The 144,179-nt window shown below is 38.9% G+C and overlaps 6 protein-coding genes across 11 annotated transcripts in view; 4 read left to right on the top strand and 2 right to left on the bottom strand.

Annotated features, from left to right (window-relative positions):
- The window catches only part of LOC109043232 (cytochrome P450 4g1), a 17,691-nt gene extending 3,207 nt beyond the window's left edge, over nucleotides 1-14,484 (top strand). The window contains exons 1-6 of one of the 2 annotated variants that reach the window (XM_072303294.1): nucleotides 5,851-5,960; nucleotides 9,029-9,208; nucleotides 9,915-9,983; nucleotides 12,460-12,628; nucleotides 13,109-13,291; nucleotides 14,281-14,484. In XM_072303294.1, the coding sequence (XP_072159395.1) occupies nucleotides 9,086-9,208; nucleotides 9,915-9,983; nucleotides 12,460-12,628; nucleotides 13,109-13,291; nucleotides 14,281-14,453 (717 nt within the window). In that variant the 5' untranslated portion in view covers nucleotides 5,851-5,960; nucleotides 9,029-9,085 and the 3' untranslated portion in view covers nucleotides 14,454-14,484. Of the gene's footprint in view, nucleotides 1-900; nucleotides 992-3,183; nucleotides 3,373-4,262; nucleotides 4,333-5,829; nucleotides 5,961-9,028; nucleotides 9,209-9,914; nucleotides 9,984-12,459; nucleotides 12,629-13,108; nucleotides 13,292-14,280 lie in introns of those variants that run through there. The other variant, XM_072303293.1, reaches the window with a different exon arrangement.
- A 3,757-nt stretch (nucleotides 14,485-18,241) lies between these two features.
- LOC109043253 (beta-galactosidase) lies at nucleotides 18,242-59,410 on the top strand. The gene is made up of 12 exons (XM_072303541.1): nucleotides 18,242-18,311; nucleotides 21,350-21,545; nucleotides 27,235-27,385; nucleotides 44,747-44,810; nucleotides 45,496-45,590; nucleotides 46,627-46,810; nucleotides 50,101-50,319; nucleotides 52,809-52,924; nucleotides 54,940-55,230; nucleotides 55,894-56,034; nucleotides 57,011-57,235; nucleotides 58,457-59,410. Exons 1-12 carry the CDS (start codon nucleotides 18,242-18,244, stop codon nucleotides 58,646-58,648), a joined length of 1,944 nt encoding a protein of 647 aa, XP_072159642.1. The 3' UTR covers nucleotides 58,649-59,410.
- LOC109043252 (uncharacterized) lies at nucleotides 32,533-43,733 on the bottom strand. Its single transcript, XM_072303076.1, has 3 exons — nucleotides 42,951-43,733; nucleotides 41,632-41,735; nucleotides 32,533-37,524 (listed from the first exon to the last, which is right to left on the bottom strand). The coding sequence occupies exon 3, from the start codon at nucleotides 37,515-37,517 to the stop codon at nucleotides 33,024-33,026; it is 4,494 nt and encodes a 1,497-aa protein (XP_072159177.1). The 5' UTR covers nucleotides 37,518-37,524; nucleotides 41,632-41,735; nucleotides 42,951-43,733; the 3' UTR covers nucleotides 32,533-33,023.
- A 1,305-nt stretch (nucleotides 59,411-60,715) lies between the features above and the next one.
- LOC109043257 (beta-galactosidase) lies at nucleotides 60,716-94,973 on the top strand. Of its 2 annotated transcripts, XM_019060401.2 has the most exons (12): nucleotides 60,718-60,927; nucleotides 68,508-68,671; nucleotides 70,153-70,303; nucleotides 72,311-72,374; nucleotides 74,008-74,102; nucleotides 75,512-75,698; nucleotides 77,908-78,126; nucleotides 85,016-85,131; nucleotides 88,333-88,623; nucleotides 90,699-90,836; nucleotides 92,444-92,656; nucleotides 94,637-94,973. In XM_019060401.2, the coding sequence occupies exons 1-12, from the start codon at nucleotides 60,853-60,855 to the stop codon at nucleotides 94,907-94,909; spliced, it is 1,986 nt and encodes a 661-aa protein (XP_018915946.2). In that variant the 5' UTR covers nucleotides 60,718-60,852; the 3' UTR covers nucleotides 94,910-94,973. The 2 variants fall into 2 exon arrangements, with proteins under 2 accessions (XP_072159707.1, XP_018915946.2); XM_072303606.1 differs by lacking the exon at nucleotides 77,908-78,126 and having other exon boundaries at nucleotides 60,716-60,927.
- Nucleotides 69,772-124,557, bottom strand: Polr1C (RNA polymerase I and III subunit C). Of its 4 annotated transcripts, none has more exons than XM_072303608.1 (10): nucleotides 124,372-124,557; nucleotides 123,093-123,155; nucleotides 122,276-122,383; nucleotides 119,421-119,553; nucleotides 117,808-117,927; nucleotides 116,182-116,364; nucleotides 115,534-115,656; nucleotides 114,454-114,570; nucleotides 113,179-113,284; nucleotides 69,772-70,284 (listed from the first exon to the last, which is right to left on the bottom strand). In XM_072303608.1, exons 1-9 carry the CDS (start codon nucleotides 124,417-124,419, stop codon nucleotides 113,181-113,183), a joined length of 999 nt encoding a protein of 332 aa, XP_072159709.1. In that variant the 5' UTR covers nucleotides 124,420-124,557; the 3' UTR covers nucleotides 69,772-70,284; nucleotides 113,179-113,180. The 4 variants fall into 4 exon arrangements, with proteins under 4 accessions (XP_072159709.1, XP_072159708.1, XP_018915944.2 ...); XM_072303607.1 differs by lacking the exon at nucleotides 69,772-70,284 and adding an exon at nucleotides 96,450-96,878; XM_019060399.2 differs by lacking the exon at nucleotides 69,772-70,284 and having other exon boundaries at nucleotides 112,186-113,284.
- Nucleotides 124,558-124,681: 124 nt separating this feature from the next.
- LOC109043249 (TBC1 domain family member 12) lies at nucleotides 124,682-139,021 on the top strand. Its single transcript, XM_019060393.2, has 8 exons — nucleotides 124,682-126,136; nucleotides 126,828-126,945; nucleotides 128,144-128,275; nucleotides 129,273-129,408; nucleotides 130,124-130,324; nucleotides 131,031-131,244; nucleotides 132,126-132,341; nucleotides 133,074-139,021. The coding sequence occupies exons 1-7, from the start codon at nucleotides 125,125-125,127 to the stop codon at nucleotides 132,329-132,331; spliced, it is 2,019 nt and encodes a 672-aa protein (XP_018915938.2). The 5' UTR covers nucleotides 124,682-125,124; the 3' UTR covers nucleotides 132,332-132,341; nucleotides 133,074-139,021.
- Nucleotides 139,022-144,179: the final 5,158 nt, after the last annotated feature.

Raw genomic sequence — 144,179 nt, 5'->3', positions numbered from 1 at the left:
GGACAAACCTTTTTATCAGATCAGACGGAACGGAGAAATATCTATGATGCAATAGTGAAAGTCTATTGAGCGAGCTGAACACGAGGATACCTTTTGTTTATAAATTGAACAATTATTGGAGGAGATATGACGAAATAATCTAGTCTGCTAAAATAAAAATACATGTGTTTAAGTGGGAAACGCCCACAAATGACGTTACTAGGCGGGAAAATTTCTCACTATTAAATCTATTTTTACCACATTTCCAATGTAAGAGAAAAAATTATAAAAAAAATACTTCAAAATGCACTCTCAGGCGAGGCAATAAAAGCTGTCCGAGCAGATACTCCATTGATGCGCGAATGTTACGGAGACGGAATGAGTGTTTTGAACCTTGCCGCACTACAGCGCGTAACTATTATTGCTCTCAAGCCGTTCAAATTGCCTGAGCGAGCTTTTAAGGCGAACTGGTCGGAAATGCCGGCCATTACTGTAAGCGTTGTAATGGAGCTCAGGCACCCACCAAAAATTTGCGATCGAAGCAATATTTCATTCATGAAAAACGGGAGAAACACGATGATACGGTTTTCCCAGAGAGGAACTTCAAAGTTCAAAAAAGCTCTCTAAATTGTGGTCATAACCGAGGGGATCCCTGCACTGCCACGAGAGACCGCTTTCTTATCCCGGCGTTTAAGTCTCCAAAAATATGCATCCATTCCCAGTGGCACTCCCTTATTTCATTCAAATCTCCCTGTCGCCGTCCTTTCACTGGGCGTCTCTTTCATCTCCTCCTAGGAGGAGCCCAATCTAGCATCTCCTTTGGCAGCCTCTCTTCCGTCATCTTGTCAACATGACCGTACCAGAAAAGACCGGAAAATTATGTCATAATCCGATAATTTTTCTTTTTGTTGAATTTTGCAGATTATTTTGAACAGTTCCAAGACATTAGGCAAAGATGATGTTTATAAGTTTTTTGAGGCAGCGGCAGGCGCCGGTCTGGTTACAGCACCACGTACGTAAATACAGGTTCAGCAAAATTATTATATCATACATTAAAGAGCTCATCTGCAATTTGATGCGCCTAATCAGCATTTGGTTTTGACAAAGCTTTCTTTTAAACATAGAATGCGCAGTATTAAAAACGTCATGTCACACCCTTACTCGTACACTACTCTTTAAACCACGTAAAATCTCTTTTTCAAAAATTTGAAGTAAGCCGATTTGATGGTCAAGAAGGTTTGAGCTTAATTGACGGAGTAATTTCGCAACTACGTATTTCAGTTTGCGGCGTTACAGCCTTCCTATCCTAGTACATTTATCAAATGGAAAACTACTCTACGAAAATTCTTAAAAACTGCCTTGTTTAATCTTTTCTGTATCCCAAGCAAATTCTGCAAAAACTTCAAGGAATGATATAGATTTGTTATCTTTTACAAAAAAAAAAAAAAAAAAGAAGCCGAGATTTTCAAAAACTGCAAACGAGATACGTGGTTGCGGACTAACATCGTCAAATGCTGTTTACCTCCTCTTCAATATTTTCTATATGAGATGATGTTTACAATACAAAAGTTACAAATTGACTTCTGAGTCAAATCTTACCGTTCGCAATCAACATCGATTGAATCCGGTTTTGTCGGACAAGAAAAGGAGATCTATGAGTACCCTCAGGCCCGCCACATCCCATCTCGGGCCCTGGTGCCAGTTTTAAGGCCCGGGCCCCCAGCACAAAGAGGGCCCGGGGGCCTCCCCCGCGAAATGTTTAAAATGTTAAATCTACTTGGACGCATTTTTGGAGCTCCCATTACGGAAATTTTCCATCAGTTTCTGCAGAATAATTACGCTTTTTTTTTTTTTTTTTTTTTTTTTTTTTTTTTTTACTTTTAACACAAAATACTTTCGGATTGTTGCATTCAAAATATCTGGAAATTTTTTTCAGGGGGGGGGGGCAGATGATACTATTTTCAAACTAGGGGGGTTCAAGCCCCCCTGGACTCCCCTTTCGTACGTCTATGGCAAGGAAGTTGAGCCATTGAAGTCGAGAATGCCCAGACTGCAGACTCTTCGCATCCGACGACGGAAGAAAATGAAACGCAGTTACGAAAAATATCAATCTATACTAAAAATCTTGAAAACAGATATAAATCTTTAAAAAAGTAAGAAAAATACTACAGTGCCCCAGCGTGTTTTTGAAAATTTATTCACCTTTGGCGAAATTTTTCACTTTTCCTTGCGAGACAAGGGTTACATGTGAATTCGTAGTGGCTCTTCACCAGTGGCACGGGCCCTTCCAGGACCCCGAAACCATGGACCCAGTATCCCCCCCCCCCCTTGTGGCGGGCCTGAGTACTCTTTTAATAAACTGCGAAGAATACCTATATTCTGAGAAACAAGCCTGAAACGGGTAGTGTGTATCACCCTGTTGCACCATAGTACTGCAGCTAACAAGCCTCGTTCCTACACTAAAGCTGCAGTAATATTAAGTAAAAAAAGGTAAGGAAGGAGCAAATGGATAACTCTTTGGCTCTGAAGTGATGTAAGCTTCAATTGATAATCAATGCACTAATAAATCGTCAACTTTCTGCCAAAGTATCACAAGATCCATGCGACTTTCAAAAGTTTCCGCCGCCATTTTATTTTTTTACAGAGAAAATGTTCGACAAAGCTGTCAAAAATGTCACTGAATTTTCTTAGTGCTGCTAATTAATTCAGTGAAATTTTCAATAAGCAGATTCAACAATTTCTCTGGAAGAAAATGAAATGGCATGAAATTTTAAAACATCGTATGGCGCTTGCGATACTTTGGCCGGAAAGTAACGAAATAAACTTTTGCTAACATTTCGGTCCAGAAATGGACACCTCAGCATTATATCAGTGTTACTTAATGGATAGTAAATCGTTAGGTAATCATTTGATAAAAGTTATATAATGAATTAATAACGATGAGGTAACCATAGTAACGATTACTTAAAATCCTCCTCAAAAAAAACTGACTGTTTTACTTAATCATTAATAAAGGGTTACTTAATCGTGAAGTAAACGTGAATTCATCATTACTTTAAGCTTAATTTAGGCTTACTTCACGTTAACTTTTTTCTTACTTAATCTTGAAATCCAAATGCTACATGGGAAGGAGTGCAGTATCAAAAAATGTATTGGGAGCCAATCGAAATGACTCCACATGCTCTTTTTACTCTCTGATTTCAGTCGAAAAATGGAAGAAAACTCGAAAAGTACTTACGCCATCTTTTGCCCCGAAAAAAATCACAAGATTTGTGCCTATAATGATCGAAAGAGCAACGATCATCTTACAAAAGATGCAACAACATTGTGGTAGTGGTGTCGAAGTAGATTTTTATCCGTACTTCTTCACGGCTTCATTTGACACACTCTGTGGTGAGCTACCAATTTTAAGCAAGCTATATCCTCTATTTTAATACCGTTAAAAAAAAATAAAAAGCGTTTAACATCGAAAAGTAACGAAGGAAGCTATGAGGTCTGAATCAATTATTTATCTAGCCACCTGGGCAGCCTATTTTTTTTCTTTCTTTTTAAATTGTGTGTTAAGTTGAATGCAGATCCCTATTTTTGTATTGTGCAATTAATTACGCCAATGGGATATGTTTTGGGTCCCTAGCGACCCTGTATATATTTTTATAATAATAAAAATAAAAGGACGGCGTTATTCGGCAGTAGGGTGCGTTTATCCGTGCGTTATAACGTTTTATCCGACGGTACCGTACCGCTGAATGACGTTTTATCCGACGGTACCGTACCACCTAATAACGTTTTATTCGACTGTACTGTACTGCCAAATAACCACTTCGGAAATAAAAGAATAAAACATAAAATATTCCTATATGCGTAATATCGTTGGAAAGAGGGAGATTTTCTTTTGTTCCAACAAGAAATTCCAGGTGTCGTAGTATATTTGACAGAGATCCTCGTTGGTCTGATAGGAAATTTTTCGTGATATATTTCGTGGTTGAAAAAAAGTACACCTAAAATTTTTGGTCGTACTGTAATCCAATCCCAAGAACTTGAGTTTCTTGGGATTTTTCATGATGAGCATTGAAATGTCCTGCACGTAATGAAAGAATTTCAAACGACCATTAATAAGTGCCATAAAAAATCAATTCTAGAGGCAAAAAAAGCTTCCTCGGGGCCTAGAAACGGGAAGTGAGGTTTAATATCTCAAAAACATGCATGCTATGGAAACATGTAATTTAAATCAAAATTCCAAAACATTCAATCACATGGAAACAACTGGTACGTTTCTTTTTCAGAAGCGTCTTTTGGGGTTCAGGTTGACTCTCAGCTAGGCCGAAGTCGGGATTGGGCACAAGATATGTTTCGGTAAGAATCTGTCATCTATAAATTAATTTCATTTATTCTTTTTCCATTAACATAAAATCGCGATTTTTCAAAATACATCAAAGTGAGAGAGAAAAAATACTCTCAAGTCAATAATTCTCAAATACTTCAATTCTGGAAATGAAGGTCCTTTAACATTTGGAGAGAATATCTTTTTGTTATTCTCCACACGATATAAAATGTTCCAGCAATCACTGCACTCATATCCGAATTCCGAGAAACTCGGCAGCTAGAGACAAATCTAGCGGCTCATGCGCTGCCAAACATCGGCCAAACTACCGAAAAATTCTCATAAGGCTGCCAGTTACAAGCAATTTGGTCGAATTTTGACATCCAGGACCGTATAAAGCTTTACTCCAGCTGCCGAACGCTTCGGATTGCAGATATTACCGAAAAATGTCTTATTGTGTATGCACTATATATGAAGTACAAGTTCTTGTTATTTTGTAAATATTGGGGGGCCTAGGCACATTTACAAACAGTTTTGAAAATTTCATCTTCAGTCTTTAAAACATGATTTTGCTCAATTATTAAAATACATAGACCTATAAATTTTAGGATCTTCATTATTTTCTTATATAATTTTAATGATTCCTATAATTTGTTCCGGCTGCGTTAAGAATAATCTTAAAACGAAATCTTTTAGGTAAGTGTTTTATAGACGATCTACTTTTTTCTATGAAACGGGATACGGCACGCTCAATATTTTGTCCCTCCTTTTTGCTCACTTAAATCATGTGACAATATTGATCAGTTTATCGATTTAAATATTATCTGTCTGTTTTACGTCTAGAAGGGAGGGGTTTTTTTCATTTTAAGAATATAATACAAAGGTCTAATCATTTTGCTTCAAAATCAATTTGCCTCTGAATCCAAAAATAGCTCAGATGTTTTTTCTCCGCCAACCAATTACTTATTTGCCTACTTACTTATTTATTACTTTTTTTCTTTTTTGTAAAGTTCGATTTTAAAACGATAGGTACGCATTTTTTAAGGAGAGCAAAGATCCTTTTTGAAAAACTCGATTTTACGATATAATATGTCGATGATGAAGAACGTCTGAGACGCTCGTTTCGAATTCCACAGCACGAAATCCGGTTACAAATCAAGGAAGGTTTACTCGAATTTTTAAGGAAAATCATACTCAGCACTAAAAAAACATATGAAAACCATTCAATTAGTTCAGAAAATAGAAATTGCCCTAAATTTTCAGGCCTGAGTTATGAATAGTTAGCGGTGTAAACATTAGCCGTGAGTTCCATTTCCTGCTTTCTATAAACAGCAGTTATATGATATGTACACGGAAGTAGAATCCCCTTATATAAATTCAATATTTTTAACTTTCGAGGACAAATGATCGGTTTCTATTCCGGAATTTCCAGAGAAACTGCAGTTTTTATGAACCAATCATAGTTTGCCCCACGGCTGCTGTAAACGTCTATTTCTAAATAATTAATTGGTTCTTTCAAATTAACCTAGAATTGCGCCACTTTTAACGAAACGACTTTTTGCACCATGGTTGCATGTGGACTACATTTATGAAAAAACAAATGCTGCAAAGAAGATGAAAAAGTTCTCTGACGATTTTCGAGAATTCAGCAAGAACGCAAGTATTCAATTACACACTTCATAAACTTAACATTCAAATTGTATATTTTAATAACGTACATGTTTCTTAGAATCGTTTATTTCATGACATGGTTTTTATCTGGTCATAATTTTTAATTTAGTTGAATTTGGTTCAGTTACTTTAAAAAACAACAACATGTTGCAATCGAAACACCATGTGTTTCGAGGTATGGCATTACCATGTTTGAACACTTATTTCAATATGTATTTGGAACAGTAATTTTGAATGAATGAAATAGTACTTGGACGGTTGCTTTCCCTAATGCTTCGAACATCAGTCAAACATTTTAAGTCAAAAATTAAATGAAAATTAAGGTACCTAAATACATTAGTTTATTTTACTCACACAAATATAGCTTTGTCATTTTCTTTTATACATGAGAAAAAAACAAAACATATATTACGTACAATCAGAATTAATACTTGCCTCTGTGATAGGAGAACATCTTTAGATCAGAGTTTCAAGGGTTTTCAGTCAAAGGGTAAAAAAAAAAAAAAAAAAAAAAAAACAAGCAGTGAACTCCAACACAATGTGTTGATAAGGCGCGTCATTAACTCGCACATATCAACCCCTTTAGTTTTCATTTACAGAGATTTCAAAACAGGCAAACAGCACAACAAGAGAATTCACGATCCAACACTGCGAGGTCAAAGACGCACCTTGACGAGACCGTGTATTGTGAATGTAGAAAGCTATTCGATCGAATTTAAGTTTTTTGATCTGCCTCAAGCAAAATCTTATCAGATTCTTGAAGAAAAGTGCTACGGAATAATTTAAGCGAAGAAAGGAAAAATTCTGTCGAACTCCTCGAAGATAAAGTCGATTTAAAGGTATTCTGGGGCTAAAATACCCAAATCACCGGTAGTAAAAATCCCGTTATATTATTGAAAAGAAATTGACTCGATATAAATGCAATTGCATTAAAGACGTCTTGATTTTGTTATTTTAAACGTCTTTCCATGCAAAGAAGTTCAACCATGTCGTTGCTTTATTCATTCATGAATTGAAAGTAAGCAATCTACATCCCGAAAATCTACTGATTTGCCGTAAAAAATTGCAGAAACTTGATATACCAGGTCGATGCACCCACTCGTTGAATTTACCAACCAATTTCGTGAGTGCAAATGTGTAAAAATCAATATGCTATAGTCATTTTGGGTGCATTTATTTTTCATGAAACAATAATAATTTCAATCCCGAAAAACCATCAATTTTCCGTATAAAATCGAAAAAATCAAAATATGTCGACTCCTCGACGTGAAAATTAGATTCTACGTGTGTAAATACTTATGTATCGATATGCTGAACAGAAACTATGTGTGGACACAGTCAGAAGCCCGCGGCAACATTAATTCAACAGAAAAACTGTAAAAATTAGATCGAATTTTAGCCGCTTTGCCCGCCTCTCCTCGTTACTTACAACAAACCGTTCTTATACTCATCTCAAAATTTTTCTCAGAGCTTTGGGTTATTATCAGCTTCCATTTAAACTCCGGTTCGATGGCCGAATCGCTGCCAAAAAAGCAAGCCACTGTTGAAGGGTTCTATGAGAAATTCGTGATATTATCGGCTCTCAGGAAATCACCCCATGTCTAAAATTTGTGGTATAAATGTTTAAGTTCTTAAAATAATCGTATTCAAGAAACTAAGGAATTAAACTGTGGAGTCAATTTCTTTTTAATAATATAACGGGATTTACTACCGGTGATTTAGCTATTATAGCCCCAAAATACTTTTAAAGCGGCTTTGCGTTCCAGAATCTCGACGGAATTTTTTTTTTTTTTTTGGCTTAAACGATTCAAGAGACACTGTAGTTAAAAATATAACGATTTTTCGATTTGGACGTATAAAAAATGTTTAACTCGTTCAGGCACACCGTGTATTGTATGGAGTACTGCTGTTATTCGACCGTTGTCTTCAGGTCAAAATTCTTACAAAGAAGCCCCTTGCAAGAGGCGAATTTTTTGTAATTTCTCCCAGTTTTTTCAGCGTTAGGTATATAAATGAATTGCTTGTCAAATTCTGAGGTCAATTATATTTAATTGTAATTTATACTTTCTTTTTTTCCCCTTCATTTTATTTTTCGTATCGAGAAGTCGAGGTTTTGTTGATTTCTTCGGATTTCGATTACTGTAACTTCTCTTCTATTCGGCCGATTTTTATGAATGAGGTCTCTTTTTATTTGTGTTTTAACGGAGAGTAAGGACAAAATTGCTAAATACACGCGAAACAATTTTTTTTGAAAATTGGACGAATCCTAGCGTGACGGTGAAATGGTTAATGAAGCGTGAGTAATTGGGGTACGGGTATCGGCCGCGTTGGGACCCAAGGCGGCCCAAGGCCCATTGTTCTTCGTGACGCCGCGCGCCGACGCAGTGATCAGGAGCGTGGGGACGAGAGGGCTGAGTGGACTCCTGTATGAGCCAGGTTTAGCAAATGGTCTAATGAGTCTCGAGGCTCATCACAGATTGCACTCACCACTATCCTGCTGGCCCCGGCTATCAGAGCAAGGAGTACCAACTTTTGAAAAGGATAACAGTGGTGTGGAGATATATCAAAGCAACGTTTTGAACAAAACGGAGTGAGTGAAATTCTCATTCAAGGAGTGCCGAACTGGTCAGCCATCCTCGAATCAGTTCGCTTGCTTCCGCTTATATATGCATATTTTAAATCAGCGCGTCGTACTCTTAGGCTTTTTTTTAAAAAAACCAAGTAACGTAGACTCTTGGTATTCACTGCACATAAACTAGCGAGCCCCAGAATGAGAAACAACTTTAAATCATAATTATTGACGGATAAATAAACTTTTTACACGCTTTGGAAAATCTCAGAAGTTCGCGGTAGTCACTTTTCGGTAAGGAACTAAGGGACTCGGTTATTGTATCGAGCAGGGTTCGAAACGATCGCAAAGGCGGTATACTACGTATACGCGCCAAAAATTGCACGTACATCACACCCACACTCCAACCCACATATTCTGTACTATATATTTCTCTGCTACTGTATGTTTCTCTGCTCACTCGTTTTCGTATCTTGACCCTATTACAGGTAATCAATGAAAGGAGAAAACATTTTTCAAAAAACTGCGGCAACAATAATGATGATATGAATGGAGATATTGATTGTCCGGAGTATTTACTAGACGCCATCCACAATTCTCAAGAGGATAGCATCTACACTTATTCTGACACAGATAAAATAGATGAGGCTATAACTTTCATGATCGCGGTATGTTTCCTTACATTTTATTTTTGGCACTGAGCTGTGTTAACAACACCCGAGGCACGAAGCTTCTCAGGAGGTTGGACCGCGCAGAGGTCACGGGGCGTGCCCCTGGTTGCTTCAATAAAAAGGCCATGCAAATGCATTTAGATTCATTTATAATAAGCAAAAACACACATACTTTGTCTTTACATCCTGGTGACACTTACCAGGTGTTGAATTTCTACTCTTCTTCTTAAATGTAATCAGACAAAGAGGTCCTTTAGACGGAAACTGAAGTTGAAAATTGGAGTTGAAAAATTCTTCTTCCAATTTTTTATACAAAACGCCTCTCATCAGTCTCAAAAAAAAAACTGAGTCAAAATTTCACGTTGTAATTTTTTCATTGCCAAAAACGTCCTGAGATTCATCGAAATGAATCGCATCTAACGCTAGCAACATCGTTGCTAAGATGGAGGGCGTTTTTCTCAAAATCGCCGTGTTTTGCCCTAAAACTTTGAATTGCTTTTGAAGGGTCAATATTAGACAAGAAGACGGTCCAATTTTGAGTCGGTCATGTAATATAGATCTCCTAAAATTTTGATTCACATCAGAATCAAAATGGCCAGATTTTTCCACTTATTCAGAAATGACTGGCGAGGTCTCAGGTACTTTTTGACTGATGAATATTTACATGTTGTGAATGTTCTAATTTTAATTTAATTTTTTACAGGGAAGTGAAACCACGGCGCAAACCAACTGTTTTGTTCTGTTAATGCTAGCTATTCATCCCGAATATCAAGTGAGTCGGTAAAACTTATCTAATTTTGTATACAACTCGAAATCAGGGGCGGACTGGCTATGGGGGCGAGGAGGCGATTGCCCCCCCCCCCCAACAATTTGCCGCGGAGGTCCCGAAGGGGCCCCCGCGGCGAATTTTTTTCGAGTCATCGTTTTTTTCCCGTAATGTTGTAAGTTTCTTATCCTTTTCAACCACTAAAAGGCCCCAAATTCCTTAAAAATTTGTCTCTGAGAGACATGGAAGGTCGCATAAAGCATTTGTGATGAAGGGACCCCCGATGAATCCTGAGAATGGGTTATTTTGAAGTTCAAGTACTGTAGAATCCAACTCCAATAATGCCTACGTGTTTAGAAAGTGTAAAATTTTCAAAATTTACCGGGGCAGGGTCCCCGGCCCTTCTTGGAGGGGCCCCCGAACGATAGGAGGGGCCCTTACATTTAGGTCTCCTCCTAACTTTTCGACTACCAGTCTGCCCCTGTGTGCCGCTACTGCAGTTTTGACCGTTTAGGCCGTAGTATAAGGGCGCTAAAGCCAGGATTGTATTTCGCAAACAGATAATTATTGAAGAATAATTAAAAATTAAGATGCAGGAGCAATTTAACTAAATAATAAACGGAACTCAAATCTACAGTATCATGCAAAAAAATTTGGAAAATCTCGTCATGTAAATACAGAGGATTCGAAAACGCCTTCAATTGAAGCGTAATACCTCACGCCTTCCGGAGAGTTCAAATAGTTGTATCCCTGCGCCTTAGCAAGGCGATGGAAGTTTAATATTGAAGTAGCGTCCTCGCGTTGTTTTTCGGTTTTCCTGTGCCGCTACTTTAGTTTCAACCGTTAAGTCCTTGGTTTAAGGGCGCTAAAGCCAGGATTGTATTACGCAAAAAGATAATTTTTGCATAATAATTAAAAATTAAGATGCAGGAATAATTTAACTAAATAACAAAAGGAACTCAAATCTACAATAAAATGCAAAAAACGAACGTAGTTTAAGGGCGCTAAAGCCAGGGTTGTATTTCACAAATAGATAGTGTTTGCAGAATAATTACAAATTAAAGAGCAGGAGTAATTTAACTGAATAATAAAAGGAACTCACATCTACAATATAATGCATAACAATTTGGAAAATCTCGTTATGTAAATACAGAAGATTCGAAAACGCCTTCAATTGAAGCGTAATACCTCACGCGTTCCGGAGAGTTCAAATAGTTGTATCCCTGCTCCTTAGCAAGGCGATGGAAGTTTAATATTGAAGTAGCGTCCTCGCGTTGTTTTTCGGTTTTCCTGTGCCGCTACTTTAGTTTCAACCGTTAAGTCCTTGGTTTAAGGGCGCTAAAGCCAGGATTGTATTACGCAAAACAATAATTTTTGCATAATAATTAAAAATTAAGATGCAGGAATAATTTAACTAAATAACGAAAGGACCTCAAATCCACAATATAATGCAAAAAAATTTGGAAAATCTCGTCATGTAATACAGAAGATTCGTAAACGCCTTCAACTGAAACGTGATTACTCACGCGTTCCGGGGAGTTTAAATAGTTGTATCCCTGCGCCTTAGCAAGGCGATGGAAGTTTAATATTCAAGTAGCGTCCCCGCGTTGTTTTTCGGTTTTCCTGTGCCGCCAGGGGCGGACTGGCCATGGGGGCGGGGAGGCGATTCGCCCCCCCCCCCCAATAATTTGCCGCGGATGTCCCGAAGGGGCCCCCGCGGCGAATTTTTTTCGAGTCATCGTTTTTGTTGTAAGTGTCTTATCCTTTTCAATCACTAAAAGGCCCCGAATTCCTTGAAAATTTGTCTCTAAGAGACATGGAAGGTCGCCAAAAGCTTATGTGATGAAAGGACCCCTGACGAATCCTGAGAATGGGTTATTTTGAAGCTCAAGCACTGTAGAATCCAACTCCAATAATGCCTACGTGTTTAAAAAGTGTGAAATTTTCAAAATTTACCGGGGGAGGGCCCCCTCCTGTCGTTCGGGGGCCCCTACATTTAAGTCTCCTCCTAACTTTTCGACTACCAGTCCGCCCCTGCTCGAAATAGACAAGGATAAGAAAACGGGACATATCTTAATGTGTTATTCCCAAAAACAGCGTATCTGTTCAAGGATGAAGAATATTTAATCATTTAAAGTCTGTTTAAGAGCTGTAACGTATGTTAATTAGCAAAAAGAAGGGGCCACGGATGGATTAATACTTGATCCCCCTCCTCCTTGCTGCCAATGATTATATTACATTAATTTATTAAAATCAATTATGAAAATGATCTCTACCAAAAGATGATAAATGAACGCATTCGATGAAGTTCAAGGACAAAATCAAATCCTGAAATGCTGGATCCACGAAAGCTTCTTTACACAATGAATTTGACAATATTTTGTATACAAGTATGGTGATATTAATTTGAATGTTGAATGAGATCCACCATTCCAAACATTTTCAATGAACAAATAATTTATACTTATTTTTTGCATTGTAGGAGAAAGTTTTCGAAGAGCAGTATACTATTTTTGGAGACGCAGATACACCTATTACACCGGATGATCTGGATAAAATGGAATATTTAGAACAGGTCATTAAGGAAACCCTTCGCTTCTTCCCTGTGGTTCCTATTTTCGCGAGACATGCAGACGAGGACACAAAATTAAGTGAGTGGTGGCGTTTAAAACCTAATGGGTTAGTTACGCTGGTCACAGAATCGTGCCTTTTTTATATTGCATTCTTGTAGATCAGCTGATAAATGACAAGATCTATCCACGCAGCAACTTTCTACGTTCAAGATTAACATATATATACCGATTTGAAAAAGTCGGTTTAAGACGACATTCATCTTGGTAGTGACATAATTTTTTTTTTTTTTTTGCTCTTTTTGCTCTGGCAAATGTTTGCAACAGGCCCATTAGACTAATTTTAGGTGAATATGATGAAGCAGAGGCACATAACCTGGTTCGTTAAGTCATTTACCAATGTTGTCATGTAGTTGAAAGACTTTGTAAAGTCGTGGCTACTTAAATGCATGCCCTTGTCTGTTGGACATTCAGCAGTAAAACCCACATTTTGAGCTTTTTGAGGACAGGTTGCCATGTCTCAACAGTTGAAAATGATTGATAATACCTAACTGTTTTCAGCACAAAATTACGTTTTGCCGGCTGGTGCAACTGCGGTAATTTTTCCATTCTTCACGCATTATGATACAGAACTTTGGCCAGAACCAAACAAATTCAACCCGGATAATTTTACAGCTGAGAAAATGGCGAATAGACACAAGTATGCATTCATACCTTTTAGCGGTGGTGCTAGAGGATGTATTGGTAAGTCTGCAAAAAAAAGAGCATTACAAACTTTAGAGGACATTAATTGTGTTCTGGCCTTAATTTATTTATATTATATTATATTTATTCATACGGTAGAAAGACTTTAAGTCATTTTAAAGTTCTCTTGCCATGCCGACACATGAGTTTAGGAAGCCTCTTTCCAGACGTCAAATGCTAGAGTACCTGTATAGGGAGAGTAGCGACAGATCTGAAACTCCGAAAGTCCATCAGGCCTTCACCGATGCCTCCGCGAATAAAGTTAGGGCCCAAAAGGGCAGCCAACCTATGAATTTCGAATGTCCAGAGCGATTTACAAATACAATTGTTACGAACCGTCGTTTAGAAAGCATGTATTTGGTTTACTTTTTGCATAAATTTACTTATTTTTGCGAAAGAACGCTCATGTATGTACATTCTTAGCCATCTTGGTTAGAATTGAAATCTGTAGGCTGGCAGTGAAATTTTGTGTGTTAGAAGTTGCTCAGAATGGTGGCTGCACTTTTGGGCCCTATGCCCTCCATGAACCGATCTGTCGCTACTCTCCCTATACAGGTACTCTATCAAATGCTACAGATACGAGTAAAGCAGACGGGAGAAATGTGCTGATTTTCAAGAATAAGCATTACATCAAACACAATACCAATGAGAGAATTCTAAAGGCTGTTGACTGAGAAATATAATAAAAGTTGGATTATAGAGCGTTTTCTGATGAATCCTGCACATGAGACCGAGCGCATATCTATATTCGTTTTTGCGAGAGAGGTAAAAATAAGTCTATGGTCAGAAATTCACCCCAACCCACGGTCGAAATACGTGGATTCGTACTTTAGACATCGATATTAGATCAAAAGTTATCATATAGCGAGCAAACCTGATGTGCATATAGCTTCTTTCAATTTTATTCAAGTGCAATTGCTCTGTCTATAATAATTACGCTTAATTGAAATTGTGCGTCATTTTCCGATTAATTCTATCCTTGTTTACAGGTAACAAATATTCAATGATAGCCATGAAGACAACACTATCTATCTTTATACGGCAATTTCGAGTTAGCACAACTAAAAACCTTGAAGATATCGAAGTTTATCTGGACTTGGTGCTTCGATGTAAAGGTGGTTGGAGGATGAAGCTTGAACGAAGAATAAATCAGAAATCCTAAAATTGTCCGTTTTGTTTATTGATTTCTCATCCTTCCAGTCCTTTTAGACGAACTGTCCTGAAGACTCTCAAAGCTAACTAATAGCAAAATGGACGTATTTAAATAAAAAGGAGCTATACATCCATTCTGACATGAGCTCTGAGATCCACAAGAATATGATGTGTACCTATTACTAATACGAGTCTAATTGAAAAAAAATCAAACCCTAACATTGAGGGTGAAACTGACAAATCGTGAACCTCGTTTCTAGCGTTTCAAAATCTCTGCCGACATTTCAATTTATCAAAAGAGAATGAACCGACAGCGTTTCTTGAAATTTTTACAAAATATTCTTCGAGCGGCAAATGAAGATAAGGGAAGTTTTCCAAACATTTCATTGAGTATTGGGGACAGGATTCAATCATGATTCGCGTTTATGTTCTTTCACCGAGGATAACCTCACTTCTTCTTTAAGCTTTTGGGCAGGGCCGGATTTACCTACTTGCCGTCCATGGGCCGTCTGTATTTTGCCGTCCCCTTCTCATTCGTTTTGACACATCAATAAAAACCATCAAGTGAACGTACCGGATAGGAAGGGGTGCATAAGACGCGTTTACTCGTGTCGGACTTATTTTTTGCGGAAGACCTGTCAACACTACTAGCAAAATTTCACGGATCTTTGCGCGAAAGTTAAGTTCCGTAATCCTATCTCTGTATGGTTAAAGCCCTCCATTTATAGGAAATGAAGGAAAAAATTGTAGAGGAACAAATAAATGTGGTTTAAGAATTTTAACTTCCACCGCCGCGCCACGCTGACCGCACTGTATTTGACGCAATGCATGAAGTATTCATGCAGTCTTGTAGGCGCTATGCGTTTCGCGCCGACCGCGGCCGCTGCTGACCGCACCGTGTTTGACGCAATGCGTGAGGTATCCATGCAGTCTTGTAGGCGCTAATATGTGTTACATGCCAACCGCCGTACCTGGGGCTTCTCCTTTTCATCCCAAGTTCTCGACATCATTAGGTACTCTCTGCGCCGCGCCGCTCCTGGCCAAATTGCGCGCTTGGCTTCTCTCTTAACTCGACTAATTAAAGGTGCTGTTTCTTGTATCACCGAAAGACGACAAAATTAGAAATTACTATACCCTCAGGGAATGAGAGATTTTGTTACCTCTTCTCGTTTGTAATTTTTTTTTCTGAATCGTATTCTTTTTATACCTAAATTTAAAAAAATGCAAGACTTGCCGCCCCCTATTTGCCGCCATGGGTAACGGCCCATGTGTCCACGCCCTGAATGCGGCCCTGTTTTTGGGTTGTGTGTTTTTTCACATTTTAGCTATGCGCCTTAAGAAATTTGCGCTTTTGGGTGCCGCCCAAGCAAAAAAAAACCTCTCAGTGAAAATTAAATTCAATCAATGACTTACCTCCCTGATTTGTTCTCTACATTCACACACGTGAATTTTACACGACTATTTGATCCGACACCTCATTATAACCGGCTAGACTGAGTTAGTGATAACAGTGATTAGTATGAAAGTCTTGATAGTTGAGAGGTCGCAACAAATGCACCAACCAAAGTCTACCGTGATCCGCATACCCGTCTTAGGGGTGAAGGCTGGTAAGTCTCTGTGCATCACCGTTGTGCACTGTTACTATCGACGCAGAAATATTCGTTGAACACAGCGACGGATATACAGGGTGATCCAAAAGTCCCTTCCACCCCCTCTAACTTTTTACCTAATTGAGATAAAGATTTGAAACCTGGATATTCCTAGGTCAAAGGGAGCTACTTTTTGGCCCCCCTAAAATTTTCAGGGGGGCCTTCCCTTGGGGAGGCAACGGCCCCCAATTTTTAATTTTCAGATGGGAAGACCCCCTTTGTGATAGCTCGTTCAAAAGAGCATAAAAAAAGAAAACTTTTCGCTCAAACTCTAAGTCAATATCTCAAACCGTTTCAAAATGGCGGCCGGTTAAAGTTCAAAATGGCCGAAAATTCACACCGGTTATTAGTCGATGGATTTGCGCGGAAATTGGTATGTAGGGGTATTTTGACACGAGAAAAACGAATCTGACGTTAGATTTTCAAAAAAACCGAAATTTCCAAAATGGCCGCTGGTTAAAGTTCAAAATGACCAAAACTTGATTTTTTTTTAGAAATCTTAGTTCAAATTTGTTTATCTTATGCCAAAATACTCTGAAATTCCAAGTTTTAGGCAAATCCATCAGGAAAAAACCGAGGTGACAATTTTCGGCCATTTTAGACTTTAACCAGCGGCCATTTTGGAGATTTTGGTTTTTATGAAAATCTAACGTCAAATTCGTTTTTCTCGTGTCAAAATATCCCTACACACCGATTTTCGCGCAAATCCATCGACAAATAACCGGTGTGAATTTTCGGCCATTTTGAACTTTAACCGGCCGCCATTTTGAAACGGTTTAAGATATTGACTTCGGGTTTGCGCGAAAAGTTTTCTTTTTTTATGCTCTATCGAACGAGCTATCACAAAGGGGGTCTTCCCATTTGAAAATTAAAAGTTGGGGGCCGTTGCCCCCCCCCCCCAAGGAGGGCTCCCCTGAAAATTTTAGGGGGGCCAAAAAGTAGCTCCCTTTGACCTAGGAACATTCCCCAAGTTTCAAATCTTTACCTCAATTAGGTAAAAAGTTAGAGGGGGTGGAAGGGACTCTTGGATCACCCTGTATAGACACATACCCATCTGAAACAGTAACCTCTAAAGCCAAACATATTTCTCCTTATAGAGAGAAAAGTCTGAAAAAGCATACTGCCATGCTAACGGTGGCGAGGCGTGAATAATCGATTATCGATATTTTACCATGTCAAGCTATAGTAAAGAATCGATTATTAAGGTGTTCGTTACGAACACCCTGTTCATCGATTCTTTTCCATAGGTTTAAGTGGCAGATCAATCGATATATCACAAAGCAAGCCAGCCGTGCCAAGAAAGAACGCCGTACGAGCATACAGAGGTTGTCTTATCAATGTCAAACGAATTCACTGGGAAAATTGTGAATATTTTTCTTCAAACTTTGTGGACTACTTTGTTCAAAATTTAATCTAAAATATCTGAACATTTCAAGGAAAAATCGGCTTAAACTTTGTTAAAAATACACGTTTTATCCCAGGAAATTTGGCAACTTTCGAATGTTCATACGGTGTTCTTCCTTGGCACGGCAGCATAGAGATACTTAAAAGCTCAGAGGGGGCATTCCGCTTCCACTCTCCGAGTGGCGGATACCGTTTCCACCAATGAAACAAATGCGAGTGGTTGTCGTTTTCGGGCATATAGAACTTGAGTTCGGGACGAAGTATCTGAGAGACTTCAGCCTGTCTTAAAGGCCTCTCTTGACAAGTAAAAATTACTAGCGAGGACCAATGATATTGTTCACTTTTTGATGCTGGACGAATGAGGGGCTCGGTAAAAATCTTTCTAAACAAAAAAGGTAAACAGGACTTGGCATGTTGTGGAACAAAGTCATTACTCATCAGTGGGCGAAGAAAATACAGAGGCACTTTGTATTGATCCTTAAAATTAAATTTTGCCTGGCTGGTTTTTTTTAAAAGGACTTAACACGAGGTCTCTTGACATAATTTCATCTTCGGGAGGATGTTGTATCAGCTGTTCTTGTTGTGAGAAAATCCGTCTTTGCTCCAATCACAATTTGCCAAATTTATCTGCTCGCGGTTATTTTAAGAAGGAATTATTATCCGTGCGGAGTGTTGATTTAGCAACGAAGAATTCCATGCAAATAATACACGGGTCAAGGTGAAAAGACCTCCATAAAAGGCAATAATGCGCTATGAATCTCTGAGAGAGAGGAAAGACCGAAATTACTCAATCGAGCTTGGACACAGGACTCAAGGTATGTGAGATGATAGTGAGACCTGGAGAGAAGAGATGGTAAGCCTCACATAGGAGGTCTGACGAAGTGACATCATACCTCGTATACTGCCGTGCTAAGAAAGAACGCCGTGTGAACATTCGAGAGTTGCCAAATTCCCTTCGATGAAAAGTTTATTTTTGAGGGAAGTTATGGATATTTTTACTTTAAATTTGTAGAATCTTCAGGTGAAATTGCGAACAAAATTATCAGAAAAATAGGGAGGAAAATATTCATAAGTTTACCAGAGAACCCGTGTTTAATCAAAGGAAATTTTGCAACGCCTGAAGATTTATAAGGCGTTTTTCCTTAGCACGGCAGTTTAATGTCGGGTTGTACTCTGATTGGTGATTAAATTGCGGTCATTTCATATTTTGTACATCGAGCAAAAGGAGGATCCAGAGGGGGAGGGCCCCCGTTCGCCCGAAAAAAGGGAGGAAGAAAAGGAAAAAGAGGAAAGAAGGAAGGACGGAACATTAGAAAGAATAGGGAAAGACGTTTAGTAACTATCCGTGACGAAATCGACTCTATGGGTATAATAGATGCTTCAAAAATTCAGCAATCCCCCCCCCCCCCCCCATTCAAGGTGTCTGGATCTGTCTCTACGCCATCAGGCAATTAAATTATGTTCAATTGCACGTGGATAAGCGGTTGAGGTCAGAAAAGAGGAAAAGTTTCACTTTTCAGAGCGGTAATAACGGGTTTTGGTTTGAGACATCCAGAGAAAAATAAGAATGGCCGAATAAAAATCAGTAAATTTATGGAACTGGATCATATTGATGTTTTGTCAGTTCTCTTAAAGACTACCCAAGTAGCATTTTTCAATGTAAAAGTTGCAACAAGTTGAAACAATGTTGGTATTAGTTGCAACTAAGTTCCAACTTTAGGTCAACTTTTGGTCGATAAGTGCCGATTTTCGGCGATCTGATCAGAAGACAAAGTTGCAATCTGCTGAGATTGCAAAATTGCTGAGCCGAAGTTGTTTAAAATCTAAAGATAGGCAACCAGCAATACTTTGCAGTTGAAACATGTTTCAACTTAATTGCAACTAGTTCCAACAATGGTAGCTCCTTCGGGGGAGAGAGTAGGCAATCTGCACATCAATCTATTAGTTGCAAGAATCAAACGATTTTGTTGCAAGTTGTTGCAACCTCTGTTACTTGGGTACCTACCAAGACCTCTTTCAAAAAATTTCACACGAATGAAAAATATTCTTGCATTTCAATCACATCACAAAAAATGACCTCTGTCACAGATACCTACTTACGGTTTCTTGCGCTATAAAGATACTTAAAACATGAGTACCAACATCACAAAGTTAGCAGACTGACAATTCTACGCACTGAGGTGTTCCAATGACACAGTGAATTTGTCCTTGTACAATTTTAAGACGATTAACTTCACCTCGAGCTCGACAGACGCCCTTCTCAAGAACACGGAACTTAAACAATGCCTTCGACCTACAGATATTAGACTATCGCTAAACAATTTTTGTGGGTTCCTCTTCAAACAATAGAATTTATTCCACTAGAGAGGCGTGTACATTTTCCCACTTAACAGTGGTCTGCATACGGGTATCAACTTAGTTAGTTACTTTCATTCGTGTTGCAATGCCGTGAGTTTTTGCTCGAAGATTTTCAGACGAGGGCTAAAATGTATTTTTCGGTTGACTTTCTTCTTTCATGCGGCATAATTTGCTCGCTGACACTGGCACGAGCAAAGGAGACTCCTAAGGTAGGTATTTCTTGAGATAAAATTATGATCCTCCACGCAAGACAAATGGCTAATGAACAAAAACTCAAAATTGAGTCACGGCGGGTTTCAGAGAAAAATTATTTCGCAAATACCTTCTTTGGGATTTAAAAAAGTACCCAAAAAATGTCGATCCATGGTGGTTTGAAATTTGTAGCGAAAAAAGGAAGACTAAGAAAAGAAAAAAAAAAAACATGAAAAAGTTTAATGAGCATGTCGTTAAGAGTGCACGAAATAATTGCAGAATTAATAATAATAATACCTATAACTTTAGGCCTTCTATTGTCAAAATAATAATCTATACCATACCACCCATAACTTCTTTTTCAGGTCACCAGAGAGGTGTTTCCTATCGAATTGTCAAAATTCTACTTTCTGATTCGATTAAAAAAATGAAGCTTCGCTGGAAATGCTGATTTCGTGGGCTAGGTCACTTTCCTCGTGATCCAAAAAGCAGTGATCGCGATAAGTTGCGATTTGATCGGAAAATGTATCTAAATTTTATTGATGTTGATGTATTACAGTACCTAATATCGGATAAAAAATTGCAATTTTATCGCAATATTAATGAACAAAAAGTCGTGATAAATTGAGATGAAATTTCGATTTCAACGACAACCCAGTCCTCTAGCCGTCTTTGTCTTCCGAATTTGATTTCCAACTCGGAGAATGAAAACTCGGAGAAAAATACCGGTATCCGTCATTCTAGAGGTAAAGTAGGGTTGCCACAAAATTTAGAAAATGAAATCCTCTGACATTTCCCTGACATATTTGAGTAAAATTCCCTGACAATGGAAAATATGCCATAAGGCCAAAAAGACAAAATTTGAAATAGTATTGAGGTAAAATTTGTTGTTCTAAACGTGATATGCATTTTAGTCAGCTAATAAAGGTGAATTGACAATTTTTCCCTGACACTTCCGTCAATTTTCCTGATATTTCCAGGTTTTCCTTGACTGTGGCAACCCCGGTAAAGGAGATTTTGAACAGCAGGGTGTCTACTATAAAACAGGCTGGCCAAAAATCAGTACTTTTACAGTGCTTTTTCAGTACATTCCCAAGAAATTCAGTACCCTCTCAACAGGAAAATTCAGTACTTTTTCAATAACTTCAACCGACGAAATTCGAAAAATTAGAATTTCCCGCTTAAATTACGACAAAAATGAAAAAAATCCGGACTTGCTTGCAAAAATGTCCGCACTTTTTCAGTAATTCCGGACTTGGAGTCTTTGGTAAACACCCTGTACAGGTTATTGGAATCACGTGAGTTACGTTTTCATGTGAATTTCAGAGCGCAGAGAAGCCGAGGACTATTGAAGTGGACTACGAGGCGAAAACATTTCGCAAGGACGGGCAGCCATTCAAGTACGTGGCCGGTGAACTGCACTACTTCCGGATCCCGAGGGCTTACTGGAAAGACCGCCTGAGGAAAGCTAGATACTGCGGTCTCAACGCTATATCCACGTACGTTCATACCTTTGACCAGGGTGTCTACCACAGAGGCGGATCCAGCAATTTGGCAACACCGGATTTCCTCCATTTAAACCTATGCAGAATAATCGATTCTTGTCGGAGCACCTGGCCCCTAGAGGGCTCGATGCATTTCCATAGATTTAAATGAAGACAAGACAATGTTGCCAACTTGTTGGATCCGCCAATGGTCTACTAAAACAGGCTGGTCAAAATCAGTGGCGTGGCGTGCTTTGCGATATATTGATTATTAAGTCATTTAAACCTATGGAAAAGGATCGATAATCAGGGTGTTCGCCACCTTGGTAATCGATTCTTTACCCTCAGTTTAAATGGCAGAACAGCGATATATCGCAAGCACGCCACGCCATTGGTCAAAATATGTACTTTCACAGTACTTTTTCAATGCATTCTCAAGAATTCAGTACCTCCTCCAACAGAAAAAATCCGTACTTTTGGCGCGTATACGTAGTATACCGCCTTTGCGATCGTTTCGACCCCCCCCCCTCGATACAATAACCGAGTCCCCTAGTTCCTTACCGAAAAGTGACTACCGCGAACTTCTGAGATTTTCCAAAGCGTGTAAAAAGTTTACTAATCCGTCAATAATAATGATTAAAATTTGTTTCTCATTCTGGGGCTCGCTAGTTTATGTGTAATGAATACCAAGAGTCTACGTTTCTTGGTTTTTTTTAAAAAAACCTTAGAATGGGGCGCGCTGATTTAAAATATGCATATATAAGCGGAAGCAAGCGAACTGATTCGAGGATGGCTGACCAGTTCGGCACTCCTTGAATGAGAATTTCACTCACTCCGTTTTGTTCACAACGTTGCTTTGACATATCTCCACAACACTGTTATCCTTTTCAAAAGTTGGTACTCCTTGCTCTGATAGCCGGGGCCACCAGGATAGTGGTAAGTGCAATCTGTGATGAGCCTCGAGACTCATTAGACCATTTGCTAAACGTGGCTCATACAGGAGTCCACTAAGCCCTCTCGTCCCCACGCTCCTGATCACTGCGTCGGCGTCACGAAGAACAATGGGCCTTGGGTCCCAACGCGGCCGATACCCGTACCCCAATTACTCACGCTTCATTAACCATTTCACCGTCACGCTAGGATTCATCCAATTTTCAAAAAAAATTGTTTCGCATGTATTTAGCAATTTTTTCCTTACTCTCCGTTAAAACACAAATAAAAAGAGACCTCATTCATAAAAATCGGCCGAATAGAAGAGAAGTTACAGTAATCGAAATCCGAAGAAATCAACAAAACCTCGACTCCTCGATACGAAAAATAAAATGAAGGGGAAAAAAAGAAAGTATAAATTACAATTAAATATAATTGACCTCAAAATTTGACAAACAATTCATTTATATACCTAACGCTGAAAAAACTGGGAGAAATTACAAAAAATTTGCCTCTTGCAAGGGGCTTCTTTGTAAGAATTTTGACCTGAAGACAACGGTCGAATAACAGCAGTACTCCATACAATACACGGTGTGCCTGAACGAGTTAAACATTTTTCATACGTCCAAATCGAAAAATCGTTATATTTTTAACTACAATGTTTCTTGAATCGTTTAAGCAAAAAAAAAAAAAAAAAAAAAAAAATTCCGTCGAGATTCTGGAACGCAAAGGCGCTTTAAAAGTATTCTGGGGCTATAATAGCTAAATCACCGGTAGTAAATTCGTTATATTATTAAAAAGAAATTGACTCCATAGTTTAATTCCTTAGTTTCTTGAATACGATTATTTTAAGCACTTAAACATTTATACCACCAATTTTAGCCATGGGGTGATTTCCTGAGAGCCGATAATATCACGAATTTCTCATAGAACCCCTCAACAGTGGCTTGCTTTTTTGGCAGCCGATTCGGCCATCGAACCGGAGTTTAAATGGAAGCTGATAATAACCCAAAGCTCTGAGAAAAATTTTGAGATGAGTATAAGAACGGTTTGTTGTAAGTAGCGAGGAGAGGCGGGCAAAGCGGCTAAAATCCTATCTAATTTTTACAGTTTTTCTGTTGAATTAATGTTGCCGCGGGCTTCTGGCTGTCCACACATAGTTCTGTTCAGCATATCGATACATAAGTATTTACATTTTACATACGTAGAATCTAATTTTCACGTCGGGGAGTTGACATATTTTGATTTTTTCGATTTTATACGGAAAATTGATGGTTTTTTCGGGATTGAAATTATTATTGTTTCATGAAAAATAAATGCACCCAAAATGACTATAGCATATTGATTCTTACACATTTGCACTCACTAAATTGGTTGGTAAATTCAACGAGTGGGTGCATCGACCTGGTATATCAAGTTTCTGCAATTTTTTACGGCAAATCAGTAGATTTTCGGGATGTAGATTGCTTACTTTCAATTCATGAATGAATAAAGCAACGACATGGTTGAACTTCTTTGCATGGAAAGACGTTTAAAATAACAAAATCAAGACGTATTTAATGCAATTGCATTTATATCGAGTCAATTTCTTTTCAATAATATAACGGGATTTTTACTACCGGTGATTTGGGTATTTTAGCCCCAAAATACCTTTAAATCGACTTTATCTTCTAGGAGTTCGACAGAATTTTTCCTTTCTTCGCTTAAATTATTCCGTAGCACTTTTCTTCAAGAATCTGATAAGATTTTGCTTGAGGCAGATCAAAAAACTTAAATTCGATCGAATAGCTTTCTACTTTCACAATACACGGTCTCGTCAAGGTGCGTCTTTGACCTCGCAGTGTTGGATCGTGAATTCTCTTTTTATGCTGTTTGCCTATTTTGAAATCTCTGTAAATGAAAACTAAAGGGGTTGATATGTGCGAGTTAATGACGCGCCTTATCAACACATTGTGTTGGAGTTCACTGCTTGTTTCAGTACCTCCATTTGACGAAATTAGAAAAATTTCAAAAATTTGAAATTGCGACAAAAATGACGAAAAATTCAAAAAAAATTCCGGACCTTTTTGCGGAATTTCCACACTTTTTCAGTACTTCCGGACCGCCCTTAAAAAATCAGTACTATTTCCGGACTTGTAGACACCCTGCTTTGACCGGGCAAAAATAATTACGTCAAGATAGGCAGAGGCGGAACCAGCAATTTAGCAACATCGGATTTCCTCCATGAAAATCTTTGCTAAATGATCGATTCTTATCGGAGCACCCAGACCCTCCAAGAGTCGATACATTTCCACGTGTTTCAATGGAGAAGACAATGTTGCCAATTTGCTGGATCCGCCAATGAAGGTAAGCTGGAATATTTAAGGCATCGAGGAAAAAATAAATAAAACGATGGCAAAAGCGTCACGTAGCATTTTTGATGTCTTTTGATCTAACATTTCCACGAAGAGAATGGCTATCTGACAGTGAAAATTTCTTGAAAAATTAAAAACGGAACCATTCCGGAGGGGCGAGAGCAGTGGCGTGGCGTGCTTTGCGATATATCGATTGATCTTCCGTTTATACCAATGGAAAAAGATCGATTAACAGGGTGTTCGCAACCAATGCCTCAATCATCGATTCTTTGTCATAGCTTCAAATGGGAAAAAATCGATAATCGATCATCCATACCTCGCCACTGGGTGAGAGAGTTTTCATACCATGAGGAAACCTAAGTCTTCGCTGGGATAACCGTTTTGGACTTACTCGCAGTAGCAGTTTAAAAAAAAAAAAAAAAAAAAAAAAAAAAAAAAAAAAAAAAACCTATTGATTCTATCGACACGAATCGGTCGAAAAATGGAAACGTGAATCGATCCACGCCAATCGATCGGAGAAATGCGATTGCGGTTCACGGGTTTGTTCATTGATTCACGGATTTATCGATCGATTCATGGAAATATTCATCGATTCGAGGATTTGTCAATCAATTCATAGGTTTGTCGATCGAATTGGTGGCATCGCTGTCGATCGATACACGTTTTTATTTTTTCATCGATTCATGCCCTGGTAAAAATTGGCAGTAGAATCTGTGTTCCAAATTACCATAGACTTAAAGCCGGCTGTAAGATTTCCAATAGCTTCTGTAGCCGGCTGTACAAATTCTTATAGCCTTTTATAGCCGATGGCGATTAAGCAACAGCCAGACGATACAGTTTATGCCAAACGTTACTAAATACGGATACTAGGACTTAGTGAGTTTTTGGACTACCGCTCTCTTTTTGTGCCGTAGTATCTTGATTTATTTTGCGAGGAAAGCTCCGTACTTTTGAAGGATGCCTGTCATTCTTAATATGTTGGAGCGCCTTCAATTTTTTATGATAATGTGCAATACCTCTGGTGTGAAATAGTTGCTTCAAACGCCGTGGAACGCTGTGGCGCGGCACGGCGGGCGGGCAGAGAGCGCGAAACGCGCATTGGCGCCTACAAACCTAACAGGGATACTTCACGCATCGCGCAATGCGTGCAGTATCCCTGTTAGGTTTGTAGGCGCCAGTGCGTCGCCGCTCCGCTTTGTGTTAGGCTCTAATATTTAATCTCACGGAGTCAGCGTTTTTCAACTCATGATTTTGAAATGTTTGCACACTCTGAATGGACTATTCTCATTTTAATTGATGAAAAAAAAATATGTTTTAAGGAAAATATAATGTGCGTTTTGTAAATATTAAGGTAGTTCCGTATCAAACTTAATGATTTCCAAAGCACACGAATGTCTACACAATTTCTTAGCCTTTTATAGCCAATGGCGATAAAGTGTAAAGCCCGGGATAGGAACTATAGCCCGAATGTATACTTTCTTATAGCTTCGTACAGCCCGGCTATATGATTTGCTCCGCTTTCTACAGCCAGCTATATGATTTTCAATAGCCCTTTTTAGTCGGCTATAAGAACTCCTATGGTATTTTGAAACGCAGCTCCTGTCGCCAATTTTTACCAGGGTGTCGATCGAGTCAACGCTTGTTTTTTAATTAGTTGTCGATCAATTCAAAAGTGTGCTTATCGATCGAATCAACGCCTGTTTTTATAATTTGTCGATAAATCGCTGTCGATTGGTTCACATTTTCATTTTCCGGTCGATTTAAATCGATCAATCCATATCCTCCGATAAAGCTTTATGAATTTAGACTTGAAGGATTTAATACTTCCATGACCCCAGATACTACCACAATAAAACTTTAAAAAGTGTTGTACGTGTTGACAACCTGCTGATTGAGGGAACTCCTTTTGTTGAAAGCAAAAGGAATACCATTGGTGTAAATTGAATTATCGTTTTGAGTTCCCGATGAATTTTTCAGATTCTGGTACATGGGACTCTTTCTATTGGTCCTTAAAAATTGGATTTCATTCAGAAAACGCTGTAAAATATTTCAATTTCGCGGTAAACGAATTTCAATTTCATTTCGGAATTTCCGTTCCGTTGCAAATTGCTACTTGGGCATGGGCTTCTCATCATGGTATCATCGGTAGCTTTTAGCCAACGTTTTTCTATTGGAATCCTCCAGTGGCGTGGCGTGAATAATCGATTATCGGTAAATCCCCATTTGAAGCTACGTCAAAGAATCGATTGTTAAGGTGCTCCGTGCGAAAACCTTGTACATCGATCCTTTTCCACAGGTTTAAATGGCAGGAAATCGATGCATCGCAAAACACGCCACGCCACAAGGATCCTCTTTGGTGACCTTTTTCAAACCAAGTATTAGTAATATTTTTAAAATTTTCATTTATTTCAACCCTCTAGGTATGTTGAATGGAGCTCACATGAACCTCGACCAAATGAATTTGATTTCGCGGGCGAAAATGACTTAGTATCGTTTATAAAACTAGCTCAAGAGGAAAACTTACTGGTTCTGCTTCGCCCTGGTCCATACATTTGTGCTGAAAGAACTCTGGTAAGATAGTACTTTTTGGCAGTTTTACTACCAAACTCACTAAGAAAGGGAAAAGGATGTGCAAAAACATACTTCTTCGCCTTTGAGCATATTAAAAAATCGTGATGTGGATTGTACGGCTTCTCTAGGCCAGTAGCAATATCTGATTCAAAGAAAACAGGTGGATAAAAGTCAATTACAGTTATCAGTGTAACTTACTTTTTTTGGGGGGGGGGGGGGGGGGGCTAGTTATTGTTACAAAATTCTGTCACAGTACATAACTTAACTTCGTAGTTTCCGATTTTTTTACATCGATTTCTAGTTACGATTTAAATTAATGAAATCTGATTCTCGAGGAAAATCGACTAGATTAATCGATGTTTTCGAAAAACTCCCCTACACTACGGCGCACATTGGATCGAGTTAGTAGGAGAGGTCGGACAATATTTGGAAACTTTGAACGCTTATAACTGCGTTTAAACAAAATTTTGAAGTTTCAAAAGTGGTTACATTGGTTTCCTCGCGAAATTTCCTTCTAGAAGCACCCCTTAAAATTTAAAATGTGACGAAATAAACATCGAAATTTGCAGTTTCAGTCAAAAATTTCAAGTCCGACCTCTCTGATTGACTCGATCCACTGTGCGGCGGTGAGGAGCCGAAGTTTTAATTGTGGGAAGGAATTTAATATTGAAAAAATTTTGGGAGAGCATAGAGCAACATCGCGGCCCATCGAGAGCAGCAGAACCTCTCGGACCCTCGGAAAACTCGTCCTGCCACTCTCTCGACCCCAAGTTCGGAAAGCTCATCAGTGAGTAGGAAGTGCCTCAGCACAGTACTGGGGGGCGATGAAGGCAGCTCTCCAAGGTGGAACACCGAGTGACAGAGGAGGCCCATCGAAGAACACCGTTGTTGATTCCTGGGTTATCCGCTTCGATATCAGAAATTTGGACAGCAGGAATGAAATTTTGCTCCGGACCAATTTTGCACGCATCGAACGAAGCGACTAGCAAACGGATCAATAATTAATTAACTTCTCTTTTCTACTGTAATTATGAAATTTCATTGGAAACCTGTGAGGAGGATACGTTTGCCTCTGCGCGCTCCCGCGGCGGAAGCTGGATGCAGCTCCGCCTTCGTTGAGGTTCAGTTACACGATCAAATTGAGCCACCAAACTGAAGCTCTGATTGGTGGAAAAACACCTGAGGTAAGGATGCGACCAATGAGAGGCCCAATTTGATGGCTCAATTTGATCGTGTAACTGGACCTTTGAAGACGGCTCGTTGTGCAACCGTGCGGTTTCTGGGCTGAAGTATGAGATACGAATGTACGAACCATAATACGTCGATAGTAAACATAGGAAGACACGGACTACCTCCTACTTATCTTCACTGCTATGTTTTGTTCGCTGTCTAGTCTACCTCACAATCAGTGGCAGATCCAGAGTGAGTCGGAGGGGGCCCTAGTAGCAGAAAATTTTTTTGTTTTTCAAAAAATGTATAAAGAAACATATCTGTTATCTAAATGGTAGTTTTATGTAAAAAACGTGTAACGCTTATATAGAAAAAAAAAAATCAACGTTCAGACTTGACCGTGAAATATAAAAAATGATAAAAGCGAGATAAGGTACCTAATTTTTTTTAACTGACAAGTTTTTTATTTTTTTAAAAAACGCATACGTACGAAAGTGTTAAAAGTGAAAATTTTTATGTAGGTAACTATTATATAAAAAAAGGTCATCATTTTCGTGAGCTTTTCGCGAATTGGAAGATTTTTTAGTATGTTTGCGAAAAGCTCACGAAAATTATGACTTTTTTTTATATAATGGTTACATAAAAATGTTTACTTTTAACACTTTAGTGTGCATGCGTTATAAAAAAAAAATAACTTTCGTACATGATCTTTATATTTTCCTTCTATGGTTCTGCTACTGAAGGGGGGGGGGCACTTGCTAATGTCCAGTGGGAGGTTCGGGGAACACCTCCCAGAGTAAGGAGTAAGGAGGCCCGGTGGCCTCTCCTGGAAAATTTGATCAAAAAAAGCCCCTCCCAGATTGAAATTCAAGCAGTTTCAGCGTACAATATTTGCACTATTGTAAAATTGAAAATTGAAGAATGGTACCTCCTTTAGCCTAATTTTCTTTTCGTGTATAAACTATTCATTTCTGCAATGTTGAGTAGCCTTTGGTTTGGTAAGTTTGGTTAAATAACTCTGTCTTAAAACCATTTCACTAAATTAGGAGCACCTTTTCCCCCTCCCTCTATTTCCTTCTATTACCCGAGGGGAGGGGGGCATGCCACCATGCATATTGCATGAACTGTCCCAAGATGACATAACCAAGCACTTCAATTTAAAAAACGGGGCAACTTATCGAGTTGATCTTGTTTTCATGCGGAGGGAGTTTAAAATTAAAAAAAAATAAAATAAAAAAAATAGAAATAAAAAACAAAGACAAAAATCGACTTATTCGGACAAAAATGGTACAAATTATTGTGATGTCAAAAAATTACTATCTATTAATTGTTCAAATAAGATCTTGCCTAGATATCTTGAATAATATCTTGACTTCTATTGTCGACTTTTTACGTCTTCTGTCGAATAAGACCGAGATCAACTCGATCATTTGCGTAGTTTCTATAATTAAAGCGTTAATCTTCGTTTCGGGACACTCTGTGCGCATAAAAGGAAACGCAAGACGATGAAATACAAGCTAACATTGAGGCACTAGATGAAGGAGAAGTCAATTTAATCTGCAATTTTCATGTTTTTATTGCCTTAGAAGTTACATAAACCATATTTTTTGGAAGGTACTTGACAAATTATATCACATCCTTTACAAACAATGCTCAGGATTCAACAAATTTCTTAATGATACTATACAAATTGACTAACCTATTCAAACTTAACGTGTTGACTGAACCTAACTATACGGCAGAAAACGGCTCTACAGGGAAAGCACACGTCGAGTGAGCGGCGATTCTTGAACGTTGGCAGCACTGTTCTTCCTCCATTGAAATGTGTGAGAAACAATCGATTAAAAAATGCAAAAAACGTAAAACAATGTTAATTTCTTTGTAATTCAATGAAATCTTTCCAGGTTTAAAATATCAGTAAAAATGTTATTATTTCTAATTTCCAAGATTAGTATTTTATTTTATCTTAAATCATTTACTGATTGAAGTTACTGACTTTCCTAGTTGTTTTTATAATGTTTCATCCAGTGATTTGTGTTTTTGTAATTCAATGAAATCTTTCCAGGTTTAAAATATCAGTAAAAATGTTATTATTTCTAATTTCCAAGATTAGTATTTTATTTCATCTTAAATTATTTACTGATTGAAGTTACTGACTTTCCTAGTTGTTTTTATAATGTTTCATTCAGTGATTTGTGTTTTTGTAATTCAATGAAATCTTTCCAGGTTTAAAATATCAGTAAAAATGTTATTATTTCTAATTTCCAAGATTAGTATTTTATTTTATCTTAAATTATTTACTGATTGAAGTTACTGACTTTCCTAGTTGTTTTTATAATGTTTAATCCAGTGATTTTAATTTTATTTTTTTATTTTATGTCTTATTTTTTCAAGAGTTTTTCTTGTGTTTATTGTTAACTCCTATCTTTATAGATTTTTATTATTTATGTTATTGCCTCGCCCAAAATCGATATATTAAATGGATTTAAGTGGAGGAAAACTAACAGTGTTGCCAACTCGCAAAATTGCCACTGCGTCGAGCGTGGATCGAGAAAAACACGCATCTCGATCGCTAAGTTTCAATTGGACTGCATTTTGCAATTTGGAACTATAAATTCTGGCTCATCTGAAAAAACACTCATGTGCATAGGGAAATTAATGGCACATACGTTGTTTTTAAACCGGGTCAGATCTTACAGTTCCAAATTGCAAAATGCAGTCCAATTTCTGTACAACTTATTTACACAGAGATAATTAATACAAGATTCCGCATTAAATTTTTGGAGCCTAACTGTATGTTTCCACGTTGCGTGCACTTAAAAACCTGCTCCACATAATATAATATATGAACTAAATTAGGGACTACGTGAGTGCTATTGGAGTTTCCGTGCAAATAGACGGTTTCATAGATGAGCCTGAGATTGTAGTCCCTTATCGTAAAATGTAGTCCATACCACATAATGTATAAAATTTAATTAGTTTCATTATTGGAAAAGGCACAAATTCAGAGATCATAAGAAATTAAGATTCAACGCTACAATTACATATTATTATAAACAGGTACATTGACACTTTATCAGGTTGAGCAGCCTTTTATTATTATCATTTAAAAAAAAAAACGACTGAGATACTGCCCATGGGCACGATAATTTGGAAATCAAGATACAAAAATGCTAGGTACGCAGATTGTGCAGTACAGGTTGGATGTTTAACATTTCTGATGTGTAAGTTTTTGAAGAAAGGCAGACATCCATTTGTTATTACATTGGTGGAAAGTACGTTCTTAAACTCCCGACTGGTCGTGGGCAATTTCGTGCCAAAATGGCGATCGTTGGAATTCCACCGGTGGTGGTTCCACCGATCAGAAAAAGAAAACCCCTTTTTACTTGTGGTAGAAAGTAAAAAGGGGTTTTCTTTCTCTGTATTCCACCGATCGCCATTTTGGTACGAAATTGCCCGCGATCAGTCGGGAGTCTAAGAACGCATTCCACCGATGTAAACAAATGGATTTCGTCCTCTCTTCAAACATTCACCTCATTGATACTGTAATAGTGTACATATATTCTCAATGTACCAGCATTAACTCCTTTTTTGCCACAATGGAGATGTTGCAAGTGTGAGGGATTTGCGATTTGACCATTGATTCTTATGCAAAAGTTTGCGAGAAACACTATGGTGCCACTGGTTTTCTCTGAAATCATCTCCCAAGCTCAAATAAAGCTCTCAAAACGAGGCCAAAATGGAGGGGATATCCCGCCCTACCCTGAGAGTCCACCTCTACATCAAAACAAACTCTCCATGCAAAGATAGGGAGCAAATACATTGACAGCGCTGCCACTTTATTTGGGGACTCCAAAACTGAAAACACGGCATCACTGCTAATGTATTTGCTCCCTATCTTTGCATGGAGAGTTTGTTTTGATGTAGAGGTGGACTCTCAGGGTAGGGTGGAATATCCCCTCCATTTTGGCCCCGACTTGAGAGCTTTCTTTGAGCTTGGGAGTTGATTTCAGAGAAAACCAGTGGCACCAGCGTGTTTCTCGCGAACTTTTACATAAGAATCAATGGTCAAATCGCAAATTCCTCACACATGCAACATCTCCATTAAAGTACGAGGAAAAATTACACGAAAAAAACCTGAATATTACATAGGCGACAGTGACGAATGTGACGATGCAGAATCATCAGACTCAGCAGCGGCGGGGGGGGGGGGGGCGAAATTCCCACGTTTTCTCGTTTGTTTGTTTTATTTTTGGCCTGAGATTAGGCTGAAGTAGGGTTAGATTGTCAAACGGTGGACTGGTGGATTGAAAGTACCGGAGATTTCTCCGGTGCTCCGAGCGGTAGATTGGTGGTACCAAATCCATCGGCGGCGGTGGCTCCTTCCGTCGTGACGTCAGCACCAACCGGTGAGTTAAATAACGCAGTTTGGTGATCGGTGGCACCGCCGGTCAATAAAAGATAACCCCTAAAGGGGTTTCACCGGTGTGCCTTCGCAAGAGAACCGTTCCTCACGAGGGCTAGGGTGCGTTGAGAGTTGTTTCGTACGGGCAGAAGAGGGTGAGGAGCAACCGGTAGGAAAAGGTTTTTTGTCAAAGTTATGACTTGCAATATGTCTTGAGCGAAATTTTGGACGCGAGAATGTGGCTGGACAGTACCAGCATTTTAGTAGATTTCCATCCTTCTGCGTACGCATGTGACTAGCCGATTGTGTTCCCTCGAACGACGACTCCCGGATTTCACTGTGACTAGTCGATTGTGCTCCTTCGAACGACGACTCCCGGACTTCATTTTGACTAGCCAATAGCCGAATTTCACTGTGACTAGCTAATTGCCGAATTTCACTGTGGCTAGCCGATTGCCGAATTTCACTGTGACTAGCCGATTGCCGAATTTCACAGTGACTAGCCGATTGCCGAATTTCACTGTGACTAGCCGATTGCCGAATTTCACTGTGACTAGTCGATTGTGCTACTTCGAACGATGACTCCTGGATTTCACTGTGACAAGTCGATTGTGCTCCTTCGAACGACGACTCCCGGATTTCATTTTGACCAGCTGATTGCCGAATTTCATGGTAACTAGCCGATTGCCGAATTTCACTGTGACTAGCCGATTGCCGAATTTCACTGTGACCAGCCGATTGTGCTCCTTCGAGCGACGACTCCCGGATTTCATTTTGACTAGCCGATTGCCGAATTCCACTGTGACTAGCCGATTGCCGAATTTCACTGTGACTAGTCGATTGTGCTCCTCCGAACGACGACTCCCGGGTTTTACTGCACGCAAATTGTTCCTCCTTTTGGTGGGTCATTACATGTCTTTCAAGATCACTATTGCTTGCGAAAGCGGCTGGGCAGTGGCTACCTTTGTGTGCTCTTTCACCGAGATGGGTGCGCATGTGGTCCACCAAATAACTTGGGTAGCAGTATGTCATCGGACACAAATCGCAAGCGTACACCCCTCTTTTTTCGAATTTCGTTTCGTTTGCCGTTTGCCATTGTGTCTGAAGAGGAGCTTCGAGACCGCTCTTCCGACTGGACGAGTTTCGACAATCACTGCTATTAAAATATTTTTCATCGTGCGAACGCGTGTGACTCGTGGAGTGTGCTTCTTCGCGTAAGGACTTCAGCGTCTCACTGCCACGTCTCAGCTTTTTTTCTGTGTGCGTCGTCATAATATGTCTTTCAAGATGACCATTGTATGCGAAAGAGGCCGAGCAGTAGCTGCACTCAAACTTTTGTTCGCTGTGATGAGCGAGCGTGTGCTTTACCAAACGAACTGAATAGTGGAATGACATCTTACACCATTTGCAAATAAATGACTGTCTGTTTTCTCTATGTGACCGCTCATGACTGATAAACCTGGCATTATTGAAGAAGGAGGCTGGACAATAACTGCACGCAAAAGATTTTTCTCTAGTATGCTTATGTATGTGAATATCAAAGTCACATCTGCGTTTGAAGTCGGCTCCACAAAACTTGCAATTAAGACATTGATCATTGTTGAGCGTGCGTACAGGATTCACTGAACTTACTTCCGTGGATACTGAGTTCTCCGATTCACTGCCAGAAGCCTGCTCCTCTTCTGTGTGCGGTTTAAAACCAGTATGCCACCTACTCATGTGAGCGTTCAGATAACGTTCAGATCCGAAGACGTCTCCACAAAGATTGCATGTAAAAGATATTTCATTAGTATGCACACCCACATGACGTTCCAAATTAAATTTAGATGCGAAATTGGCTTTACAAACATTGCATTTAAATGGTTTATCACTCTTGGGAGCACTTACGCGATCCACTGAATTTACTGCCGTGGATACTGAGTTCTGCGAATCACTGCCAAAATCCTGCTTCTCTCCTGTGTGTGTCATCATATGTCTTCCAAGAAGACCATTGTCTTCAAAGGCGGCTCCGCAATGGTTGCACTTGAAAGGTTTTCCACCGCAATGAGTGAGCATGTGCTTTTTCAAATGAGCTGGACGGCAGAATGACATCTTACACTCTTTGCAAATAAATATCCGTTTATTCTCTCTATGTGTGCGTAGATGTTCTTTCCAACAGTGCTTCCAATTAAAGGAGGCTGGACAATATCTGCAAGTAAAAAGTGGTTTACCAGGATGCCTCTTACACATGTGGGACCTTAAATTAGCTTCATTTTCGAATGCGGCTGCACAAAGATTGCATTTAACAGATTTTAAACGAGTGCGCGAACGCACACGACGTTTCAAATTAAATTTTTTTCCAAAATTGGCTTCACAAAGATTGCCTTTAAATGGTTCATCACTATTGAGCATACTTGCGTGATCCAGTGAATTTGCTTCCGTGACTACTGAGTTCTGCGACTCGCTGACAAAAACCTGCTTCTCTACTGTGTGTGTCATCATATGTCTTCCAAGAAGACCATTGTTTGCAAAGGAGGCTGCGCAGTGGTTGCACTTGTAAGGTTTTCCACCGCGATGAGTAAGCATGTGCTTTTCCAAATGAGCTGGACGGCAGAATGACATCTTACACTCTTTGCAAATAAATATCCGCTTATTCTCTCTATGTGTGCGTAGATGTTTTTTCCAACAGTGCTTCAAATTGAAAGAGGCTGGACAATATCTGCAAGTAAAAAGTTGTTTACCAGGATGCCTCTCGCGCATGTGAGACCTTAAATTAGCTTCATTTTCGAATGCGGCTGCACAAAGATTGCAATTTAAAGGTTTATAACTGTTAAGCGTACGCATAGGATTCGCCAAATTCGCCGCAGATATGGACTTCTGCGACTCCCTGCCACAAACCTGCCTCTCTCCTGTGTGCGTTGTCATATGTCTTTCAAGATGACCACTGTGTTCAAAAGTGGCCGAGCAGTAGCTGCACTTGAACTTTTGTTCACTGTGATGAGTGACCGTGTGCTTTATCAATTGAGCTGAAAGGCAGAATGTCATCTTACACCTTTTGCAAACAAATATCCGTTTATTTTCTCTATGCGTCCGCTCATGATGTTCCCGGGTGATCTTCTCAAAGAAAGAGGCTGGACAATAACTGCAAGTAAAAGGTTTATAACCATCATAATTACAGAATGTCATGTTACACCTTGTGCAAACAAATGTCCGTCTATTTTGTGGTTTCTTACCAATATGCTTGCTGAGCATGTGAGACCTTAAATTAGCTTCATTTTCGAATGCGGCTGCACAAAAATTGCAATTAAAAAGTTCATCACTGATGAGCGTACGCATAGGATTTGTCAAATCTACTTCCGCAGATATAGACACCTGCGACTCCTTGCCACAAACCTGACTCTCTTCTGTGTGCGTCGTCCTAATATGTCCTAAAAGATGGTCATTGTCTGCAAAGGTGGCTGAGCAACGGCCGCACTTGAAAGGTTTTTCACCGTGATGAGTGAACATGTGCTTCATCAAATGACCTGCCTGGCAGTATGACACCTTGCACCTTTTGCAAACAAATATCCGTCTATTTTCTCTATGCGTCCGCTCATGATATTGCCAATTGACCTTTACACTGAAAGAGGCCGGACAATAACTGCAAGTAAAAGATTTTTTACCAGTATGCCTCCTACGCATGTGAACTTTTAAATGAACTCCACTTCCGAAAGTGGCCTCACAAAGATTGCAATTAAAGGCAGAGGAAGGACAATATTTTCCGGTGTTATTTTCCAAATTCCTGCTGGGTGGGAGGGTTCGTCGTCTGTCAAACAATGTATTATACTTCCTCAGAGCTGGGTCCCAAATATTAATCGAAAACGTTTCAACATTGCCAAACTGGTTGCGCACCCGGCCGTGTATGGCTCTCCGACTTTCTGGCGAGAAGGAATCGAAACGGTTGATTCTGTTACCGACTCTGTCCACGAAGTCCCATACGCCGTATTCAGATTCCACGACGAAACTATTTCTCTTAAATCCAGACGGCAGTTTACAAAGTACCACGACGCAGCTTTTTGACACGGTGTGCCCAATCTCTTCCACTTCATCTGGGACTTCTTCCTTGCTCACGTGACGAAATCCACCTGAATTATGTACGGTTCCTTCTGGTAAGATCGCCTCTTGACAGATTCGCTCAGCCTCGACCGACTCGTTTCCAATTCTATCGCTCGAGTTCGAAAGATTAAATAAATTGTCTTCGTCGTTCACCTCCTCTTTTATTTGACTAATTAGAGCGATAGGAACATTTGTTTGGATCTGACCTTGTGAGCAGCTGTTTCCTGGTAAATGAAGACCATCTTCGTGCCCCTGGAGACTTGACGAGGAATCTGCCGGGTGACTGCTTAATTCCTCATTGAACTGATCTAATAGGCAAGGCTCTTGCTTCAGGAAGACTGCATGACCAGCCTCTGGATCAGCGCGCGGTGGACTCGTTTCCCGATACACGTCGGAGACTTCATCTTCTGGGAACGTTGGTCGACACGTGTAGGACGGTGAGCAAATGTAAGTTTGCAGACGTAGAGTCCCAGTATCCTCCATTTCCCGGCTGGAACAAAAGAAAATTCGAACGACTGTGAACGTAGTAATATGTACAGGGTGTCCCAGGATTAAGTACGAATAATAAAGAAGTCGCTTCTCTGGGTCAAAAAAAGACGTTTTTTGGAATAACTTTTTTCTACCTTAACTCTTAACTACCGGAAAAGGAGCGAGCAACTTTTCGAACTCCGAAGTAGGTATGTGGTATCACGCGAAATTGGAAAAAAAACATGGATTTCCGTCTCATTTAAATTACTGACGCGTAAGCATATCATGCTCTCATCGATATAAAAATCGAGTATTTTCCGCGATGTCGAGGTGAAAATCACATCATTTCTCCTTTTTTTTAAATGACAAAATCTATGAAAAATATTGCATTCTCCGCGATACCGAGATGAAGAGCGCGTCATTTCTCAGGTTTTAATACATTCCCTTGAAATAACGCGTGCTTCTCGCGATATTAAGATAAAAAAAAGTAACCCTTTTACTCTCTTTTAATAGTCGGAAATGGAGCGAGCAACTATTCGAACTCTAAAGTAGGAATGAGATGTCACGCGAAATTGAAGGAAAATCATAGGTTCCGCCCATCTCAAATTACTGACGCGTAAGCATATCATGCTCACATCCATATAAAAATCACCTTTTGCCGCGACGCTGAGGTGAAAATTGTGTAATCATTTATGTCCTCGATCAACCGCCGGGATCTTTGCGTGCATGCGGCGATATTGAATGATATAACTCATAATTTTTCAACATTCTGGGGTACCGTCAGGAAAATCGCGTATTTGGCGCGATTCTGCAGTGATCATCACGTAATCATACGACTTTCTCACAAAAACGCTGGAAAAATAATGCATTCCCCGCGATACCGAGATGAGGAGCGCGTAGTTTCTCAGGTTTTAATAAATTCCCTTAAAATAATGAAGACTTCTCGTGATATTAAGAAAAAAAACACGCCATTGCTCACTTTAAAAGAGTCTGAAATAGAGCGCACAACTATTCGAAATCCGGAGTAGGTATGTGGTATCACGTGAAATTGAAGGAAAATCATAGGTTTCCGTACATCTCGAACTACTGACGCGTATGAATATTACGCTTGTGAGGTTAATAGTGCGTAATTTTTCATAATTCTTCTCAAACGATAAAAAAAAAAGTGAGAGAAAATAAAGCATTCTCCGCGACGAGCGCGCGATTGCTCACGTTTTAATAACTTCTCTTGAAATAACGCGTGCTCTTCGCGATAATTCACTTTTGAACAGCCGGAAATGCAGCGAGCAACTATTCGAACTCCGGTGTAGGTATGTGGTATCACGCGAAATTTAAGGAAAATTATAGGTTTCCGTACATCTCAAACTACTGACGCGTATGAATGTTATGCTCATGAGGTGAATAATGCGTAATTTTTCATCATAATTTAAAAACAAAAAATAATACAAATAAAAAAAATTAAACAGAAAAGCGAGAAAATAAAGCATTCTCCGCGATGAGCGCGTAATTGCTCAGTTTTTGATTAATTCCCTTGAAATAACGCGTGCATCTCGCGAAATCTCACTTATTAACAGCCGGAAATGGAGCGAGCAACTATTTGAACTCCGATGTAGGTATGTGGTATGACGCGAAATTGAAGGAAAATCATAGGTTTCCGCCTATCTCAAATTACAGACGCATGGGAATATCATGCTCTTACCGATATGAAAGTCGCGTATTGTCCGCGTGATGCTGAGATGAAAATTGTGTGAAAATGTACGTCCTTAATCAACTGCCGAAAAATTTGAGTCCATGCCTGGATATTGAATGCGATAACGCGTAATTTTTCAGCAAGTTTTTTGCTGTAAAAATCGCGTGTTTGCCGCGATCCTGCTATCGCTGTAAAAATCATGAATTCTCCGCGATGAGTGCGTACTTCCTCAGGTATCAATAAATCCGCTGAAAAATCGTGTGCTTCTCACGATTTTAAGATAGAGAGACCCATTTACTCACTTTTTAATGGCCGGAAAAGGAGCGAGCAACTATTCGAACTCCGGTGTAGGTATGTGGTATCACGCGAAATTGAAGGAAAATCATGGATTTCCGTCCAATTCAAATTACTGACGCATAAGCATATCATGTTCGCATCGATATAAAAATCGAGCATTTTCCGCGATGTCAAGGTGAAAATCACATCATTTCTCTTTTTTTTAAATGACAAAATCTATGAAAAATAATGCATTCTCCGCGATACCGAGATGAAGATTGCGTCATTTCTCAGGTTTTAATACATTCCTTTGAAATAATGCGTGCTTCTCGCGATATTAAGATAAAAAAAAGTAGAGTACCTGTATAGCGAGAGTATGGACAGATCGCTTCATGGAGGGCTTAGGGCCCAAAAGTGCAGCCACCCTTCTAACCAACTTCTAACGCACAAAATTTCACTGCCAGTCTGCAGATTCCAATTCTAACCATGATGGCCAAGAATGTACAGAAATGAGCGTTCTTCCGCAAAATTGAGTAAATTTATGCAAAAACTGAGTCAAACACGTGCTTAATAAACGACGGTTCGTAACAATAGTATTAGTAAATCGTTCTGGATAATTGAAATTCATAGGTTGGCTGCATTTCTGGGCCCTAACTTTATTCGCAGAAGCATCGGTGAAGGCCTGATGGATTTTCGGAGTTTCACATCTGTCCATACTCTCGCTATACAGGTACTCTAAAAAAAAGTAACCCTTTTACTCTCTTTTTAATAGTCGGAAATGGAGCGAGCAACTATTCGAACTCTGCGAGTAGGAATGTGGTATCACTCGAAATTGAAGGAAAATCATAGGTTTCCGTACATCTCAATCTCAAATTAATGACGCAAATGAATATCATGCTCTCATCGATCTAAAAATCGCGTATTGATGCTGTGGCGAAAATTGTGTTTTCCCATAGACGCTATTAGTGGCGACGTCATCATAAGGATTCTCCATTATATCGAATTGGATCCAAACAATAACATTGGCATAACCTCTTTCAATGCTACCAGTGCGAAAAAATCAATATATATCGCTTTTCTGTGACGTTGCACTAATAGCGTCTATAAAGTCTCAGAAGTGATTCTGTCATTTTGCGGTGAAGGAAACCTATTATGTGGTTTAGCATAATCAAATTTTTAACCAAGAATTTCTCCGTGCGTCGAGCAATTTCCATTTGTCAGTATATGCCTACTTTTCTGCGCTTTATTAACTTCTCTGCGATGAATTGCATTTGGATTATATTTTTTAAAAAAAACCTTGGGTTTGAAGTAAAATTATTTGGATATTGATTTCAACGCTGCAATTAGATTTTCCTAGTATTATTGGTTCACGAGAAAATTAACAAAATACTCTACCAGATGACCCTCGCAGAGTTTCAAGAAACAGCGCTTGTTCTGGATGATGAAATTAATACTTAGAGTTGCTTGATAAAATGCTCACCGTGTAATCATCCATCTTAAGAGTTGAAACAATTTTGTACGTGTCAAAGTTGCTGCAAAAAAGGGGTATTGAGTACTTTACAAGAGGAAACTGTGGTATTACGTAAAATTACTTAAGAAGTTTTGTCCATAGACAGATTTTCAGTTATTTAACAGCAAGCTTTTGGGCTCCGAGCGCAACTTCGATTCGGCGAAAATCGCGATTTGCAATGAATACAACCAATAATAGTTGCGAATGTGGTTACATTGAAGTGTCGGCAAGAGTTTTCTGAAGCATTGAGGAAAATTTTTTACCCACGTGAATCTATGTTAAAAGTTTAGCATTTAGACAAATGTCGGACTTTTAACCGCACGCGTTCATACCTTACAGGACCTATCTAATCAATCAAAAACACGATTACAGCTCAAGGAGTTGATAATCAAATTTTTGAACCTCAGGAAATCAAAATTATTCATCAGGCTTTCTCATGAGCTTTAGACACATTTTACAAAATGTGTCAGACGCATTTTTTCTTAGTAAGCGAGAGACGTTGAGAAAATCAACATTTTCTGAGAGTGAAACTTTAGAGCTTACAAATTTTCTTAGATGCTTCTAAGAAACCTATAATGTAGCTCCCAATCCAGTGTACCTATCCTCTGCTCCTGCATTTAATTTGCGAGGAATTAAAGAATTAAAAAACTCACCAGTAGGTACAGGCGATAAGGAGGAGCGGTAATTCTTTTGCTAAAACAGGAATTCTTCAGCCACAACCATCCTTAGGAAAAGATTGGTTCCATCAGCATTTACACTGCGCAGAAAAAGACAAAAATTTCAATACATTTTAAAAGACAAAAATGGTTACTTTTATTGGAACTTGAAAGATTTTCCCGTTGATATAAGATTAATTCTCATTAAATTGAAAGTAATATAAGTGATTTGGCAGGAAAAGCTACATCACGCCCATTTAATCACAACTGGAGAACGAAAATAAGTTTTTGGTGTATTTCATTAACTGTTTACGGATTTCATAAACAGTTAATGAACAAAAATTTGATTACAGCCTCAAAAGTCAATTGAGTAATCTGCGGGAGCAAATTTCTTCAGATAGAATTTTGATTCTTATGTGTAGAAAATGGCAATGAAAGTAAAGATGTTAGGAATTTTCTCATTTTCGTTCAGCTTTTCCTACTTAAATCCTAAAATTTTCGTTTGAGGTTATGTTCTATTGCTTTGAACCAAACGGTATATCGAATCACTATCAAATACAATTTCCTCAGAGGGATTAGTAGTGGTAAATAGACACATTAAGTGTGATGTTACATCTCAATATACATAATTTCAATGTCTCGAAAGTTGAAACATGCCCCAACAAATGAACAAAGAGGAATCTGCGGGATATAGGCAGGAGGGTGGGAGGATTTGCTGGATGACTATGTATGATGGTACGAGCTACTTATGTAATCGATTTTTGTGAATGTGATTTCAAATGTTTTTGTAAATGACTAGCTTTTATAATTTTAAAATCCCATGGATTGATTGTTTGGTTTCAGGCTAGTCATTGCATTCTATTGTCGATTGTTCATTTTGGAGGTTATGTTTGCTTGTTGGGGCGAGTTTCAACTTTTGAGTTATCAAGACAACAGTGTTGTTCCATGGCGTCACCACTAAATGTGTCTATCGTTAGGAATTTTCTCATTTTCACCTTTTCCTACTTAAATCCTGAAATTTTTACTTAAGGTTATGTTCTATTGTTTTGAACCAAACAATACATCGCACCACTATCGAAGTGATCTATTTGGGGGACTAGTACTAGCATTAAATGGTGAGAAAAAAAAACTAATGTACACTGGATGAATCAAGCAGAACAGGATCTCCAGGTTAATGCTTTTTCGCCTAAGAAATATACGTTGATAGATTTAGCGTCTTGCTATGCAGCGCAACTAGTCACTGAGAGACGCTGGTCTTGCACTTACCAAGAATGCAAGATGGATAGGATTTAGTGAAAGAGATGGAATTAACTTACTACTGTTTTAGAATATCAGCCTGGAATACAATCATCACAAAAAATTAAAATTCAATTGAGAAAACACTGCCAATTGAATGTCATGCTAGAAGCTTCACTGAATCACTGATAAGGGGTCGGCGAACGCAAATTCGGTGGGGAAATTCTGAGACAAGAACCTCTACTTTGGGGCTGAAAATTCTTGTTGGTCATTTCACGAGATAAATGCGTAATATGGAGAATTAACTGAGCAGTAACTGAGAATAATCGCACAAGTAATATAATGAGCGTTATCAAGTAAACATAACCTCAAAATATGTCCCCTTTGGAGGCGGTATTCTGGGATTCCCGCTTTAAATTCGAAAACAAGGCGCCAAATTTGAAATGACGCTCTTTTTTCACAGGAGCGCAAAACAGAGACGTCACAAATAAAACTGACAATGATCACTACTTTCCTGATCTCCCTATCATATGTAATTGTATTATTGATTTTTCTAGGTTCATATCATTGTACTACTGTATGAATAAATGTTTTGTTTGAATTTACGACCCTCTTCTTTGGCATAGAATCATCACTCATGCACTAACACCAACTCAAGGCCCATATCTGCATTCTAAATTACTCGATTCCTTCTCAAGTTGCATTCGTGACAATAATGTATGAAATCTTGTGTTTTTATCTCATCCATTCACACAATTTCAACTGTGATAATTCGTTTAAAACACTAACTTTCCATAAAAATAGGTGAAATGTGAGATTTTTCATCACGCATTTTACAAATAAAACGGTCACGACTGAAATTGGACACTTTTTGTAGAATTGCTCATTTTTCAATTACATAGTCAAAGCTTAAATCAGACTTATAGTCAGTTCTTTCTCTAAAAAAAAAGAAAAAAAAAAAAAAAAAAAAAAAAAAAAAAAAAAAAAAAAAAAAACATGAGAAAATTGGGCTGATTTAAGTGGATGCTGTCAAATTATTTTTTTCTTTTTAAAATGAGAAGAATATAAAAATTTATAAGAAGTGCAAAAAATAGTCCAATAGCCCAGGGGGCTCCTTATTACTTCTTTCCGAAATTCGAGTTCAACACGCCCTTCCCCCCACCCCTCTGCCGGCAAGTTCTCAGCATTGGTTCTCATAAGACACATTACTCGATTTAATTTATAAGTGCATTATACTAATTTGTCTGGTATACAATGAAGACGAAAAAAGAAGGCTTATCGAATATCGAAACTTCACGGATTTATGATGATAAACTGATTGATTCATTAATTATTCATCTATTCATTTGTTGTGGGCATATTTGAAAGTTCGATTGGGGAACAGTGGTCCATTTTTCAGAAGAATTAAAAAATTCAGAAAATTAAAAAAACTGGAATTTTAGAAACTTTCAAGCCTAAAGTATGCAACCAAACTTAAAATTTTGAAAAAAGTGGTTTTAACACTGATTAACAGCTAACTGGAAAAAGGTGGCCCACTGTGTTCGTACACTTCCAGTCTCTGTTCAATTGGATACATGATTCGGCGATGAAATGGTATAGTGAGGACATTTTCCGAAATTTCTTTTTAATTCCATACATTCGAAGTACTCAGGCCTATCCATATTTGATGGGAAATCTTTTTTACAAACGAAAGATAAAAGATAATACATTCTGGAAAACTAGTCGACTTTAGGACTGATGAGATTTGCGTTGACTATAGCAAAAAGAGAAAGCGTTACAGATCGAGATTGGAGATTTTCTTGGTTTCCCTTCTCTCCAAGAAAGGTTTTCAGTACCGCATCATTTTGAAATTATCGTGTATTCAATGTCCTCCTAGGGTGGTCTTCCGGCATGGATGTTGACTGGGAATCCAGACATGCAGCTTCGTACCGTGGACCCCCGTGAGTATAAGAAAATTATCAGCACCTGTTATAATATGATCTGTCAATAAATAAAACAGTTTGATGAGGTCTTTACGTAAAAAAATAGATAAATAAATAAATAAATGGATAGATAGATAAATAAAAATATAGGGATAAATAAATGGCTAAATAAATAAATACGAATGAGAGGAAGAGAGGACAAAAAAAAATTGCTTTTCACCCCAAAAGTAGCTCTCACAAACGAGAAGATGCAATTTTATCACAATTTTTTTTCCTTTTTCTTGCGAGAATGTTGCCCCTCTTAGTAAAGAATATGGCTAAAAAGCGACACTACGTATCTCAATTGCGGTATTTTCGAATCTCTGCTCCTCGTTCATTTAATTGTTCGAGGAGAGGCAAGTAAATTTTATAGCATGAAATTTATACAGAAAATTCTGACGAAAAAAAAATGACAAAGACGAAAAATCAAGAAGTTTCTTGAGAAATTACGTTGACTAGTTTTCGGAGGAAAAAATAAAGTATGACTGAAAGTCTACAATGTCGCAAACGGAGATACGTGGTTTCGCGATGAAGGCATCATTTTTTTTTTTTTTTTTGAACAATGCATTTTTCAAATGTAAGGTTGCATTTTAGGTCATTTGATTCGGTTTTTCATTTTGGTGATTAGATCTCATTCTTATACCTGCTATTTTCTTCTGCACAGCTTTTCTGAGTTTCGTAGACAGGTGGTTCCGGGTTCTATTTGAGAAAATTACACCTTTACTCTACGGCAAAGGCGGCCCTATTTTCATGGTCCAGGTAACTTCTGCTTACTCACAATGTGTAAACAAAATTTGTGACGATTTGAAACTCCATAGTCGCACTTTTTATATCGTCTTTATTTGTCAACGAACACACGGTCTCTTCCTTCACACACTGTGCCAAGAGTACACCCTGTTTTTAAGACATTTTTAAATAAGTTTGTTTGGTTTTTCTTTGTGATCGACCATAAAAAGAGAACCGTGGTAAAAAAAAAAAAAAAAAAAAAAAAAAAAAAAAAAAAAAACATTAAAAATATCGATTTCAGGTGCGTCAAGCTGCTCCATCAAGATTCGATTGTTTTACATACATACATTTAAATGGAGAAAAAACACTGTTGCCAACTTTCAATAATCGCCACTGGTTTCATATTTTCAATTCAAAGTAGATATTGGAAACAAATAGCCACTTTAAATGTCAATCTACCAGTCGACTTAAATCAATCGACTAAAGTTTTCCTAGAAAATTACGGTCCCTCTCCCCACGAGCAGTCGTATGCATTCTCATTTTTTGCGAGAGGGTGAAAAGAGAGATGTGAAAAGTAATCTTGAAAATTTCCCGAAAATTAAATTTTCTATCGTTACGTATGGACAATATTTCTATAATACATTCATTGAAAATCCATTTTACTCGAATATTCTCTTATCATGTGACCAGAGTAGATTAGCATGTTGGCAACACTGTTAATACTCCATTTACGTAAATCCAATAAAAATATCGATTTTAGGCAACTTGCCTCACCAAGAATTCAGCGGCGTTGCGTGCTTTGCGATGAATAGATTGCAACTTAAACCTGTGGAAAAGGATCGATAGACGGGATGTTCGCAACGAGCGCCTAATAATCGATTCTTTACCACAGCTTCAAATGAGGAAATATCGATAATCGATCATTCACGCCTCGCCACTGCAAGAATCGATTATTTTACATACATTTAAATGGAGGAAAAATAGCGTTGTCAGCTTGAAAAATTCCCACTGCATGTGAACCGTGTGTTTTTTGGCGAAAGTCTAAAAGTTCCAACATCTAATTTAACAGGTCGAGAATGAGTACGGAAATTATTTCCAATGCGACCAGGGATATTTACGATGGTTGTCGGAGAAGATGTCGAGTTATGTGGGTAAAAATGCTGTCTTGTACACGACGGATCAAGCGAGTGACAGCGCCTTCAAGTGCGGCCCCGCTCCAGGCGCCCTGGCCACAGTCGATTTCGGCGCCGGAAGTAAGTTCGATTCTCGATATTTCCCCAATTTGATGCTATGATAAAGAATCGATTATTAAAGTGTTTGGTGCTATCACCCTGTTCATCGATCATTTTCCGCAGGTTTAAATGGCAGATCAATCGATATATCGCAATGTACGCCTCGCCTTTGATTCTTAACCTACCAGTTAATCAAGATTCAAACCATTCTTCATGGTTGTAAAACGATTGGAATAAGCAGGTTGCCGCGATCAACTCGGAGCTGTAGAATTGGTCGAAATTTAATCAAAACTTTCAGGGCCATATTTACCTACTTGCCGCCCATGGGCCGCTGGTATTTTGCCGCCCATACGCCATCTTGGATTTTTAAATTTTAAAATTTTGAATGAAAATTCAACCTCTACGTGAAAAATATCCATTACCACCAAGTCTCACAAAAATGAACCAAACAGGTGCCGAGATAGCATTTTAGATCACATCCACCATCTTGAATTTTTGAATAATGAAAATCTGAGTTGAAATTTAGGTTTTCCGTCTAGAAATGCCACCTGGCACCGAGTTTTAAAGAAATCGAGCGAACAGGAGTCGCATATCGTACGATAAACGCTACCAGTCAATTTGCCTACGTTAGTGCGCCTTCAATTTCGTCTGATACTGTGCAATACTTCCGAGGTGGAATAGTTGCTCGGAGCGCCTTCAAGAGTATTCCCTCGACTTGATGCCAGAAGATCACGATTGCCGCCGTCAACACACTCCTGGACGTTTCTTGAAACTCCGTACAAGGTGGTATTTTTTGACGGAAACCTTGAATTCCAATTCAAATGTTCATAATTTAAAAATCCATTATACTGGATGCGGCCTAAAATGCTATCTCAGATCCTGCTTGATTCATTTTTGTGAGACTTGGTGGCAGTGGATGTCTTTCACGTAGAGGTCGAATTTTCAGTCAAAGTTTTGAATTTCAAAGCTCCAAGATGGCAGAAGTGGCTTAGAGTGCTATCTTGGCACCTTCAAAATTATAAAAAATTGTTAGGTAGCTGTCTTAAAAAGGAATCGTCATCAAAAATCTCGGAAAACAATTGAACTTTTGAATGACAGTCAAAAAGTAAAAGTATTTCATTCTCTATGAAATATTTTAATGAAACGTCATTATGAGCCGTAAATTCTTAACAATTTCCAAAAATCGCCACACATTTTTTGGCTTAAAATCATCAATTTTAGTCTGAAGTAATCATTGCAATTTTGAAATCGTCGCTTACTTTCTTACTCCCGGCGTTTAAGTCTCCAGAGATGTACATAATGACACTAATTCTGCTACACGCATAGGCGGACATGCTTGAACTTAAAAAATAAAAAAAGATCTTCTTTAAAATTAGTTTGAAAACAAATGTAAAACCTAAAAAATAATTTTGTATGAAGATTAAAACAAAATTTTAGTTTAAAGTTTACTAAATAAAATTACAATTTTTGAAAACATTTGTTATATTTATTCTCTCAAAAAAATAATTAGACCCGATTCAAAGACAAAACAGAAAATTAAATGAAAATAAATAAAAAAAAAAAAAAAAAACATGTGAAAGTGAAAAGTGTACAGGAAAAATAAGGGGCTGCAAAGCAGCCCCATAAGCCCCTAGTCTATTCTAATAATGATTTCGCAGGGGACTGATTTTAAAATCAATAAACATAGCGATAGACAAAGTAGACATAGGGGGTATGGAGCGATCATTTTGATCGAAACGGGTGGTTGCTACAGACTATGGGGAGAAATGATGGACTGACTAGCCCCTTCTCATTCGTTTTGAAACATCAATTAAAACCATCAAATGAACGTGCCAGCGGGGGAGGAGTGACACGTTTACTGGTGTTGAACACATTTTTTGGGAAAGCCCTGTCAACACTACTAGCAAAAGTTCACGGAACTTTGCGCGAAAATTAAGTTTCGTAAACCTATCTCTGTGTGGACAAGGCCTTCCATTCATAAGAAATGAACGAAAAAATCATGAAACAATGAACATAAATGTGGTTCAATGATTTTAACTTCCGCCGCCGCGCCTCGCAGACCGCACTGTGTTTGATGCAATGCGTGAAGTATTCACGCAGTCTTGAAGGCGCTATGTATCTCACGCTGATCGCACTGTGTTTGCCGCAATGCGTGAAGTGTTCGCGCATTCTTGTAGGCGCTATCCGTTTCACGCTGTCCGCAATGACCGCACTGTGTTTGATGCAATGCGTGAAGTTTTCAAACAGTCTTGTAGGCGCTAATATGTGTTACATGCCGATCGCGCCGCGCCGAGGGCTTCTCCTTTTCATCTCAAGTCCTCGTCATCATTTCTCTCTAGGTATGTCGCGCCGTTCCAGGCCAAATTGCGTGTTTGGTTTCTCTCTTTTTGAAAATTGACGTCTATTCTCCAGAAAAAGACGGTTTCTTCCCAAAACAGCGGGTAGCGGAGCTTAGGGACCATGAAATTCAGAGTCTTCGGGATCGATTACCTGGAAAACCGTCTTTTTCTGGAGAATCCAAAGCGCGACATGTCGATGAATACTGAACGTAGTGAGTCGCAGGAGTTTCTGTTTGGGCAGATCTTATTATTTTTAACTGAACTACAAGGATCCAGCATCAAAACAAGTTGCTGAGACCAACGCAACTGACCAATTGGTTGGCGTCATATCTCGGTTAATATTGTGCGAAGGAAGTTGCTGTTTGCACTGAAAAAAAATTCTCGGCGTTTTTACCAAGGTCCGTTGGTACCTTTACCATCTCACTTGTTTTACCAATTATTGGTAATTTTACTAAGACAGACTGATAAGCTTACCTAAAAACCGGTATTTTTACTGTTTTTTCAGGTAAGAATACCACTTTTATTGGTAATCAATTCCCGGTAACTTATTTGCCATTTTATCTCGGTAATTCTACCACAGTCGATAAAGAAATTGGCGTTTTTACCAAGATCTAGTAAAATTACCGAGAAAGTTCAATAATTTTACCGAGATTTATCGGTAAAATTACCAATTCCATAAATGGAATTTTACCAAGAAAAAACTGGGATCAAACAGAACCCTGAATTATTGGTAATTTTACCCTTTTTCTTAGTAAATACACCGAGATTTTTTTTTTCAGTGTGGGCAGATCATTATTTTAGCTAATACAAGAATCTAGCATCGAAACAGAGTTCTGAGACCAGCTCAACTGACTCATTGGCTGCGTCTCTCGTGTATGATAGACTCATTCGTGACCTTTCTTTTTCATCGTCTATTTGAATTTGCGTCCTCCTGATGTGCAACCTTTAACCTTCTACATCGACTCTCCGCAGATGACGTAGATGCTCTCTTCGACTTCATGAGCTACCGAAACAAAGGAGGACCGATGGTCAACTCGGAATTCTACTCGGGGTGGTTGACGCACTGGACAGAAAATTTCGGTGGGGTGGCGACAGGAGCAGTCGTGGAAACTATGATAGACATCCTGAAACGGAACGCGTCGTTCAGTATTTACATGATTCACGGCGGCACCAACTTCGGGTTCACATCAGGTTCGAACCCCCAGGAAACTTTACTCGAAGGGAAAGGAACATTGGCGGACCCAACAAATGGAACACTAGACAAGGTACGAATTTCAGCTCTCTGATAAATGTTTCCTAACTGAAATTTTTCGTAGAACACGATGCGTACAACGAAAATTACCGAAATCAACTCCTTCTGAGGATGATTAATTATTCTTGTTGGGTGAATTCAAGTCACCCGCTCACGAAAACTCATGGCTCTACGTGATTCACATCGCGCGCTAAACGTTTATCATGACAGTCTCTGCGATATAAAAATCTGGCAACCTCAATCTTGACGCTTTGGCTCAGCTATGGCAAATTGCTAATAGTTTGAACAACACAAGGTAGGAAATGAACATTCCTCGATTGAGAAGATTGCTGAAATCGTTGTAGTGCGCGATTTGACTCACGTTAAGCTTTGAGTTTCTTGGGAGCGGGCAGTTCAAATTCCTTGTAACCTATGTGAAATAAAAACGTAAATATCCTCGTTAGAAGTTGGCTTCAGTCATTTCCGTTGCGCGAATCGTGCTCTGCGTGAAATTCTGGTTAAGAAACATGTATTAGAATCCTTTAATTCGTACCTTGTCTAGTGGTCCATTGGCAACATTGTTTTCTCCATTTAAACCTATGGAAATGTATCGATTCTTGGAGAGGCCATGTGCTCCGACAAGAATCGATCTTTTAACATAGGTTTAAATGGAGGGAGTCAAGTGTTGCCAAATTGCTAGATCCGCCTTTGGAAAGGAACGCCGCTTCCCTCTTTATACTTACATGAAATATAATAAATACATAATTGAAAAAAAAAAAATCTATGTCTTAAAAACAGAATTAGGGTGTGAAAGTAGTTGGATGGATTTCAGAATCAGGGTGACTGCCTGATCTATATTACAGAAATTCTAGATAAATAGATGGTCTTACCAAAAAAAAAAAAAAAAAAACCAGAAAACCAAATTATACATCGGTTGCTAATAATGTGGAAATCCACATATCTCGAATGCGGTTGACAAAATCTCTGCTCCTATGTTATTTTTTCGAAAAGAAACAAGACGACTATATAACTTGTTTCTGGAAAATATTCTGATGAAAAAAAAGAGAAATCAAGGAAGTTTTCAAGAAATTAAGTTGACTATACGAAATTGACGTCTATCACCACTGTATTTCGTACTAATAGTTAGACTACATTTTGCAATAAGGAACTACAATTTCTGGCTTAGTTTGAAAACAACATATGTACCATTAGTTTCCCGATACCTACTGCAGTAAGGGAAAACGCCGTATGAGCCTTCAGACGTAGGCAAATTTCCCACGATAAAATAAATATTCTGATGAAAAAAAAGAGAAATCAAGGAAGTTTTCAAGAAATTAAGTTGACTATACGAAATTGACGTCTATCACCACTGTATTTCGTACTAATAGTTAGACTACATTTTGCAATAAGGAACTACAATTTCTGGCTTAGTTTGAAAACAACATATGTACCATTAGTTTCCCGATACCTACTGCAGTAAGGGAAAACGCCGTATGAGCCTTCAGACGTAGGCAAATTTCCCACGATAAAATACGAGTTACTTATCTGGATTACGTGAGACTATTTTCTTCCTAATTGAATATTGTCGAGGAATCGATCCAAAGCATCTGAAAATTTAAAAAAAAATAGTCATAACTTTCTTGAGAAATACATGATTTATCGGGAACAAATTGGCAATGTCCGAATGTTCTTACGGCGATTTTTCTTGGCATTGCAGTATAGACATAAGTATTTTTCCGGATGAGCTAGAAATTGTGTTTCCTAATATTGCAAAATGTATCCAATTTCCAATTTGTGGTCCAATTGGACCACATTTTGCAATTTGGAACTGTGAACTCTAGGCCGGTTTAAAAACGACGTATGTGCCATTAGTTTCCCTATGCACATAAGTGTTTTTCCAGAAGAGCCAGAATTTATAGGTCTAAATTGCAAAATTCAGTCCGATTCTTCTTCCTCAGTTTTATCAATCACGGGCGTGGGGCCGTGGGTGCGAGTTGCACGATATACTGCCGTGCCAAGGAAGAACGTCGTATGCGCCTTCAGGCGTTGACATGTTGCCTTCAATGAAACAATAATTTACGGGGAAAATTATGAGTGATATTCTTCCGCTATTGCTCAGGCAATTTTGTTGACAATTTAATCTAAAACATGAAGAATTTTAAAGGAACAATTTTCATAACATTCCGCAATAAAGGACATTTTATTGAAAGAATTTTGGCAACTCTCGAACGTTCATACGGCGTTTTTCCTTAGCACGGCAGTATACTATATCGCCGTGGACGATGAAGTAAATCATAGTCTTAGTTGACAATATTCCCGTTGATAGTGGATCAACGCACACAGTGGACGCAGTGGATCGGACATTTAAATGAGGCCGATGATTTCTTGTTAACGTGTATAGAATTCTGCCACCATTTTTTATGAGCGAAAAAAATTATTATGATTCTAGGTGCAAACGGTCTTCCATATAAACCTGATATAACATCCTATGACTATGATGCGCCAATTGACGAGGCAGGAGATCTTACGACAAAATATTTTGCGATACGAAGTGCCCTCAAAAAAGTAAGTGAGATTTTCTGCTGTGGCAATAAACGTACAAACACACACCAAAAGTCATGAACAGATATTAGTGCGATGAATTCTTTCCATTTCAAAACTTGAAAATAAAAATTAAAAAAAATATATTTATAAATACTGAAATACGATTGGGATTGAAAAGTGAAGACCTGGGGCTGATTATTTTACAGTCATCGAGATGGAAAGATTGATTCCAAACCCAGATTTAAATCAACTAATCACAGCATCACTGAGATTGATTGGTTTTCCTTCTTTCCAGTGAACAGGCACTTGCGAAACAATTTAATTAATTTTTGCGCCGATTTCCTCGTTTTACGGACGAAGTAACGTAACTTTATTCCAAGGTTGCAAAATTGACTAAAAAATTCAAATTTTTAAATGAATGAACCAGTGCAATTTCACCACAATTTTTTCTGATTTCTGCATGGAATCAAAGGAAAAATCAGTGAAATTATTAGTTAGAAATGCCCATGATTCTCCTAATTAAAACGACATTTGCGAATGGAAATTCGGCAACATTGAAATATACTTACGTTCTTTCGTGAGGGAAACGACAATTTCTCACATTTCACGTTAAGAAGAGAGAGAGAGAGAGGGCTGGAGGAGATGAGTGTCGTTGCTAATCGTGAGAACAGTCCAGCTTCACAATCTCTCAGGGGAATTTCGATTGAAATTGCTTGGCATTTTGCAATTGAAAAGCAACTGCCCCAATTATCGCCGGGGAAAAAAATCTAGTATAGAGCAAGGATAAGTTAATTTTGCACTAATGTGATAGGCGTTTTGGACAGGATATAATTTATGGATATAAGGCACAGCTAAATCATTGAGTACATGGAGTCGTAATATAATGAAGTGAGCTGGGGTCATGTTCTAGTCGACGAGTTCCGAGCCCGGTGTGCGCCGAAATTCGGTCACCTTTTCGATCCAAAATGGCAACGTATAATACGTGATAATTCATAACCTCTTTGTCTACGGATGACCTGCTATCGCCGGCCGGGTACCATAGAGTACATAGAGTCGTAATGTAAGTGGGTGAGCTGGCGCCACTTTTAAGCTTTTTCCAGGTCCCGAATTCCGAGACTCCTGTGTGACGCCGGGTCACTTTTTCGATACATAATCGATAGTTTGCGATACACGGGTACCCGGCCATCCGATGTAAACAAAGAAGATAGGAATCACCACATATTCCACATCGCCATTTTGGATCGAACATGTATCAAAAAAGTGACCCGAACTCGGCGCACACCGGGCTCGGAACTCGTCGAGCAGAACATGGCACCAGCTCTCCCATTTACATTACGACTCTATGTACTCTACGCCGGGTACCCGTGTATCGAACGAAATATGTCTCGAAATGGTGACCCGGCGCCGCTCAGGGGTCATGGAAATCGGAATTCGGTGACTGGAAAATGCTTAAAAGTGGCGCCAGCTCCTCCACTTTTATTACGACTCTACGTACTCTATGAACTAATGCAATCTTAAAGAGTTACATTCAATATCTTACTCTAAAATTGTAATAGGGTAACGGGTAACGCACAACGCCTGAAGCGCTTCGAGAGACCGGACCACATAGCGGTCGGGGGGCATAGCCCCCTAGTTCACGAAAAGCCTTGCAATACTTTTAACATACCATCAAACTTCGCTGGTTTCCTTTCGATTTCTTCTCCCCATTATATAAACGATGGAATGACATTTTAACGATGAAACTCTCAAACCACGTGTCTCGATTTGTGACGTTGCAGACTTCTGTCATAGATTCATTTTTCAGTAAAAATCTACTTACTAAGAATCCTTCAAAACTGCCGTGATATTTTTTCGTTTTCTGAGGAAAATTCCGTGGAGACTTCGAGGGATGATATTGATTTATCCTCATTCAAAAAAATAAAATTGGAGCGGAAATTTTATGACATCGCAAAGGAGATGCGTGGTTTGGGAGTTCCGCCGTAGATTTGGAATGTTTTTTTCATTCTCCTTAATTCTCTTCATTTGTTGATTGTTAGTACAAAGATTCTTACAACTTGGACTTCGATTACGCGAAGGAAAAGACGCCGATGGATTACCCGAAAAAAGCTTATGGTTCCGTCAAACTTTCCGCTGTTGTGTCAATTTTTAACGCACCCGATATCTATGACGATGAGCCAGTTTACGAGAAAATCCCTCAGAGCTTTGAGACGTTGGAAATATATTCAGGTTATGTGCTCTATGAAACGTACATTCCAAAAAAATTCCCTGACTTCGCTTCTTTGTCGAATTTAAAAATTCGAGACAGAGCTATTGTTTATTTGGATGAGGTAAGCGTTCATTCTTACGTAAGACATTAGGTATAACTTCAGTTGTAGCGTGCAGAGGTTAGATTTAGGTAACACCGAACTCGATTTTTTTAGATCCTGTAAGGACATGTCTAAAAAAGTTGTATTTTATTTCTCTCTCTTTTGCCCTTGTTAACTCTAGCGAAAAACTACTCGTTAATGTCTTCAAAATTCTAAATTTTTTTGTAGGATTATAAGTAACTGGCTGACCCTAAAATATGCTAAAAAACAAAAAGAGGGTTAAAGGATTGCATAACCTGGGGGATCTCGAAAGTAAAGAGAAAAATCTCTGCAAGCACGCATTTAAAATATATCTTGTTAAAGGTTAAAATAAGTCTTAAAAATTTCAGTATCACACGTAATTTAAAAAATATCGCGGATTAAAGTTTTCCCGCAATGCATTTCCTACGTTTTCCCATAGAAAACTGAAATTTTCTGTACAATCAATCAGTTTCTCATTTTTTTATCAGTTTATTCTTGCAGATTTGAGGAGGACAGTACATATATTGGATTGAAAATAAAAGTATTGTTTTAACGACAATCATCTTTACACGTATGGTCTTATTCATTTCTTTTTTATTTTTCAATTGTTTCTACTTTTGCTATGTTGTCATAAGTTGTGATTAATTATTTTTTTAATTTCAGGAACAAAGAGCTATTTTTAATAGGTCATCCGAACATTATTCATTGACTCTTTTGCAAAAAGATAAAGGGAAAAAATTGAGCATTTTCATCGAAAATCAGGGATACATTAACTACGAAAAGCATATGCAAGGAGATTTTAAGGTAGGTGTAGATTATTATGCGTGTCAATATGGTTGCCATGCATATTCATTTCAACATCCTTTGAAACGTGTTGCATACTTCATCCCGCGTAAAAGTATATAAAAAATAAAACGATCGTATTGATAAAATTATTCAGATTATTTAAAAGTTTAAAAATGCAACTCTCAATTTGTTATCACATAACTCGAAGGAAGTGGTGGACGCTGAGTCGCAAATTTCTGGAGGCAAATACAATATTCAAATTTGAGGCATTGCGAGAATACATATTCGACGGTGAAACTACCAAACCACGTATCTCGTTTGCGGTGTTTAAAAATCTACGCTCACATTTTATTTTTTTGAAGGAGACCAAATCAATATTATTCCTTGAAATTTTCACGGAATTTTCTCCGCACAAAGAGGAAAAATTACAGAAATTTTCAAGGCTGGATGTTAAGTAGTTTTTCATTTAAAAAATAAAGTATGACAGGAAGTCTGCGACGTCGCAAACCGAGATACGTGGTTTGGTAGTTTCACCGTCGAATATTCTAGAAGAGGAGCATTATAACATACAGTTATTACATACAGGCCTTATACAATTCTAGTTAGGATACACGATAAATGTACTTTTACAGTGCTAAGTAACGAGATTTAACCTCATCAGTATGCATACTTATGCCTCAATATATTGACTTTCTTCTTCACTTGAAGAGCTATTCAGAATATTTTAATTCAATAGTTTCCAAAATCAAACATTTGAACAACACAGAATCAAAGAAGAGTACTGTCATATCTATACAACATGACTGCGTCTTCAGTTTTGGCTACCTCAATATTGAACTAATTGGATGCAAAATGCTTTTGGGATGCCTTAACTTGTAAGGTAGTCGATCTTTTTTAATACTTGTCCGAGAGAAACTGGAAAAAATATTCATCAAGTTGGGTTAGATTCCATCGGAGGTTCCCAGTTTTATATTTAAAAGTATTTTCCTTATAGGGTCTTCTTTCGATTCCTGCGATGGATGGGAGACCGCTTCTAGGATGGACCATGACCAAAATCAGTTTGTCAAACGTAAAACCACTCCACGACATGCTGACCACTCCTAACAGCTCGACGGTAAAACTGCCAGCTTTCTACATGGCAGAGTTTAAATTGCCCCAAGAGAACGGATCCTATTCTCAACCTGCAGATACATTCCTGGACCCAAGCGGATGGGGAAAAGTAAGTACTGCTATATACTTCACGAGGAAAAAAAGCAAAGGGGGAAAAGGAGAAATAAAAGGCTAAAATACAGCACTAAAAACCCAAGACGTTTCGACTCAAAACTGAGTCATTTTCAGTCGGAAAATAAATTAAAAATTAAAAAATATCGAAGAAAAAACTTGAGACTTACATGTTAATGGCCGAGATCTGGAGGTTGTTTTTCTCAAGTTTTTTCTTCGACATTTTTTAGTTTTTAATTGGACCGCGTTTAACAGAAAGGAACCAAGCCACATCAGCTATTGCCAAATTTAAGTAGGCAATTTAATTTTTTACGAGAGAACGTTTGTGCGGATTCCTTTGAAAATTTTGAGGAATTTGCTTCTCACTATCTAGATAATTCACTGAAATTCGCACAAAAATCCACACAACCGCTTTCATGTACAAAATTCAATTGCCCAGTTAAATTTGGCAACAGCTGATGTGGCTTGGTTCCTTTCTGTTTAACGCGATCCAATTTATATTCCGACTGAAAATGACTCAGTTTTGAGTCGAAACGTCTCGGGGTTTTAGTGTTTTAGCCTTTGTATTTTAGCCTTGTATCCCGTTTTTCCCCTTTCTTTTTCCTCCTGTTATCATTTCTCGGGCTGCACAAAAATTCGCACAACTATTTTCATGTAAAAAATTCAATTGCCCAATAAAATTTGGCAACAGCTGATGTGGCTTGGTTCCTTTCTGTTTAACGTGGTCCAATTGGACCTACTACATTTTGCGATTAGGAACCAAAGCTTGTGGCTCAGTTTAGAAACAACGTAAGCACCATTAGTTTCCCTTCCCTATACCTGAACATGAGTGTCTTTACGGGTGAGCCAGAAATCATAGATCCTAATTGCAAAATGTAGTCAAATGACCAAGCATTTCAGTTATTCTGCTAAATAAAAACGCCATATGAGCATTCGAATGTTGCCAAATTTCTCCTTTGAAAATATTCATTTTCGGAGAAATTCGTGGCTATATTTCCTGGAAATTTTCAGAATTTTTTGGTCAAATTACGAAAGAAATCCTGTGAAAAATCTGAAGAATATTCACAAATTTTCCAGAAAATTCGTGATTTGTCGAGGGAATTTGACAACGCCTGATGGCTCATTCGGCGTTCTTACTTAGCACAACAGTATTGACGATGAGCGTGAGTCAATAATATTTCCTTGTAGGAATACTAAAATTTGTGATATCATTTTTCAGGGCGTCGTGTTCGTGAATGGAAAGAACATGGGCCGTTATTGGCCCAGCGTTGGACCCCAAATAACGCTGTATATACCGGGCTGTTACTTGAAAGCTTACCCCGGAGTCAACAAATTGGTCATCTTGGAGGAAGAAAAAGTTCCTGAAACACTCGAGATGAAGTTCCAGGATATGCATAGATTAAGGGGGTAAGGGAGGCACATGTTGACCAATAGTAATTCAGTCAACTTTGATGCCCCTTTAATCAGGATCTACTGCGTATTTTTTTTAAAAAATGTTTTGGTTAGATTCCATAGAATCTTTGGATCGATTTAACACGAGGTTTTTTGGAACTTCGGTTCAACATTTCAAGAAAATTTTGACTTTGAGAACTCATAGCATTTTTGGAAATCAATTGATTTAAAACGAAAATAGCCCTTGGGAAAGTGAGGAGATAAATACCTAAAGCCAAACAAAAAAAAAGAAAAAGAAAAAGAAAAAGAAAAAAAGACCCAATAGATCCTGAGGAAAGGAACGGTTAATGTCAAAAAGCGTGGTTCACGGAAAATCAGAGTTTTACAAAATAGTAATAAAAACAACAACATGAGTACAGCTGTACAGTACCTAGACTTTCCCTCACTTTGAAATCCCCTCAAACCTGACCTAGCTATCAGGACTTTAAACGAATTGCTCATATTTGATTCGTGAGAGTATGCAAAACCAAAATTGCCAATAAACCGAAAATCTAAAAATCTTGACTTTTCTTCTTCCCTACCCTTTAAGTCAATCGATGCAATTCCATCATGCGAGAGCGTACCTATGAAAAGACGGCTGCACAAATGGAAGAGTGGAACGAAAATATTGAAATAAAGTTGTGTTTAAACGTAATTACAGTGAAATGTTTAAATTATAAAATGACAATATTTTTTAGATCATTTGGTCAATAAGTGCCGATTTTAAACAATCAACAAAATAAGTTCCACGTGTCAGAAAGATACGTAAAGATATATGCAGAAAAGGCGAAAAAATCTCTCATTTCCTTAGAGTTGAAGTATAGTAATTTCTAATTTGATCGTCTTTCGGTGATACAAAGGACAGCGCCTTTCATTAGTCTAGTTGAGAGAGAAACCAGGCACGCAATTTGGCCTGGAGCGGCGCGGCACAAAAAGCAATGATGACGAGGACTTGAGATGGAAAGGAGAAGCCCTCGGCGAGCCGGTCAGCATGAAACACATATTAGCGCCTACAAGACTCCATGAATACTTCTCGCATTGCGTCAAACGTAGAGCGGTCAGCAGCGGCCGGCGTGAAATGCATAGCGCCTACAAGACTGCATGAATACTTCACGCATTGCGTCAAAAACAGTGCGGTCAGCAGCGGCCGGCTCGAAACGCATAGCGCCTACAAGACTGTAGGGATACTTCACGCATTGCGCCAAACACAGAGCGGTTAGCGCGGTGGCGGAAATTAAAATCATTAATACACATTCATGTTTATTCTTTCATAATTTTTTCGTTCTTATCCTGGCCTCGAGTTGCACAAAATACACAACGCTCCGATGCAGTAGCAATAATTTCACCATCTATGTAATTGCAATGTTTTGCAATCTGTGCTACTTGGGTGAATGGCAATGGTTATAGCTGAGGCTTGGGGAAATTAATTAGATTTCGGTCTCTTGGCACTCATTAGCGCACTGAAAAAAGAAGTTGGGTCAAGTGGATCAAAAGTTCGGAATGCAATTTATCCTAAACTATTCCGTTTTCAAAATCATAATGACTCAACCCGGTTATCGGTGGTGTTGGAGATGTGGTAAAGAATCTATTATCATTTTCGCTGCGAACACCCTAATAATCGATCCTTTTCCATAGGTTTAAATGGTAGATCAATCGATATATCGCAAAGCACGCCACGCCACTGCTTGATATGAGCTTGTCCCTCAATGCAAAACCCGATCAAATTCATCATTTCATCCGCACCGTTCATCACCCGCGAAAATTCGATTAGAATTGTGTAATCAAAATTCTTTGAATCCAAAAGCGTTTCGGAATCATGCACGAAACAGCATCTCGCACGATAAGAAACCATGCGCGACCACTCGAACACTTGCGTCTGTCAATTCGCGCCAAATCGCTGCTGATCGTGTCTCTGGACCGTATCACACGCCCCTCCTTGCGCGATGAAAAATTCGACAATTTTCTCTCAATAGACGCAACGTAAAGAAAGTTGGATTCCCCTCAAAATCTGGCACCTCTACTTCGACGGGGGCCAAGATTATCAGTCACTAGTTTCAACGGTCAGTCGCGTGTGGTTGTTCCCACCAGCGACCACGATTTCAGCCTCTCTAATCGAATCAGTCTTGAATCACAATCAGTCGCCGGTTGTCCCTTTATGAATGACGCATCGAGCAGTGGGTCGAAATGTTCCGTTCAATTTGGTTGGTTTTAGTTTGTGGCGTCTCCGTGTTCAGTTTCTTGCCGGCGGATTCGACCGAGGTAGGTCGAGTTTAAATAATTCACTTCAAGAAAACAATCAATATTGCCTCGATATGCCCAAAGCCGAGGTCATGGAGAAAAAATATCGTTCCTCTAGCAATGCTCGTATGAACTCCAAAGTCTGCAGATCGCACTTTTTTCGAATTAGTAGTGCAATGTTGCAGGTCTTTTGTGGTAACGATGCGCGGAACTGGATACTTTTCGGGGAAGGGGGGGGGGGGGGTAAAGAGCAGAAGGGCACCTCATGAAAGGGGGTCGAGAGGGCACAAGAAGACACCCCATTCAGGGGAGTTTTGCGGGACTCCCTTAGCTCCAAAAAAAGTTCGCGGGGTTTCTCTAGCTTCGAAAGGGGGTCTGGGGCCAAAAAATTAAGGCAACTTTTCGATAAAAGGGCGTAAGAGACTTCCAATGCTACTAAGATCGTGCAACGTAGTTCTCCAGTTGTAAGTAACTTGTCCGACAGTTCTGATATGAGTTTTCCCCTGGATCTGAATTTTCCTCACCTTTGAGAGGAACTAAGTGGACTGTGAATGAATTCAATTATCGAAACAAACGCTGTACAAATTGTACTATTTTGGCAGCATTTCAAGCCTCATACGCCCACCGATTAGAAAAATTCCTCAATTTTAGAAAATTGAATCGTTTTAAGAGCAATTTTGAACTGCTCTCACCGAAAATTTGATGCAATTACGATTTCTTAGATGAGAGATATGTCACGCACTTATTAATTAGCAACATTCAACACATCTCTTGGGGCTAGTTTTCGGGGGGGGGGGGGGGCAGACACCCCCGGCCCTCCTTATTTTCGTCCATGGTACTAATAATTATTTCAATTTCAGTAAAAATTCAGTCATGCATTTTTACCTTCTGGGATAAAAAGAATCGTTACCACAACAATGATATCATAGTAACTACGACGAGAAAAGTAGGCAGGCCGTGGCACAAATGGACTGCATTTTTCAATTTGGAACTATAAATTCTGGCTCTTCTGGAAAAACACTTAAGTGCATAGGGAAACCAATGTCACATACGTTGTTTTTAAACCGGATTAGAATGTATAGTTCCAAATTGAAATGAGTCAGAAATACATATATTAATTCCCTATTGTATAGTCAAATTAAACCATCGTCGCGGTGCGTTGACAGCAAAAATTGGACGCATTTAAATGAAAAGAGACTATATCCATCTTGGTATGAGCCCTGCTTTGCATGTAAACTTTTGGATCTCAGGACTCATGCCAGAATGTATACAGTTCCTTTTGATTTATTTACGTCCGATTGAGCCACAGATAGCCCACAAATCATAACATCATTATCTGCATTACTCGCACTTTTATCAATGCAGCTGTGTTTCTTTGCGGTGTGATACCTACCGATTTATGAAAATTAGCTGATATACTAACTATGGATTTGTACAGTCAATTATTATGGTAATACTACTTGCTTCCTATTCCTCTGTATTAAAGGGGCGAAAAATGCCTGAGAGAGGATTTTAGTGGAGTTGCTAATGTACAAAAAAGATGATTTGTCTGCAGTATTGTGAAAAAATTGTGTTCGATACATCAATCTCTTCGTCTTGATACGTAGAATCAGATTTTCGATGGTGTCAAGTTCAAAAATCAATCCGGCGCCCCCCATTCAAGATGGCGCCCAAAAGGGGCGCCGGGGGGTTGAAAAATTATAAACTTTCCTACAGAGTCGACTGAGGTGTCGATTTATATGTAATTTTAGTCGTAGAATCCGAATTTCACATTCAAAAAATCCTCCGACCTAAGGGGGGGCCCCAATTCCAAGATGGCGGCCAAAATGGGCCCCTTGGCGGGAAAATGGCCGTAGATGGCTGTATATACTGTATGACATATCCGCAGATAGGTTTTCTGGGTCGGGAATAACGAATATGAGGTCAGAAATTGTGCTAGACCCTTCGGGGAGGCTCAGGGTGCCCCCCAAAATGGCCGCCGGGGGTCAAAAAATTTTGAAATTCCTTAATACCCCGAGTGGGATGTCTATTTATAGGTAATTTTGGTCGTAGAACTCGAATTTCACATTGAAACGGTCATCTAGTCTAAGGGAGGGCCCCAAAATCCAATATGGCGGCTAAAATTGACTTCGTGGTGGGAAAATGACCATAGGTAGCTTCATACGCCGTATGAAATAGATGCCAATAGGTTTTATAGGTAGGGACTTTCAAATATAAGATAAGAAATTGTTCTTTGCTCATCGAGGAGATGCAGGGGGTGAGGAGGAGGCCCCAAGGCCTTCTCCTCTCCCCCTCGAAGCTTAAAATCCTCCATCCAGAGGCTTTAAAATTCTGAGTAAGTAATTAAAATGAATGTCAAAACGGACATGGACAAGGAACACTTAGCCGCTGAGATAAGTTTTAGAAGAAAATAGGGTAAATCGCTAAGGAGCAATCGCGAGTTGGCAGCCCCCTTCCCCCTCTGGACTTGAAAATTTCAATGGTTTTGCCTTTTCATTATTTTCATCGGTCATGAATTCATTTTGACGTGCCCAACTGACCATCCACACTCCGTTCTTTGCCATAAACCTTAAATTGCCTAATGAAAACATGAAAAAACTTTTTAAATGTTCCTCATTTCTAGAGAATAGGGTCTTTTCGATTATAAGAACAGCCCGATTTCTTTTGAAATGCTTAGGAAATGAATAACCAATTTATTATCAATGCAGAAGGAACAAAAATTACAAGGAATGAAAGAGTCCAATTAATTTTTCATAATTTAAGGAGCCTTTACCCTTCTAGCGTGCTCCTGTATTGAAAGGGAATTTTCTTCCCGTAAATCTGAGATAATGATTTTTGGATTGTAGAACTATATTTGGAAATTTTGTAGGAAATTATATAGGAAATTAAACGCCAAGTTCACGGTTAGCCAGTTTCCTGCAATATCTTCATCCTGAAAAAGTCGAAATTAGGAGTCAAGAGTTTTGTTTCTGGGTGCTGCAAGTCGGCAAAACTACCGAAAGTTCATCACAAACTTAGTACCTAACTTTCAGATTTTTTTTACGTATTGCGGAAGCGTGAACCAAAAATAACAGTTCCAGGTCGCGAGTTTTCCGGGATGCGGGTGCTTCCGAAAAATGTTTTATAGTTTTCAGATTATGATTCAGAATACCATATGAATGAGCAAATGGGCAAAAAAACTTCTTTTTTAGGGGCACAGACAACTTCTTCTTCAAACTAAAAATGAATTGAGATTTTGATGCAAAATATTTCATAAATTCAAGGATTATTCTAGGAGTAGCCGTAACTTTCCGAAAGTATCAATAAAACAGGCACTGCACGACAGATCATTCAAACCTAAATTCATAGATTGAAAAACTGGCCAGCTTTCATACTTCAAAGCATTGAATCAACAAACAGCAAAGTTTCTAAAGTACTTTAATTAAGGGGGTTTAGAAACCCAAGATATTTCCTCTACAGCCAAAAGTGAGTAAATGAAAAATCATCGCAAAGTACTTAATCAGGCAAAAAATTTCGAATGCACAATACAAGAAGTGTTCGGCAGTATCTAAATCCCGAAAAGCTTGGCAACTGCGGCCAAAATTAGTGGTCCCAGCTGCTAAAATTCGTTAAAATTGCCCAAAGCCCGGCATAGCTATGCGTAGTTTTTGACAGTGTTACCGAATTTTGGCCGCAGAGATCAAAAATCTCGGCTCCAGTGGCCGAGTTTTTCGGAAAGTGGATGTTACCGAAAATGTTTTGCCGCATGGGCAACTTTCCATAAGTAAAATAAAATTAAGACGGAGATGTACGCCCCAAAAAAAATCCTAAACATTTAAAATTGAATGGAAAATTTTTTTGTAAGAGCAACCAAAATATATAAATATAAATTTGAATAGATATAACTCCCTTTAAACACATTAAAATAAATTAAGTTACATTTCACTGACCAGAATGAAAATTTAATTGACTTATAAGACAGAAAAATAACGCCTCTCTGTCGTGTGAAGAGTCACTATGTGTCAATGTACATTGTTGTACTTTCTCCTTCATCTTCGTATTCTTCTTCAAGGTCGAATTTTTCGCAGAACTCTGGAGTACCCAAAGGTAATCCAGAGTTGTTCGTATTAAAGGTACCTGAAGGCGAAGTCGCCTTTGCACATCTCGGTACACTTGAAACCGTGCGTCCGACAAGTGTAAGGTGGTGCGCAACTTTTTTGTGCACATTTGCACAGACATAGCTCCATTGCTCCATAGCTCTGGAACACATGCACTAAACAATTTTTCTTAGGATATCATATTGACTGACAATGAGTTTCTTATGGACAAAATCTGGTTTTTTTAGTTTAAGAAACGTTGTTTTGCTAGCGTTTAGTTCCAGTTTAAAAAAAAAGATAGTGAAACAACGTTTGTTTAACTCCAAAAAACAGATTTTAAGTACAATCCGCAAGAATTTAACGCAAAAAACCAAGTGTTGTTGACAAGAAACGACGCTTCAAGTCAAAATAATATCTCAAGAAAAAATGTTTTGAGTGTGGCCCAGTGCATACGACTTAACTGACTTTTTCTCCAGTATTTTTCCTGCCACAATCCAAATCTGGATTACAATGCCAGGGGCTGCCTAACTTGATGCAAAATATGGACGCCTGGAGGTGAGCTCTAAGAAACACAGGGTCCGTCTAGTCAATGGGAGGTTTTCGTCCTGGTATTGTTTCTTCGAGAAAATCCACTACATTGCTTCTTCTAAATCTTTAAGAGCTGCTTTTGGGGCACATCGTTGACGTACCAACTCCTCTAGGTGTTGTCTAACCTCTTCGGCCAGAGAAAATCCGGAGCCCAACTTCGCGAGAGTTTCCAACACGTCATTGCTTGCATTATTCATTAAGGTTTTCTACCTTGTCAGTTAACCTTTATTTATGAAAGATCCGGTGATATCGGCACCTGAAGGAGCGTGTAATTCAAGAAGAGTGGAAGCTTTCAAAAGACGGGGTACGTTTCAAAGTGGGATGAGATCGAGGAACTTTTCTTCCCTTAACCAAGACACATTCCTACTTGAGATGTAAGCTTAGGAATCCGCTTGCAAAGAACGGAGTGTGGATGGTCAGTTGGGCACGTCAAAATGAATTCATGACCGATGAAAATAATGAAAAGGCAAAACCATTGAAATTTTCAAGTCCAGAGGGGGAAGGGGGCTGCCAACTCGCGATTGCTCCTTAGCGATTTACCCTATTTTCTTCTAAAACTTATCTCAGCGGCTAAGTGTTCCTTGTCCATGTCTGTTTTGACATTCATTTTAATTACTTACTCAGAATTTTAAAGCCTCTGGATGGAGGATTTTAAGCTTCGAGGGGGAGAGGAGAAGGCCTTGGGGCCCCCTCCTCACCCCCTGCATCTCCCCGATGAGCAAAGAACAATTTCTTATCTTATATTTGAAATTCCCTACCTATAAAACCTATTGGCATCTATTTCATACGGCGTATGAAGCTACCTATGGTCATTTTCCCACCACGAAGTCAATTTTAGCCGCCATATTGGATTTTGGGGCCCTCCCTTAGACTAGATGACCGTTTCAATGTGAAATTCGAGTTCTACGACCAAAATTACCTATAAATAGACATCCCACTCGGGGTATTAAGGAATTTCAAAATTTTTTGACCCCCGGCGGCCATTTTGGGGGGCACCCTGAGCCTCCCCGAAGGGTCTAGCACAATTTCTGACCTCATATTCGTTATTCCCGACCCAGAAAACCTATCTGCGGATATGTCATACAGTATATACAGCCATCTACGGCCATTTTCCCGCCAAGGGGCCCATTTTGGCCGCCATCTTGGAATTGGGGCCCCCCCTTAGGTCGGAGGATTTTTTGAATGTGAAATTCGGATTCTACGACTAAAATTACATATAAATCGACACCTCAGTCGACTCTGTAGGAAAGTTTATAATTTTTCAACCCCCCGGCGCCCCTTTTGGGCGCCATCTTGAATGGGGGGCGCCGGATTGATTTTTGAACTTGACACCATCGAAAATCTGATTCTACGTATCAAGACGAAGAGATTGATGTATCGAACACAATTTTTTCACAATACTGCAGACAAATGTACACTAGCAACTGTACTAATTATTTATCATGATGTCAACCATTAGTAACATATGAATGAAATCATAAAAAGAATTCACACTAATGGCCATCTTTGAAAATTATTGAAAAATTCTAACTTTGTCACCCCCGTCAAATTGATCTATATTCGACGTTTCAACTTACGGAAGACTTCACCATATCTCTCCCTTCTCCTTTCATGAGGCGCTGATCAGGTACTTCGAGTTAACCCTCCCCCATCCCCTTCATTGGCGGATCCAGCTAATTGGCAACATTGTCTTTTTTCTATTTAAACCTATGAAAATGTATCGATTATTGGAGGGGCCAGGTGCTCGACGAGAATCGATTATTTACCATAGGTTTAAATGGAGGCAATCCGGTGTTGCCAAATTTTTGGATCCGCCTCTGATCGTCGGATCCCCTTCCAAAGTACCCTGGTAAAAATTGGCGATAAGAGCTGCGTTTCAAAATACCATAGGAATTCTTATAGCCGGCTAAAGAAGGCTACAGAAAATCATATAGCTGGCTGTAGAATGCGGAGAAAATCATACGGCCGGGCTATATGAAGCGATAAAAAATTATGCAGCCGGGCTATAGTTCCTATCGCCGGGCTTTAAACTTTATCGCCTGGCTGTTGCTTTTTCGCCGTCGATTATAAAAGGCTATAAGAAACTGTGTAGAAATTCGTGTGTTTTGGAAATCATTAAGTTTGATACGGAACCACCTTAATATTTACAAAACACACATTATATTTTCCTTTAATACATATTTTTTTCATCAATTAAAATGAGAATAATCCATACAGGATGTGCAAACATTTCAAAATCATGAGTTGAATAACGCTGACTCCGCCAGATTAAATATTAGAGCCTAACACAAAGCGGAGCGGCGACGCACTGGCGCCTACAAACCTAACAGGGATACTTCACGCATTGCGCAACGCGTGAAGTATCCCTGTTAGGTTTGTATGCGCCAATGCGCGTTTTGCGCTGGCTGCCCGCCTGCCACGACGCTTGAAGCAACTATTTCACACCAGAGGTATTGCACAGTATCATACGAAACTGAAGGCGCTCTAATATATTAGTAATGGCAGGCGTCCATCAAAAGTACGGAGCTTTCCTCGCAAAATAAATCAAGATACTACGGCCCAAAAAGAGAGCAGTATTCCAAAAACTCACTAAGTCCTAGCATCCGTAATTAGTAACGTTTAGCATACACTTTATCGCCTGGCTGTTGCTTAGTCGCCATCGGCTATACAAGGCTATAAGAAATTGTGTAGCCGGCTATAGAAGCTATTGGAAAAAGCCGGCTGTAGGTCTATGGTATTTTGGAACACAGATTCTACTGCCAATTTTTACCAGAGTAGTCTCACGTGAGCAAAGGACGCCTCCTCGTTAAAATAAAGATTAAAGAATTATCTTCGACGATGGAGACAGATTTATTTACACAGGTCTGCTCTGTATTTTACTTACAATACAAATATGTGAATGCACTCATACTTGAAACTAAATAATATGCTTCGCAGAGAGGCCGAACTTTCGAAGTTGATTACAAGGCTAACATATTCCGAAAAGATGGCGCAGAATTTAGATACGTGTCCGGCGAGCTGCACTATTTCCGGATACCAAGAGCTTATTGGAAAGATCGACTTAGAAAATCGAGATATGCCGGACTGAACGCTATCACAACGTAAGTCATTGTGATGCTTAATACCAAGCACCATTTTGCCTCCACCTTGTTACATACAGTTCGGGCCACTTCTTAGTGTTTAATACCAACTGTGCTTGAAGAAGCACGTGCGCAAAGAGGCATTACTGTTTCACTTATTTTAATAGTAATCACCAAAAGTTCGAAGTTGAATTGAGACCAGAATCTAGGATTTACTCAACTTTTTCCTGGGTTACCTACGTGCATTCTAATCTACAGTCTATACCTATGCTGCCGTGCTGAGGAAGAACGCCGTATGAACCATCAGGCGTTGTCAAATTTCTCTCGACAAAATAAGAATTTTCGGGAAAATTTGTGAATATGAAGGATTTCGTTCGTAATTAGATTTACAAAGTCTGAAGATTTCAAGGAAAAATATTCATAATTCTCTTCTAAAATAAATATTTTCTAAGAAGAAATTTGGCAACTCTCGAAGATTCCTACGGCGTTTTTCCTTAACACGGCAGTATAGGCTTTTGTAGGAGAATAGTATACCTACATGGGGTTCGCACTGTGGATATTTCATTAGCAGATAAATCATTTGCACTAGTTTAAGTGAATCAACAGTGTTATTTACAGAAAAAGTCTCCGCATAACCGTAATAAAATCTGACTCTGCAATCAGCATTTTAGAAATATGATAGGTATACGTCTAATAATTTTGACACCTGAGGGTCCCAGCACCTTACAGGTACCGATAATAATGAACATTAAAACAAGCTCTGAAAGCTCAATAATAAAAGCTCTGGCTCGAACTAATCTCTTTTTTTAACAGAGGTATCATTAGATAATAAATGTACAACATATTTTGAAAATATAAATTAATTTTATTTGGGCACTACTGTGAAAATGGTCATGGTGACCAACAAAAAAATTGGCAAATATTTTTCTCCAGAAAACAAAACGAATCAATGAGCAAAATGAAACGTTGACAGATGAATTCTGCTTGAGATATAAAGACTATGGTACGGACAGCCCTTGGGAAAATTGGCGAAAGTCAGGGCCGTCTTTACTTTCGGGGACTCGTAATGTTCATAAGGACAGTTTACCTTTTTTGAAAGTGTTACATTATGAGCTCATGGGTTGTGTGGTTAGAGCCTCGAAAGTATACAATAAAATTGAGGGGCTTGGAGGACAAGGCGCATAAGTGCAGTTTTTGAAAACATTGAGATGTTAATGGTTTCAAGTAATAAATCACTCTGGGTGCGTATTTTGAGATAAATTCGCTCCTAAATTTTACTTTTTAAGCATCAAAAAGTCAATTTGAACTTTCTTTCCGCCATAAGGATCCATGTAATTCCGAAACTTTAAACACGTATTTCTCGAAATAGCAAAAATTGCACTTGTGCGCCTTGTCCTCCAAGCCCCTCAATTTGTAACATTATTGCCGAGAGACTGAAGGGTCCTTTGATCGCCTACTCGAAAAACATTATTCTAAGAAGGTTCTCATTTCCATTTCATCAGGTACGTTGAATGGAGCTCGCATGAATCCACTCCGAACATGTATGACTTTACAGGAGAAAATGACATCGTCCACTTCATCAGGTTAGCCCAAGCTGAGGGTTTGTTGGTCTTACTTCGGCCAGGACCCTACATCTGTGCAGAGAGGAGTTTGGTAAGTAGTTTCCATCCAGTGGCGTAGCGTGAATTGCGATTTATCGATTTTCATGCCATTTAAACCAATGAAAAAAGATCGATTATCAGAGTGTTCGCAGCGAACACCTTAGTAATCGATTCTTTACTATAGCTTCAAATGGCGAGATATCGATAATCGATTATTCACGTCACGCCACTGTTTCCATCACGTAATGTCAGAATATGTAAAAGAAATATCCAAATATAGGTGAAATGTTTAACGTTTTGAACAATTTTACCGCATGTTGCAGTTGGGAACTAAAATTTCTGACTCAGTTTGGAAACAATTTATGCGCCATTAGTTTTCTAATGCACTAAAGTGTTTTTACGGATGAGCCAGAAATTGTAGCTCCTAATTGCAAAATGTAGTCCAATTGGTATCGCTGAACTCGAATGGCAATTCCGCCGCGGCACAGTGGATCGAGTCAATTAGAGATTTCGCACATGAAATTTCTGACTAAAGCCGCAAATTTTGATGTTTATTTCGTCACATTTTAAATTTTAATGAGTGGTTCTGAGAGAAAATTTCACTAGGAAACCAATGAAACCACATTTAGAACCTCGAAGTTTTGTAAAAACGGTTTTATGAGCGTTCAAAGTTTCCAAACTTTGTCCGACCTCTTTTATTGACCCGATCCACTGTGCACCGTGCGAGCATGCCGGTGGTTTCTTCAAATTCGAGCAACTATTTTAACTCTCCGGAGATCAAATTGCATACCCAATGAAATTGAAGGAGCTTTAGTGGGTCGAGTGATTCACGGCTCCATTAGAATGACGCCGTGCATAGATACCGGTGATTTGCTTTGATCTCGAGCAACTATTTTAACTCACCGGAGATCAAATTGCATACTCAATGAAATTGAAGGAGCTTTAGTGGGTCGAGTGATTCATGGCTCAGCAGTCCATATGCAAATGACGCCGTGCGCAGATGCCGGTGATTTGCCTTGATCGCGAGCAACTATTTTAACTCTCCGGAGATCAAATTGCATACTCAATGAAATTGAAGGAACTTGGTTAGGTCCGCTGATTTGCGGCCCTAAGGTCTTACTGAAAACACTGCGCGATAATGCTGACAGTTTATTTCGTTACAAAGAAATCATCTTAGACGCCCTTTTTAAAGTCACTCATTTTCACTACGAATCATTATAGGAATCAGTGGAGTGGCGTGCTTTGCAATGTATTGATTGATACGCCATTCAAACCTGTGAAAAAAGGTCGATTTTTGGGGCGTTCGCAACGAATACCATTATGATCGATTCTTTATCATAGCTTCAAATGAAATGATATCGATAGTCCATTATCACGCCTCACCACTAATATGAATGGAGATGTTGCATGTGTGAGGAATTTGCGATTTGAGTATTAATTCTTATGTAAAAGTTTGCGAGAAGGACGATAGTCTCACTGCGATTTTCTCTGAAATCAACTCCCAAGCTCAAATAACGCTCTCTAAGTTGAGACTGTAATGGAGGGGATATCCCTCGCTATCCTGAGAGTCCATGTTTACATCAAGAAAAACTTTACTTGCAAAGATAGGGAGCAAATACATTAGCAGTGATGCCGTGTTTTCAGTTTTAGAGCCCCAAATAAATTGGCAGCTCTGTCAATCTACTTGCTCCTTATTTTTGCATGGAGAGTTTGTCTTGATGTAGAGGTGGAATCTCAAGGATAGCGAGGGATATCCCCTCCATTTTGGCCTCAACTTGAGAGCTTTTTTGAGCTTGGGAGTTGATTTCAGAGAAAACCAGTAGTGGCACCATTGTATTTCTCGCGAACTTTTACATATGAATCAATAGTCAAATCGCAAATTCCTCACACATGCAACATCTCCATTACCTTTGCTTTTACCTACAGCAGGAGAATTGATTCACTGATTGCCTTCAGTTTTAGGATCGAATTACAGACGTAATGAAATATGAATGAATCATACGCAATTAAATTCCCTCAAAATACGTCTTTATCATTGATTTATGCTTGATCCTATCAGGGTGGACTTCCTCCTTGGCTGATGACTCTAAACCCGTACATGCGACTCCGCACGACTGATGCCTGTAAGTACGGACCACACAATTTCAAAATCCCATAAAATACGTAATTACACACACCAAAAAATGTTGCGACCAACAACGATGAAAACCGCAGCTTAATCATAACTAAGTTTATACGATACTCTTATGGAGGACATTTTACATTATCGGTCAATTTCAGTGTGAAGCTTTTAATTGAGTCGGGACGTACGAAAACCGCAAAAGTCTATTTTTCTAGTCTTGAGTTTTTTTGAGTTCATCATGCTTCAAAAGAGTTGATACAGTCATAAAAGTGAAGAGAGGACTCGTTTTGGGCTTAATGAAACCCGAAGACGAGTTTTAACGCCGCACTTTCGTGATTGCAACCAGCTCCGAAAAGTATTATGAACTCAAAAAAACTTGAGACTGGAAAAATATGGACATTGGCAGTTTTGCACGCCCCGATTCAATTGAAAATGAGATTAGGAGTTTTGGATCAGTGTGCCGCAACCCTAAACGTCTCTAAGAGAGGAGCGAGAAAATCCGATAAATCTTTATGAATCATTGAATAGAGATGATTTTGAGACTTTCAAAAGTATGCGGATTTTGGGCCTCCTTCATCGCTTCATGGAGGATTTCTCTCTATTGCAAACGTCTAAAATCTGTGAATTTCATTAGAAATTGAAGCATTTTTCGGTAAAAAGGCGCATGAGACTTCCAATGCTGCTAAGCTTGTACGACGTAGTTCTCTAGTTTAAGTAATTTATCCAAAAGTTCTGCAATGAATAATTTGTCCCTGAATCTGCTCCGAGTTTTTCCTCTCTATTGTAAGCAAGTATTCTGCCGTGCTAAGGAAAAACGCCGTATGAACATTCGAGAGTTGCCAAATTCCCTTCGATAAAATGTTTATTTTTGCGGTAGGTTAGAAATATTTTCCCTTGAAATTTTCAGGAACTTCAGGTAAAATTGCGAAGAAAATTATCTGGAAAATTGGAAGGAAAATATTCATAAGTTTACCAGGCAATTCGTGTTTTGTCAAAGGAAATTTGGCAACGCCTGAAGGTCCATACGGCGTTTTTTTCTCGGCACGGCAGTATTGTCGACTGTGAATGAGTTTAATATGCCGCAAACGCTATAAAAAATTTCACAATCTTTGCGGGATTGCAAGCCTCACAAGTCCTCAAGTGGAAACTTACGAGTAAACTGAGTGTGGGAATATCATCGGTTTCTAAATTGAATAATTGAGGATTCGAGACAAAATGATCTAATCTGCTGAAATACATGTTAAAAAAAGTCATAGAAAAGTTTAGTCAGGGGTCTACTAAAACAGGCAAACAAAAAATCAGTACTTTTACAGTATTTTTTCAGTACATTCCCAAGAGATTCAGTACCTCAACAGAAAAATTCAGTAGTTTTCCAGTACTTCCAATTATTGACGAAATTTAAAAAAATTCGAATTTCGCTCAAATTGAGACAGAAATGACAAAAAAATTAGAAAAATTCCGGACCCTCTTGCGGAATTTCAGTACTTCTGGACCGCCCTTACAAAATCAGTACTATTTCCGGATTTTCCAGAAATTCCGTACTTGTAGACACCCTGTTAGTCATGGTTTGTTTGCTGTGTACACCGCAACGGACACCAATGGAGGTCTAATTATAATTTTATTCTGTCACACAGCTTATCTGCACTACGTGGAGAGATGGTTCAAGGTTTTATTTACAGAAATATCACCCTTGCTCTACGGAAATGGGGGTCCAATCATAATGGTGCAGGTAAATTAAGTTCACTAAAAATTCATGCGAGTGCCTACTTGCTGTTTTGCTATAATTATCTCACCACGGATGAGGCTAGCTGTCTTTTTTTTCTGTGTGGATAATGCATACACTGAAAAAAAATTCTCGGCGTTTTTACGAAGGTCCGTTGGTACCTTTACCATCTAACTTTTTTTTACCAATTATTGGTAATTTTACTAAGACAGACTGGTTAGCTTACCTAAAAACCGGTATTTTTACTGTTTTTTCCAGGTAAGAATACCACTTTTATTGGTAATCGATTCCTGGTAACTTTGCCATTTTATCTCGGTAATTCTACCACAGTCGATAAAAAATATTGGCGTTTTTACCAAGATCCAGTAAAATTATCGAGAAAGTTCAATAATTTTACCGAGATTTCTCGGTAAAATTACCAATTCTATAAATGGTAATTTTACCAAGAAAAAACTGGGATCAAATAGAACCCTGAATTCTTGGTAACTTTAACCTTTTCTTAGTAAATACACTGAGATTTTTTTTTCAGTGTATGTATCAGAACCCTGGCAAAGAACCGTAACTTCCCCATGTAAAAATTTAACCTAGAACTTTTTTTCCAGTTTATTCGACTTATATTCCAGTTTAGGAATCTACAGCCATCTATAGACAAGAGTTTAACGTTGAGATTATTTTTTATTGGCAGTAGACATCAGGGGGATTTTGGCACATCCATGCTCCGACTTTCAAATTTTCAGGTACTAAGGCCGAGTAGAATCTGTTTCTGCAGATCCACTCGTCAGTTCCGTGAAAATTTGTCACCACCACCAGGATTCGAACCCGAGACCCATTGGTCTAGAACTCTAGAGTCAGATGCGCTAGCTGACCGCCAGGCCAACCTGGCCGGCGACCTAGAACTTAAGATTTTTGTCTTGGAACTTCGGGACGTCATATCCCCCTCAATTTCGGAACTTCCGGAGTCAACCTTGCGTCAAAATTTACAGATTTGCTTGCTCTATTTTATGGTACCAAGGTGGAGAAATGGTGCTGGGTCCACACCATTTCGTGGGGAAATCAAAGCCAAGAAATTCCAAAAATTAAAATTAGAGTTAAAAATAATTTTTTGAACGCTAATGCGCACCAGTACGAAACTGAGGAGGGAGAGTGTTCAGCTCAGGCAGTTTGCAATGGAATATTAAGTTGGAGTCACGTCGAGAGATCTATACTGGTTTGGGCCTTTTTAGACCTCATCAGTAGATCAAACTCGGCAGTGAACCCAACTTAGCATGCCGCAAAATCCAAGATGGGCATGGTACCAATAGCTCAAATTTGAATTTTTGGAAGATGAGGTCTCTCATCACTGACCCAGCCACATTTTTCAAGAATACCGAACGGTCCATTACAGTGTTTACCTAGTTCAAATGGGATGTCGACAGGTTGAAAACGAGTACGGGAGCTACTTTGCGTGCGATAGCTGGTACATGAGGTGGTTGACCGACACGTTAAAAGGATACGTTGAAAAAAATGCTGTTTTATACACTACGGATGGCGCTGGCGAAGGTTACTTCAAATGTGGTCCCACACCGGGAGTTCTGGCGACTGTGGACTTTGGTCCCTCAAAAAGTGAGTTGCTGAGATTGTTGTAATATCCAGGATTTTTCAATTTAGTTTACAACTCAACCACATAGGTAAATTCTGAAATTCATTCTGAAATTACGGGAATTCACTGCTTGTTGAATTTTTTGAAGGCCCCCCTCACTTGAAAATATCGACATCAAATGAGCAGCGCTCATCGGAAGAGAACAGATTATCATTCTCAAAATAGATAAGTTTTTTCTTTTCTTTCCTTCTTTTTTTTCATTTTGATCCCCATCACGTGGTTCACCAGTATAAATTACAGATTGGAACCGAACTCTACAGGAAATTGGCCCGAAGGCCTGAATTACATACTAAATGGACGGAATCGTCTGTGGCACACATGCCCCTTACATGTCCTGAGGACGTTTTTGATAATAGAAAGAAGAAAGAGTAACACTTACATCCAACAATAAGATGAAGTTGATAAGATTAAGCTTGAAAACTAAATAACGTAGGAATAACATTATACAAGGACCTAATCTAGTAAACCCTCCAGGAGATATACCCCCAAGTGAGTAAAAATAAGCCCCCCCCCCCTCCTGCCCACAACTAAGATTAATTAAAACATTGTACTAAACAATTCCCAGCACGAGGAGGAATAAATAAGTTACGAATAGGAAGGTATGTGCATACATAGAGGCATGCTTGGACTGCATTTTGCAGTTGGAACTATACAAATTCTGGTTGATTTTAGAAACAGGATATGTGGTATACGTTTCCTTATGCAAGTACGCGCTTTTATTGATGAGCCTGACATTGTAATTCCTAATTGCACATTGTCGTCCAATTTCTCCTGCAAGGAATTTACGTCCGTGAAAATGTTTTAGAGTGCGAATACTTTCCATCAAATCTGAGCTTCGTGAAAGGAACGCAACTCAAGACCTATTTTTTTGTGTTCCAAGTCCATAATTCACTCTGATTACTTTCCGCTAAACCCCATCCAGATGTAGTGCGTACATGAGCCCAAGAGGCACGGCGCACAGGTTGCAATAAATTGCGATTACAGCTAGGGTAAAGTATTAAAGTTGCCAGTGGCAATTGCCACTGTGACGAGATGTTGCCTACCTGCCGATTGAAGGGGTTCCTATTTTTGAGCTCTATCGCGCAATAAAATAGAGATGAGTTGCAATTTTGTTTCATTACAAACTACCTATCTAATCGGCATACATTGACCAAGGGATGTAAAAATATTGCGATGGCAATAAACCTGCAACTTTTTTTTCGATGCTTCGTATCAATCTTACACCAAGTAAAAAGAAGAGGGAAAAAAATACCCAAATCCGGAACAGAAATTTCCAAAAGGTAATGACATTAGAAAGACATTCTTTAATTGAAAGAATTGGTTTTTTCAGTGCTTACCCCATCTAAAAATTTTAGAAGCCATTCAATCAGGGCTAATCTGAAGTGTCATCTACAATTTTGAGGGCCCCTAGCGAAAATATTACCTTGCGGTGAGCTAACCATCACCTTGCGGCAAGGTGTCGGCCTTGCCACCCTCTTCGAGCCCTATCCGAGCCCTCGCCGGGTCAGTTCGTGGAACTTAACGACGGGGAATAATTATGCATGGCAACGTTGGAGACGAAAATCAAGCCCAACAAGGGGTATTTCCCGATGCTGTGTCGCCTTTTTCGCGCCCTGCGTCTGGATTTGGGTCTACAGTGTTGTCATACGGTTTTATACCCGGTCGTCGAGTTCCTTGAACTGGCTCGGCGAGGGCTCGGAGAGGATGGCAAGGCCGATACCTTGCCGCAAGGTGATGGTTAGATCACCGCAAGGTAATATTTACTTTAGGGGGGCCATAAAGTTTTTTGATGGTGGAAAAAAAATTGCGAGGAGTAGGTATATGGTTGCAACAAAAATCCAGGCATTGACAATTTTTTAAACGCTATACGGTTAGCGAAGTGTCCCTTGGCTCGTCGCTTCCTTGACGTACCTACGTAACTTCTTTTTGGTTTAAACCAGGGTTAACATAACTCCATACTTCCCAGGGTTCACTTGCGAATACAGATTAGCCCTTACGTCAAAAGAGCAGCGATCTGTATAATTGTAGACGGCGATGTCTGATTTAAGCGCATAGCACCAGATTATGGAGCACTGGTTTTATTATCTATCACTTCAGACGACAAGTTGATTCATGTAGATTATCTTTACTCTGTAAAAATATTCTTACGACAAATTTCTAACATTTGACCAGATAACATCAGTGCTTACTTCGATCCGATGAGGCGCTTCAATAAAGGAGGACCACTTGTCAACTCGGAGTTCTACTCGGGTTGGATAACACACTGGACCGAGAATTTCAGTACAGTGAATACGAGTGAGTTTATCCAATCCATGAACCAGCTTTTGAAACTGAACGTCTCCTTCAATATTTACCTGATTCATGGAGGGACTAATTTTGGCTTCAAAGCAGGTATGCAAACTACCACTGATCATAAGTTATGAGGGTATTTTGGTTCAAAATTGGATTGAAATATTTTTTCGGACAAGTTAGGGGTTTTCACCGCTCCAGTGGACAATAGGCTCAATGGGTTTCTAGGTACTGCAGAGGAGGATAAAATAATTTTCTAGGGTTGAAGGTGGTTCCCGCACAAAAGGTTTAGTCCTCTCTAAAAAATTAGACCGCAGTGAAAACCGATATTTTGCACTTTCTTGGTAACAATAGCATGTCTTCTACCTAGGCAAGAAATCTGAAATGTGTATCTTAAAAAAAAAAAAAAAAAAAAAAAAAAAAAAAAAAAAAAAAAGAAGATCTCTATGAATATGGAGGGGATTTTCTTCATATAGCATAGGAAACTAGTCAGGTGAACAATTGGGGTTTTGCAAAGAGCCAAGTACTAAACCTATACCTGTACTAATACTGAGGCGAACGTCTTGCAAAACACCTTAATAAATTCATCAGAATCAATATTGTGTCTCCGGTCATTTTGAAACTGCATCTTTGCTGACTCAGAGTCTGAGTGCAATTTGATCCTAAAATTTTTGGGGGCAAGTAAGTGGCGTTTAACTAGCCAATAAAAACATGAGAGAATTGAACTCTTTTGAGTACATCGTTCTTCATCTTCAAAACCACTTGACTTTGGACCGATTGATTTGCCACAACGTTTGCTTGTTTACACTCTTGTCATTGAACAGCAGATTTTTGAAGTTACATAAAAGGGTCATTCCACGTCAACGCAACCAAGGTCGGAACCCGACCCCCTCCGATTTGGCTGAAAATTGGTATACGGGGTCTTTACATCATTCTAAGAAACTAATTTGAAGGGTTTTCCCATCCGACGCCCCGTTCGCGAGATATCGACCCCCAAAGATGGGGTGAATTTTAGTGATATTCAAAAACGCCCGTTTTAGCGATTCTCATTTTCTCGACTTCCCTCTCTTTGACTCTCCATAGCGAGACTCTGTATCAATCCATCATACTTTGAAAGAGTGTTTCTAGACCAATTTTTCATGTAGATTCTGAATATGCCATCAAAATTGAGCTAAAAATTATTTAAACGGCCGTAATTTAGAGTTTTTTAAAATTTACGATTTTTTCGCCATTCAATGTTCAAACTGAATTATCTAAAAAACAGTCTCTCCGATTTTCGATTTTTTTTTTATACTTCAAGCTTAGGATATATACTTTCGGTTGATATACTTTTTTCAATTGCCATCGGACGGTTAAGGGCCTAAAAAAATTCAAATAGGCCAAAAAAGGCTAAAAATTGGTAAAAAAGGACGATTTTTCACATGTTAATCCAAATATTTCGATAATGAACTCTTCAATTATCGATATTTTTTCCCACTTTACCCTCTAACATGTATAAAATCAGACTATCAACGCTTTCCATACATGCACCGATCGATTAACGGCCTGATGGAAACCGGAAACCGACCGAAAATCCTCGAAATTGACGCAAAAAGACGATTTTTCACACCGTAACCGATACATTCCATGGATTGTAACTGCAATTTCCAATTTTCTCGATCTATTTCAACCTTAAGGTGTATACTTTCGAGTAATAAACCCTTACTATAACGTGCATCGATGGGGCACGGATCCAAACGGAAGTGAAAACCGGCCGGAAATGCTAAAAAATGACGGGAAAAGGCGATTTATTGCATAGTCAGGGGAGCATGTGTTCGAAAATTACGTCCCGTTTGCACGTTTGTGATGCAAGTTTACTCTCTTCATTTTGGTCCCTAGAATGAGAAAATCTTTGGTGGACTCTCCAATTTTGATGCCAAGGCCCCAAAAACAAGATGGCGGCCAAAATGGACGCTGAAATTGAAATTTTGGCAAAACGGCACAAAACGTCAAGAGAGGTGTCGATTCTCATGTTTTTTGGATCGTAGATTCCAGAAAAATTGTCATACAGACCCCTCGACCCACGGAAATGCCCAAAATCCAAGATGGCGGCCGATTTTGGCTCTTTAGCGGCTAAAACGTCAAATGCGGAGCAAAGAGAGGAGTAAACACACTAGATATCTGTTTTCGAGGTCACAGATTCCAAAAAAATAGGAGAAAAAAATATTTCATGCCAAATGGTGCTGATTTGGACCATGCAAAGGCCGAACTCGGCAGTCATTTTGATTAGTGTGTTCAGGAACACTCTAATCGAAATAATTTTCCGGGTCAGTTTCTATAATTAGCATTATTGGTTTTTTTTTAAGGTACCCCTGCAGAATATGGGTAAATTTGTTCTCAAATACACAATAAAACTATTCCGATGAGTTTTGACCCACTAAATCTGAAAATTGCGTTTATTCTTCCGGATTACCCCTCAATTTTCCGGAAAACTAACCAGGATAATGACCATTATTTCGGGCGGAATCGGCTTTTCCAGAGAATGGAGATGTTGCACGAAAGAGGGATTTGCGATTTGACCATTGATTCTTATGTAAAAATTCGCGAGAAACACGATGGTGCCACTGGTTTTCTCTGAAATCATCTCCCAAGCTCAAAAAAAGCTCTCAAAGTGAGTCCAAAATGGAGGGGATATCCCATCCTACCCTGAGAGTCCATCTCTACATCAAAACAAACCCTCCATGCAAAGATAGGGAGCAAATACATTAGCAGGGTTGCCGTGTTTTCAGTTTTGGAGTCCCCAAATAAAGTGGTAGCCCTGTCAATGTATTTGCTCCCTAGAGTCCCTTTATACTGAGAGTCAAGACAATGTGAATCCATTTCTGATTGGTTCCCGTATTTTAGGCCTCCACAGTGTCACAAACGGAATAAAGATTACAGTTTCACCGATTACAAAGATTATAATCTGGAATGGACCGGGGAATTACGGGTTCGGCAAGGAACAAACGGAATGAGGGAAGGAACGAAGAAAGGAATTCGAGAATGGGCCGATCAAAGATTACGAAAAACGTTCAATTTCTGTAATCTTTATTCCCGTTTGTGACTCCATGAGGGGTGTTGTCTTGACTCTCAGTATAAAGGGACTCTATTGCTCCCTATCTTTGCATGGAGAGTTTGTTTTGATGTAGAGGTGGACTCTCAGGGTAGGGCGGGATATCCCCTCCATTTTGACCTAAACTTGAGAGCTTTTTTTGAGCTTGGGAGTTGCTTTCAGAGAAAACCAGTGGCACCATCGTGTTTTTCGCGAACTTTTACGTAAGAATCGACGGTCAAATCGCAAAACCCTCACAAATGCAACATCTCCATTGTAGGGTGATGGAAAAAAACGGAGGTTTCCGGATTCAGCCCCTCAAAATACGTAGGAATCACCTTATCTCATCGGGGAGACATGGTTGTAATTTTTTTGCTTGTTAAACAGTGCCATTGCCGGGGAGTACCTGATACTCCCAATTTCGATAATAATTAATATATTACACATACATACAAAGCCGCTTTTATAGCGATCTCTGGCGCTCTGCGACACCTTACCGCCTAAGTTCCCGATCCTCCTAAGGCCTTTCAGGGAGTTCACATACCCTCATTTTTCTAAAACCCTGTGTCGCCACCCTTTCACTGGGCATCCCCTTTGTCTCCTCCCAGGAGGAACCCAATCAAGCATCTTTTACGGCAGTCCTTCGTTCGTCATTCTATTGACATCGCCAAACCAGTCAAGCTGTCTGATCATGCTGTCGAATACGATGTCATTTTCGACTCCCATGATCTGACGCACTCTTTCATTGCGGACCCGATCGCTTCTAAAAATTCCTACAGCGACCTCCTCCAGAAATCCATTTCCGTTGCTCTTAGCATCCCCTGTGTCCGTTCCTTCAGCTGCCAAACTTCACTGTCATATGTAAGAATACTTTGGTCTTCGCAATTGAAAATTTTCCTCTTGTTCTCTTTGGAAATCTACGGATCCCGGAGGATTCCATTGAATATAGCTGTAGCCTTCCTTGCTAAGATGTTTCTTTCCTTCATCCCTTTATCCGTTCTTCCATCCTGGGTCAACAGAACCCCCAAGGACCTATAGTGCGCCTTTGATCTGCTGCCCATCCTCCAACTCAATGCTATGTTGATCACCAATAGTTTTATTGCGTGAACATATTTACCTATATTACGGCTCTGCTCCGCATTTGACGTTTTAGCCGCTAAAGAGCCAAAATCGGCCGCCATCTTGGATTTTGGGCATTTCCGTGGGTCGAGGGGTCTGTATGACAATTTTTCTGGAATCTACGATCCAAAAAACATGAGAATCGACACCTCTCTTGACGTTTTGTGCCGTTTTGCCAAAATTTCAATTTCAGCGTCCATTTTGGCCGCCATCTTGTTTTTGGGGCCTTGGCATCAAAATTGGAGAGTCCACCAAAGATTTTCTCATTCTAGGGACCAAAATGAAGAGAGTAAACTTGCATCACAAACGTGCAAACGGGACGTAATTTTCGAACACATGCTCCCCTGACTATGCAATAAATCGCCTTTTCCCGTCATTTTTTAGCATTTCCGGCCGGTTTTCACTTCCGTTTGGATCCGTGCCCCATCGATGCACGTTATAGTAAGGGTTTATTACTCGAAAGTATACACCTTAAGGTTGAAATAGATCGAGAAAATTGGAAATTGCAGTTACAATCCATGGAATGTATCGGTTACGGTGTGAAAAATCGTCTTTTTGCGTCAATTTCGAGGATTTTCGGTCGGTTTCCGGTTTCCATCAGGCCGTTAATCGATCGGTGCATGTATGGAAAGCGTTGATAGTCTGATTTTATACATGTTAGAGGGTAAAGTGGGAAAAAATATCGATAATTGAAGAGTTCATTATCGAAATATTTGGATTAACATGTGAAAAATCGTCCTTTTTTACCAATTTTTAGCCTTTTTTGGCCTATTTGAATTTTTTTAGGCCCTTAACCGTCCGATGGCAATTGAAAAAAGTATATCAACCGAAAGTATATATCCTAAGCTTGAAGTATAAAAAAAAAATCGAAAATCGGAGAGACTGTTTTTTAGATAATTCAGTTTGAACATTGAATGGCGAAAAAATCGTAAATTTTAAAAAACTCTAAATTACGGCCGTTTAAATAATTTTTAGCTCAATTTTGATGGCATATTCAGAATCTACATGAAAAATTGGTCTAGAAACACTCTTTCAAAGTATGATGGATTGATACAGAGTCTCGCTATGGAGAGTCAAAGAGAGGGAAGTCGAGAAAATGAGAATCGCTAAAACGGGCGTTTTTGAATATCACTAAAATTCACCCCATCTTTGGGGGTCGATATCTCGCGAACGGGGCGTCGGATGGGAAAACCCTTCAAATTAGTTTCTTAGAATGATGTAAAGACCCCGTATACCAATTTTCAGCCAAATCGGAGGGGGTCGGGTTCCGACCTTGGTTGCGTTGACGTGGAATGACCCAAAACCTAAGTAAACTTGACAGCTTGTAGAATCGTCTATCTTCAGAAAAATCTAGTGGTTCTGTCAAACTGCACGCTATATCATACTTATTGAAGAAAAAAGGAAAAAAGAAGAAAACGGGCATTCTGGAGCAGCACCTCAAGCAGTGGCGATTCTTGAAAGTTGGCAACACTGTTGGTTCCCATTTAAATCCATTGAAAATATCGATTTTGGGTGAAGCTAATTGCCTCACCAAGATTCGATTGTTGTAAATTTATTTATATGTAGGAAAAACAGCGTTGCCAACCTTCCAGAATCGTCACTGATCTCAAGTGGGGCATGAGAGAAACACAGAAACGTCTTATTGTTATCATTCCAACCTTCTTCCAGGCAGTTACTACTCTCAACTTCCATTGAGACGTGAAAGGTACTATTATGATCAAGTGACTAACAGTGACATCCTGGGATTGGGTTCATTTTGCTTGTACATGAAGAAGAGACAAATCTAAGGTTGACGTATTTTTTTTTAGCCGCCACCTCCCAACCGTTCTCGAGATATCGATTTTTAAAGTTACGATTTTTGCACGTTTCCGCGCGGAGTTCCGGCGAGTCAACTGAGCGCCGGCAAGCTGCACGAAGCGCGTTTCCTATCAGCGCTGCAGACCGGCCGTCCTTATCAACTAGTTCCGTGGCCGAGTGGTAGAGTGTTCGCCTACCGTTCCAACGATCGCGGGTTCGAGTCCCGCTTCGTGCCGTAGCTTTTAGGGTACGCCGCAATGCGTTTTTACAAGTTTTCTTTATTTTTATCACACACCAAGGGGTCCGCCCCCTGGCCGCTACGCGGCCCAACCCCCGGGGCGAAAAGGCCCGCTTCGCGGCAAGCGAAATCATCGAAATCGACCGTTGACGGTTGCAAATTCAGAGTAAGGAAAAAGTCATTAAGAATATTGTGTGGTGGGAAATTTTTATTTGAAACATCATTTTATCATTCAATTAAAATTATTTACCCAGTAACCGTCAACGGTCGATTTCGATGATTTCGCTTGCCGCGAAGCGGGCCTTTTCGCCCCGGGGGTTGGGCCGCGTAGCGGCCAGGGGGCGGACCCCTTGGTGTGTGATAAAAATAAAGAAAACTTGTAAAAACGCATTGCGGCGTTCCCTAAAAGCTACGGCACGAAGCGGGACTCGAACTCGCAACGGTAGGTGTAGAAGGCGAACACTCTACCACTCGGCCACAGAATTGTTGATAAAGACGGCCGGTCTGCAGCGCTGATAGGAAACGCGCTTCGTGCAGCTTGCCGGCGCTCAGTTGACTCGCCGGAACTCCGCGCGGAAACGTGCAAAAATCGTAACTTTAAAAATCGATATCTCGAGAACGGTTGGGAGGTGGCGGCTAAAAAAAAATACTCAACCTTAGATTTGTCTCTTCTTCATGTACAAGCAAAATGAACCCAATCCCAGGATGTCACTTCGTAGACTCCCCTTGTAAGACTGAATGGTTTATTGGTTTTATATGAATTTCAGGTGCTAACACTGACCCCTATCGGGCTACTACAACGTCTTATGATTATGATGCACCTATTACGGAGGCTGGGGACCTTACGGCGAAATACTATGCCATACGAGACACACTGAAAGAAGTAATGACATTTTGGTAATTATTTAGATATAACGTAGTACTGAAGGATGGTTGTGCAACTATTCTGTAGTAATACTGTGGGAAATTGAAGAGGATTTAGGAAACTAAACCTGTTTTGGAGGACGAGGCCAATAACCTAAGGAGCACTTTTCAAGGGAAAAAACGCGATACTTTGAAACTAAGGTGCCATTTTTCTACGATTTTTTGGCGATAAAATCGCTTGAATGATCAAACTGCTACTTAGGTTGCGACTTCCTCTCTTTCGCTAGAGCAAGTTTTTGAAATCAAATAATCTTTCTCCCTCCCCCCCTCCATACCTAGTACCTCCATCGCCGAGTTCAAAAGGATCGCGAGCAAACAGGGACCGAGAAAGTAGCACAGGCCACGTCCGCCATCTTAGATTTTGTAATTTGGAAAATTTGACTAAAAATTCGTGTTTCCCCGTCTAAAACTACACTTGCAGACCAAAGTTCACAAAATTTGGACGAATAGGAGCCAGGATAGCAATTTAGGTTACGTCCACCATTTTGGATTTTTCAAAATTTGACTAAAAATTCGTGTATCCCGTCGAAAAATACCTGTGCGTACCAAATTTCACAAAATTCGAACGAACAGGAGCCAGGAAAGCACTTAAGGCCACGTCCGCTATCCTGGATTTTTCAAAATTTGACTAAAAATTCGAGTTTCCTGTCATTAAATACCGCATTATATCGGGCTTCACAAAATCGAACGAACAGGCGCTGAAATAGTAGTAAGCATCGTCCACGATCTGAAATTTTGATAATTTGACCTAAAACAAGTGATATCCAAAATCCAAGCTCAGATTCGAATTCCTCGTTAAAAATCGATGAAATCACATGTATCATACGGTAGCATAGCGTGATGGAGTGAGGCTTAACGTAGGCATGCTGATACTAAAATATCAGTCCAACTTGGCAACATGGGTGAGCACTGAGTGGGTCAGCTGATGAGTAAGAAGAATATTTCTCTTCTCGGAAATTCTGCGGCGAAACCGAACACCAAGCGCCGGCGCCCGGGCGGATTCCTCGAAGCTGGCGGCACGGCGGCATTTAGATAAGAGGGTTGAATTCCTTCATGATACATTCTTCTTCCTCCTTACCTAGCTGACTTCCTGACCTATATTAGACTGATATGTTCTTAGAAGCCTTTCCTTCGTGCTATACTAACGTGTAATACATGAACTTGCATCGATTTTTCACGAGGAATCCGAATCTGAGCTTAGACTTTGGATATCTTGCGTTTTACTTTATTTAAAACTAGCGCAACCGTCCAACTGATAAGTTTCTCTCAGCCCGAGCGGCAACACTGAAAAGTGGATATTCGACATTCCTCAAACGCCGGATGGACTGGAAATTTTAAGAATGATGAGTAAATATGGCAACGGATCAAAACTTGACAATGCCGCAAAGTGCAGGTTACGATAGCGTAAAGTTATGACGGTGTAGAATTTTAATCCCAAAATAAGGCTCCGAGAAAAAAGCGTGGATGTAGACTAAAATAGGTAGCCCTTTTTTTTGTAGACCTCCCGTCCGTAAACCACTTAACTGTTACTGTTTAGATATCTCTTTTTTTCCAATTAAATACCTTCCGCATTCGCTCTCTCCATTTTCCTATTTTAAAGAAAGAACATTGCTGTACTGACAATGAGTGTGCAAAACTCCCAGGTAATGACAGGTCAAAGAACGTTAACTTCGCGAGTTTGAATAATTGTACTTAATACAGTGCGATCAGAAACGCATATTAGCACCTACGAGACTCCAGGAGTACTTCACGTACTGCGCCAAGCAGTGCTGTCGGCAGGAGACGCATTTTAGCGCCTACGAGACCCCAGGAATACTTCACGCATTGCGCGTAAACCACGGCGCGCGCTTTAATCGTTGAGAATTCAGAATTTCTCCGTTCTCGGACGCATCCCCCCCCCCCCCCCCCCCGGGTTAACGCCATTTCCGTCCAGTGAATCTGCAATCCGCGGATGGGAGGATCGCGGAGATTTTGCACCCCTGAATGCTGCCGTGCTTGGAAGAACGCCGTATGAGCCTTCAGACGTTGCCAAATTCCCTCCGATAAAAAACGAAATTACTTGGAAAATTGTGAATATTGTTTTCTCAAATTTTCAGACAATTCTGTACACAATTTATTCCAGAATATTTGCGAATTTGAAGGAAAAATATGCATAAATTTCCTCAAAAATTAGCAATTTATTGACGGAAATTTGGCAACTCTCGAATGTTCATACGGCGTTCTTCTTTAGCACGGCAGAATGGTACCTGTTTCCAAAAGTGAGTTTGATATACGCGATTCGCAAAGTGGGTCATAGCAGATATCAAGCTGATTTTTAGCTGATGGATAGTAGCTCAGGCGGGGCGGAATATTCAATATTTTACCCTCCGTGTTAATTTTCATTTCCTCATTTAAAAATAACGTCTTCCAGTAATATTCCCCTACCCCCCTTCCTAACCCATAGGCGGATTCAAGATCCCACCCTTCACTGGAAAGAGAGGAAGGAAAAGAAAAGGAAGAAGGGAACATGGGAAAGAAGAACGAAAGACGCTTACATTTGGTAATTGCGCATGACGAAATTGACTGAAAGTGCATATTAGATGCTTCAAAAATTTTCTAGGGGACGTCCGGAGACCTCCCCCCCTTCCTGGGCCCTCCTACGTTTCAAGCATTGCTTGCTTCCTCCAAACGGTTTTCGACCCCTCTCCCCAAAAATTAACTGAAATTACGCTCCTCCTTGGCAATCCCTTGTACTCATAATCTCTCTCGTTATTAAAGGTCAAGTCCTGCGGCCTGATTGTTGAAATTTTTTGTTTGTCGGGACGACATAGATGACATGGGTTAAAAGGCGGAGCGTGATTGGCGGCCATGTCTAATCGCTGCTTTGTCGTGCCTTTGTCAGGTGGAATGGACGACATACTGTCGGAAACTTAAGAGGTGCCGTTAGTTTGTCGTAAGTTCAACCCGACATATGCACGACAAAGCAGCAATAAGACATAGCCGACCAATCACGCTCCGCCTTTTAACCTATGTCATCTGTGTCGTCCCGACAAACAAAAAATTTCAACAATCAGGCTGTGACAAACTTTCTTGATACCCATCAAAATTCAGATACAGTGCGCTTTTGGCTTTCAGGAACTCATGTTAAATACTTTCGATCTCAAGCTTTTATGGATTTAAGTTCGCAGATCCCTACAATTTAGACTTCGGCGAGACACACCACAAGGCGCCGACTAACTCAACGAAGAAAAAATACGGCCGGATCAAATTGTCCTCGATAGCTTCGATTTTTGAGGCGCCCAATATCTGGGACAAAGGGCCACTTTATGAAGAAAACCCGCTGAATTTTGAAACTTTAGGAACTTACACTGGCTTTGTGCTTTACGAGACGGAAATCCCGGACGAACTGCCGGACCCTCCAGTCTTGTCACTTCCCAAGTTCCGAGACAGAGCTACTGTGTACGTAGACGAGGTAAGCTGGGAAGATACGTGGAATCAGCAACAAATCCATTCAATGTCTAAATGGACTACATTTTGCGATTTGGAGCTTTAGATTCTAGCCCGGTTTAGAAAAAATGTATGTGCCATTAGTTTCCCTATGCACATAAGTGTTTTTCCAGAAGAGCCAGAATTTATAGTTCCGAATTGCAAAATGCAGTCCAAATGAGAGAGCCTTATTCGATTTTCACCTTGATTCCGAAAAACTCAAAACTGATTCATTGATGCCATAGATCGTACTCGATACATCAAAAGGGTGAGGTTGTGACGATGTCGATTGGTTCAAAACATAAACATACCCTCAAAAGTCAATTGAGTAATCTGACGAAACGGGTTTTTTGAGATAGATTTTTGATTCGTATGAGTACTAATTGGTCAAGAGTGATGAAATTGCTACGAACTTTCTCATTTTGAGCTTTTCTGACAAATATCCTAAAAATCTGGTTTGAGGTCATGTTCTATTGTTTTGAGGTGATTCGATGGACGCCATATTTTGCGTCAGAACGGCATGCCGCATCAATCGGTTCCATTTTTTTCAGCCACTCGTCATTTTTCTCGAATTTTGAGATCGCAATTCTGTTGTCAGGAGACTAAAGCACTCACTTACCAATTTTAACAAAGAAATTCAACCTAATAAAGGCGTTGTTTTTTTAGAAAGAAAACATCGCATTCGATACTGATATCGAAACTGCACTCGAATGCGAGGTTTTCTCTCTAAAAAAACTACGCCTTTATTACGTTGAATTTCTTTGTTAAAATTGGTGAGTGAGTGCTTTACAACAGAATTGCGATCTTAAAATTCGAGAAAAATCGAGAAAATTCGACGAGTAGCTGAAAAAATGGAACCAATTGACGCGGTATATCGCATGCCGTTCTGACACAAAATATGGCGTCCATCGATTCACCTTAAAGGACTATCGAATACGATCCGTTAGGTGGAGAAATACGTTTTAAGATTACTTGATCACAAACAACTCCGCCCTGCTGAGGAAGAACACCATATGAGCATTCGAGAAATGCCAAATTTTCGCAAATAAAATGCTAATCTTGGAGGAAAGTTATGAACATTTTTCCTTGAAATTCTCAGATATTGTAGATCAAATCGTGAATGAAATTCGGTAAAAATGTTGGAGGAAAAATATCTACAAGTTTTCCAGAAAATTTTAATTTAATCGAGGAATTTTTGGCAAAATCTAAAGCCGTACACGGTGTTTTTCCCAAACCACAGCTGAACGCTTGATGGTATCTAACCTAACCGGAGTTGAGATGCTCTGTGATGGGCAGTTCATAAAGCGCTAATCATATAAAGTTTGACGAATTCAACCCGAATCATCATGAGGGGCTGGAAGGACAATAAGGCACATAAGTGCAGGTTTTGCTATTTCGAGAAATACGTGTTTGAAGTTTCGGAATTATACATAGTTCCTAGCGGTGGAAAGAAAGTTCAAACTGACTTTTGGATGCATAAAAATTGGAATTTGGGAGAAATTTTTTTCACAGAATAAGCACTATACCTACTTAGTTTTACTTAAAATCATTAATATCTACATTTTTTCAAGAACTGCACTTATGCGCCTTGTCCTTCAAGCCCCTCCATTCGGGTGGGACTTATTTTTTTAAATCGGGTTACTCAAAACCAAATCTTGCACGGTCTTAAATGGTTCTATGAAATAAAATAACACGGTAGCCAAAAGGATTTTGAAAAAAAAAATTTAACCTGGCCCGCACAGAGCATAAAGATTGTTATTTTTCAGATTTTTTTGGCATTTTAGCCGTATTTTTTTTTATATGTTAGTTAGTGGCTGGGATTTGACGCTACCACATTTTTTCTGTTGCTAAAACTAAGCAAAATACTGCCTTAAAACATTTCATAATTTTTTTTAGATTATATAGGTACAGTAAGTACCGATCCTCACAAAATGTTGAGGTAGAGAGCATTTAATAAAACATCATTCAAGATGAGAAATTATGCTTGTTACCATTTAAAACTCAAAATATTCCACAGACTATACTTGGTATTTGAATTTGGTATCTTCTCTCAAATTTCAGGAGCCTAGAGCCATCCTGGACAGAATGGAACAAATTTCGACTACCCCATTGTGGACATACGATGGGAAAAAACTGAGCATTTTGGTTGAAAATCAAGCATACGTTAACTATGATTCTGAGTTGCAGGGGGATTTTAAGGTACATCCCCACCTTTATTCATAAAAATATCTGGTTCGATGGTGCTGTGTGTACATTCCATTGTTTTCTGAATAACACCTTTATAAACTTCTTTGCGGAATTTTATACAATATCTTTAAGATACAATGAAAATATGCATTCTTGATAAAATCGTCACCTTCCAGGCAAAGTATCACAAGCGCCATGCGACGTTTAAAAATTTCCGCCGCCATTTTATTTCTTTACTGAGAAATTGTTTGTTGAATCTGTTTGGAAATTTCACTAAATTTTATCGGCAGCACAAAGAAAATGCAGTGAAATTTTCGGACAGCTTCGTTGAACAATTTCTCTGTAAAAAAATAAAATGGCGGCGGAAATTTTTAAACGTCGCATGGCGCTTGTGATACTTTGCCTGGAAGGTGACGAAATGATGATGCAAGACGTAAAAAGAAAAAAAAAACTCAGAACTTCCATCAGAGATAAAAATAATCACTTGCAATCTTATTCTATTGTATGACAAATTGTTAACACGGATATTTTAGGGGACGACAAAATCCCTGATGCGATTTTAAGTCATTTGAAAAATATTTTCTCAGAGAGCGTTCAGCAAGCGGTTGGACATTGAGTTGCAAAACGACTCACAGTGGAGCGAGTTAATGGAAAAGGTCGGACAAAATTTGGAAACTTTAAACGCTCATAACTCCGTTTATACAAAACTTTGAGGTTCTAGAGGTGGTTCCATTGGTTTCCTCGTGAAATTTCCTTCTGGAGCCACCCCTAAAAAGTCAAAATGTGACGGAATAAACATCAAAATTTGCAGTTTTATTTAAAAATTGCAAGTCCGACCTCTCCGATTGACTCAATCCACTGTGCGACGGTGAAACTACCGACCACGTGCCTCGGTTGGCAACGTTGCAGTCTTCCTGTCTTACCAGCGGGCCGATTATTGAAATTGATAGACAAAGCTATAGACAAAGAAGACATAGGGGGTATAAAACAATCCTATTGGTTGAAATGGGTGGCTCTCATAGACTAAGGGGGAAAATGATAGACTAACTGTCGGGTCTCTCGTGGGTTGCCGTTAGTTAGTCTATTACCTACCTCCTTTGTCCAATGCAACCACTCGCTTCCACCAATAGGATCTCTCCATATCTCTTTTGTCTCCTTTGTCGATAGCTTTGTCTATCAATTTCAATAATCGGCCCGCTGAGGCGTGGCGTGCTTTGCGATATAACGATTGATCCGTCATTTAAACCTATGGAAAAGGATCGATAAACAGGGTTTTCGCAGCGAACACGTTAATAATCGATTTTTTACCATAGCTACAAACGAGGAAATATCGATAATCGATCATTCACACCACGCCACTGAGTCTTACCCTTAAATCCTAACTGGAAAACTGCTCAATGGCAATGCTTGAAAACTCCCTTGATTTCTTTTCTCTGCGCGAAGAAAACTTTGTGAAAACTTCAATGAACGATATTGATTTTTTCTCGGTCAAAAAAATAAAACGGGAGCGGAGTTTTTTATAACACAGCGAACCAGATACGTGGTCTGGTGGTTCCACCGTCGAAAAGCTTTTCAGCTTCAAGTGGATGAGTTAAAAATTATATTTTCGGTTGCTTCAGGGTCTACTTTCGATTCCCACGCTGGGTGGTAAACAACTCTTGGGCTGGAACATGACAACGATTAGTTTATCGGACATACGACTGCTTTATGATATGCAGCCTTCTAGAGTGACTGTGGAGCCTCCAGCCTTCTACGAGGCAAATTTTTACCTGCCAGGAGAAAACGGATCTCAACCTGCGGACACTTTTCTGGATCCGAGTGGTTGGGGAAAAGTAAGTGCTTTCAGGGAGGAACTTCAAATATATACCAGCTGCAGTTTCCGGATAGCTTTCTCATCAATTGAATAATGATAACCTATGTTTTTAAACTAAGGGGCTATGCTATATACGCCCTGGCCGCATGGGCCGGTTTGCGAGCCCGTAAGTTAATCTAAATATAGCGCGCTCATGTAGGACAATCTTCCATCGATAGTCGCAAAAATCATGAAACGGCTCGAGAGGTCTTTAAAACAGACTTTGTTACAACATTTATAATGTTTAAACGGGAGACTGGATCTGCTGCACGCAAGAGGTACAGCCAATTGAACATTTTCTCGGAGGGTAAAAAAGTCTGAAGTCCACTGCTTAGCGCGCAATCTGCGTAATTGGACTATATTTTGCGATTAGGAACTATAAATTCCGTCCCGGTTTAAAACAACGTATGTGCCGTTACTTTCCCTATGCACACAAAAGTTTTTTCAGAGGAGCCAGAATTTATAGGTCCAAATTGCAAAATGCAGTCCAATTAATAACACGCTTTTTCTTTGCCGCGTATGCGGGCAATTTTTTTTGGTGGTCGGCAGTCAGGTTTGCCCGGAGAGAGACCTACCCTAAATGGACTGTATTTTGCAATTTGGAGCCATCAATTCTGGCTCATCTGAAAAAACACTTATGTGCATAGGAAACTAATGGCACATACGTTGTTTTTAAACCGGGCCGGAATTTATAGTTCCTTATTGCAAAATGTAGTCCAAATAAACAAACAATGTCGCGAACCGTGATAAACTCTCTTTGCGTCAGATTTTATTTGATTCAAAGCTAATGTTTTTGCAAAATAAAGAAAGAAAAGGGAAAGTAACGCTTAAAAACGATTGAAATCATACAATAGAAAAAGTTGGTGACATTGTTTGTTTAGTTAAGTTATTTTTTTTACTCTTTTGCCTATGCAAACCTGGTCGGCGGTGACTGCCAGTGAGGGGATCTGCCCCCAGACACGGGGAACTTGAGCAAGCGTGTTAACAACTACGCAGATTGCAGAAGGAATGGATTTCAGACTTTTTTGACGTGCCCAACGTGATATTCGTGCGATTTCACCCTCAAAGAATATATTTATTCTTCCTACCGCAGAAGGAATGGATTTCGGACTTTTTTGACGTGCCCAACGTAATATTCGTGCGATTTCACCCTCAAAGAATATATTTATTCTTCCTACTGCAGAAGGAATGGATTTCAGACTTTTTTGACGTGATATTCGTGCGATTTCACTCTCAAAGAATATATTTATTCGGTTGTATCTCTCGCACGCAACAGACCCATTTACAACTTTGACTCATAAAATGAAAAAAATCAGGGTCATATTTGCGGGCTCATGTATAGGCACTGTCACTCATCGATAGTCCCAAAAATCTATAAAATCGGTCCGAGAAATCTTCAGAACGAACCGTGACAAAAAATGGACATTTACATTTTATAAATAGTAGAATTCTAACTTTATCTCGTAAATTAGACGAACCTGGGTCATATCATAGAGAAAAAAAAGGAGGTGTTTGCATCTTGAGGTTTGTTTACCCTGTGACGTAGGTCGGTACAACCTGGCCAGCGAAATTCGGAATTCGAAATACGAAAAACGGTCGACCATAATGTCCGATTTTTTTTCTTAAATCAACTCATGATATAATTTCAAGCACTTTCTATACAATGACCTTTTTCCATAAATTACACCATTTCCAAGAAAATCGATGATAAACGTCGCTGTACCGACCTACGTCATCAAAAAAAATTCCAAGATGCCCGAAATGCAAACACCTCCTTTTCTCTCTCTATGGGGTCATATACATACTTTGTAATGCATCAAATAAAGTGAAATGAAAAGGAAGAGTTTCTGAGAAGACCTTAGGCAGTCACAACTTGTGATATTTGCAGATGGCTACTTTGCGATCCATTATAAATTTTGCACCATTATGATCTGATAATAAATGCTCGGTAATTTTGCAGGGGATCGTCTTCCTAAATGGATTCAACTTAGGACGTTACTGGCCCAAAGCTGGACCACAAGTTACTCTGTACGTTCCAGGGTGTTACCTGAAGGCGCCACCAGGGTTGAACAAATTAATCGTCTTTGAACAAGAACAAATTCCGGTTAACTTGGAGATGAGGTTTTTGGATACTCCCAAGTTCAAGAGACCTTCTGAATACTATACAGCGTTTTATCTTAAAGACGAACAAAAAGATCATAATGGTTCAGATGTACCTGCCTTTGTGGGCTAGCATGTTTGAAAGTTGTGATACGTGTTTGGACGTAATTTTGTTAAATATACATGTTTTGAAGGTCCGTTATCTAAGAAAAACTTATCATTTCTTCTTTAAAAAAAAAAAAAAAAAAAAAAAAAAAAAAAAAAAAAAAAACAGAAAAAACCACCTCCGAACAATGTGTTGATGAACTAAACTGCCTTGCTAAGGAAAAACGTCGTAAGTGCATTCGGTCGTTGCCATAGTTCCTCTCTAGAAATATTTAATTTTGAAGAAGGTAATGATGATTTTTCCACGGAATATCAAGACTCTTTGCATCAAATTACGAACGAATTGTCCTGAGAAATCGGAAGACGGATATTTCCAAATTTTTCTGTAAACGTACGTTTTGTCGAAGGAAATTTGGCAACGGCTGAAGGCGCATACGCCGTTCTTCCTTAGAGCGAAACTAAGGCAAGAGGTGTGCCTCGAATTACATCTGCATGCTACGAAAAAGAAATTCGACATTTCTCGGAAAAGTAACCTTCTTTTTTCGGTCGTGAACTTTACGGAAAATTGTACTCATGATTTGATCTGGATAAGTCAAGGAAAAATTTTCAAATTAGGTAATTAATCAATAATTTTTAACTGCCAAAAATGTCACCCAAATAACCACACGGTTTACGATACGAGTGTGCACTGTGAAGAAATGTGCTGTTGGGCGTGATACCACTATTCGAACTCCTAGGAGCTCGGTGTGCCTATTCAATTTATTGAAGGCGTTTTTTTTATGTTCCGCCGCTTCAGAATAAACTATGAACTATATCGTGGTAACAAGCAGATTCTCATTTGAAATTGTTTCTTCTTCAACAATGAGATTCTGGCATAATATGTCAAAACGGCCGTGCTAAGGAAACGCGCCGCACAGATCGAGTAAATTAGAGAGGTCGGACAAAACATTTTTGACTAAAACTGTAAATATTGATGTTTATTTCGTCACATATTAAACAAGGAGTGTCTTGAGAAGAAAATTGTACGAGAAAACCAATGAAACCACTTCCAGAACCTCAATATTTTGTATAAACAGAGTTATAAGCGTTTAAAGTTTCCAAATTTTGTCCGACCTCTCCTACGGACTCGATCCATTGTGCGCCGTGTGAGTATTCGAATGTTGCCAAATTTCCTCTAAAAATACTTTAGCAGGAAGTTATAAATATATGCCTCAGAATTTTCCGACACTTACATCAAATTACGGACTGATGCATATTGGCTTGGCAGTTTTAAAAAAAGGGGTTTTCCCGTACGATGAGCTCCAACCGACAATTCTTACTTAGTTTATTTACTAAGTGCAAGCTATTTGTGAACCTGCCAAAATTCAGATTATTTTGTTTGAGGTCTTTCAGAAAAACGTTGTTATTTTCAATAAATGGAAACCATAATCAAAATCGTGGATTGAGGGGATAAGGCAGGAAATGAGCGGATGCAATCTGCCGGAGGAGCTCTGGCAGGATCGCTATGAGTGGCGGTTGGGTATCACAGAGCGCACAGAGGCGCTATAAGAATGACTTGCTAGCAGTAGTAGAAGTAGTAATAAAAGTTTCGTATTATTTATTTACATTATACATTCAAATAATGACAATATTTACGATGGCAGTCAGTTAGATGACACAGTAAACAAAGAAACAGGCTGTTCATAAACTTTGTAACGCTTGCCGGATTCTTCGACTCCCATTCGTAGCCCTTGTGTGACGTAGGTCGTAATTCTTTCACACGTACAAACAAAATGGCGAGATTCCCCCCCCCCCCGGGGGAGCAAAACGTAATTTATGAACAGCCCTGAAGTTGTCACAACAGGAAAACATGATACATATACAATAACAATAAATTGACATATGAAACATACATACAGATGGAAGGCTTGGTGGCGGCAAATATGAACTGTTCATATTCATTCGCTGCCTCCGATCACATTTTTCAAATTTCAATGACTAGAGGTTGTGCTCGTGCTCTGTGGGAGAGATTTATTTATTTGTATCATTGGTACAAAATATGATCATCATAAACAGGAAATACAAAAGGCAGCTGTGAGGCACGCTCCTATGAGACCCGGCGTAGCACCCGTGCTACACATGTAGTCATCTTATGGCGGCGAATAGCGGACATGCACTCTTTTTGACCTTGAACGTAAAAATGACATTGAACGTAAAGTTGACCTTGAGCTTTCGTACTACTATGAAAAGTATGAATGACCAAGTATGTTGATTAAGCAAATCCGACGCAGTGTTGGCAAAAAAAAAATCCTAAAAATTTTGAATCATTTTGTTTTCTGAATAAATCAAGAAAGTAAGTCAGAAAATGAAAATTTGCATAATGCAGGGTGTCTAGCAAATTTTTCTTTTCATTCTCCCTGACTTTCAAGGTTTTCCCTGACCTATTGAATTTTCTTTCTCCCTGACTTTTCATGACCTTTTACCAAGATTTGCTTTCAGTCTGTACGATGTTTTCCACCCTTCAAAGCGATGGATTACAATTCAAGAATAAAACCTTTCTGCGGTCTTTGGGTGTCATGGTGTCAACGGAGACTCTCGTAAAAAAGATTCTTTTCTTTCTTCCAATATTGCATCAACTTGATCTTTGCTTACTTCAAAAAACTTTATAGACATTTGCAACTTCGGGAATTAAATAAATAGAGGAAGAAATAGTTCACTTCCGGAGGTGTCGCGGACGCTAAAGGAGGCGTCGCGGACGCTAAAGGAGGCGTCGTGGACACTTCAAAAGGCGTCGCGGACACTCCCACAGGCGTCGCGGACGCCTAAAACTTGTCGCGGACGCTTCCACAGGCGTCGCGGACACATCCAGAGGTGTCGTGGACGCTTAAGAAGGCGTCGCGGACGCCTTAAAGTTGTCGTGGACGCTTCCACAGGTGTCGCGAACACTTCCAGAGGTGTCGCGGATGCTTTAAGCTACGCAACTTGAGGCGCGTCTGTCCGCGGCGTCCTGGACGCCGCGGAGAGACGCCGATAAACCTGTCTAATGATTTTGCGCGGAGACGGCACCTTAGCGGCGGAGAGACGCTGCGGAAAACGCCGATGGAGGACGCTCCGATCTGTCGCCAACAGATTGGAGCGGAGACACCGACAAATTCCGCTCAGTCCGCTGCTTTTCCTACATATTTTCGAATGTGTTCAGTTCGACAAACCCGCGAATCGAACACAAAAGCCGTGAATTGATCGACAAAATCCGTGAATCGTTCGACGAAAGCCGTGAATCGATCGACAAAAGCCATGAATCGATCGACAAACCTGTGAGTCGATCGAATTACGTCGATCGGTTCACGTTTTGGTTTTTCGATCGATTCATGTCGATTGACTTGATACCGGTTTTTTTTTTTAATTAATTGTCAATCATTTCTCGTCGATCGATTCACGTTTTTTTCCGATCGATTCACGTTTTTTTCCGATCGATTCACGTTTTTTTCTGATCGATTCACGTTTTTTTCTGATCGATTCACGTTTTTTTCTGATCGATTCACGGTTTTTTCCGATCGATTCATGTCGATCGAATCGACACCGCTTGTTTAATAATTTGTCCATCGAATCGGTGTCGATCGATTCACGTTTTTATTTTTCGGTCGATTCTTGTCGATCGAATCCACACCCTCCTAAAAAAAAAGCGCCTCCAGCCATTTTCGCGGCTCAAAGCATACTGTCCGATCAACGAAAATTCGAGAAATTGACAGCGGACAGAGCGGAAAAAATCCACAAATTCCGCTCCTAAGGTGCCGTGCTCCGAAATGTGAGCGTCCTCTCGCCCTCGACTCGGTAGCAGCATTTTCCGCCGGCGTCCAGGACGCCGCGGACAGACGCGCCTTAAGTTGCGTAAGGCGTCATGGACGCTTCAAAAGTCGTCGCGGACACTACCAGAGGCGTCCTGGACGCTTGGAAGGCGTCGTGAACGCTTTAAAAAGGCGTCGCGGACACTTTCAGAGGTGTCGTGGACGCTTAAGGAGGCGTCACGGACGCCTTAAAGTTGTCGCGGACGCTTGCACAGGCGTCGCTGACACTCCCAAAGGTGTCGCAGACGCTGAAGGAGGCGTCGCGGACGCTTTAAAGGCGTCGTGGACGCTTCAAAAGGCGTCGGGGGCACTTCCAGAGGTGTCGCGGACGCTAAAGGAGGCGTCGCGGACGCAACACAGCGATAGAGAGAGGGAGCACCACTAGTCAGCACCATAGAATAAAGAGACTACGCTATGTAGTCTCTTTATTTACGTCAGCACTAACGGTTCAGATGGCACCTCAGACCAGGAGAGAGCGCTGCACGGCTAAGTATCGAAGCGCCGTGAAGTTATTCAAAAAATCGCGATCTTCGACGGGAGTTCGCTTCTCTCCCGGTTCTGCATTTTTCTTCCCTGACTTCCCCTGACTTCTCCCGGACCAATTTCATCTCCCTGACTTTCCCTGACTTTCCCGGTTTTCCCGGTCGCTAGACACCCTGTAATGGTCAATGAAAAATTCCAAAAATCTCGAATTGGTAACGCAGAGAAGACCTTAACAGGAGCTTTGAATCTCGTTAAAGAACTAAGTTATAACCTGTCACATTTTAATAATGGTTTCCAGGAAGAAATTAATGACAATTTCCAAAATTTTTCGAAAAAAATTCCAAAGATTGAGACATGAAAATATTTTAGAGCTACAAATTTCCTCACTCATATTTTTCATCGTAGAAATGCAAAATACGTTTTTTAACTTTCATGTAGCTATTCAAGCAGCTATTGAAAATAAATTATCTCCATTTTTATTTCCCCCGAATGTTTTATTAAACATTTTAAATAGTATAAAAACTAGCGTAAGAAAACCTTCAGAAATCATTATACCAGCGAATGATAACACGCTATACGAATACTTCTCACTAACAAAAGCAAGAGTTCAATTTATAAAGAAAAATCTCGTTATAGATATTTTATTTCCTATCTCAGATTCTGGAGATAATTTCGAAATGTATGAAGTTATTCCCGTCCCTCAGCCAATGACGAATGCGTCAAATTACTTTATAAAATGGGAACTGGAACCGTATCTTTTAGTAGACATAAATAGACGATTTCACATAGCGATGAGCGAATCCCAGAGTTTGAGTTGCAAAGGCAATAATTTGGTCATTTGTAACGTACGATTGCCAATACATACAACAAATGATCAACTATGTGAGTTCGCATTATTTATGAATGAATCAGTTACATCATGTAAACTATCAGTGCAAATTTTGAAACATTGAAGTACTGATAAAGTGACCGTTAGACGGAAGTTATGTAATGTTCGTCGGTTATCGAAGCTAGAGATTATACAATCGGAAGAGTCGGAGGGATAATGCAATCCCCGGAACGCGAGCCCTTCTACGTGCAAACGCGGCTCAGGGGCTCTGGCGCTTACGTGTACATCCGACGCGTGACGCGACTAGCTTTAGCCTTTCGGTCTGTTTGTCGCCTTTTCTATTTCGCCCTTCCGTTTGAAACGGTCATTTTGCCTTTGGGCCTCTAATCCTCAGCCCTTATTTCGCGGCGCGGCCCGGGAGAAGCTTTGAATTTCTTCGGGATTCAGAGTTTTCCTCGAGCAGCGCCGCGAATATTTTCTCACGCAAGCGGCGGAAACATGGGAGGTGGGACGTCGGCGGAGCAGGTCAAGCGGATGCATTGCAGCCGCTTGCCTTGCATTTTCATGCGTTTTGAGAAAACTGCTCAAGAACCACGTTTCCATCGGTTTCCGGCAGACACGCCAAGCTGCCAAATCGGTCAGTGGCCCGCTCTGTTCCGGAGAGAATCTCTGAGAATTTTGCGGGACTCTGATGAATTTGGCTGCGGCCCAAGACACTGTCTGTCCGGCGATTCTTGGAAAGCGTGGTTTGGAGTCTGAATTTTTGCTGCTTCAGAATTTTCCCGAACATTTTCCCGTGGGAACCGACGCTTCCCTGGCATCTCTGACCCAGGGTAGCGTCTAAACATCATTTCTGAAGTCAGTCGTGTTTTTTCGGGCGCAGGGGTGAGTGTAAGAGGCAGTGGCCCAGTCTCACCCGGTTTTCAGGAAAGTGCGATTCAGTCGTTCGGAGGTTTGAGTGTTGCGGAGATTCGTTGGTGATTTCGTCCTTTTCGAGTGGGCTTTATTATAAAGTTTCGGATTTGTGTTAAAAACTTATTGCTATCGTGTCGCAGAATCGTAAGGGGTAAAACCCAACTTAGCCGTCAGTCGTGACGGACTATAATTACTTATACTCTAGTGTTGTGATTTCCTATGTGTATGTGCAAATAAAATTTGAGTGGCCCCACAATTAATTTCTGTTTGACCTTTCGTTAATCTTTCCTCGGAACTCCCTGCACCTGATAAGCGGCCGGAGCCAAACGAAAGTTGTGCTTAAAAGAAAGTCCTTCAGGCCAGGTTTGATGATATTAAACCCCAATTTTCTATGAAATTCCGTTCTTGAGTTCACCCTTTGTAGTTTGGAGTAGTCAAGGACTCCAAAATCAAAAACCTTGACTGGTGGAAATTTCGCCCCCAAAAACATCTGCTGGTCACTCCCGGGTCGGTTAGCCTAGAGAGTGAAGAGCGTTTCAGAAATGAAGTAAACAATGAGGAAACGGAGGAAGAAGAGGAAGATGAGAGGGTACAAGATTGGCGGATTCCGCAGAGGGTGAGACCACGGAGAAGAGAGGGAGGAGTGGCAGCGAGAAGAAATGAAGAACACGAACGACATGAAGAACCCGTAAGGAATAATAGCTTGGAGGCGCTGTCCGTCGTTGCTCTATCGGAGAGGATCGAAGCAATCAAGTTAGCTTTGCCTGAACATTAATGGGCTGTAGCACGACACGAAAGACATGAAGAACTCGTAAGAAATAATAGCTTGGAGGCGCTGTCCGTCGTTGCTCTATTGGAGAGGATCGAAGCAATCAAGTTAGCTTTGCCTGAACATTAATGGGCTGTATCACGACACGAAAGACATGAAGAACTCGTAAGGAATAATAGCTTGGAGGCGCTGTCCGTCGTTGCACTATCGGAGAGGATCGAAGCAATTAAGTTGACGTTGCCTGAACATTAATGGGCTGTAGCACGACACGAAAGACATGAAGAACCCGTAAGGAATAATAGCTTGGAGGCGCTGTCCGTCGTTGCTCTATTGGAGAGGATCGAAGCAATCAAGTTAGCTTTGCCTGAACATTAATGGGCTGTAGCACGGCACGAAAGACATGAAGAACTCGTAAGGAATAATAGCTTGGAGGCGCTGTCCGTCGTTGCACTATCGGAGAGGATCGAAGCAATTAAGTTGACGTTGCCTGAACATTAATGGGCTGTAGCACGACACGAAAGACATGAAGAACCCGTAAGGAATAATAGCTTGGAGGCGCTGTCCGTCGTTGCTCTATTGGAGAGGATCGAAGCAATCAAGTTAGCTTTGCCTGAACATTAATGGGCTGTAGCACGGCACGAAAGACATGAAGAACTCGTAAGGAATAATAGCTTGGAGGCGCTGTCCGTCGTTGCACTATCGGAGAGGATCGAAGCAATTAAGTTGACGTTGCCTGAACATTAATGGGCTGTAGCACGACACGAAAGACATGAAGAACCCGTAAGGAATAATAGCTTGGAGGCGCTGTCCGTCGTTGCTCTATTGGAGAGGATCGAAGCAATCAAGTTAGCTTTGCCTGAACATTAATGGGCTGTAGCACGACACGAAAGACATGAAGAACCCGTAAGGAATAATAGCTTGGAGGCGCTGTCCGTCGTTGCTCTATTGGAGAGGATCGAAGCAATCAAGTTAGCTTTGCCTGAACATTAATGGGCTGTAGCACGACACGAAAGACATGAAGAACCCGTAAGGAATAATAGCTTGGAGGCGCTGTCCGTCGTTGCACTATCGGAGAGGATCGAAGCAATTAAGTTGACGTTGCCTGAACATTTATGGGCTGTAGCACGACTGAACCCGGGAGGAGGGACCATCTTAGACATAAGTTAGGTTGCTCCCCCTAGTTCGGTTCTAATATCCTCCCTTTCTGGGCTCTTCAGGATGGTGCCTGGTAGGGGGTGGACGTCTGTCTTGGTCTGAACCCCTAAGGGGGTTCAGGGCGGGCTGGATGTCCAAGCCCCGATCGGCATCAGCTGATGGAGCCTTGAAGAGGGAGGAGTTCTTGAGTTTAAATTGTTATAACCTAAAGTTGTTGCTAAAGTAAGTGCTGTATTTGCCTTGTGGTCTCTTGTTCCATCCAAAAAGAAAAGTTTTGTTCCATCCCAAAAGTGAGTATTCTCTCTCCTGCGGTTCCTATAAGGTTCCTGAATCCCAATATTCTTCAAAAAGATTAGTTGAAGTTCTTCATTCGCTTGGCTTTTGCAGCTCTCACAAAGAAGTAGGCAAATTTGAAGCATCTTCTATGATGCGTGACCCTTTGGGAATAAATCCAAGTGCTTTTTCACAGTTACATTTTGAGTATGAACGGAAAATTAAATTTGGGTCCCTTAGGTATAGACATGCAGTGATCTCACGACTCAACAAAAAGATTTCTATCAAAAAACGAGTCAAACAAAACTGCTAGTGCCCCTGTTCACGCCAATAACTGGCGTCCGGCCTATCAGCCCTCCCGCCGCCTTTCCGTTCCCATACCGTCAGATGGGGCCGGCGGTGAGGCTGATGTCGGCGTTCTTCGGGGTGCCGCCGGGTGGCGTCGCGCGCGATGCGGCGTCCGACGACATTCTCCGCCTAGATTCCTCTGATCTGGATGAGGAGGTGGATTGAGGCGGTGGCCCGGCCCCTGGATGTCCCCGTTTTCGCTCTGTTCTCTTGTAATCCGATTCCAGATACGCGACAACGTGCCAGCATCCTCCACGGTGAAGAAATTTATCCAGAGAGGTACGGGGCCCGCAAGAGTCACCCAAGACTGACCAGTGAGTGACGGCGTCTTTGTGGCGCCCCCAAATCAGCTAGACAGCCAAGGGCTACGTTGCCTGGTCTGAGACAAAAGCCGCAACAAGTTGCAACGCCATGTCGCAGCATCCCTCTCCCTGACCTGGATCGACCAATGTGCCAACTTTGGGGGTCGGCCGACGAAAGTGGCGCAAGGAAGGCGAGGACGAGTCGTGGAGGCCCCCGAAAACAGAGGCCAGGGCACTCTCGCAGCGACTCGAGAGCGAGATACGACGATTTTCCCAGATCTGCGGAGCTTAAGATCTACGGAGCATCCCCAACTTTTCGCGTTCGTTTCTGAGTCGGTTTCATCTCCAACTCCCCTCCCATCGTCTAAAGGCCTGAAGGGCAATGCCATCGATCTCTCCTTGTATATGAATACTAAATGTGTATACATAGAGCGACACATTAGCTTTGAAATTAATAGAATGTATCAGGACTTAGTGTACCAGCGATGCAAGATTGAGGCAAAAACCATCCAAAATTTGCTGACTCTTTCTCTAATATCACCAGAAGAGTTTGCTTATGCCCTTATGGAAGAGAGTGGATAAATGCCATCGATCTCTCCTTGTATATGAATACTAAATGTGTATACATAGAGCGACACATTGGCTTTGAAATTAATAGAATGTATCAGGACTTAGTGTACCAGCGATGCAAGATTGAGGCAAAAACCATCCAAAATTTGCTGACTCTTTCTCTAATATCACCAGAAGAGTTTGCTCATGCCCTTATGGAAGAGAGTGGATAAATGCCATCGATCTCTCCTTGTATATGAATACTAAATGTGTATACATAGAGCGACACATTGGCTTTGAAATTAATAGAATGTATCAGGACTTAGTGTACCAGCGATGCAAGATTGAGGCAAAAACCATCCAAAATTTGCTGACTCTTTCTCTAATATCACCAGAAGAGTTTGCTTATGCCCTTATGGAAGAGAGTGGATAAATGCCATCGATCTCTCCTTGTATATGAATACTAAATGTGTATACATAGAGCGACACATTGGCTTTGAAATTAATAGAATGTATCAGGACTTAGTGTACCAGCGATGCAAGATTGAGGCAAAAACCATCCAAAATTTGCTGACTCTTTCTCTAATATCACCAGAAGAGTTTGCTCATGCCCTTATGGAAGAGAGTGGATAAATGCCATCGATCTCTCCTTGTATATGAATACTAAATGTGTATACATAGAGCGACACATTGGCTTTGAAATTAATAGAATGTATCAGGACTTAGTGTACCAGCGATGCAAGATTGAGGCAAAAACCATCCAAAATTTGCTGACTCTTTCTCTAATATCACCAGAAGAGTTTGCTTATGCCCTTATGGAAGAGAGTGGATAAATGCCATCGATCTCTCCTTGTATATGAATACTAAATGTGTATACATAGAGCGACACATTGGCTTTGAAATTAATAGAATGTATCAGGACTTAGTGTACCAGCGATGCAAGATTGAGGCAAAAACCATCCAAAATTTGCTGACTCTTTCTCTAATATCACCAGAAGAGTTTGCTTATGCCCTTATGGAAGAGAGTGGATAAATGCCATCGATCTCTCCTTGTATATGAATACTAAATGTGTATACATAGAGCGACACATTGGCTTTGAAATTAATAGAATGTATCAGGACTTAGTGTACCAGCGATGCAAGATTGAGGCAAAAACCATCCAAAATTTGCTGACTCTTTCTCTAATATCACCAGAAGAGTTTGCTTATGCCCTTATGGAAGAGAGTGGATAAATGCCATCGATCTCTCCTTGTATATGAATACTAAATGTGTATACATAGAGCGACACATTGGCTTTGAAATTAATAGAATGTATCAGGACTTAGTGTACCAGCGATGCAAGATTGAGGCAAAAACCATCCAAAATTTGCTGACTCTTTCTCTAATATCACCAGAAGAATTTGCTCATGCCCTTATGGAAGAGAGTGGATAAATGCCATCGATCTCTCCTTGTATATGAATACTAAATGTGTATACATAGAGCGACACATTGGCTTTGAAATTAATAGAATGTATCAGGACTTAGTGTACCAGCGATGCAAGATTGAGGCAAAAACCATCCAAAATTTGCTGACTCTTTCTCTGATATCACCAGAAGAGTTTGCTTATGCCCTTATGGAAGAGAGTGGATAAATGCCATCGATCTCTCCTTGTATATGAATACTAAATGTGTATACATAGAGCGACACATTGGCTTTGAAATTAATAGAATGTATCAGGACTTAGTGTACCAGCGATGCAAGATTGAGGCAAAAACCATCCAAAATTTGCTGACTCTTTCTCTAATATCACCAGAAGAGTTTGCTCATGCCCTTATGGAAGAGAGTGGATAAATGCCATCGATCTCTCCTTGTATATGAATACTAAATGTGTATACATAGAGCGACACATTGGCTTTGAAATTAATAGAATGTATCAGGACTTAGTGTACCAGCGATGCAAGATTGAGGCAAAAACCATCCAAAATTTGCTGACTCTTTCTCTAATATCACCAGAAGAGTTTGCTTATGCCCTTATGGAAGAGAGTGGATAAATGCCATCGATCTCTCCTTGTATATGAATACTAAATGTGTATACATAGAGCGACACATTGGCTTTGAAATTAATAGAATGTATCAGGACTTAGTGTACCAGCGATGCAAGATTGAGGCAAAAACCATCCAAAATTTGCTGACTCTTTCTCTAATATCACCAGAAGAGTTTGCTCATGCCCTTATGGAAGAGAGTGGATAAATGCCATCGATCTCTCCTTGTATATGAATACTAAATGTGTATACATAGAGCGACACATTGGCTTTGAAATTAATAGAATGTATCAGGACTTAGTGTACCAGCGATGCAAGATTGAGGCAAAAACCATCCAAAATTTGCTGACTCTTTCTCTAATATCACCAGAAGAGTTTGCTTATGCCCTTATGGAAGAGAGTGGATAAATGCCATCGATCTCTCCTTGTATATGAATACTAAATGTGTATACATAGAGCGACACATTGGCTTTGAAATTAATAGAATGTATCAGGACTTAGTGTACCAGCGATGCAAGATTGAGGCAAAAACCATCCAAAATTTGCTGACTCTTTCTCTAATATCACCAGAAGAGTTTGCTTATGCCCTTATGGAAGAGAGTGGATAAATGCCATCGATCTCTCCTTGTATATGAATACTAAATGTGTATACATAGAGCGACACATTGGCTTTGAAATTAATAGAATGTATCAGGACTTAGTGTACCAGCGATGCAAGATTGAGGCAAAAACCATCCAAAATTTGCTGACTCTTTCTCTAATATCACCAGAAGAGTTTGCTCATGCCCTTATGGAAGAGAGTGGATAAATGCCATCGATCTCTCCTTGTATATGAATACTAAATGTGTATACATAGAGCGACACATTGGCTTTGAAATTAATAGAATGTATCAGGACTTAGTGTACCAGCGATGCAAGATTGAGGCAAAAACCATCCAAAATTTGCTGACTCTTTCTCTAATATCACCAGAAGAGTTTGCTTATGCCCTTATGGAAGAGAGTGGATAAATGCCATCGATCTCTCCTTGTATATGAATACTAAATGTGTATACATAGAGCGACACATTGGCTTTGAAATTAATAGAATGTATCAGGACTTAGTGTACCAGCGATGCAAGATTGAGGCAAAAACCATCCAAAATTTGCTGACTCTTTCTCTAATATCACCAGAAGAGTTTGCTCATGCCCTTATGGAAGAGAGTGGATAAATGCCATCGATCTCTCCTTGTATATGAATACTAAATGTGTATACATAGAGCGACACATTGGCTTTGAAATTAATAGAATGTATCAGGACTTAGTGTACCAGCGATGCAAGATTGAGGCAAAAACCATCCAAAATTTGCTGACTCTTTCTCTAATATCACCAGAAGAGTTTGCTTATGCCCTTATGGAAGAGAGTGGATAAATGCCATCGATCTCTCCTTGTATATGAATACTAAATGTGTATACATAGAGCGACACATTGGCTTTGAAATTAATAGAATGTATCAGGACTTAGTGTACCAGCGATGCAAGATTGAGGCAAAAACCATCCAAAATTTGCTGACTCTTTCTCTAATATCACCAGAAGAGTTTGCTTATGCCCTTATGGAAGAGAGTGGATAAATGCCATCGATCTCTCCTTGTATATGAATACTAAATGTGTATACATAGAGCGACACATTGGCTTTGAAATTAATAGAATGTATCAGGACTTAGTGTACCAGCGATGCAAGATTGAGGCAAAAACCATCCAAAATTTGCTGACTCTTTCTCTAATATCACCAGAAGAGTTTGCTTATGCCCTTATGGAAGAGAGTGGATAAATGCCATCGATCTCTCCTTGTATATGAATACTAAATGTGTATACATAGAGCGACACATTGGCTTTGAAATTAATAGAATGTATCAGGACTTAGTGTACCAGCGATGCAAGATTGAGGCAAAAACCATCCAAAATTTGCTGACTCTTTCTCTAATATCACCAGAAGAGTTTGCTTATGCCCTTATGGAAGAGAGTGGATAAATTCCATCGATCTCTCCTTGTATATGAATACTAAATGTGTATACATAGAGCGACACATTGGCTTTGAAATTAATAGAATGTATCAGGACTTAGTGTACCAGCGATGCAAGATTGAGGCAAAAACCATCCAAAATTTGCTGACTCTTTCTCTAATATCACCAGAAGAGTTTGCTTATGCCCTTATGGAAGAGAGTGGATAAATTCCATCGATCTCTCCTTGTATATGAATACTAAATGTGTATACATAGAGCAACACATTGGCTTTGAAATTAATAGAGTGTATCAGGACTTAGTGTACCAGCGATGCAAGATTGAGGCAAAAACCATCCAAAATTTGCTGACTCTTTCTCTAATATCAGCAGAAGAGTATGCTCATGCCCTTATGGAAGAGAGTGGATAAATGCCATCGATCTCTCCTTGTATATGAATACTAAATGTGTATACATAGAGCGACACATTGGCTTTGAAATTAATAGAATGTATCAGGACTTAGTGTACCAGCGATGCAAGATTGAGGCAAAAACCATCCAAAATTTGCTGACTCTTTCTCTAATATCACCAGAAGAGTTTGCTTAAGCCCTTTTGGAAGAGAGTGGATATACTGCTGTTGTAAACGATGAGGTGGCTCATATCATAAAGTGCCAACCAATTCCGGCAGCGCTTAAAGAAAGCCTCGACAGGTGTTACAAGGAAATTCTTGTAACCTACGGAGCAAATCAGACTGGTTTCCTTTCTCCTAGAAATAGGGTCCAAGAACAATTATGAAACATACATTATTGTGTATGGCTGGAGAAAACGATGGAATTTGGAACGAATACGAAATGTATGCTGATGATGGTGAAGATGATATAGTAAGAGAAAGGTTTAACAAATTAAAGAGTTCGCTAAAAGAACTTAAATATTGTGCCCCCTTATCACAATTAATGCGCGATGAAATTGCGCAATATTCAAAACCGCGAACAACTTCAGAGTACGATTATATACATAGGTGCTATGCTAGAAATAAAAATTTAAAAAAAAAATACTGATCCCCTGAATTTATTTAAACAGGATAGCAGGAAATCTAGTCACCACAAAAGACTTGATTCTTCGACGAATCAAGTAAGGAGACCCACACGCCCCACTCCTCTTGGAAGATACAAAAAAGAGTAATATGGCTGAAGAGACGACCTCCAGAACACACCCGACTGGCGAAGATGATGCTCAAATCCACCAATACTTGAGTGCTCACAAAAAACCAGCTCATCCGGACTTTGTTGACTACAAAAAACGGTTGGATTCATTCAAGTTGTGGCTACCCGCACTCAATCAAACACCAGAGCAAATGGCTGCGTCAGGCTTTTTTTACGCAAATTTTCGGGACGTGGTGATTTGCTTTTCGTGTGGGATTTATCTCGGTGCATTCGAACGTTGTGACGTACCAATCATTGAACACGCGCGACACTCAAAAGACTGCTATTTTCTACAAACAGATATTGGTAGTGAGTGTAGAGAGAAAATATACTAGAAAGCTTAAAAGAAATCAAACCGTTACCGAAAATAAACAATGAAATAAAAAAAACGGAAAACGGAATGATTTGTGCAGTGTGTATGGACAAAGAAAGAAACATCGTTTTTTTCCCTTGTAAACATTTAGCTACTTGTACTGAGAGCACGATGACAGTACAAGACTGCGTAATTTGCCGAAAAAAATTGAACTGACTTCTAAAATGTATTTATCCTCGATTTATTAATCCTCTATGCATTTCATGCCATACTCACAGCCTCACCTTGCTTAGATACAGCTTGCGTGGGGCCTTTTTGGCTTAAAGGTTACAAAGAATCCGTGAAACATAATACTATTGACCTCATCACTGGAAATGCAGACATTTTCAATTGAGACATGGAGATGATTGTTGTCAAAAAGGTCAAATTTACTAGATATTGCTATGGTGGCCTTATTACCAGGATGTTGGAGGACTGCGATAGTGCTACTTTGTACTATTTAGCTACATTTAGCTACTTGTACTGAGTGCACGCTGTCAGTACAAGACCGCGTAATTTGCCGAAAAAAATTGAACTGACTTCTAAAATGTATTTATCCACGATTTATTAATCCTCTATGCATTTCATGCCATACCGTGAAACATAATACTATTGACCTCATCACTGGAAATGCAGACATTTTCAATGGAGACATGGAGATGATTGTTGTCAAAAAGGTCAAATTTACTAGATATTGCTATGGTGGCCTTATCACCAGGATGTTGGAGGACTGCGATAGTGGATATGAATATTCAGCAGAGACGAAAAGTGAGTTTAAGAACAAGAAATGTCTACTAACTGACATCCCATCTACCTGCTCTGGATGGACAGGAAAAGACTCTGATAACTGTAACAGTGTTCTGGCTCTGAGGGAAGTTTCCCAACAGGATTTTAAATGTGTCAATGAGATTCAACCAACCACTTTGCTCAGCTCACGGTTCAAAAATCGATCGACGCTTTTTTCAAGAGAGTTTGAATGATGATTATGTATTCTTGACCTGAATACACATGCATTGAATCTTTGAAAATTTGTCTGTGATTGTTTCGGTGTAATTTTCCACGAATTTTACACCGAGTCCGCTTTTAACGAATTTCCGGATAAAACGAAGTTGTTCTGGGAGCCATGAACTTTGTTATATATGAGCTCCACTGTACTTACTAATTTCAAGAAAAAATAATTGGGATGAAATTTAATGTAACCGCATCCTAAGTGGCAAAGGTAGCTATAGATAGACATAAAAGCGTAGAAATATTGCAATATTATGTTTGCCATGCATATTGCCTAAGCTCTCATTTGAAGGCACAGAAATCATTGCTATATTTTTACAATAAATTCTGATTTGTGGTTATGTCACCTGATGCCAATCTGCTGATTGCCAGGAGCGAAAATTATCAAAACAATGTTGCTACTAAGTATAGTGATGAATTCCTGTGTTTCTTTTCCTAACTTGTTTCCGCATCTCTGGCATGGATGCAGGAATGTAACACAAAAAGTTGATGAAACAACCATTTTCCCTAAGTTTAGTCTTCTCTGAATAGCTCCAACTCGATAATAACTGAAACTTTGAAAGTTTCAAAGCTTTTTTTATTCAGCTCTAAGAAAGGGTTCTAACAATACAATACTTTTCTAACTTGATTTATTTCATTTATGTAATTTATTGAATTCAATTCTTAATGCCACCAATGTTGTTCTTGACATTGCTAACTCCAAACTTGAGAGTTTTTACTATCTACTGTTGGAGGAGAGTCACTTGTTAAAGAAAAAACAGCCTCATCCTCTTGCGCATATGAAACTGGGCTAATAACTAGTTATGGTGAAAAAAAGAGTACCGTCTCTGTTTGTGAAGATGGGAAGAAAAATGAAGAGCAGGACAAAGTCTACAAGGTTCAGGTTGAATGTCTTTCTAATGACGTCAATCATTACCAATCACGCGAGGGTTTGAATTCTTCTTTTTTTACTACAGTAAAAGCTTGCTAAGTCGAACTATGATTAAGACGAAATACCGATTAAGTCGAAGTTTTTTTCGGTCCCTAGAGGCGTCCATAAGTTTGGTGGAGTATCGGTTAAGACGAATTGTCGCTTAAGTCGAATTTTTAGTCTGTCCCTACACAATTCGACTAAGCGAGCTTTCACTGTGCTTCAAATAGTCCACAAGGGCTAATCCTGCGCTTTTAGTCCCATCCCCCTCCGTCCCTACCAAGAAATCTCAGGCAACCATTGTTCGAGACCATCAAACTCGGGTTGCCTAGCCGGGAATTGAACCCGAGACCTCCCGATCATAGAGCTAGCACTACAACCACTACACCATAAGAGGCAGACTCTGAAATATGTGTTCCTGATCTTCTTGTGAAGCGTGCCTCCAAGCGTACCTCTGAGTATTCTTTGCATTCCACAAGCATGGCTACTTACATTTCTACACCACTTATTCATAATCAACAATTCAAACATGAATATCACAAAATTAAGTGCACACTTCAAATATGTGGAAATGTTTAATTCTTCCACCCATAACCATCAACCATGTGCAAGTAATGCTACATTTCCGAAACATCAAAAATCTTGTAGATCAAGATGTTTTAAACTAGAAATAGAAAAAATCCACAGTTTCATACATTGTGGGGTATGATGATACAGGTTGAGGAGAAAAACAATTAATGCTGGACTCAAACAAAATTCTTCAGGACCTGATATGTGCTGTTAAACTTGGTAAACTTCAGTTTCTGAACTGAAATTTGTAGAAATTCGAATTCTCAGTTTTGAAGATTTTGCTCAGCATGAATAGGTATCGTATGAATGATATGCCTAAAAATGAGCATTGTGTCAATGGCTAAGGACCAATACCGCTTAACTGGCAATTTTGGCATAAATGAGTTACCTACTTTGCCGCATTCTACAGTATAAAATAAGCAAGCTGAGGTTCATATTTTTTTCCAATTTTGCATGAGAGCGCTGCAATGACACATTAATGTATAAAAAAATTGCAAACCTAATCTCAAAGTTGCAAAAAATTCGAGGTTTTTTCTGCGTCCAGTGAAACCTTTAGTTTGTAGGTTAGCAGCACTATTTCTTAGCCATTGATATGAATATGTACTTTAAAGATATGATTTTCAGTATTAGAAAGCAAGTGTTTTGCTATTATGTAATTGTAACATTTCAAAGAGGTACTTGACAGCTTCTTTCTTTCCACCTGGATGGCAGCTGAGGATCTTGGGATGTCTCACGTCCATTACGGAGATGTATTAAGGTATTCAAAACAAGAAAACAAATGGATTGGAAATTTTGGCGTACATACTATCATGGTATCTGGTCCGATAACTCTTTGCACTTCTTTTTCAGCGTTTTGAGAGCTTCGATGAACAGTATATCAGGAGAAAGAGCTCCAGTGGATTCAACAGTGACTAAAAAGGACATAAAAGAAAACAAGTTACAGAAACTGCTGTTGCTTAGAAAAACTTAACAAAATCAATGGAGAAAATTATGAATAAAATGCAAGATCCTCAAGAGGTCCGATCTTATTATTTTTGCTTTCTTTTATGTTCTGGAAAAAAAACCAAACTTACAGAGAAAAAAACACATCAGAAATATGGACTCCTGGTCACAGATAAGGTGAAACATGTTTATGTCTCAGGCAAATTGTAAAATCAGACATTTTATCAAATGCCTAGACAAGTACATAGTCTAATGTTGACGGTTTACCAAGTCTTGTATGTTTTTGACGAAGACCTCTGGAGTTTTCAATGTAGTGATCCATTAAATCTACGAACTCCTCTAGAATTTTGCCCTCGAATGCTCCTCAAATATTTTAACTATCAACAATTTAGAAATTCTGTACGTATTTTATGAAATTCTGAAAATACCGCGATTAAAGCTCGTTTAGATACTAGAACCAATATAATTACTATCATATGATGCCACTTTTTACAATATTTTTTTCTTTCTGGATGATCGAATAATTATTTTGTATAAAATTAGCGACAGAATTAGAATTTCAATGTTAGTAAGAACACAATCATGACCATTTGCTTACGACATTCATAAGACATTTGGAATCATGCAGTTGAGCCTGTTATCTTATGGTTAATTTTTTGGAGCAAAATACAAAAGTTATGGTTTAAAAAACACTTTCATTAGGTACTAAAAAACAATAAATGAATAAAATTTACCCCAAAAGCCATGCAGGTTTAACAAAGTGTAATGTTTTTCTTGCTTTCAGATATAATGGTTCTAAATTCATTTTTTGGGGATATTCAAAACCTCCTAAAGCTTATTCCTCAATTTTTGACTATTTCTCGCACACACGATCTCACTCGAAGCCAAAATTTGATTGCTTGGATCAAGAATTAGATTATACTTTACAGGAATGCTAATCAAATCCTTAAAATGAGATTTTTCTTGGAAAACATGCGTACAGATTTGAATTGATTATTTTGATTGAACGATTGTGGGAGGAACTGAAATTCAAAAATTATCTACATGAATTTCTAGGATGAGTTCTGAACCTGGGCTCTGATTTTTTTTTAAAATGATTTAATTAGTGAAAAACTTGGGTGAACTGTAGATAACTTACAGATAAAATGATCCGACACTCTTGTCATTTCTACGCAGTCTTTCAAGTCATCATACCGGAAAACGTTTCTGCTACTTGAGTCGTACCTAGCATCAATAACATAAGCTTCCTCCGTCCCTAAACATAAACATAGAAAAACTTAGGTAAAACATGTCACTTTTAACTGGTGGAAGCTATCAACTAAAGTTAAATTTTATCTTATATTTATAAAACCGTACAATATGAGTTTCCTTTCAGCTCTCAACTTTTCACGCTATATCTTTCATGTTCGTAGAATTAAATCTACCATGTTTTCAAGCAAAATCCTCCCTAGGATGCTACCTGTGACCTATTTAAAAACTATAAGAGTTACACTGGGTGATGTTAAAATCTCGCATCACCAGCAGCAGACAACACCTTCGTTAACTTGTGAACAGATTGAGATGGAAACTTGAAATTTTGTGAGCGCTCTTAGGTCAAAGCTGCCGTGCTAAGGAAAAGTGCCGTATGAACCTTCAGGCGTTGCCAAATTTCAATTTATAAAACACACATTGCTTGGTAAACTTATGAATATTTTTCTTCCAATTTTTCAGATACTATTGCCTGCAATTTCACCTATAGTTCCGGAAAATTTCAAGGAAAAATAATCATAACTTTCCTCAAAAATAAACATTTTATAGAGGGAAATTCAGCAACGCTCAAATGTTCATACAGCGCTCTTCCTTAGCACGGCAGAAAGGTAGGACCCCCACTTTTGGGAACCCCAAAAATTTTGAAAGGACCACCGTGTGAAGAGGCAAGAATGTTAGGGATTACAAGGGGGGGGGGGGGACTTTTGAATCACCCTGTTGAGTCATTATTAATGGTGTATTAAGGTGTAATGCAGTTTCGTTTTATTCTCGGAGATCATAAGAAAAGACGGTTATAACAGTATCACTGAGCAGTGTAATATTAAAGTGTAATGCAGTATTGCTATATTCTCGGAGATCATAAGAAAAGACGGTTAAAACAGTATCACTGAGCAGTGCAATGCTGCTACATAGAGTAAATACACTCATGGTATAGGCAATGAAGGGCACCATTCAACATTATGACACCTACCTTCTTTATTCTTTTTGATACCAATGACTCCTGGTGAAAAGCAGGTGGCAAGTCTCCGAGCCTTCTCTCCTGCGACAGATCTTAGAATTCTGATCTCTGGTAATTGTCTGTAATGAGCAGTTGCTGCAAACATCAAAAAGAGAAGTGGGATTATTTCGTAAGGTTCAGGCAGCCAAAACATTAAAGACATTTTCTTAAATGGATAATACTTTCAGTAATAATGAAAAGGTACCAGAATTTTAAGAAAAAGAAAAAAAATTAATCGGAAACTTGGCAGAACAAATTGAAGAACGATCAGGAAACTTTAAATTCATGAAAGGTAGGCTATCCTTAGGTATAATGCTCTGATCAAGAAATTACACGAAAATATATTTCTAGGAGCTCAGACCCCAAATTTTGAAGTTTCGGAAGTTTTAGGTACATTTCCGACATATGTAATATGCCAAGGACTTGATTGGAAAAACAAATCAAGAATGAAGATTTTTCATTTTCGAATTTCCTGACTTTCTCTAACCTTTGAACGAAACTTCCACTTGGAAACCCGGAATACATTACATATTTGAAAAATTATAGGCAAAGCCATTTTATTCCTGACGACATACATTAGGCAATAAAAATAAACTTGCTACACTTTGAGATAATACTTACCAACTGGCGAGAATTTGGCATGATCTCTCCCTACCCCTTTGTATGCAAATGCTCTCAACTCGATTTCATGGCCTGGCCGAAGTTTCATAATCAAAATATCGTCATGAATGGGTCCAATTTCTTCTTCTTTGTAAAGATCCTCTTGTCCTCCGATTGGTATCCACTTGAGGTGTTTTGAATAAACTGAAAAAGTGGATAAAACAGTTTCAAACATGGTTACATTTTCTATTTCACGATAGAATCTTCCTACTAAGAAATGTATGTCAACAATTTCTTGCACCTGACCAAGAATCAATTTCTGAACATCTGAGGACTTGAATCTGACCAGCTTTTCTGAAATCACATTATTTGCTACTTTGCATCAGCGTTAGGTAAGTACCAAAAAATTAAGCAAATTAATTTCCCTTATTTCCCTGTTATATTTTGGTGCGGTTCCCTGACAGTTGAAGATATGCCATATGGCTGAAAATTTTGAAATCGTTTTTACGCAATATTCTTTATTTGAAATGTCAAACCCATCCCAGAAAACAAATAAAGGTGATTTCGAAATTTTTCACTGACACTATTGTCATGTCCCCTGACATTTCCAGGTTCTCCCAGACTTTTTAAAATTCTCAGTCTCTGGCAACCCTGTAGAAATTGATTCTACAAGCTTTCCTAATTGCACATTGAGTGAAAGTTACAGCTACTTAGTGTTTTTTTTTTTTTCACTTAGTGTGTTTGTTAATTTACCTTTTTTCCTTTAAGAAAGTATTTGATCACGGCCTGTGCAATTTTTTACTTTTCTTGTTCCTTGATGAGAACCTCAAGGTTTCTCTGATTCCCCTAGGACCTTTTGGGAAAAGCTAGATTTTTCTTGTGAATTTGCAGGCAAGGTAATCAATTTTTCATGAGCAAGCTACTTTTTCAGCCCTCCATAAGCAAGGGCTGTAAAATTTTGAAATAGAAAGGTTTTAAGGCAGAAAGAAAATAAATTCCTGATTGTGAACCCTGATTACATGATTTGCATGGGCGACTGGATAAAGCCTGAGCTGGAAGAAAACGTTCCATATATCCTCTTCAAAATTTTACGTGAACGGCAGGTCACAAAACGAGAAGTTCGGAAATCAACTCCTAAATAAGATATTAACAACTATTTTGAACACAGATCAGATAGAAGGTAGACTATACAAATGATGACAGTTGCATTTTTGTCATTTAACCAATGTTAACTGTAAACACCTGTAGCTAATTTAGAAGTTGTTTTCCATACTTTTCCTTCAGTAATTTTGAAGAGGAAACATGTTAACAGTGTGCTTTAACTTATACCTTTTCTGGTGGCGCATTCTCTGTTTCCCATAAACATTATAGCATTTTTAGGTCCTAGAAATAAAGTTTTAGATTCATAGTCAACATATGTTGATAACTGAAAAATTAATTTTGAAAAAAAAAAAAAATGCTTTCTTCCAGGAAGGCCGAGTATCTCACTATAATAGGTATCAAACACTTGCTTGGATCTTCATTTATACATTCATTTTGGGATCTTCAAGAGCAAGTATACATTCATTTTGGGATCTTCAAGAGCAAGTAAATAAACAGATAAAACTTTAAACCAATGATGCTAAAAAGAAACAAAAAATGTCTTACCTTTATGATCAATATACAAATCATCGGGTAAGGTTTTGTCATTTCCTGCTGCAACATTTCGACTACACTTTATTTTTAATTCAAACTGGAGGGAATCTTGGTCAGTGCCTTCACTCTCTTCTGAAAAATTAAAAATTCTTCATAAAATCGAGACAATGACAAAAATAATGGATGGGTACCTTAATAATGTAAAAAGCAAGACATTAAAAATTGATAAATTTAAATCAAAAGGCACTCTTTCCATTATGACCCGAGCCCTGACAATAATATATTATAAAACTTCTCAGAGTCCATGTTACAATTTGATTCACTATATCAGCGGTGAAACTACAAGACAATGTATCTCAGTTTTCGAAGTTGTAGACTTCCTGTCGTACTTCATTTTCTAAACGGCAAACTACTCAACATCAATGGGCCTGTTACAAACTTTCGCCAGAGCAAAACTAAGAGTTGTTTCTTACAAATAATGCCTTAAAAATAACAATGAGCGAATCGGCACAGTCTAAAATGCACTCATAACTTCACAATCTGCATAAGAAATTTGCTTTTTTTTAGCTTCCCGCTTCAAAGACGATACTACGACATAGGTGAACATTTTGTTAGAGGAGTCGGTCCATCGTCGGCAATATTTATCATGGCCGACGACAATTCACCACAACACGTGTGATGGGACGAGATTACACCCAACCAGGATAAGACCAGATAACAATCGGCGTGTTTACATTCATATTTTCCTGATTGACTGTGAACTCTACTCGAATTACGCGCAGAACTGCGGAAGCGTCGGCCATGATGAATATTGCTGATGATGGAGAGACTCCTCTAACAAAATGTTCACCTGTGCCGGCGCGTCGGGAAGCTCGGGGGGGATCGTGTGAGTGGGAAGCTCAAAAAAAAAAACCCGCAAATTTCTTACGCAGATTGTGAAGTTATGAGTGCATTTCAGACTTTGCCGAAGACTCATCGTGATTTTTGAGGCATTATCTATACGAAACAAATCTTATTTTTGCTCTAGCAAAAGATTGCGACAGGCCCATTTTTGAAAACTTTTGTGTTCTTTCTTTTTCATGCGAAGAAAACTCTGGAAATGTCAGGAAATGATACTGATTTGTTCACCAACAACAAATAAAATGGGAGCAGGGCTTTGTAAACTCCGCAAACAAAATATGTGGTCTGGTAGTTTCATCATGGATACAAGTTAATACGAAGATATTTAAAAAAACTGGACGCCTTCGTTCCTTACGAAAAATCTCGGACAATCATAAAAATTTCTTGAATTTTCTCGGTCAGTTTCTCCCCCAACTTGGCTCTGTGTTACCAGCATTCCACGTTAATACATACTACCACTGAGGTTAGCAGTGGCGTGGCGTGAATTGCGATGTATCGATGGTTTCGCCATTTAAACCTATGGTAAAGAATCAATTATTAAGGTGTTCGCTGCGAACACCCTTTTTATCGATCCTTTTACATAGGTTTAAATGGCATAACAATCGATACATCGCAATTCACGCCACGCCACTGGAGGTTAGGTGTGAACATCCTTACAAATGCTACCGCCTCAAACATTAATGATTTCATGCTTATGTGAGGAGACAAAAGTGTAATTCACACACCTTCAGTTCTGTATTCGAACAGCCTAGGATCAGCTTTCAAAGGTATTAAACCTAAGCGGTGAGCTAACACTTCATCTTGCATTAATGATGTGTTGTTGAGCATATGAACCCTATCGATAGCCATGGTGGGCACCTGAAAGTAAACAGAGGAAAGTGAGTTAAATCTATAACATGACAAGATATCAGCAAACTCAAGATAATAAAAGAAAAAAAAGAAGCAAATGGGGGCCATAAAAACAGCTGCTACAGTGCCATGGTGGGATTAAGTTCATGAATAGTAAGTAAGGCTGGGCCTACCCGCGAGGCGCCCTCAAGGGGCCAAGGCAACTGGCAACTGCTGTTGTGCAGCCCTAAGTTGGACTGTGCTCCTTAACTTAGTGCTATTGACACATTGTGTAACCTCTATATTCCCGCAAGGCTCCGCGGCCGTCTGATAGCCAACAGTACATCTTATCACAGACTGTGGCAGACGCTGCAGAGCACGGATTTTCGGCGCACAGCCATGCCAAGTAGGACTGTGTTGTTACAATCTCCACTGATAGGTAGCGCTGGCAGTCGCGCACACTACGAGTGATCACCAATTTTTCACAACCCAGTTAAACAATGCAGACGGATTACTTACTGGGTGACTATGTCCCTCCTGCACCCTGTTACCTCGAAGGGTCAGGGTATTGGAGTGGAATAGTCATCCACGGTCAGGATGGACCACGGTCACTGTCCTTAAATATCCGTCACCTCAGGGATTGAACCTGGGACCTCAGTGTTGGCAGCGAACTGCCTTGACCACTACACCACTGAGACTGAGCAAGTTAGTGAATATTTTTATTTAATTTATGCATAGGTGCCTTCTCCACCAACTAGTGGTGGGCCAGAACAGAAAAATGTATGTGACTGAGATTTTTTACAATGTGAGTGAGAAAATAATTTGAGGAGAATTCAGTGTGGGCAAAAAATCTAATTTATAGATATTTCTTTCAGACCTCACTTCATCCTTCATAACCTACTGGCCTTTTAGAGGAGAAAAATACATATAGCTGATGAAAATTATTTTTAAGTGTGTGACTGATATGCATTCAGCAAGATTGTATACTCCTACAGTATTTCCCCCATTACTCAGCAACCTTCACTTAGAAGTATTCACATTCGTAGCTCTAAAGCCTACTTCAAATAACTTTGCCTTTCTTGCTGTACACAAAGGATACTAAATTTTGTATCCTGCGCAGGTAGAAAAAAAGGTACTCATGCTGCTCTATTTTCTCAGATGTGATATTTATTTTGGAAGAAAGTCACAAATATTTTCCCTTGAAACTCAAAGATGTACCGGCTGATTAAGTAGCAAATAACATTTTCTGAAAACTTAAAAAGAGAACTTAAAAGCTTCTTAGGATGCAATCTATTATGCTTGTAATGTACTTAATAGAAATTTTGCAGCTTTCAAATGTTCAGTATTGGACGCAGAAACTTGGTGCTTATAAAGATCCAATAATTTGTTGCTAATCTTTAAGTCATTATGGTCATAACATTATTCAGGATGTCAAGTTCTTTTTTTTCATTTTGGGTAATCCTAATTTCTAACTGCTAAATCTTGATTGCATAATTTTTCCAAATCCTGATTTTTAGTGAAGAAACAATAGCGAACAGATAGTGGATAATTAACTGAAAATGAGGAGACAGCCGAATTTTCTCAAATCTCGATTTTAGGACCAATTTTTCCTCAAATCCTGATGAAATCGGGAAAATTCTGATGCTAGACACCCTGTTATTATATTATCATTACTATTACGAGGGGCGTTCAATAAGTAAGTATCCCCCCTCTCTAAAATCCATAAGAATGGACCAATTTTAAAAAAATTGGGCTCAAAATCTTCCTTAGGATATTTTGAGTTCAACAAAACAAATCGCAACAAAATCGGACTATGTGCGGCCGAACGCGAGCCGTTTGAACGCGCCGAGGTGCTCGACGCTCCCGCCGAGTCTGCGAGGATTTGAAGTCCGCTACAGGAGAAGAGCTTCTCTACCAAAGCCTCAGTCATTCATCACTGACGAAAAATCAAAGAAATTTTTGTAGAATAAGGGGCTTACCTCACTTCTCCACATAACCAGCTCGATCCAAGCAAGTCTGATACTGAGACTAAGACTAAGAGAACAGCTTTTGGATGCCTCGTGCGTGGAAGTCTTTCAGCGTGACCGCGGATGAAAGAGTGGACGGCTTGTTTGACCTCTTCCACTGATTCAAAATTAACTCCTTCAAGTTCAGATTTCAGGAACGGGAATAAATGGTGGTCTGGTTTGCCATTTATTATCGTATCTGAAATCTGAACTCGGAGGAGTTAATTTTGAATCAGTAGAAGAGGTCAAACAAGCCGTCCACTCTTTCATCCGCGGTCAGCTGAAAGACTTCCACGCACGAGGCATCCAAAAGCTGTTCTCCTAGTCTTAGTCTCAGTATCAGACTTACTTGGATCGAGCTGGTTATGTGGAGAAGTGAGGTAAGCCCCTTATTCTACAAAAATTTCTTTGATTTTTCGTCAGTGATGAACGACTGAGGCTTTGGCAGAGAAGCTCTTCTCCTGTAGCGGACTTCAAATCCTCGCAGATTCGGCGGGAGCGTCGAGCACCTCGGCGCGTTCAAACGGCTCGCGTTCGGCCGCACATAGTCCGATTTTGTTGCAGTTTGTTTTGTTGAACTCAAAATATCCTAAGGAAGATTTTGAGCCCAATTTTTTTAAAATTGGTCCATTCTTATGGATTTTAGAGAGGGGGGATACTTACTTATTGAACGCCCCTCGTACTCTATTTAAATGAATTAAAACTATATTTGTGATTTTGAAAAAGCGTAAGAAAACACTACTTACATCAGAAATCAGCACTCTTCTAACAGCATTTGCAATGGCTGGGGGAATACCAATCATATCAAATTCAAACTTTTCATGGTCATACTTCACAATGTCGATACGAAATTTCTGCAAAAAAAGAATAACCCATACAGTAAGTAATACCCATGAGCCGGAGGTAAACAATTTACTGGAACTTAAGTTAATACACTGAGGTTAAATAAAACACGATTCATTGGATCAAATCTAATCAAATAATGAAGAGAAATTCAAATTCCACTTCTTTACTTTCTGTTTCATAAGTAAAAGAACTAAACAGACCAAATGTAGAAATCTCCGTTTTTTCTCTAACTGTGAGGTCCTTGAGTCAAAACAATTTACGTGTATCTCTTGGGCAAATCTAAAATTTGAACTTACTAGCAGCAGCACAGTTCCGTTAAATTATTAAAAATCGAGATGAACATCATTCAATGTCCCAAGTACCAAACCATGTACCTCCATTGCAGTGCTTCAAAATTTCTGTTCTTATTTTATTATTTCGAAGAGAAACAAGTCAAACCTATAGTTAGAGATTGATTCAGAATATTTGCTGGCAGAGAGGAAGAATCCAGAAAATTTTTAAGAGGTTGAGGCAACTAGATTTCCAAAAAAAAAAAAACATAGTGACAACAAGTCTGCAACATTGCAAGCCTGGATACGAGGTTTCGCACTATGGCCATCAATATTCACCATTTCACACACAAATATTAATTTTTTGGAAGCTTCTCTTGAACACTGTAAGTCATGATCTGTTTGGGTTTTCAAAACAATTACTCATAAGATTAAGATGAGTGCATACATCTCTGAAGTCTTTCAGATTTTCTTTCATGTCCGAAGAGAGATCCTCGAAATCATCCGCCGTCTGAAACACACAGAGAAATATTACAGTAAGGTGACCATCATCGCCTAAGTAAAGTTGGTAAGACTGGGGAAAGAAAAGAAGAGATAAAAGTCACATCAGTCTGGATGCATCAATCATCAGTTGGCCCATTGGTTAGCATGTAAGTATCTGTTGAATGGTGCAATTTTTGGATGTGACATTTGTCTCTTCTTTTCTTCCCAGTTCTAATAACATGGGCAGGTGGCTACTTCAAGCATTACAAAGGTAATTTAGGTAGACTCTTTAATCCATCCCAACGACCACCTTTCATCCCCCATAGGAGAGAGCTTACAGTAAGCATAAATACATTTCCGTTTCATTACATGTCTGATGTACCTGAGTGAGAAACAAGTTGAGATAAACCCCCAACCCACATTATTAAGACATAGATGTACTGGACTGGCGATGTAGTCACTTTTCAAGGTTGTTCGACCAAGTGCTTACTTCTGAGACCAGTGTGTGACGCGACTAGAAATGCTGTAAGAGGGAGAGGGGAAGGGTTCCAGCTCCACGCTTTTCTCTGTGGGACACTTACGTATACAATTTGTTTTAGAAAAAACCAGAGCTCCTTACATTTTATCGTTAGTTAGGACTTTGGCTAATTGAATTGGTCAAACTTACTACTATACTTACTATATTATTACTTACTTACTATAAGTGAGTAGTCTATTTGTATCGATATATCTCAAAAAACACTCGCAACCCTTGATTCTGCCGTTAGTCGACGCGTCAATAAATGCAGTTTGGTTCACCCTCTTAACAAACAGGAGGCTAGGAATGCCCCACAGCTTATATACATAGAGTCATACTGTAGATAGGAGAGCTGGCGTCATGTTCTGCTCGACGAATTCCGAGCCCGGTGTACGCTGCCAAGCTCCTGTCACTTTTTCGATGCAAAATGGCGGTGTGGATTAAGTGGTAATTCATATCTTCTTGGTTTATATCGGATGGCCGGGTACCCGTGTATCAAAAAAGTGACCTGGCGTCACACAGAAGTCTCGGGGAAGTAGGGACCTGGAAAACGCTAAAGTGACGCCAGCTATCCCACTGAGATAATGACTCTGTACTTATATATGCAGAACATGTAGGCTGTGAATACCTCATTCAACGGTTGACTTCAGTGGTGTTTTAATGCATGGCGACTCTAATGAAATCTAAATTTAGAAGTTAGTACCTGCAGAGATAGTTAAGTACTTACATTGGTTACATTGTGCTCGTTCAGAGTTACTTTGTTTTTCTTCCCCATTTTCAGATGTTTTAAAGACAAATGGGTGAAAATGTGCAGTGGACTATTTACTTTTAGAAACACTCCAACAACTTAAAAAAGTAAAAAGATTAATTGTAAAAGTATTCAAGAGCACGTGCACTCGTTAGGCCATGATAACGAATCACGAATCACAAATCCAATCCAAACTTTCTAACCTCAAAATATGATGAGTGGTGAGTGAAGATGATGACAGCTCTGTGATGGTTGATGGAAAGTAGCATCATAATATTTTCGTTTCATCTTTTAGTGGAATTTATCGAGTTCTGTCTTTCTGTTAAAAAAATACAGTTTATTTCATCATGAACTTCGCTTAATAAAATGAGAGGAAAGTGACCGTTCGCAAAAGTCTATTCCGCCAGTGTTTTCATCAGCGTGCACATATTTTCTCAATTTTCTGCGCAGTCGATTTCAATAGTTTGTGTTATCAATATCTGGTCTGAGTTTTTTTCGTCCTTTGTTTCGAAGATTGCTCCTTTTCATTTCCGTGAAGCGTTGAAAAATTTCTGCACGACTCACTTCTTGTCTCAAGGAGATTCAGGCTCTCAGACCCGAGTCAAGGTTGTACTCCTTTTTGTGGCCACACCTACCTACCTCGCTGACCGTTTACAATGAAGACAGTGCTCAGGAAGGTGTCCTGCAACAATTGCCTTTATCATTGGGAAGTCTAGAGTGTTTCATCATGAAATGGCTCAATTTAGTCTGTACAATGGGCATCAAAAGAATGCTAGAAATAGCCAGTGTTTGAATGCCGAGACAAGGACCGTCGAAGATGTAGAAAGGCCAGACCTGTTGAACGGACATGATTGTGCTGTCAGCCCTGACAGCCCAATCATAATGCGCCATGATGTGAATAACATCAATCAAAACGGCAAGAATAAATGTCTAAGTAATGATTCGCAATCTTCACTTGACTTGTCCGCAAGGAAAACAAATGGTGCGGTTTTGTTGTCTGAGGCCCTTGAAACTATCCCGCTTGCATATAGCCCTAAAACTCGCCAGCTACATTACATAAATAGTAATGACTTTAAACCACCCACTAAAACTGACTTGCACAAGAGAGAAGTATCGATCTCAAATCTGGATAACCTAGAAGAAATTGATTTGAAGAGTCATTGCGACAATGAAACTATCTCTTGGTCCAATGTAGAGAATTCTCTCAGCACTTCTGCAACCAACACTGGTCTCTTGTCTGCGTTAGAAAATGACTCATCACTCTTGACAAACGACGACCAGTCCTCTCATAATTTACTTGACTGTGGAGATTCCTGCTCCATAAGTGGCTGCAGCATAGCATCAGATGATCAAGGAGACTCCAAACCGAAACACAAGACGTTAACTAGCTTTTTCAAGCGAGGGGTTTTTTCTTGGAAATCGGAGAAGGATGGTGACGAAGCATCAATCAACAGTAATGATGACTCAAGTTTATGGAAAATATTTGGCAGGAAACCATCTAAAACCGTGACAAGTTTTGAATGGGCAAATGTTGACAGTATTAGTCTCGCATCTAATTCGTCTGTAAGTACTCAAAATAGTCCAAATGTTGCCCAAGGCAGTCGGAGTCATGAAAATATTGTTGCCAGTAGTTCAGCCCTTATCCAATTAGATCGACCAGCGAATTTACCGGCCAAATCACCCTCAGAACAGCTGAAACATAAATTGGAGTACGAGCAAATGATCCAAGCAGCCAAGAAAAAAGGTACGTGCTTAAGTCCAAATTAAGGCAAAATTAAATTATTTTAATACCTACCCTTTTCAAAAGTATTTATCAATGGAAAAATTGTGAAATCACCTCAATTTTCTGTCACTAAATGCTTTAGCAAGGGTGCTAATTGTTCTTGTCTGCGTGGTTGCAACCAAATTGTGAAAAGGCAGTAAAAGTTGTGGAGGCTGAACGTTTTTTTTAATATACAAGTATATATTTTTTTTGTACCTACAAAAGTTTTCAGATTTTCAATTCTTGTACCTACCTAGAGAGCAACTTTTGCACACATCCCAAAATATATCAATATTTTGATCAGCACATTACTTATATTGACCTTTGCAAAAACCCAGGGTGTTGGGAAAAATTGCAGAGGTGTAGTAATTAAGTAAGTTTGCAAGAAATAACATTGAGTATTTTTTTATCTAAAGAGTTAATGTGACGGTCCAACAGCAATGCTGCAAACGGAAACACGCATTCTTCCAATACCTAGACACGGACGAAATGACAAAATCAAGAATTTTGTTTTCCCTCCCCCATCCCCCTCATTAAAAAATCTCACTGCCTACCTAGTTCGCTATCTTAGAATTGAGTTTTCAATACCTTTCTAATTGAAAACCCAAACAGTCTATAACTGAAAGTCATATTATTTTACCTATTTTTATTTTGAAATATCTATCTATTACAGAGCTCAAAGAGGCAAAAGACAGGAAAAGACAGTTGGAGGCTCAGTTGAAGGCGGAGGATGAGTTGGCTTCTGCGACTCGCTTTTGGACGCAAGAAATCCTTCCAAATTGGAATCAAATGTAAGTTCTGACCATGTAAATCCATCCTGTTACTTCCAGTATTTGGACCACGTTTTTAGTGTTTTCATCTTCTTCGTAAGCATTGACCGACTGTGAGTAAGTAAAGGATCCAAACTAAGAAACAATTGAAAGAGCTTAAAAAAATATCAGCGCCTGGTGAAAGAGAATAAAATTAGATGGCATTTGAACACATCTGAAGCCCTAGTACTTTGCAAATTTTTTAGATGGACTTTTTGCTTCAGCGCAATGCATCTTGAGTACAATTGATTAGTTTTAAATTTTCACCTTTTGGTAGCTTATTCTTTGAAAACTGACATTTCAGTCTCTTGATTAATCATTAACGATTATCTTTCCAAAAAGCATCTCTCGGAAGTCACAAGTACCATCACCAATTAACCAAAGTTATTGATACAATAAAAATTGTCAAACATTTGAAATAATACTTTTGAACTCATTTCCAGGCTTTGAAGTATAATTTTCAGTATGAACACTTCTGAATAATTGAGCTAAAGACTGACCTTCGGCATTTTCCGAAATAGCACTAATGACGGCTATAATATTCAATGTATCAAAGTGGTGTTTACAGCCAGGGGTGCAGAAACTTCCTATCTATGCATTCTGCTGTGCAAAAGAAGAACGCTGTATTAGCCTTCAGACGTTGCTAAGATTCCTTTGATAAAACACAAATTTATTGGATAAGTTATGAATATTTTTTTTTCCAATTTTTCAGACCATATTGTTGTATGTAGTTTAATCTAAAATATCTGAAAATTTCCAGGAAAAATATGCGTAACTTCCATCCAAAATAAACATTTTATCAGAGGAAATCAGGCAACTCTCAAATGTACATACAGCGTTCTTCCTTAGCTTGGCAGTATCGTAGGATATACGAAGAGCAAAATAAAGGATAAAAATCTTGGGATAAGGGGCCTTCAACAAGAGTGAGACTAAAAACTCTCCTCATTCTTAAGCTTGCAGAATTCATAGTCAAGAATTCACCTTTATTTTTACTTTAGTCAAATTAATTAGTTCTCATTAAATTTAAAATTCTTTTTTTCGAATGATTATCCATTTTCCAAAATGATTAATGAAGATTGCATATTTCTAATTTTTGAGACATTGAACTGCCAATTTATTGTTACTTATGAAAAAATCATTGTATTCAAACTTTACACTCCAACGCTATAATTCATTCCAGGTGCAACACAAAGAAAGCACAGCAGTTATGGTGGCAGGGCATTCCTCCTTGTATAAGAGGCCGTGTCTGGTGTCTAGCAATTGGGAATCAACTAGGCATAACTCATCAAATGTATGATATTTATGCGGAAAAGTGAGTATGAAAATCATTTGCCATAATATCAATGAGAAAAACACGATAGCGATAAAAGTATGGACTGCATGTCTTAAAAGGTAACAAAGTAACAATATGACAGTCAAAAAGTCAAACTACAACAGCTCAAGCTAGTAAGTTGGAATTTTTTAGCCAACAAGCGTTAAAAAATCCAGAAAATTGGAAATCTCAATACAGAGGGAAACAGCTCATATGCGCACAATTTTCCCTGAAAGGGATATGCCGTTTGGTGCAACACTAGTAACGACCATACAGAAAGGCAAGTGCAGACGCGTTTCGAGTCTAGTTGGACCCATCCTCAATGCAGAGCAGCCTCCTGAATTTTCTGCTACTAAGCTCAGAGAGGTTGTGAAAACCAGCCCGAGACTTAGGCAAGCGGTTGCTGGCGGCAAGTAAACTTGCGCCATCTGGTGAGCGATTTGGAGCTTAAGCTACTGAATATTATAGTAATAATAATGAAAAAGTTAAAGACCAATTTAATTTAAACAAGTGAATAAGATAAATAAATAAGAGAGAATAACATCAAAGACCTCAGAGAAAAAGCAATTCAAAAGGAGGAATAAGGATTAATAGCTAGATCTGTAGGTACCCAGTCCAAAACATTGTTAGCCTCATTTTTAGACCCGAAACAACTGGACTAGACTCAAATTGGTTGAATGGGTTGATTTTTATGTTTGACTCAAGAAACTTTCTTATCTGGGAAATGAGAAAGTTCTTAAGCACACCATTGGTTAATTTCCCTGTACTCTTGACTGCTTGATCCATAAAATAACATCAGCTGTTATTTCCTGGCATGCACCAGTTTTCTGAGATTTGTCCGATCTTCCGGAAAATTTTTTTGCGGTAGGATCAAATGGATAGCATTCTCAGATTCCACGCTAAAAGTTTGTTAATAGTTCTCTGATCCTCACCTTGTCCCAAAATAGTTTTGTTTTGTGTATGTGATTTTAATTTTTCATCAATTTTTTTCTTTCAGAGCTCAAGAAAAATTGAAGACTGCAAATGATCGTTGTAATATGAATCCACTGTCGAGGTGCGATCATGAATCTAGTGTTGAATTGATTACTCTGGATATCAGCAGAACATTTCCTCACTTATGTATCTTTCAAGAGGTATTTTTATTTATTGGCTCATATTTTAAACCATAAAGATTGAAATCTGAGACTGTGTTGCAAGGATTGTAAATTTTAAATTTTTCGATTGTGGTAGATCAGTCTAACTAGGAAGGATTTAGCCTGCGAGCAGTTGCTTTTAATGGTATTTGTTACTAGAAAACTTTGCCCACTGAAAAATCGCGCAAAAAAGGCTACAGGAAAATGTTTATTTCAACGCTGTTTGCCAAAATTATCACACAGTAACACAGTTCATTCAGTAGTTCAAACCACAGCAGTGACCTAACCAACCCTGTACTGTGTGTCAACTGTGAAGTTTACTTTTAGCGTGACGTTATTAAGAATTGTCTTTTACTTAAATATCAAGAAATGTTTGAGTTTCTCTCTGGGGAAGGAAGTCTCATCGCAAGCAATTTGAAGATTACTAGAGTTAAAATATTTCTGAGAATGAAGCAACCCAAAAAAACACAAAACAAAACAGGTGATCTCATTTAAGAGCACCATAATTTCTTTGGAGGATGGAAGGCACAATCTCAATCAAACGTCTGAGGTGTGACATGTGTGAAGAAAATAGATTATTTGGACTTTAGATTTTGTAATGTTGTTTTTTTTGAAGTCTCATCTTTCTTGACTTACGTCCTTGGACTAAAATTCCATTTGATTTTCAATTGATTTAATTTGTTGGTAATTATTTGCAATTATGTACTGTTCTCAGGGTGGCCCGTATTATAAAATGTTGTTTAGTCTTTTGGGAGCGTACGTTTGCTACCGTCCAGATCTAGGTTATGCCCAAGGAATGTCTTTCATTGCTGCTGTCCTCATTCTCAACATGGATGCTGCTGACGCTTTCATCTGTTTTGCAAACTTGCTCAATAGGCCGTGTCATACTGCATTTTTTCAACTTGATCAACTCGTGGTACGTTTCAAACTTTGTTACACCAGTCTTGCAGGCAGTTTACTTTAATATGCCCATGAATGATATTCTTATCGTCAGTCAAAGAAACTAATCTGGTTTCTTAGTAAATAGAGACACAATGTACCAGATGTACAGAAACTTATGGCCGCTCAACTGGCAGGTCATGTTTGGTCGCATACAAAAATTGAAAGATCTTTAGAAGGAGTGTTGAAAATAGAAAGGTCTGTTTGTATAAGTGTAAAAGTAGCATGATATCTGCATAATCGCGGATGGTTGAAAGAGAAAAGAAAAAACAAAACAAAATTATCACTTTGAATTGCTTTTTTAAGTACATATTATTGAAAAGCAGTATCGAATGATTGCAACACAGGCTCCATCTCCAATGATGAATGATGAAACTCAGAAATATAACAAAAGGCAATTTTGAAGTACATAAAAAGTGAATGTCCCTCATATTTGAAACAGTATAATGTATATATATTTTTTTATATCATAGTATACACAGTGACGGTTTTTATATTTACCAGTAAAGACAGTATGTAGCCATATATATTTTATGGATAACAAGCTAATCAATTTTTCTACCTGAGAAATGCTCTTGAGCCAGTTGACCCTAAAAAATAACCATATGCCTCTTTTCTCACAAATTTTCCTCTCTCAAATTGTTTATGAACCAACTGTCTGACTTATCTCTCTAATTTTGCAGATGCAAGCCTACTATTCTGCTTACAATGATCTTCTAAGTGAAAATTTGCCCAAACTTCATGAGCACTTCATTAATATTGGTCTCAGCGCAGACTTTTACTTATTAGATTGGGTATACACTGTTTTCTCAAAAGCAATGTCTCTAGACCTCGCATCAAGAATATGGGATGTTTTCTTGCGAGATGGAGAAGAGTTTCTGTTCAGAACTGCTCTTGGTAAGCCATTTTTAAAACTCCACTCTACTTTATCACCTGCTAATAATAAAACCTGATCGAAGTAAGCCTGAGCTCCAACAAATAATAATGCAAGTGAGCGTGATTATATAGATGATTAAAGAGTGAAAATTGTACCAGAGAGTAAACTTTGTTTCAAAAATTAAATATTCTTGTTTATTTTTAGTTTTTCCTCCTACACTTGGCGGAGCTATCTGAGATTAGACAGCAGAACAATTTTCCAATTTGATAAGTTTCAGTTTTTTGTTTGTGGTGTTCTAACTTCATCCCCAAATTTTTAGAACCATTTGACCTGTGAAAGTAATTTTTAAAAGCCTAAAAGCTTTTTGATACCCTAGCATCATATTTTGTAAAGAGCAAGGAGGTCGAAGAACTCAAGGCTGCACCAAGTTTTTAGAGATGAAGATCCGATTGCAAGGTACATTTTAAGCATGGCAACAATGAGGTTAAAACGTGTATTACAATGGCACCGTGTTTTAGGAAAAACGCTGTATGAGCCTTCAGATATTGCCAAATTTCCTTTGACTAATCACAAATTTGGGGGGAAATTTCTGAGTATTTTTTCTACGATTTTTCAAAAAATTTTGCTTATTATTTGATCTAAAGTGTCTGAAAGTTTCAACGGTAAATATTCATGACTTTCCTCAAAAGTGGGTGTATTTTGAGAGAAAACTTGGCAACATTCCAATGTTCATACAGCGTTTTTCCCTAGCACGGCAGAATGGGTCTATTGCAAGATAAATACACATTTTTGCGATTTCATTGTCAAAGTGTTAGTTTGAATCAAAAGTATGAATTATTGATCTCATTGCGATAATTATTCTTTATTCAGGAACCTTCTGACATGCTTTATATTTCCTTAGGTATACTCCATACAAGTCAAGATACTTTACTCACCATGGATTTCATCACAGGAGCCAAATACCTGACAAAATTACCTGACGATTTCTCTGCAGACAAACTTTTCAAGTCAATATCAATGATGCGGATGAATATAGGCAAACAGTCATTCAATGACATTTTAGAAAATTATCTTCCCAGTAATTCATCATCATCAGATATGCTGTGAAGCAAGTTAGGTGAGTTATTTTACTTTTAACTCTTGAGCTATTCCTCCAAGCTAAGGACCGGGTTTGTCAAATTTCATGTAATAAATACAACTTTATCGGGAAAGTTGTAAAAAATGTTTAAACAATTTTTCCGACACATTTTTTGGAAAAACAATCTAAAATATCTGAAACTTTCAAGAAAAAATAAGCCTGACTTTCTTCCAAATTGTATTTCATCAGGGGAAATTTAAGTAACAACATTCGAATGTTTATCCGGCGTTTTTCCTTAGCCCAGAAGCATTATGAATGGTTTTTCTTCATTGCACGAATAGGCTTTCCAGCAGTTTGTCAAGAGATTTGCGAATTTCTCTGTTAATTTTTTTTGTTTTATCTAAACTGAGTCTCATCAAATTAACACTATCAACACCGCAGGAAGATTTATAAGAATGCAGTAGTCATCAACAAGAAGAAATACTAACCTCTTTTAAACTACTTTCTCATTAGAGTTATTGCAATAGTTCTTTTTTATCATCAAAAACTTTATAACAAATATATTTGGATGGTTCGAAACAACAAAGTATACATTTAAGGGAACCTTAAAGAATTTAATTTAAAATATTTGGAAATCAAGGTCATTAGGTCTGGGATTTCTGTTTGAAGTTGAGTTGTTTCGGTTTCAGCCTTAAATATTTGTGGAATGTCACATTACCAGTAAAAATGTCATTCGATGTTTGTAATCTTTTTTTTCCTTTTCATTTTCAGGTCCGAAACTTCTCTCTCCTTCCTCATATTTTTCATATGGGATCATACTCAATGAACGATTTTGCTATTCAGTGAGTAGGCTTTGTTTTTTATATTTTGCAGTTTTTGTTCATCGTTTTTTTTTTATTTTTTTCTCTCTTTCAATTGGTGCTCAAAGCTCATGTCACATGGTGCATATGATCTTTTAAAATGCACCCTTGAAAACGGTAAGCATGCATGATAATGCTGAGCAAAAGCTCAGGAAGTATTTTTTCGGAGGTGTAACTAAGTAAAACTAGGTAATACTGCAGGAAAGAATAACCTTAGAACTAACAAATGAGGACAAATACTGTCAATTCTTCCAGGCAACTTTCATTCTACATCGAGAATCTTATTTTTCACTGCCTTGAGGGGGAGTCATAAGTCCCTATCTCTGCGATGAAAAATTTACTGATGCTAAGGCATACCTTTTCTGAGGTTCCACTCAATGGATTTCAAAACTTTTTTAGTTTTTTTTCTAATTTTACACGAGTTGATTTGTAAAAATTTTGAAAATTGAATTTTCATAATTTTTTTTTTAAAAAATGTTTGAAGAATATTAAGGAAAAACTGTCTCATCTGCAGTTAGATAAAAAGGTTAGGAACAAACATAAGAAAGATTTTAGAAATCTATTCAGTAGATCCTGAGGAAAGTGTGCATTAAGGTCAAAAATGTTGTTTTGAGAAAAAGCTGTTGGAAGTTTTCAACATACGGTAAGATTGTATCACTGCATCACAAAATGTTGCATACCTCTTTCAGTAATGATGATATTTTAAAAAAAAGTTTGAATTGAATTATAGCTAAGGATATGTAGAATTCGAGTAGGGGGAAACCCTCTAATATTTTTTTTTTACAAAAATAACTCATGACTCCCCTTAAATAATCATCCGTTCATGAATCTCACAAATTTATGTTATGTACCTGCCAATCCTTACTTCAAAGCTGAGAAAGCGGCAGGGCTGATATCATTATCATTGCACCTCAAATTCATTACAGCATTTCAAAGCAAGGATACCCTAACATTTAATATCACAATGAACCACTAGACAAGGTATGAATTTAAGCATTCTGATACATGTTTCTTAACCAGAATTTCACGTAGAGCATGATTCGCGCAACGAAAACTAATGAAAATAACTCCAAACAAAGATATTAACGTTTTTATTTCACATTGGTTACGAGGAATTTGAACTGCCCGCTGACAAGAAACTCAAAGCTCTACGTGAGTCAAATCGCGCACTACAATGGTTTCAACAAGCTTCTCAATCGAGTAATGTTCATTTCCCACCATGTGTTGTTCAAACCATAAGCAATTTGCTACAGCTGAGCCAAAGCGTCAAGATTGAGGTTGCCAGATTTTTATATAGCAGAGACTGTCATGATAACGTTTAACGCACGATATGAATCACGCAGAGCATTGAGTTTTCATGAGCGGGTGGTTTGAATTTACGCATCAAGAATCATTAAATATCTTTGGTAGGAGTTGATTTCGGTAATTTTCGTTATGCGCGTCATATTTTACGTGAAATTTTAGTTAAGAAACATGTATCAGAATGCTGAAATTGGTACCTTGTCTAGTATTCCATTGCTTCTTTTTTTATCAATAGCCAAAGTAGGAAACCATCTTTCTTAATCGCTGTGTTTCAAAATTGCTGCTCCAATTTTATTTTTCTAAGAGGTACAAGCCTACTTCACAGTTTGAAATTTATAATGAATATTCTGCTAACAGAATAGGAAAAACAAGGAAGTTCTCAAGAAATTACATTAATTAATATTCCAAAGGAAAAATAAAGTATTACAGGAAGTGAATGTTGTAAGCAAAGGTATATGGTTTTGCTCTTCTGCCATCAATTCTCTGTTCAACTGAGTGGTGAAAATTCCTAGCAATGCCTAGGCCTCATCTAAAAGGTAGGCCCATAATACATCTGTAAATTTGTGAAAAAAAATGAAAAAACGGAAGAAATTTACAATTTTACAGTAGTTTATTCATTTAAGGCTTGATCACCATGTATCCTCTCCAGATAGCCATCATAAATGAAATGTTTTTGTGATCTCCATCCTAAAAGTTTTGGTGCATCGGAATTTTATTATTTAAGCAATATCAATTCTACGGTGCAGTCATTGTCTATCATTGATTCTTTCTCCAAAATTATTTTGCCTCAAAATGTTATCATCAAGTATTTACATCTTTTATCAAATAATTTGTCCAATAGCTCTAAGTCGACAGCAGGTTTATAATTTTTAATTTCTGTTCTTTATTTCTAGAAATTGTTAATCTTATTCATCCCTTAAATGTATTTTTATTTTTTATTTTTTTATTTCATTTTTGAATTACCTAGATAATTTAATGTGAATGAGAGGCAACTGTGATGAATACGAGTCTTAATGCCTTACTGAACTGTTGGGATAATTTTAATAAAACTACTTAAAAATTGTTCAGAAATGAGCACAGATATGTTTAGGTACTTCAGTGCCATTGAAGCTAGTGATTATGTAAACCCTCTCCAAAGTTGCATTTTTTCAAGGAATCATTAGAATCTATGTATTTAAAAAAGAAAAAAATTGTCACTCAATATGACAGAAAAGAAAGTATGAAATATATGCTATTCAAATTCACATTTCAATGGAATTTTAGCGATGTTCTTATCCCTCTAATTCAGGAATTTATTGCATTATTATTATCTTTGTCTCTAAAATCTACCAAAAATTTAATAATATGATTAATTTAATTTTCTTGGTTTCTTTTCCCTTCAAGTGCAATGCGTACCAAGACTGTGCTGTAAATAATTCATTTTATTCTCTGAATCATGTATCTATTTATCATGGAAAAATGTATTGTGGTTGTATATTTTATTATTGTAAATGTGTAAAAAGATATTATTTTTTTATAGTCTCTATTTTTTTATATATCTTTCGAAGGTCGATTTGCATGACAATTTTTTTTACGAACATATGTTAGGTATTTTTCTTGATCTGAAAGCATTGTAGCATTCTATATTTGTGAACTGATATGAAAGATTTTAATATTTCATCATTTTACTTAGTCAAATTTTTTCTATCAATGGAATTTGTCACAAGCTCAAAGCAAATTCAGTAGCTTTTGAACAGGAGGTAAATGAAGAGCGTACAGTGGTAACAGTAGATTTCCTTCAAGAGTTGAGAATTAATTTAACTTTTAATTAATTCATTCTGTGTGAAATTTTTATGAGAAGCAATGTAGTACCACTAATTTTGCCTGAAAGTAACTTGGAAGCTCAAAAAGAGCTCTTAAAGCTGTGATAGCTATGAAGCATCAACATAGGAGAATTCATCTCATGCCAGAAATTTCAAGTTTCTAACTACAAGAAAGGACAACACTTCATGTTGGGGGGGGGGGGGGGGGGTACCATCATAGGTTGTTACACTTGATTACAGTAATGTATCACAAATTTTGAAAATGTTTATAGCTCAGTTTTTGAAAAAAAGAAAAAAAAGAGAGTTTTTTCCTCTCTCATGGTTTGAGATATGCTGGCTCCTTTTCTAATCATTAATATGAACATGATGGCAGAGATCTCTATTTCTAGCTGCTCAATCTTGTTTTAATGTGAAAGACGATTCCATTGTATTCTTGCCAATAGTTGATAAATTTGTATATTCTTTCCATGTTGGTGTGCTCGTGTCATTCAAAAGTTTAATTTCTCTCAAAAGTACGTTCTAACATTTTGAGTTGTTAATCGTTTTTGTCAATTCTCATTCTAGTTGTCATTATTTTAGTTCATCCATTGCAGAATGTCTAAAAATGTTTTTTCACCATAAAAATCGAAAATAATGTACGACTCCAGTGCTGATCTTTCTGAATTTTACGATGATTTTTTAGGATTACTCGTTTCCATCTCTTTGCCACTAACCTTGAATCCCTCAAATTTGCCAAAGCTCAGGGTATTTTAAGTGAAAATCTGAATTAAAGCTATCTGATAGCATCAAAGTATTCTGAATTTGTGCTCACTGGAATAACGTTTGAATAAAATCCAACAAAATAATCTGCCTTTCTAAGGAAAAACGCTGTATGAGCTTTCAGAAGGATGCCAAATTTCCTCAGGCATATAGTAAATTTTCTGGAAAATTAGTAGACTTTTTGCCAAGTTTTTCAAATAATTCTTTCTGCGATTTGATCCAGAGTGTAGGAAAAATAAAAAAACCAAGAGAAAATATTCACGACTTTCTTCAAAAATAAATCTCTTTTGAGAGGAAATTTGGCAACATTCGAATGCTCTGCCGTGCTAAGGAAGAACGCCGTATGAAAATTCGAGAGTTGCTAAATGTCCTTCGATAAAATGTTTATTTTTGAGGAAATTTATGAATATTTTCTCCTGAAATTTTCAGGAACTTTAGGTGAAATTGCGAACAAAATTATCTGATAATTTGGGAGAAAAATATTCATAAGTTTGTCGGGAAAGTCGAGTTTTATCAAAGGAAAGTTGGCAATGCCTGAAGGTTCATACGGCCTTCTTCCTTAGCACGGCAGTGCTCATGTGGCGTTCTTCCCTAGCACAGCAATAATATTGGGATCAATCAAGTCCCCTCTCAAAACAGCGCAAGTGATCCATTTCTCTCATAACCTGCAATGTAAGGATGATGGTTGGATAGATATTTACTTATTTTTCATTTAGTTTCCCGTCTAAACATAGCAAATACTCGTCTCTGATATTGTCTCAGTCATAGGTTTAAAGTTTGTAATCTTATTAACCCTATTGTAGCAAATTCAAAACTCAATATACCTGTAATCTTGCTTTCAAACTTCAAAAAAATCATATGCATTTAACTTTTTAAGTCAGGCTTCCTCTGGACATCACAAATTTGATGACTCAAAGAAGCCCATGAAGCAATGGCAGTTTTCCTATTAGAATTGCCTTGAATCATTGTTGAAGTATTTTTGCTCTGAAAGCTTTTGAAGCAACATCCACTTAAGGTTTCGGTTTTCTCCTCAGGAAAACTAGGAAATACTGATTTAATTTGTAGTAAGTGGTTGTTGAGATATCTATCTTATGGTAACAAAGAAAACATAATGGAAAGACAAGAAAAGACAAAAGAGGATCATTCCTATAGACTATAAGTTTTCAGTCGAAATTTTTTATCTGAAATTTACATGTGATGCGTCTAGTTCCAAAAGCGGCAATCTCCATTGACTTTTCTAAAATTGTGCGATCATTATAATTTTTAAAGTGAAAGAACAAGGAAATCCACATGTTTATGTTTTCTCGTGAATTTTCTGTTATTAAGCGAGAAAATTTGGAAAATTTTAAATACAGCTGGGGTTTTGATTGGTCCTCACAGAAAATTAATATGATCGCACAAGTTTTAGACAAGACAATGGAGATTGCCGGGTTTGGAACTAGGGGCCTCATGTACTTGTACCTATTTAACATATAGAATTTTGTGAAATTTTCTTCAAAATATTTTCCCCTTAATTACTTCAGGTAATGGCCCTTTGAATCTGGAGCATCAATAGGTGCCATTAGAGTACATGATATTTTCATTTGCTCTCATTTCATCTTCTGTTTTTAAGTTGTTTATTTCCCAAAGAATCTGATGTATAGTTTTATAAAATCTGTTCAGCCATAGTTCAACATATTAGTTATTCTACAATTTCCTATGTTTCCCTTAGGTTTGTCACGGAAAATTCAATCTTTGGAATTCCAACATTAATTTTCATACTGTCAAATGTTGTATCAATGTCATGTTTAGGGCCAGACTATTTCCTTTTCGTCCTTCTGTTCCAAAGTATCAAGTTTGACCAACTAGAAGATTAGATTCGTTTTTGATTGTGCAAAAATAAAATAGTGTCACAAGGAGTTACATTTACTTACGTTGAATTCTGTTATTATTTCAATGTTACAATTGTTGTCTGGGCAAAGTATTTAAATACACAGTTATGTATTCTGTTTCTGAATTATTGTCCATTATTTTTTTCACCATTATTTTCCCCTTTTACCTTTAAATTTACAAAATTTAAATGGGAGAAAAAACTTTTAGTTTCAACTTTTTGGGCATTATTCTCATGCTGTCATAGTGATTCATGTACCCACCTGCTCAGCCTATACGTACCATAAATTTACTCACGGAAACTATTTACATAATTTTCAAATGTTTTGTAACTTGGCAGATCCTAACTGAAGTCTTCAAAGAAATGACAGGGAGATGTGGCTAATCCGTTTACATGATACGTGATGTGTGCCACTAGAAACTGTCGTCACTGGTCGAAAACACCTTCAATTTCGTGTGATATGATCGAACATTCATGAAGTCGGAGAAAACCTTAAAAATCCATCATCCCATTCAACCTTGATGTCACGCTGTACCGAGATGGTTCTCTTCACAAATTTCAGAATCTCTTAAGCGGATGCTCCAGTTCGGACGAAATTTGAAGTCAAATTCCTCCATGAGAGGGCTCAATTCTATGAATGGAGTTCAATGCATAATTTTTTTTTTTTTTTGCGAACACACACATTTTTATGCTTATTGAATTTTTGCGAAGTAAACATGTGTGGCTTGTCACTGCTAGCTCATTTTTTTCCAAATCGTGACTTGGCTTTCTGGTTAATATTACACCACTCACTGTGCCGGAACTGTCTTCATACAAATTCGCACTGCTAGTCTCAGAACTGAGAATTTGCCAGCAATGGACCACTAGACAAGGTAGGTACGAATTTAAGCATTCTGATACATGTTTTTTAACCAGAATTTCACGTAGAACACGATGCGCACGACAAAAATTACCGAAATCAACTCCTAACAAAGATATTCAATGATTCCTGATGCGTAAATTCAAACCACCCGCTCAATAAAACTCAATGCTCCACGTGATTCACATCGCGCGTTGAATATTATCGTGGCAGTCTCTGCGATATGAAAATCTGGCAACCACTATTTTGACGCTTTGGCTCAGCTGTAGCAAATTGCTTATGGTTTGAACAACACATGGTGGGAAATGAACGTTACTCGATTGAGAAGCTTGTTGAAACCATTGTAGTGCGCGATTTGACTCACGTAGAGCTTTGAGTTTCTTGTCAGCGCCTCAGCGGGCAGTTCAAAATCCACGTAACCAATGTGAAATAAAAAGGTTAATATCTCCATCAGGAATTATTTTCACTAATTTTCGTTGCGCGAATCGTGTTATACGTGTTCTACGAATTCATGTGTAACCCTTGTATCGTAAGGAAAAGTGAAAAAATTACCTACCCTAAAAATTCCGCAAAAGGTGAATAAAGTTTCCAAAACACGCTAGGGCACTATAAAATTTTTCTTACTTTTTTAGAGGTTTCTATCTATTTTCAAGATTTTGAGTACATGTAGAATGATATTTTTAGTAACTGCGTTTCATTTTCTTCCGTTGTCGGATGCTAAGAGGCTCCTGTCTGGGCATCCTCGACTTCAATGGCTCAACTCCCTTGCCATAGACAAACGAGAGGGGAGTCCAGGGCGGCCCGGCTCCCCCTAGAATTGAAAAGTATCATCTACCCCCCTCAGAAAAAATGTATAGATGTTTTGAATGCAACAATTCGAAAGTATTTGATGCTGAAAGTAAAAAAAGGCGTAATTATTCTGCAGAACTTGATGGAAAATCTCCATCATAAGAGCTTCAAAATGCGTCCAAGTAGATTTAAAATTTCAAAAATTTCCCGGAGGAGGCCATCCGGACCCCCTCTGTGCAAGGGGCCCGGGCCAGAAAACTGGTACCAGGACCCGAGAATGGGATGTCGCGGGCCTGGCTAGAATTGTATTTAGCAAATGGGTGGTTTTTATATGAGGATAAAAAATAAACAAGTTGTTAGAAATGAAAAAAAAAAATAATAATAAACATGCAAAACGATAATCCGGGTATCGGAACTTGGCTGTTTTTGAAAACGCCTTCAAATGCGGCGTGATACCTCACGCATTCCGGAGAGTTCAAATAGTTGTATCATTGCGCCGTAAGAATGTGACGGAAGATTATAATTGAAATAGCCTTCATACTTGATGGCCTTTTCTATTTCCGTTCACATTTTTGCAGCCATCAAGGCATAGCCTAAGTGCGCTTCAGGTGGGATTGTATTTAGCAAATGGGTGGTTTTTATACGGGGATTAAGACTAAACAAGTGGTTAGAAATGAAAAGAAAATAATTGAACCATGCAAAACGATAATCCGGGTATCGGAACTTGGCTGTTTTTGAAAACGCCTTCAAATGCGGCGTGATACTTCACGCATTCCGGAGAGTTCAAAAAGTTGTATCATTGCGCCGTAAGAATGTGACGGAAGGTTACAAGTTTCACTGCCTATTTTGACCACGTAGAAGAACACGAACACTTAAAATCTGCCGTAATTTTCCCAAAGTATGACAAAAAGCATTATTTGAATGTGCTGCTAGCGAGCTGATAATAACAGTGATTGTTGAATTTTAATTTTTCATTTCAGTCTAATGTCTAAAGTCTATGCTTCAATTAAATAGGGGGAAAAGAAGTGTAGGAACCCTGGAACAAACAAAACCAGACCCGAAATTTTATAAACCTGCACGGAAATGGGCCCGAAGAGGTAATAAGACACCGAAACGTACTAAATGACAATTACTGTTATTGTCAGCTCGCTAGCAGCGCACATTCAAATAATGTATTTTGTCATGTCTCGGAAAAATCACGGCAGATTTTAAAGTGTTCATACTCGTTTACTCATTCAAAATAAGCAGTGAAAGAGTTGCAACGTCGCAATTGAGGTATGGACGTTTTTTTATCTCACTTTTGGTGATGAGAAAATGTGTAACTGCGCACGCGTTAGAGTGTAATATCAGTGGCAATCTTGATCTTCCGCCGGCAAGTCGAGGCGATACTCTTGAAGGCGCTCTGAGCAACTATACCACCTCGGAAGTATTGCACAGTATCAGACGGAATTGAAGGCGCACTAACGTATGTAAATTCACTGGCATCCGTAGAGTCCCGTAGAGACGGGGGGGGGGGGGGTGTTCGGTAATTGAGGTGATACTGTATTTAGGCGTTTCTTGATCTCTTGAATGTATTTCTATTTTCTCTTATTCTTTTTTTTTTTTTAAGCTGTTTCAGGTGTTTTGCCCTGTCATGGCACTGCAACCTGGTTATATGGCGGAGCCGATCCGTAAAATTTTCATGCAAGAGAAGGTTTTTCAGAAAAGCTGACACCCCCCCCCCCCCCGGATTTTGTTCGGATTTTTTCTGGTAATCGCATGGTCAGAACAAATTTGCTCCGTACGTTATGGCGCTACCACATTGAAAAATTGGCCAAAATCATTTGACCATCCGATGATGTTTTAATCAACCCGAGGTTTGATGGTCTCAAACAATGGTTGCCTTGGACTGGTTGTAGGGGCGGAGGGGGGATGGGACTAAAGCGCAAGGATTAGCCCTCGTGCGCTATTTGAAGTTGTAAAAAAAAAAAAAAAAAATGATTACGAGTTGTTTTTTGCTTAAATAATTCAATATGAGAGGAAATTTACAACGGCGCATCTTAAGATGCGTGTTCTCTAACACCGCAATCACACGCTGAATGTGGGAGCTGAATGTGGCTTGAATGTGGAAGTCATCGGCCCGATGCCTGAATTTTGCGCGTGACGCGCAAAATTCAGCAAACCATCGGACCAATTTTGAATTTGTCTGAACTATTCGAGTAGATTTAATACACATCTGGTTGAAAATAACTCGAATTTGCTAAATTTCAGCCGTTGGGCGATGACTGTTGACTTCCACATTCAGGTGCTAAATTCAGCGTCTGATTGCGGCAAGAGTTGTATCCATCGATCTATGAATTTCTGACGTAAACGAGAGCAATAAAAGAGACCGCTAATGATGTGCAAACTTTGGAATTGCGTCACATCGTTTTCCGAATAAATAGTTTCGACCAATCTGGGTCGCTTTTTGACATCCGATAACTCCGATATCCTTTGTGGTTGCATCCTATTTCGTCTGCTCACTTCATTCCAGTGGCGTGGCGTGCTTCGATATATATAGCTTGCTCTGCCGTTTAAATCTATGGAAAAAGATCGATAAACAGGTTGTTCGCAACGAATGCCTTAATAATCGATTCTTAACCGTTACTTCAAACGGGGAAATAATCGATAATCGCTCATTCACGCCTCACCACTGGCATTCATTCATTTGAACCGGAGCGCGGAGCTAAGGTTAAGCGAGTACTCGACGGTTTGAGACACACGTGGTCAGCCACCAATTCATGGACTCCTACAACCAATGTAATAGCACAAGGTTACAACATACAACACCTCGCAAAGAGGATTGTGAGAACATGACATAACTGATTGTTCCAATTGAAGCATACCTATAGGATCAAAAACCCAAGTAGCCCAGGTTGCGATAAATTGCAACTACATATCGACGGTGAAACTACCAAACCACGTATCTCCGTTTGCGACGTCGCAGACTTCCTGTCATACTTTATTTTTTAAATGAAAAACTACTTAACGTCCAGTCTTGAAAATTTCTGTGATTTTTCCTCTTCGTGCAGAGAAAATTCTGTGAAAATTTCAAGGAATGATATTGATTTGATCTACCTCAAAAAAAAATAAAATGCGAGCGTAGATTTTTAAACACCGCAAACGAGATACGTGGTTTGGTAGTTTCACCGTCGTATGGTAAACTTACTTTCATTGTATCGGAGTGTTGCGTGTGTTGTCTATTCAATAATTGAAGGAGCTACGCTTGTCGATACGGCTCTAAAATTGAAGTTGCAATTTTTTCGCAGTGAAAATTGCCTATACCGTTTTCTTCCACCCTGGAAAAAAAAAACACATTGGATCTAGAGTCCAGAGTCTTGAAAACATTGACAAGAAAAATGACTCTTGATTCAATCAGATTTAAGCTTAAATCAAAAGGAAATCCGCTCAAATTAAGAGGCTTGGCTCTTGATTTAAGCTTAAATCTGATTGAATCAAGAGTATTTTTTCTTGTCGATGACTTTAAGAGTCTGGACTCTAGATCCAATGTGTTTTTTTTTCCAGTGCATGGAAACTCATTTGGACGATCTTTTAAAATTGGTTTTTATTGACCAAAGTTTGTAGAAAAATTTCAATTTCATGGTAAAAAATTACAGT

Source organism: Bemisia tabaci, chromosome 8, assembly GCF_918797505.1.
Source record: "Bemisia tabaci chromosome 8, PGI_BMITA_v3".
In the NCBI taxonomy this organism is placed as follows: Eukaryota; Metazoa; Arthropoda; class Insecta; order Hemiptera; family Aleyrodidae; genus Bemisia; species Bemisia tabaci.
Note: the sequence above shows the minus strand (reverse complement) of the source record. Positions and strands in the feature narration are given on the sequence as shown.

Coding starts and splice junctions, on each gene's coding strand:
- LOC109043252 (XM_072303076.1), bottom strand. CDS start 37,517: ATGGAGGATACTGGGACTCTACGTCTGCAAACTTACATTTGCTCACCG.
- Polr1C (XM_072303608.1), bottom strand. CDS start 124,419: ATGGGGAAGAAAAACAAAGTAACTCTGAACGAGCACAATGTAACCAAT. Junction 119,554..122,275: donor GAAGAGTGCTGATTTCTGAT/GTAAGTAGTGTT, acceptor GTTTACTTTCAG/GTGCCCACCATGGCTATCGA. Junction 114,571..115,533: donor TATCAAAAAGAATAAAGAAG/GTAGGTGTCATA, acceptor GTTTATGTTTAG/GGACGGAGGAAGCTTATGTT.
- LOC109043253 (XM_072303541.1), top strand. CDS start 18,242: ATGCGCTATGAATCTCTGAGAGAGAGGAAAGACCGAAATTACTCAATC. Junction 18,312..21,349: donor GCTTGGACACAGGACTCAAG/GTATGTGAGATG, acceptor GAATCACGTGAG/TTACGTTTTCATGTGAATTT. Junction 57,236..58,456: donor ACCCAAGCGGATGGGGAAAA/GTAAGTACTGCT, acceptor ATCATTTTTCAG/GGCGTCGTGTTCGTGAATGG.
- LOC109043257 (XM_019060401.2), top strand. CDS start 60,853: ATGTTCCGTTCAATTTGGTTGGTTTTAGTTTGTGGCGTCTCCGTGTTC. Junction 68,672..70,152: donor GGACTGAACGCTATCACAAC/GTAAGTCATTGT, acceptor CCATTTCATCAG/GTACGTTGAATGGAGCTCGC. Junction 88,624..90,698: donor CTACTGTGTACGTAGACGAG/GTAAGCTGGGAA, acceptor CTCAAATTTCAG/GAGCCTAGAGCCATCCTGGA.
- LOC109043249 (XM_019060393.2), top strand. CDS start 125,125: ATGGCTCAATTTAGTCTGTACAATGGGCATCAAAAGAATGCTAGAAAT. Junction 126,946..128,143: donor CTTCCAAATTGGAATCAAAT/GTAAGTTCTGAC, acceptor AATTCATTCCAG/GTGCAACACAAAGAAAGCAC. Junction 131,245..132,125: donor TCTGTTCAGAACTGCTCTTG/GTAAGCCATTTT, acceptor ATATTTCCTTAG/GTATACTCCATACAAGTCAA.